The 136,556-nt window shown below is 45.5% G+C and overlaps 3 protein-coding genes across 6 annotated transcripts; 1 reads left to right on the forward strand and 2 right to left on the reverse strand.

Moving 5' to 3' along the window:
* Nucleotides 1-974: 974 nt before the first annotated feature.
* Nucleotides 975-36,243, reverse strand: TMCC2 (transmembrane and coiled-coil domain family 2). Of its 3 annotated transcripts, XM_065879520.1 has the most exons (5): nt 36,037-36,243; nt 23,772-24,302; nt 2,893-3,833; nt 1,548-1,683; nt 975-1,286 (listed from the first exon to the last, which is right to left on the reverse strand). In XM_065879520.1, the coding sequence occupies exons 1-5, from the start codon at nt 36,241-36,243 to the stop codon at nt 975-977; spliced, it is 2,127 nt and encodes a 708-aa protein (XP_065735592.1). The 3 variants fall into 3 exon arrangements, with proteins under 3 accessions (XP_065735592.1, XP_065735607.1, XP_065735599.1); XM_065879535.1 differs by lacking the exons at nt 23,772-24,302; nt 36,037-36,243 and adding an exon at nt 11,923-11,949; XM_065879527.1 differs by lacking the exons at nt 23,772-24,302; nt 36,037-36,243 and adding an exon at nt 10,921-11,103.
* A 16,201-nt stretch (nt 36,244-52,444) lies between these two features.
* Nucleotides 52,445-105,191, forward strand: DSTYK (dual serine/threonine and tyrosine protein kinase). Of its 2 annotated transcripts, XM_065878677.1 has the most exons (13): nt 52,445-52,709; nt 75,304-75,692; nt 88,802-89,471; nt 93,734-93,966; nt 94,586-94,669; nt 95,325-95,501; nt 96,126-96,255; nt 96,631-96,787; nt 97,219-97,351; nt 99,254-99,367; nt 101,700-101,814; nt 104,314-104,448; nt 105,004-105,191. In XM_065878677.1, the coding sequence occupies exons 1-13, from the start codon at nt 52,445-52,447 to the stop codon at nt 105,189-105,191; spliced, it is 2,790 nt and encodes a 929-aa protein (XP_065734749.1). The 2 variants fall into 2 exon arrangements, with proteins under 2 accessions (XP_065734749.1, XP_065734758.1); XM_065878686.1 differs by lacking the exon at nt 104,314-104,448.
* Nucleotides 105,192-117,828: 12,637 nt separating this feature from the next.
* LOC136118139 (protein kinase C zeta type-like) lies at nt 117,829-118,691 on the reverse strand. The gene is made up of 2 exons (XM_065871356.1): nt 118,242-118,691; nt 117,829-117,987 (listed from the first exon to the last, which is right to left on the reverse strand). Exons 1-2 carry the CDS (start codon nt 118,689-118,691, stop codon nt 117,829-117,831), a joined length of 609 nt encoding a protein of 202 aa, XP_065727428.1.
* Nucleotides 118,692-136,556: the final 17,865 nt, after the last annotated feature.

The following is a 136,556-nucleotide window of genomic DNA, read 5'->3' on the forward strand; positions in this document are numbered from 1 at the left end:
AGAAAGCAACAGACAACCTCCCCCACACAAATACACACATACAGAATAAACAGACATATAAAAGAGGCTGAGGCGCTGCCTAGGAGAGTGGGGCTGGGTGGCTCTGCCCCGCTTCCCCCAGCCAGGAGTCTCCAGATCTAAATGGCATGGAAGTACCTGACAGCCAAGCAGCAGCCCTGGCTTCAGAGAGAGGACCGGAGAGGGCGGTGGGGGTGGGACCTCTCCCTGGAGCTCAGGGGAATAAGGGACAAAGGAACAAATAAATAAATAAATAAACAGAACCCTAAGAGCTTGGGCTGAGGCTTGGGACCCCTGGGGCCTCTTTCCCTGAAAAGAGCAGATCCAGGGACAGGAAGAAAGGATAACAGGGAACACACAAATCCAAAGCCACACCTAACTGGCCTCCAGAGCCTGCATCCTTCAGATCCCAGAAGGGCCCAACCCAGAACCCAGCCTCAACCCAGCTCTGGAGGAGGGAGGGGTGAGCTGGGGAGCTTCCCCGGGGCCAGTGGAAGCTCTTGCCTTCATTCTGACCATCTCCACAAAGAGGGAGCCGGAGCTGCCTGAAGCATGGGCTCTTCCCTAGGAAAGCCGAGGCATGGCCCTCTCCTGCCCCTCTTCTCATTGGCCTTCCTGACCCACGGCATCTGCGTCAGCTGGGAGGAGCCCTTGTGTGACTGTAAATAATCAAAACAGTCCATCCGGGTGTCCTCTGCTCCATTTGGCCACCGACGCCCCCACCGCCTCCAGCCAGGGCTACACTTACGGCTCCCTTCAGGCCAACAGGGAGGAGGCACTGGCCAGAAGAAGCAAGGACAGAGAAGGGGGCAGAAGTCGCTGGAATGGACAGTTTGGGCAGGAGGCCAAACTGGACACATGATGAAGTCCAAGGACTCGGGAGTCCCAGGGTTCCCCCGGAGAAGCATGGCCAGCTGGGGGCTGGGGAGAGCACGGGGTCGGGACAGGCCGGCCGCTCAGCTGGGCAGTAGCGCGTGCTGCAGGAGGTAGGTGAGGGAGTCCCAGTGCTTCCAGAGGAGGAAGAGGACGAGGACCAGGAGGGCAGTGCTGGTGATGCGCAGGCGGGTCTTCATGAGTGGTGTGATGAAGTTGGCGAGAGTGGACACGAACACCAGCAGCACGGCCATGAGCGCCAGGATCACGTTGATGAACTTGCCCAGCAGCGCCCGCGCGTTGGCGTTCTCCACGCCCTCCAGCTGCACCACCTGCTGCTGTTGCTGCTGCAGCTCCAGCTTGGTGACCCGGGTCAGGCAAGACTCCACAGCCTCCTGCAGGGACACAGGGGTGGGTGCACTGGAGCTCGGGGCGGGCAGGCCCCCAGCCGAAACCCTACCTGCCCCTCCGAGGAGGTGACAATGCACAGGGTGCCCCCTCCGAAGGCCAGGCAGGGTAGAGGGTGGTCAGCTGCAGCTAGGGGCCCGAGTCCTTTAATGATGACTATTTGGGGAGGACGGTGGCAAGTGGAAGTCTTGATTAAGGGGAAGCGGCGGCACCAGCCCGCTCCCGGATTCCTCTTGAGGCTGCTGTACCTGGATGTCCCGGGCCCTTTCGTAGGACTGGTAGGCCACCTTCTCCTCCATGCTGGCCAGCTCCTGCTTCAGGTTGGTCATCTCATTCTGGTGAAGCTCGGTCAGGTCGTTGAGCTGCTCCTCCAGCCGCTCATATCTGGCGGAGGGAGAAGGTATGACACCAGTCCCAGCTCCCCAAGCCTCTTGTCTCCCCGCAGGATCAATTTCACTCATTCTCAACAATGACTCAACCCACCCCAGGTGTCCAGCCCTGTCCAATTTTAACAGCAACAACAATGAAAGCTACGACGTACACAGCACTTCTTATATGCAGGCCCTGGGCTAGGCACTTTAGCCACATTATCCCATAGGATCCTCCTCCACATACCTTCAAGGTAAGTACTAGTGTCATCCCCATTTTACAGACGAGAAGACCGAGGCATAGAGAGGTTGAGGAACTTGCCTGAGATCACAGAGCTCATGGAATGGAGGAGTCAAGGATTGACTGACTTCAACAACCTCGGCCCTTAAGCCCTGGGCTAATGCTCTCCTGGGTACCAGGGACCCAGGGATATATAGAGACACAATCCCTGCTCTGAAGGCATAAAATAGAGAAGATGACTACTATGGCGGGCGGGGGGTGTAGTTAGCTTTCAGGCAGGTTTCCCCCTCAACTTTCCAAACCTTCTTCACATATATAAAGAAGAAGAAGCGCTAACTAAAGAAAAGATCCCGAAGAATCCCAAGGAGCAGGTGCCAAATGGCACACGGGAGGCGCAGAGCAAAAGCAGAGCCGACAGAAGGGAAGGAGGGGGCAGGCTGACCCAGCAGCCTCGGCTGGACGCTCACACGGACCATGCCAGACACCTCCATACGGTGACTTCACAGGTTTGGACTCAATCCTCACAAACCCTGTGAACAGGGATTCACGTTATTCCCGCTTCACAGATGAGGACGCCGGGTACGAAGAGTAGTAAGAACTTTGTCCAAGGTAAAGGGTAAAGAGTAGAGCTGGGATCTGAACCCAGGTAACCTGGCTCCAGAGTCAGTGCTCTTAGCCAGACTCTCTCCAGGTAAAAGGCCATGTATCTGGCTCCTGCCTCGGTTTCCCCTTCTGTACAACAACCATGTAATCATCAAGTAGAGATGCTCAAAGCTCCTGAGACGGGCAGAGCCTTCCTTCCACAGGCCCCATAATCCTAACTTCCAGCTGCCCTGGAAGCTGGTGGAAGGGTCCTCGGAGCCTCTTCCTGGCCCCTTCCAGCAGCCCAGGACCCTTCTAGATGCTCCCCCGTCTGCTGCTACCACCAAGTCTGAAAGCCGGTGCTCGGCCCCTCTCCCCAGGGCTGGGCCGGGCGGCACACACCTGTAGCGCTCCTCCTGCAGGCACTGGGTCATGTAGGTGTAGTCCCTCTGCAGCTGAGCCTTCAGGTCCTCCATCGAGTCCTCCAGGTGGGACTGGCCCTCCTTGATCTCCCGCAGCTCTTCCAGCACGGCATCCATGTTTCCGGGGGCGCCGTACAGCATGTTCGACTTGGGGCTCCCCAGCGCCGCAGCGGGCCCGGCCCCCGAGTTGCTGCCCGCCCCAGCCGAGCTGGCGCTGGCGCTGGAGCACTCATCGTCACTGCCGTACTTGGGGCTGGACACGAGCGTGGCACTGCCGCTCAGCGCCCGGGCCGCCTCCTCGGGGGGCCCGTCGTCCAGGGGGTCCTTCAGGTGGGCGATGTTGTCAGCGCTGCCAAACTTGTTCCGGATGAGGCTGGCGAACTCCCGGGGCTTGGACACCACGGCGGTGTGGGTGGCCTGTGAGAGGCCGGAGAGGCTGCCCTTCACGCCCTCCACCACGCCACCCCCGAAGCCGCTGATGCCGGCGCGCATGTTGGCGCCCACGTCCTTCAGGCCCTGCTGCATGTCCCGCAGCACGTCCTTGGGCTGCCGCGACGGCCCGTTCTGCTCGATCTCCTTCAGGCGCCGGCGGTAGTGCTCCAGCTTCTTGTGCAGCTGGGCGATGGTCTGGGCCGACTTCTGGTTCTTCTTCTCGAACACCTGCTTGATGCGGGACACCTGCTGCTTGTCGGCGTTGTGGGCCAGCTTCAGGTACTCGGCCACGTTGTCGTCCCGCGCCTCCTGCTCGATCTTGATCTGCTCCGTGATCTTCAGGATCTTCTGGTGCAGGTGGTCGATGGCGGCCTTGGTCCGCTGGGGGTCCGGGGCCCCGTCCGGCACGTCCAGGCTGATGGGGCCATCGGCGTCACCGTGGCCAGGGCCGCCAGGGAGGCTCAGGGCCGCGAGGTCCCCCTTGTCGACCTGGGGAAGAAGGCAAGCAGAAGAAGCGTAAGTCAATCAGGAAACCAAGGGAGGGGGCCCACAGGGGTCCCTCGTGTGTCCCTGGGCAACTCTGGACTTGGTTTTCACCGCCTGGAAAACGGATGCAGGTTGAACAGGAAACTTTAAGGAAAGAGTCCGAAAGGATAATGGCAATGACAACAGTATTCCCTCACAGCCGCCATTTAGGAAGGGCTTGCACAGCTGCTATTTACCCAATCCCCACAACACCCTAAAAGGCAGTCTAGGCAGACCTGCTCCTCCTTTGGCCCAGAGAGTTCAAGCAAGTTGCTCAGGGACAAACAGCTTCAGGAAGACAGAACTGGCAGCCCAGAACTCTTTTTGCCCCATCACATGGACCAAGCAGGTCTGAGGCTTCACTGCAGTCACGGGGTTATTTCTCGGGGATGAGACACGCTGTCCCTCTGGACTCAGCCCTCCAGAAGGCTCCTGCCTGGAGCAGGCCGCTCCCTCAGAGCTGACCAGAGCCTACCCTTGGGCCCCATGCAGGCACAGGAAGCACTTCCCTGCACCCTCCCCACCTGGGCTTCCCCAGTGCAGTGCAGCGGGCCACCTGCCTCAGCGGACACCTCTCGCAGCCCTGCCCTTACCTTCCAGCTCCCTGGGGTCGTCAGCAACCTCTTCCGCTTCATGATGGCGGGAGCGCCCGGCCCTGCCCGGTCTCCCAGGACAGGGAGAGGAGCACACCCCCACCTGCCTGCTGGCTGGGTCCCCAAGGTCTCGAGTCCCAGAAGTAACCCACAGGCTGAGGGAAGCAGGGCCCAGGCTGGGGGCCTGGGGGTACCAGCCATCCAGCGTGGAAGGAGGTGAATGTGCAGGAGGGAGAGGACAGCGCCTTTTCCTCGCAGGCAGGCAGGCTTCCTGAGTGCATCAGGGTGGCACAGAGAATGGAGCAGAGAGACTGAGAGAGGATAGGGGGCAGGGAGAGAGGGGAAGGAAAGGTCACAGAAGATAGGAAAGATGGGAAGCAAGGTCGGATGAAAGCAGGCGGGCCTGGAGCCCCACTCTCCCAGGGCCAGACCCGCCTCAGCCTGTTGAAGGACCGCTGTCCACAGCCGAGTCCCAGTGTCTTATCTCCATGCAACAACGGAAGCAGCAGGAAATGGCTCAACCCCCTGTATTTTTACACACAGCACACCCTGGGCCGGTCAGATAGTTGCTCTTTTTGTGTATGTGGGGGTGGGGGCAGGGTGAGGTACACATGGGGGAAGGGGTTAAACACAAAGAAAGTGGCCCCAGCTCACAGCTCACGCACCGGAAGCAGCCCGTGCCAATTACAGGCAGAAGTCACTGGGCTCCATTTCTGCCGAGGTGCGAAATTATTGGCAAACGCTGTTAAAAACAATAGCCCTGCCAAACTCAGGAGCCAGAGGAGGGTGTCTCCTCTGTGGGCTTCCCCTTCAGCCTTTTCAGGTCCCCGTTCCACTGGGGATGCTGGGTACAAAACCCATCCCTTTCCATACCTCCTGAAGTCAGGACTTTCCTCTGACATGTGCTTTGGGTCTCCCCGCATGTCCCTTTGCCCTCTGCCGGGTGCCGATACCTTCAGGACCTTGTATATCAGAGGAGCCAATTCCACAGTCTCCCTTAGTGACCCGTCCCAAGGTCTACTCGTTGCAGCAATCTGACTTCAAAGTGCATCGTGCAGTGAAAGCCCTTCTTCCTGTGCTGTTCCTGCAGTGATGGCAAACACCCCATCTCTCGATTTTCCTGACCCTCAGTATCCCCCCCTGTAAAATGGGGATAATCACATCTCCTCTCAGGCCTTTGGTGAGGGTAACACAAGAGGATGTGTAGTGAGCAGTTGGTACAGCACAGGCAGACAGAGGCACTCGTCGGTGCCGCGGAGGAAATGAAGTTTATTTAAAAGATTATACCAAAAAACTTGCTCAACGTTGATACTATGAGGCAAAATTTAATTCTATATGCAACACACAGCTTTTAAGATTAAAGGACTTGACCCCTTTATAAGGCCGCTGTGCTTTCCAAAGAGAGTCAACACTTTCCCTCTCTTCCACTCTCTGCGTGGGAGAAAGAATATTCAGAAAATGAGTTGGGATCTGGCGGCCTCACTGCCTGATGCTCAGCTAGGTCGCGGGCTCATCTTTATAAAGAGGAGAGCGTCAGTCCCACCTACTTGGAGGAGTGTCGGAGGACCTAATGAGACACGGACTCGCTGTGAAAAGCAAAAGTGCTTTGGACTACAAGGGAGTGTAAAAGAGCAAATTCCCTGTCCGTCCGGGCTCCAGTCTGGCAGCTTAGAGCCTTTTCCCCCTCAATTTGGTGGCTGTCTGGCTTACAAATAGAAAAGCAGAGCTGAAGCTGGCTGTGAAATCCCCATGAATGAGAGAACAGACACTCCAGGAAAATCAGCAGGAGGGCCTGGTGGTGAGCTGAAGTGGGCTGCAGTCCCACCCGTTTCCCCACCTCCCGCCCCTCTTCTCTGCCCTGGGGCCCAGACTCAAGCCTGGGGTTCCTGCGGCAGGACCCCAGCTCCTTCCTGCCCCTCCACTGGGTCTACAATGCCTGGAGCCTCTGGCTGGCTCCAGTCACAGAACATGCCTCTTTGTCCCTGCCCCCAGGGAGTTCTCCACTCCCTCCTCTCCCTAAGCTCACCCCCCCCCTCCCCAAGGCTGCAGCGCCCTTTCAGGACGAAAGGGAGACAAGGTGACCAGGAAAAAAGAGCCAAGGAGGCTGCAGACAGACAGGCAGAGGTACAAAGAGGGATTATGCTTTAACAAAGGAAGGAAAATTAGAGCATTAGAAGAAAAAAGATGAGAAAGCTGTTAAGAGGGATGAATCTGGCAGAGCATGAGGAGAATGAGATTTGCTCACAAAAAATAAAAGAAGAAGAATTGCAACGAGACAGGATACAAGGCCCATGCAGGGCAATGGAAAGGGCACTAAGTGTGGAAGCAAACACCGGTTTAGAATCCTGGCTCTGTCACTTACCAGCTGTGTGCCCTTAGATATGTCATTAACTTTTCTGGGACTCAGCTTTCTCATCTAGAAAAAGGGGGTATTTCTACCCACCTCAACGGATTGTCAGGAGGATAAAATGAGACCATGAAGGCAATGATCACAGTACAATCTCAGGGCACACAGCAGGTGCTCAAAAACAAATCACAATCAACTGACACTTCACATCCACTAGGACGGCTATAATTTAAAAAGGAAAAATAACAAGTGTTGGCGAGGATGTGGGGAAATCAGAAGCTTCACACCTTTGCTGGCGGGAATGCAAGATGGCGCAGTTGCTGTGGAAAACAGTTTGGAGGGTCCTTAAAAAATTAAACATGGATTTACTTTATGACCCAGCAATTTCACTCCTAGGTGCAGCCCCAAGGAATTGAAAGCGGGTATTAAACAAGTACTCGTACACATATGTTCACAGCAACACTATTTACAATAGCCAAAGGGCGGACACAACTCAAATGTCCACTGATCGTTGGGTAATGGGTAAGCAAAATCGGTAGAGTCACACAACGGAATCTTATTTGATTATAAAATGAATAAAGTACCGATAGAGGCTACAACGTGGATGAATCTCAAGAGCAGTACACCAAGTAAAAGAAAACAGATACTAAAGGCCACATACTGTACAATTCCATTTATATGAAATGTCCAGGATACTTAAATTCATAGAGACAGAAGGCAGACTAGCGGTTGCCAGGGGCTGGGGAAGGGAGAAATGGGGAGTGACTGCTTAATGGGTACAGGTTTCCTTTAGGGATAATGAAGATATTCCGGAACTAGAAAGAGGTGATGGTCGCACAACCTGGGTGTGGAAGACCAGGGCCCTCAATCTGCTGGCCTAGGTTGCAGGGCCAGCCCATGTCCTATTACAGAGTGGGTCTGCGGGACGGTATCTGAGTCCTTCATCTTATGGGCACATTTTTAACACAGCAGAAGCTCTAGCTGGGACTTCCCTGGTGGTCCAGTGGTTAAGACTCTGTGCTTCCACTGCAGGCATGGGGCACAGGTTCAATCCCTGATCGGGGAACTAGGATCCCACGTGCTGCACAGCACAGACAAAAAAAAAAAAAGGGAAGAAGCAGCTCTAACTCACTCACTAAAAAGAGGAGCAATACAGATCACTGAACTCCCGGTCACCAGCAGGTGAAAACTCCCAGGGTCCCCCAGCCTGGAGCACGGCAGTGGGTGGGCTACACAGGCACTGCTGCTCCTCTCTCGAAACTGTCACAGAGCCTCACACGGCCCAGGCCACCCAGCCCTCTGTCCATGCCTAGCCACCAACACCACGGCCTCCTCGCCCCACTCTCCTGCCTGAGAGAGGCCAGACACTCCGCAGGCACCTGACCCCAGGAAGAATCCCTGTGCACAGGGGGGGCAAGTTCTAAGAAGAGGAGAACCATGGAGAGTGGCCCATGCTTCTTCCATGACCCCTATCCACACAAGGCAACCCAGAGGCCAGGTCACGCTCCCTGCTCAGGGTGCCCACCAGCCAGGGCTGAGGTCACTGACACTGTTCTACACAGACAGTGATGTCCGAGAAGTGTTGACGAATGTTCTGGAAGAGCCAGAGCTGGGACGCTGTCAGAAGTGTCTGGGGCACAACTTTCCCTATTCGTCTCCCTGCTCTGGTGACACACACCCCTGGGAGCATCCGCTCCACGAGGCTTCACAGCCCCTCAGACTCTTCTCCCTGCCCGCTTCCAGCAGAGCTGAGCGAAGCCGGATTAGGTGCTCTGCCAGATTACAGGGCTCCCACCTCCTCCGGGGCCTGAGCTCACATCTCCATGTTAACCCGGCCAGACACGGGACATGGGTCTTCCTCTCACACACTGGCCCGGCAGCCTGGGTCCCTGAGGCAGACACTGTTGGGACAGAAGCATGCAAGCTTACATGAAGCTCCTCAGTGCAAAGGGGAAGGACGCTAGCCATGTAAACTGTGAGATGTGAATCATGGGTCTATTTCTCTAGCAACAGTACAAACACATTATAAACATGCTTCAAGATGGACCATATCAACAATCACACTTGCAAGGAATGCGTGCTCCACACCTGTGCTCCCAGGTTCCCAGGAGACCGGAGATGGCCCCCAGCCTGTGACTCCCCTCCCCCAGGGAGAGGCAGCCTCCTCCTACATTTACAAAGTGCTCTCCTGTTAGGGTCCCCAGAGCAAGCTGCAGAGATGATTCCTGTCCTAGCTACCTGCTCAGGGGTTGGAAAGCCAACACTAAGGTCACTCTTGGAAAAAAAAAAAAGAGGAAAGAAAAGAGCTTTGGGGCTCCTATGCTTCCCTTTAGGAGAGCAGGGTGGCCCTGTCATCCCGGGTCAGGTGGCCTGTATGCCCCCTCCCAGGGTGGAGAGCAATGGAGTCAGGTGTCAACCCTGCTTTGTCTGTGGGTCTGACCAGATGGGCTGAGGTCCGTGCGGGGTGCTGCTCCTGGGCTGCAGTGACTAAGAGCCCCACAGGTGAGTGTGACAGGCCTGTCAGGCCCGGGTGAGTCAGCAGAGATGCTTCCATCTGCTGACTTCTCGCCCTGTGACTCTGATTTGAGCACCCTTCTCAGGATGGAGAACACACAGATTCCCCTCTTTCCTCGAGGGAAAGGGAGGTAAGCCAGGCCAGGATGGAGAGGAACAGCCATGGCCAGCAAACACCCCACCCCCTGCCCAAAGAGGCAGTGTGACCCTACAATGAAGCTGGGAGGGAGGCAACCTGACATCTCCCACACCAACCTGATGTTCCAGCCAGAGCAGACGGGGAAGATTACGCCAACCCTTGGTCCTTAGCCAGGGGCTGCTCCCATTCTCCCAGATAATGCAGGTGCTATGAAGCCGCTCAACCCCGGCTCTGGAGGCATCATCACGGCTAACCCAAGCCAGGTGCGGGAGGGGCAGGGAGGGGCAGGAACAGGCAGGGGGTGGGGGAGGGGAAGGCACCAGCCCATCCAGTGGTTCCATTGGTGCCTGGGAGCCCAAGTGGCTTTTCTCCAGAGGGCAGGGAGGCAAATGCTTAGATAAAGGGGTACACGTGGAGGAGGATATATTACATATATACACCTGGGGCTGTTCACTGGGTAAGAGTAAGATGAAAAACTCCTGCAGTGAGACCCCAGCTGCCACACGAGGGATTCAAGGGCAGGTGCGTGAGGGACCTGGCTCTTCCTGCAGTGCCCCTTCCTCGTTGCATGAGTGCCCTCAGCGGCTTTACAAGGAATTTTACACTGCTACGAGGGACTGCAGGGTGCAGAGTCCAAACAGATGAGGAAACTCACTCTCGCATCCTTTCATGCAGCACCTACGATCTCTAGGCAGCCGGGCACTGGGTGGAGGCTTCAATCAGCCTCCTCCTGCAGCCAGCAAGTGCTTCCTCCCGCCCTGAGCCTAAGGGTGACTCTTCCTGGCCGAGCGACACTCCTCTCATCTAGCCCTCGATTCCAGTCCTTTCTGATAGGTCCACCCCTTGGTTCTGGTCAAAACTACATCCTCGGCTCAGCCGCCTCATTCCCTGCCCTGCTGAGAACAATGCCCTTTTGTCCACACAAATGCCCTGCTGTGCTGTTCCCTCTGCCTCCTCATACCCACACCCTGGCTGGAACCCCGGAGCTGCCCTCCCACCTTGGCACCTCCTTTATTCTCAATCCTCCAAATTCTCCCAAAGCTCCAAGCACCCAGCATTTTGCTCCTTCCGGACCCTCCTACGGGGATCGTGCTCACTGGCCCTTCACATTCCTCCCTCCCGGTCACTGTTTCTCTGTAGACAGAGGCAGCCACAACCGGGAACACCCCTTCCGCTTAATTTCATGTCAGCTCCTCTGGCCTCACGCGTTGTGACGTCTGTAGGTTTCTTTGCCAGGGCTCCCTCACCCAACCCCAAGGGCCCTGCCAGCACCCGTCAGCCTAAGCCTGGAGGCCTGGTGTTCACCCCTCCTCCCTTCTCCCATCTCTATAATGGAGAGAGAAGAGGAGAGGGGGCCACAACCCAAGAGACTGGAGGGGAGCACAGCCCACCTGACGAACTCCAGAAATGGCTTTCTTCCATCCCCCAACCCCACCCCCATCCCTACCAGGGCCTCACCTGTGTAGGTACCGTTTCCCAAAGCCGTGCTGGTGTTGGGGTACCAGCGGCCCTGAGGCCCCAGCCTTCTGCAGGCTGTGCCAGGCCCCCGGGATCACAGTCCCTGGGCAGCACTGGGCTCGCCAAGGAAAGCCGGGGTCTGCGAGCAGGTGTGCCGGAGCTCCCAGGCTCTGCAGCCGCCATCTCCAGTCTGAGGCCCAGCCTGGGGATTAGGGGCGGATTGCGCTGGGAGATTTCTCCCTCCCTGGGGCTCACGGCTGCACCTTCCCATCTGGGAGGAGAAAGGGAGGATTACCAAGCGGGTGCCCTCCTCTACCCTGCCCATCCCCAAGTCCAGCTGTTGCCACTATGAGTCCAGTGTTCATGAGGACATCCAGGTGTGACAGACAGCAACTCCTGCCTGGGGGCAGGTTGGGGAAGCACATGGCAACACGTGCACCTGCATCTTTCACCCAACGGGATGGATGCCCAGCCCCTCCCCTCCCCCCCTCTCCCCTCCCCTCCCCTCCCCTCATGCACGCACAAATGCCTCGCACACAAGTGCCTCTCACCGTCAGAAGCCCCTCTCACAAACAGGCACAGTCCCATCAACTCCCTTCTTCAGCCTCAGAACAGAAGTGGACCTCCTAGCCAGGCTTCCAGGATGGAGGCGAGCTCTTCAAAGCCAAAAAGGCTGGAGCCTGGAGGGGACTCCTTGGCAGATGCTAACACAGCCAGCTCAGCCTGCAGTCTTCTGCCTCTTTCCCCGCTGCCCTGCCCACAGGCTGAAGGCACCATCACTCCCAAGGCTTCCTCCCTACTCTAATAACTGCCTGGAGGAAGCAGACAGTAGCCAGCCTCACCAGGGGATTTCCTCTTCTCTGAGATCCTAGAAATCGACTTTCTGCTCTGGACACCGCTGCCAGCTACTTCCCCGCTAGCTTCTACTTCCCATTCGTCACACCCCCCCTCCACCACCCCCCAGCAAAAACACCCAAGATAAAACATGGATGGCAAACTCACAGCCGTCTCTTCCTCCTTGGACTTCATCTTGACAGTCCCAGCAAGAAATCCCGTGAGCGGCCAGCAGAGGGGGCGAGAGACCCACAGTTGCGGAGAGCTAGCTGTAAGGAGGGTGCCGGGGTGGCCAGCAGAGTTCAGGGATCTGCTGGGCCTCTCTAAGGGCAGTTTCTCACAGCAGAATCACCAAAGACGACGCAGATTCTGCACCCACCTGAGCCTGGTGAGAGACTCAGGGCTTAAATATTAAGGATCGGCATGGATCACGCTGACGGGGCGGCCCAAATTCAAGAAGGTGCACGGAGATAAGGGCCCAGTGCTATCTCTAGGGCCCAATGCCAGGGCCCTCAGCCAGAACACCAAGAGCAGAAGTCCCCACACCCTAGGCTCATGGAAACTTTACAAACATTTGTGGTGGCAATCACTTGGGGTCTGTGAGGACAGGGGCCTAGCAAGGGCACAACACTGAGGTCCCAAGTTGTGGGGCTGGCTCGAGCATAAGCAGTCAGGGCCATGTGGGGTCAGGGACACTTCCGGCAGCTTCCCACACCTGTAAATGACCTCCCGCCTACGGCACTTGATTTTTTTCTTCATGCTTTGGGCATGTGCACTGTTCCTCTTGCATAAACAAGTCTTAAGTCTTAATGATCCCAGGAAGGCAGGGATCGGATCTCAACTATATCCTGGCACTTCACTGTGTCTAGCGTAAGACTGACCCTCCCTGGTATTGACGTCTGTAGATGACTGCCTGATCTATCCCACTGAGCTGAGATGGAAGGCAGTCCAGCTACTGTAGTCTGTCCTAGGTAGCCACGGAGGCAGCCTGGTCTTCTCACACTCAAGACATCCCTCCTCTGCCCCCCACCCCCTTCTAGGCTCCGCCAAGCTAACATATGTAAACTTTTCTTCCAAGCAAAACTGGGGGGGGTGGTGCGGGGAGGAGAAAAAGGAGAAGGCAGTAGCAGCAGAAGCCCAGAGGCAAGGAGGGGGCTGAGTAAGCCGAGCCCTGGGGCTCTCATGACACCTCACAAGGTCTCACTCCCCAGCTGCCCAGGATCATGAAGGCTCAGAAGCACCACGAAGAGGTTCCTTCGAGGCCTCACCGCACCACTGAGATGACCCTGAGGTGGTATCTGGCGTCTCCCTAATGGGAGGGTTCGGCTCCCCTCCAGGGACAACTCACCCATCAGCACAATAACGGAAGAGCAGGAAAAAGCGGGGTGGCGCTCAGGGTGAGCCATTAGTCTGCTGAGAGAAAAGGGACAAACAGGAACCAGGGGGATGTCTGCCAGGCAAGCCAGCAGCAGAGAGGTCCCTTTTCCTCCAGAGTATGTTCTTGTCTTAACATGTCTGAAACGTTCCCAAATCTGCCAAGGATGCAGAGCTTCCTGCCCTGGGGGTGGGAAGCAGGAGCCCAAGGTGCCATGACGTGGTGGAAAAGGTGATGACCAGGGTGTGGGTCTCAGCTCCATACCTGCTATGGAAGCTTGGTCGAGTGAGCACAGGCTCTGTGACTCAGTGTCTACCACTGCACTGGGAGGGGTGCGTGAAGGGAGGGGGGGGGGCTTGGAAAGCCCCGGCAGGAGAGGAGTGTGTTGCAGGAAGACACCTCGCTCCCTGGGGGCAGGTTACACCTTTCGGCCCACGGCAGAGGGCTCGGGTCAGAAGGCCTGCTGTGACTCCTCACCCCACCACTCGCTAGCAATGCGGCCTCCACAGGCCCTGTACACGCCTCTTCACAACTGCAAGAGGAGGCGGCAGCACCCACAAAGCAGCAGTCTGGAGAAAAAGGCCTCAGGGATGAGACCGGTGGCATCCGGAGCTGGAGGAGAGGGTGGGTGAGCTGAGCCCTGGAGATTCTCTGCAGCTCAGCTGCAAAATCATACACATGATCCTTATTTCCCAGGGCTGTAGAGAGGGGAAGATCAAATGGGAACATGAGTAAAAATGCCTGACACATCATAGGTTTTATTGAAATACATGACTAAAGACCCAGCAATCCCACTCCTGGGCATATACCCTGAGAAAACCATAATTCAAAAAGACACATGCATCCCTATGTTCATTGCAGCTCTATTTACAATAGCCAGGTCACGGAAGCAACCTAAGTGTCCATATATACAATGGAATATTACTCAGCCATAAAAAGAAACGAAATTGAGTTATCTGTAGTGAGGTGGATGGACCTAGAGTCTGTCATAAAGAGTGAAGTAAGTCAGAAAGAGAAAAACAAATACCGTATGCTAACACATATATATGGAATCTAAAAAAAAAAAAAAAAAAGGTTCTGAAGAACCTAGGGGCAGGACAGGAATAAAGACGCAGACATAGAGAATGGACTTGAGGACATGGGGAGGGGGAAGGGTAAGCTGGGACGAGGTGAGAGAGTAGCATGTCCATATATACACTACCAAATGTAAAACAGATAGCTAGTGGGAAGCAGCCGCATAGCACAGGGAGATCAGCTTGGTGCTTTCTGACAACCTAGAGGGATGGGATAGGGAGGGTGGGAGGGAGATGCAAGAGGGAGGAGATATGGGGACATATGTATATGTATAGCTGATTCACTTTGTTATAAAGTAGAAACTAACACATCATTGTAGAGCAATTATACTCCAATAAGGATGTTAAAAAAAAAGAAAGAAATGACTAGTCCTGAGGCTCCTTCACATGCGTATGTACACACACACACACATGCACACACACGTACACACACACAGACCACAGTTATTCTAGGAGGTGCCTGGAAGACTCCGCCTGGGACAGAAAAAGCCAAAAAGTAGCTACATATGGAGCAAAGTTGAGAGTGGCAGGCGGACACAGGAAGACTTGCAGCTGCACTAAAGCGACAGGCTATGGAAAGACATTAGCCACCAAGCAACTGGCCTTGTGCAAAGAGAAGTGCTGCTGGGTAACTGCCACCAAGTGTGCTTCCTGGCAAGTCCTGGCTGCCCTGCCACCTCCTCTTTGGCCTGGCAGAGACAGGCTCCATCTGAGCAGGGGGACAGGGCAGTTGCTGGCCCTTCGCAGGCTCAGGCAGCTGAGCCGAGGCAGGCGTCTCCGGCCACCCTCTTTCCGCTCTCGCAAGTTACCCTGAGTCCAGGGCGACAGATGGGCTCCCGTCATCCTGGAAGGGGACCCCGGAAGGAAGCCTGGACCCTGAAGGAAGCCCAGGTCCTGAACGCCAGGCTCTCCTCTGCATGCCCAGCAGGTTTCAGCCCTCTCTTTCCCCGGGTTCCCCTTAATTTAGTTTTTTCTTCCTCTTCCCCTCGTTCTCATGCAGTGCCCCTTCTTTCTTTAATACTCTTAAATATTAAGTTTTTTCTTGTCTCTTCCTTTGCCATTGTTATTACTCTTCAGGTCCCCACACCCACCCCCCACAACACACATTCTTTAAAAAAATCTTATTTTTCTTTCTCCTGGGTGGGGGGAAGCACACACACACACACACTCACACACACACACACTCATTCTGAAGGGTGGGAAACCTGAGAAGTCATAGGCTTCAGGAGCAAAGACTAATGCTGAAGAGCAGCTAAATTTAGTAGCTTCAAATACAAGGTGATGTCTTCAAAAAATTTCAGGCTCCAAATGTGCTGTGAAAATCTCCCGGTTAGCATTCCTCCATGAAAGGCTGGCAGCTGCCCCAACGCTCACCTCTTGGAAATGGGGGTTTGGGAACTGGTCAGTACTCAGAGGTCCCTCCCCTAACACTCACTCTTAGAGCCAGCCAGTTGGTGCATTTTCTTAGAAACTCATGTCACCAAAGAGCCCGGCTTCCCTCTGGGGACACACAGGAGGAAGGGCCATCTTCTTCAGGGTGAACTAGAGCAACTAAGGTGGGCGCATTTCCTAGGAGCATGTGGAGAGGCTCAGCCACATGAGCTGGAAGAGCAGACAGGAAAGGCCAGAGTAGAGAGCGCTGCGGGGCGTGCACACACCACACCACCTTGCAGCTGCTTCCGGGGAGGGAGGAGGCCATCTCTTTCGCCCATGGGTCCTCGGCCTGTCTAATGCCACGGACACTCCTGTTACAGAGTTCATGGTGGTGAGCCAGACGCCGGGCAGTGGAGAGGACCACACCTAGGTCCCTTTTAGGAAAATCAAATCTGGTGCCAGCTGGGTAGGAAAGAGGGACAATTTCCATGCCTTCTATAGCCACTCTATTTCCCTGGGGGAGGCGACATTGGGAACAGGCCTGGGAGAAAGTGACCCAGAGAGGAAGCAGTGTCTCCTTTTTGGGCAGTTTTTAGGAAGCAAAGCGCCCTCCACCCCACCCTATCTGCCAAGAATAATGTAGAATGACTCCCTTCTAAAAGCAGAGGACTGAAACATAGAACCCTTAGGGCATCCTGCTGACTCAAGGGCTCAGAGCTTACCATGAGCTGACGTGATTCAACGAGAAATGTATGTGAAAGCAAAGCGGTCTGCAAACTGCAGCATGCTGCCCAATGGGCTCAAAGGGACACGTCAAAGGCCATGGTTGGCATGGCCTGGGGGTGTCCACAATGCCCTGAACCCTTGAGGAGCCAGTAGACAGGCATGGCACCCAGATAATATTTGGGTCTGAAGCTGCCTTCTCAGGCAGCAAAGAAACCTTATATAATGAAGTTAATATTACAGAGCACTTTTCTTTCCAGGGCAGGGTTCGCCTTTCCGGCCACCCAAAGGAGGCCTCCTGGTCACAGTATCACTTAGGATCTGATTTAGCTTCTGCGGATCATGCTGAATTATTCACTAGCTATGGATACTGGCCCAGCTCTGGGGTCCCGGTGGTGGGGTACCTGAAGTGAGCACACTCCCCAAATCCAGACTTGGAGGAAGGTCGAAGGGACAAAAGAATCAGGGGCATCGGACTCAGGATGCAGAGGATGTGGGCGCAGGAGCTGGGGCGGCGGGAGGGCTGGAGGCAAAGAACAGTCAGACAAGCTGCCTGCAACACCCCAGCGCCTGCCACTGGAGAGAGAAGGGAGGTCAGAGAAGGCTTCTGTTCCCAGGAACTTTGCTCACTGCCTCCAGTCCTCACTGCAGTTCAGGGGAGCCCTCGGTTCCCTAGGAGCCTAGAAGGAATGCAATGGGGTGTGTGCACTCATCACTGCTCCTGTTTCAGAGTCCTCTGCCCTGTGGCGCATAGAGAAAGCCCAAACTGTGCCTGTGAAAAGAAAGAAGCAGAGCAGGGATCAGGTAAGTGATACTGTATTTCCATTGCCTCATCTGGCACCAGAAGAGACCAGGGTCACGTTTCACATCTCAGGGATGTGGTGAATCCAGAGAGGAATGTGCCCGGTGGCTGGGGAGACCTGTGCTAGCTGCCAGGACCCATGCCCACATCACCAGCGCTGGCTCCTTGTCATCTGGAACGGATGACAGACAGCTCGTCTTGCTGCTTTTATCAGCTCTGTTATCACCCAAACCTCGAGCACACCTTCCACCGGGGCGTGTCTGAGGGGGCTGAGGCTCCTGGCGGGAAGGCTGGGGGCCTGACTGGTGTCTCCCACCCGTGTCTGGGCTGGTAATATTTCACACACACCCCCCACCCCCGGGGTTGTGCTTAGAGTCAGGTGGGTAGAGAAGGCATGACATCAGGTCTTGATAGGTAACTTGGACGGTATCTAACTTCACCCCCTGTACCTAGGGGAATTTTGTACTCCCAGAAGCCAGAGCTAATCCGGAGAGCACTGGGTACTTTCTATCTAGAAAGAAAGTCATGGATGTCAGTAGGGAAAAGACAAATAAAGGCTAGTTCCAGAGGCCAGCTGCCTGCTGGGGCAACTGAGTCCAAAACCCTGCTCTAAAGTCAAGAGGCTCCGCTGTTCATGATCTCTGGTGTCAGAGCTTTAGGTAAGGGGCAGAGTCATTTCTTCGGCCCCTCTCCTGATTGGACAGGACCCCTAAAAAGCAAGGTGGCTTCACCTGAACATGAGGAACTCAAATCGGACTAAAGGAAGAACTTAACTCACCAGGTACCTCAGATATACTGGGCAACAGGGGCTTTTAATCACTGAGACAGGGAGCAGCAGCTCATGGCGAAGCACAGAGCTGCCCTGCCTTGGCCTGGTGGGCGGCTGGCAGCGTGGGCACTGCCTTGGGAGGCCCTCCTGAGGCCGCTGGGCTGGCTGCCCCTCTGCCTAAGGAGCCTTTCCACACAGAGGAAGAGAGAAGGGAAGAGGGGATGAGAGAGGGTGGAAGAGGGGAACAGAGAAGGCAGCTGTCCTCCCCAGCCACTGGGTGTGAGTCCAGGCTGGCACAGACCGGCGCATGTACACGAGCGACTGAACGGAAAGAGTGTAACGCAGCTCTAAAGGTGGATGCGTTTGTGTGGACAGGCCGATGGGCCAGCCGGACAGGGCCCCGTCGGCCTCCCACGGAACCTGGGCAACAAGCTCAGACACATCAGGAGGCCTCACAGATGGACGGTCCAGCCTCCCCCAGCTGCCGAGAGAACCTGTTTGGAAACCTCTCTCAGCAGAGCTGGCCCCACCCACCTCTGAACCGGTAGGCTTCCAGACATTAAAAAAAACCAGGCTCCTCGGCACCTGCCAGCATCTGTCTTCTTGGCAAGAGCCTAGGGCTAAGGGCAGCCCCTCACCTGCCATTCCTCAGAGTAAACAGGGGTGCTTATTTATGCCCCTTATTTATTAGGGCAGAGGAGAAATCTTGTTGTTGGAGAAATCCGGCGGGGGAGTGTACAGGACAGGCTGTCCAGAGTCTGCTCTGGTTTACGTGATGAGCGGAACGTCCCTGGTCTCCCCGTCTGGGGCCTGGAGATAACACCTCCATGAGGCCACGGGGAAGCGACCATCGTGGCATCACCTCCACACTCTCCCCCTCACCCCTCAGCACCTGGTCCTCTCTCCGGCCCTGCCTACCCTCGAAGCCAGGGGGCAGCAGGCTGGCCTGTCGGTAAAGTCCTCCTGCCACTGAGCACTCCGTGCTGGTCTCCTGAGGCTCTGGACATCCTCTGTGAGCTTCAGGCTCCCACCACCGCAACCCACGCTGCTCCTCATCCTCTGGGGACCAGCCACACTGCACAGACGGGGAAGGATGACCAGGGCAAGGTCAGGGGCCAGGCTGGTAGAGCTGGCTGTGAACTCAGCACTCCTGCACTCTTCCTCTCCCAAGACCCTCCGGCTGGAGCACCTTGCGCAAGCCTTCTGAATGCGGCGACAGCTGCAGAGAGCTTTTGAACAAGGCCGAGAGCGAATCAATGACCAAGCCAAACGTGGGAGAAAGGGAAAACAAGCCTCTGACCCCTGCAGGGGCGAATCCACTCTCTGAAAGTCTGGGAGCAGGTTATCAAGGCAGGACAGAAGAGTTGCTAGATTTTCCTGAGCGTACACTACGTCTTCTAGGAACTGCTGCTCAGTAAAAGAGAGACCGGGAAGGGGGGTGAGACTCATCTGCTGAGGAACCAGGAGGTCCAATTCCTCTGCCACTGCACATATAACCAGTGGTCCCTGCTGAAAACTCCAGGGCCCAGATTTCCAGAGGTTAAGGCCACACACAGATGGGGAACCCAGATGTCACCTGCATTCTCTATTTACCTGCCGATGCCCCAGGGCACCAGTAATGATGACTTAATTTTTCCACTTTATAGATATAAGACAGAGAGTGGTTACCTTGCTCAGTGTCACACAAACAGTAGAAAGCAGAATGGCAAGGTTGAGATGACAATCTGTTTTTGTTTTGAAAGGGGAATCATTTAAGACACAACCTTGAAGACAACCAAGTAGATCCGGAGGGAACAAATGACAGGCGAAAAACAGCCCTAAGACCGAGCCGCTTCCTGGGACTCTGAGCGCTTCTCTGTGCCTCTACTGCACCCCTGCTCCCCGTGGGGCTCCAGGCCCCCGCCCCCTACTTTCTTAGGGAGGGGCCCGGGGTGAGCCTCACCGGACAGCTAAGGAACTTTAGCTGCCTCCCGGGTGTTTCAGTAATTCAACCCCTGATAGGGCCGGCTCTGGTCTGAAAGTCAGCTGCTAAGCTCTAAACAATGGCAAGGGGTGTGGGTAGTGGGGGAGGCTTATGAATTAAAAATAGATGTTAGTAATCACCAGGGAGCTTGCAGAGAGCATGTGGGGCTGTGTTTACTAGAGAGAGAAGAATCCCTTCTATTCATGCCCAGAGACCAGGGTGGAACCAGCTTATCACACCAGCCAACGGCCTCTGGGTTTGGGGGAGTCAGCTGACCATGCAGGGTTTACTGATGGCTGGAAGACCCCCTTCCTCAGGACATGGAGGCACCCCCTCTTCTCAGCATCCCCCAGGGCCACGGCCATCCCTGGGGGGACAGCGCCAGATCAGAAAGGATGTATAACCCAAGGGGAAATTGCAACCAAGAGATAAAACCACCGTCCTTGGGCTGAGGCAACCCGCTCATGATGGAAATTGCATAAAATGGTCCCTGGTGGTTTTAGTGACTTCAGATCTCAGTCTGGCCTTGTGGACATGCTAGAAACATGGGGTCTAGTCTCCTCTCTGCCATGAACTGGCTGGGTGCCCTTAAGCAAGCGGCTTCCTGATTCCTATAGGCCTCAGTCTGCTCATGTGTAACATGGAGATAACAGTACGTGCTCTGACAACTTCACACGGATGTTATTAGGAATAACCGGGGAGTATATGTATGACAAAGCTTCGGAAAGTTGAAATTTCTAAATAAGGATATAAAACAGTCATAGGAATAACCATTTTCCCCATTCCCAGCCTGAACCCAGGGACCCTTCCCCCAGCGTGCTCACCCAAGAGTCTCCTGGCCTGTCTTCCACCAGCAACAAGAACAGAACCCTGCCACTGTCACCTCCTGGATACGGTGGGGGCGGTGTAAAGACCAAACAGGAGCCTGCAGAGAAGCTCCCCAGCGGATGGGCTCCCCACCCCCTCCCCCCTGCATTCCCAGTCAGCGGACATCAACATCCCCTCACCAGCCTCCGAAAGTGCCCACCGCGCACCCGCTCGCACAGCCTCAAGACTACAAGGTTCCCATTCTCCCCCCTGGCTAAACAGCTCTAGGACCAGAGACCCTGGCTTGACAGGACTGTACTAATTTGACTTTTAAAATGTATCCGCTGACTCAGCAGTGAGAGGCGGGCTTGGCAGCTGCTGCAAACAAAGTACTTGCTCACTGAGAATTCCCTGCAGTCCAGTGGTTAGGGCTCGGCACCTTTCACTGCCGTGGCCCGGATTCAATCCCTGGTCGGGGAACTAACACCCCACAAGCCAGGCTATGTGGCCAAAAAAAAAAAAAACAACTTGCTCATTAAGGGCTGAACAACTGGCTCACCCTGTGGGTCCCTCTGGGTCTCCCTTCCCTCCACAAGGCCACGTTTCCCTTTTAGCCGACACATCCAGATCTCACTCTTAGCACAGACTTCTCTGCAGTTGAAACTAAGCTTGCAGATGGTCCAGTGCCATCGTTTTAAATACTCTCTATATGCTGACAACCCCCAAGTGTCTGCCTCCAGCCTGGGTTTCTTCCCAAGACTCCAGACTCCAACATCTGACTGCTTATTTGGCCTCTCCGTGTGGATGTTCAACAACCATCTCAAACGTAACATGTCCAAAGACTAGCTCTTATTGCTGCCCCACAGCCCCTCCAGATATCTGGTCCATGTGCTGTCTTCCCCAACTCAGTTAATGGCAATTTCTTTTTTCCAGCTGACAGGCCAAAAACCTGTAAGCCATCGCTGCCTGCTCCCCTTCTGTTGTGCCCCACATCCATCAGGAACCTTTGTAGCTTGATCTCTGAAGCAAATCCAGAATCCAGCCACTTCCCCCACTCTCACCCTGCAGCAAGCCCCTGCCACCTCACCCCTGGAGGCTTCCAACAGCTTCTAGCCAGACTCCCTGCTCACACTGTGACTCATAGCCTAGTCTCCGCACAGCAGCCCGAGCGGTCTTCTTCAAGGGTGTCACTCATCTGTACAAAACCTAATGACTTCTCATCTCACTAGAGAAAAAAGTCAAAAGCCCTTTTCCTGGCCTCCTAGTGATCTGTAGCCCTCCCTGCGCATCTTTTAAAAACTAACAAAAACCAGCCTGCCTCAACGAATATTGGCCTCCTTTCTCCTTCCCGGAAGAGCTGACCCTCCACTTCCACCATCTCCTCAATCTACTAAAACTGGTTACTTGCCACAGTTATCAATGACCCCCACTGCTTGATACTATCTACGTACATTTCCAAATCCAGATCTGACCTGTCACTCCTGCTGCATTTCACTCTGTTGAATACTTACTTCCTCCCTCTTGAAACTCCTTTCTCCTTATACTTCGGCATCATTTCTCTCCAGGTTCACTCTTGCAGACCTGGCTGCTCTGCCCCTTATACGTCGTCTCTGTCCTTGGTCTCAGCCCCCTCGACACATGCCCTTCAACCGTCTCATCCGCACCCAGGATTTCAAGCTCAGTACTGGCTCCCAGAGTGCTCGCCCCAGCCCAGACCTCTCCCCCAAGGCACTGCCAGTTGGTGCTCTTTAGATGGACAGCTCTCAAAGGCACCCACAACTCAACATGTCCAAAAGTGAATGCATCACTTGGCTCCCAAAACACGCTCCCTCTGTGTTTCCTCAACTAAAGAATGTCCCATTCCTAAAGTTGCTAAGCCAGGAAACTAGAGTCCTCCTCTACTCTTCCTTCGTCTTCCATGTCCACTTTCTCGCCTATACTATCGATGAGAACTGCCAAAGGTCTTCTGAATTTATCTCTGACTTTCCATCCTCACTGCTGAAGCCTAGACTCCGGCAATAGCTCCAATAACGGTTTATTTGACTCCATTCCTGTCCCCCTTCCTAATCTACTGTCTACACTAAGACCCAAAGGGACCTCCTCCTGCCATTTTCCTGCCTAACACCCTTTGATAACTTCACACTACCTCAGACTCAACATGGCAAGGCCTTTTGTGATCTAACCTCTACCTACCTGTCAGCCCCCAAAAGCGCTGGACGCTCCAACGACAATGAACCCCGGGTAGTCCCTGGCATCAGCTCGCTCGCCTTTGTACACACTATACGGTTCCTCCCCCCACCCTTCCTCCCAATTCTCTGGCTAAATTATACTCCTTCTTCAAGATTCAGCTCGATGGCTTCCTCTAGAAGGTCTTTTCCAACAAGCTCCCATATCCTCAACACAGCCTCATCACCCTATCTTGTCCATTCACCAGTCTGTCTCCCCTCTTTTCAGTGAGAACAGTACCTCCGGCTTATTCGTTCTTATAGCACATAACAAGTAGGCAAGAAATATCAATACTTATTATATGAATAAAAGAATGAATATAGAGATTCAGAAAGTACCAAACTAGATTTTCTCCTTACCAAACAGCCCTTCGTGGATTCCTCCTCTATCTTCTTTGGTTGGTAACAATATTAAAAACCATACCGCACCAGGCTCCATTCCAAGTATTTGACGTATATGAACCCATTTAATCCTAGAGCAGTTCTACTATTATTATCCCCATCGCCAACTGGGAAAACTGAAGTACAAAAAAATTAAGTGACTCAGGCAGTAAGTGGCAGAACCAGGGTTGATGCTAGACTGTGCTCTCAACCACTGCACGTATCACCTCTTGAGAGCATGTTTAAGGAAAACAAACCAAAATTACTATCAGCCTGAGGAAAAGATAATTTTCAAAAACAAATCCCCAAACAAACAAAAATCAGCCTTTTGGGGATCATCTCTTGCTTTTGGCTTGTCCTACCTCTGGCTCCTTCAACGAGACACACAGCTCTGCAGATGGCAGCGTGTCCACACCTACCAGGCCAGGCCCCAGCTCAGGTCCTCAAGGCCAGAGGCCCCTGCGCAGGTGGCTCCTGCCTCTGAGTAGCCCCGACCCGGAAGGCCCTCCTCTTGCCCCGCCTCACCTTGTCGCTGAGACCCTCGGCCTCCTCGGCCAAGAGGTTGCCACCGTCAGCCAGCAGCAGGGACGTGTCAGTGGTGGAAGAAGACCGGGGGCGGCACTGGTGCTGGTGCAGGATGGCGGCCAGGCTGCTGTCCTGGGGCGCCTTGCGCAGCAGGTGGGGGCTGCCACGCTGAGGCTCCAGGGAGCTGCTCTTGGTGCGCCGGCTACTGCCCCCGCTGCCGCCACCCCCACTGCTGCTATGCAGGCTAGCACCCCGCTTGATGGAGGGCCGGGAGCGGATCTGCTGCAGCACGCGGTTGAAGGCAGTGGGCCTGGCAGGCAGGTCGTGCAGGGACATGGCGTAGGAGACGCGGTGCATCTCCGGGGAGCGCTCCTTCTCGTCCGGGGAGTCATGGTCGGACATGCCCTGCTGATGCTGCTGCTGGGAATCCTGAGACGTCGGGTGCTCCCTCTCCCGTGACCGGCGGCGGCCGTGGAACAGGTGCTTGAAGCCGTGGCCAAACATGGAGCCCTCTGAGAGCTGCTGGATTTTCTTAAGGAGGAAACATGAAGAATCTGGTGAGCGGAAAGCTCTCGAATGCCTAGTCGGTTGCGGGCAGAGGTGAGGGGTCCCTTCCTGGGATAAGAGTGTAGCTCCTACAGCCATCTGAATCTGGAAGATCCCCGTGAATGTCCTGTCATGCCTTAAAGGTCACCTTGCAGAAAGGTGGCAACCCAGACCAATTCCTCTCATTCACAAAGAAATGTACCTGTATGGCTTCCCACAGGATATTCCAAATCCACACACGGTTCAGGATTACTGGTCATGCTATCCTTGTGGCTATAGTCTGGGGCTCAGTGGCACATGCGGGCAGCACTTGGTTCATGAGGTTTATCCCTCTGGACCGATTCTCCCTCCATCCCCTAGTCCCTTTCTCCTTCCAATTAGGTCCTTCCTCCAGATGCTCTTTTGGCCCACCAAGCATCCATTTCCAAAGACGCCTCACTGCAACGCTCCCTGGGAAAATCAGGGTCATACAATCAGGTTATACAATCGTAGCAGATATTGCTAATGACCTACCAATAACTATTCTCCTTTCTTTCTTTCCAAATTGCATGGCCTTATTGTGCCATGCTAAAAATTCTTGCTTCATCAGACCCCCTTGCAGCTAGGAGTAGACACGTGACATAGTTCGGGCCAATGAAAAGCAAGGTGAGCGTTTCTGGGGAAACTTTTGCTTACCTAATAAAGGTACTAGCCCTTTTTACTTTTCCCATCTGGAACGTGGAGGTAATGCCCGGAGATGCAGCAGCCGTCTTGCAACTGCAAGTAACTGGCACGACGATGAAGACCTACACACAGATGGTAAAGCCCCCAACAACAGGCCTGGGAATTTGAAGGCCTTATGGAATCACCAACCCAGCTGTGAATGACTACGCTGGGATTCTTGGTTCATGAAATAAACAAGTCTATCTTTATCTGTACAACTCTAGAATAATTTCCTCTTATTTATAGCCAATCTCATTCCTGACATAGCAGTAAAATAAATTTTACTGAAGCTTCTGAGTTGGTGAATACTTCCACATGCCAGGAGGGTGACACAACCCAGTCCAAGGGCCCGAGATACTCCTGTACTCAAGACCTTCCAAACCTCACCGTATGTGCCTCTTCATCTGGCTGTTCATCTGTATCCTGTATAATAAACTGGTAAATGTTAAAAAAGTAAATAAACTACCTCAATGGGCATACCTTGTAGTGCGGTTGGTAACGTGACCACTTCTTTAGAATACAATCAGAATACAGTCTCAGTGTCTTTCCACTCAGACTGGAACAAACCAAAGGGGCTCTGGAGCCCAGTGCTGCACTGGCCCCAGCCTGCCCTCTTAGCTCTGCCGCTGAGATGTTCCACCTGCTCCCCAGGTAGCACTGCTCAGTGAGAGGTGGCCCAACCACCCGGCCAGGGCGAGGCAACGTGTGGGATAACTCCAGACAGCTGCTTCTGTCAGGGGGTCGGCTCATGTGGTGGAGCCGAACCCTCGGCAGAAAGCCTCAGAGCCAACAGGCGGAGGGGTGGGACTTTGAGGACCACGTGAGAACGCCCACTCTGTAACTCCTGAGAGGGAAACTCAGAACCCAGCCACATGGGGTTCAATGTCTTCATCTGTAAGAAACAACTCATCACCTCAGGAGGCAGCCTCGGTCATCTACGAAACCTTGCCAAGGATTACAAGTACTGGCTTTTCTTTTTTTTCTAGAAACAAACTCACAGAGCAGAAAACTTGAACCATGCAGACACCAAGGAGAAAAGCATCCTCAGATCTTCTGAGTCAGCTGACCCCACTCTCACTGTTAACTTTACACCTCAGCGCGGTTTGTGCAGACACTACTGTTAAGATGTAAGCTGCGCTTCCATCTGATGTCAAAAACAACGCACACCATCGCGGATTACGTCAAAGGGCAGGATTTTCAGTTTTCAACTCGTCTGAGTAGCCCCACAATCCTCAAAGTAGGTGGGGCCCTTGTACAACCCATTTTACAGGCCAGATAAGTTATATCATCACAGTTCACCGTGAACTAACGGTTTACAGTTTTCAATATGCTCTTTCTCCTGCATTCTCTCACTTGATTTTCCCAGAAACTAATAAAGGCAACAGCAGCAACTTTTCCATTTTTAGGTGAGGAAATTAAGGTGACCATTACTCCTTCTCAAGAATTTAATCCCGGGGCAGCCCAGCAGATGCTAGGTTTCACAGTGCCAGGTCTCCCGATGGGAACTACCATCTCCTCGGGGCCAGCCTGAGGCCGAGTCTGCTCAGGGTAAAACCACCACGTCCAAGGCAGGCCGGACTGAGGAGTGCACTCCGCCGGACTTGGAAATGGCCGGATCCTGCAGCCTCTGGACCAGGGACAGGCCAGGACACCCTCCTCCTCGTCAGGCCCAAGCTGATAGCAGACCATCCTCCAGGCATTGTAGATGGGGCCAGCTGGCTCTGGCATTTGCCCAGCAACTTCTGCCAAATGGTCACATTCCATATTACAAATTGTCTTTCTAGCATTCTATTCCAAGCCTCTTTCTCCTCTCCCCACCACTCCTAGCCTAGTTTCTCCAACACTGAGGCCCCTCTTCCACATCCACTCAGATACAGGGTTCCCTTCAAAAGACGGCACCAGAGTCCCAAGGCATTTCCTCTCCCTGAGCCCCAGGAGAAGGGGGCAGGCGCTGGGGACAGCAGCCACCACTGTCTGCTATACTGCTTTGAATTCTAAAATCCTTGGTCAAATTACTTTTAATATCATACAACGGCATTTTTCAAAGTGCTTTCCAATGTATGCTGTCACTCTAACCTGACACTAGCCTAACCCCAGGAGGCAGGATGTCACAGAGCATCAGTGTCTTCATTTTGCAGATGAAGAAACTTGAAGCACAGCACAGTTAAGGGGCTCATCCCAGTCACACAGAAGAATCTCCAACTTCTAGTCTAAGTTACCTTCACTGGCTCACACACTGATTCCGAGACTAAAGCAGATACAGTATTTACATGTGTCCCAGAACAGTATCACAGGCAGGATCAAAACAAAACAAAAATGCCTGGGCCACGGGGGGTTCCGCCCCCTGAACTGCAGCGGTGAATCTTCCCGTGCCACATTGTAGGACTGGGGCAAGACCTGTAACCAGTGTGGGTTTTCCTTTCCCACCTTCCCATCTGTTCTGCAGATAAAGGAAAGCCAGGGTGACCCTGGGACCTTTGCCCCAGCAGCGCTGAGGAGTCTGCTAAAGTCTATGGTAGAGATGAGGGAAAAGAACAAAAAAGAAGACAAAGAATAATGGGGGGAGAGAGATGGCACCAAATGCAGGGGTTTTTCCTCACTTATAAGACATGGGCTGGGCTGTCTCTGCATGTGGGTGTCAGGGAGGAGAGAGTTAAGGAGTTTTGACATAACACGGTGAGTAAATGTTCAAAAAAAAAAAAAAGAAAGAAAGAAAAAGAAACCAGCACATACACATAACCAGCCACAAGTTTTGGAAATGAGGAAAACCATGGTGACTAGCTTGAGGGAACTCAGCCACCAACGCGGCAGAAAGCACCACCTGCTCTGACTAACAGGTTCCAGCTACTAAATGTCACTTGCTTCTCCACATTGACTATTGCTTTTCCCCAGCTGCCAGAAACCATTTTGGTGGCCAAATGAAGCCATGTATTTATTAGGAAAAGAGAGCTGAGAGGTTTCAGAGCTAGAGATGAGACACAAACAGCTCTCCTGATCCATGAGAACAAGTAAGGGCTGTCCCAGAACTGCCCAGAGGCCAGAAGCAAGGCAGAATGGAGAGCATCTTGAGGCCAGGTGCCTCTACCTGGGGAGGTAAATGACAGAAGTTTGCTGTCTTTCCCTGAACTATCTTAAAGGGCGCCATCTCCTTGGAGTGCCATCATCGTCTCAGGAAGAAAGGGTAGACTAGATGGTTTCCGAAAGATCCTTCCTGAGAAGGCTGTGGTCTCTGAACAGTTAGGCTTCATCCCCTTTCCTCCCTGGGTGTGGGTCCCCCAAAGGGGAAGTCTGCTCCAAAAGCTGCAAACACAGCTGCATGAGGTCAAAAGTAAAATGCTTCGGGGTGCAGTGGCTTTGGCACCATCTGGTTTAAAATAGCCAAAAGCAGTTTCTAATTCCTCCAACTCCCTGTGTTCTTAACAACTCCCATTAGAGCTGAAAGGATCTTTAAAAGTGACACTAACCTAGAGTTAATTATCCCACCTGGCAGCTGACCGCAGAGCTGACTGCACATCCCCTCCTCCTGCCTGGGTTTGAAACTCCCTCTGCCCCACCACAGGTCCGGCTGGGAGGGTTCAGGGGGTGATTGGGTTACCGTGAGCCTTAGCAAGCCTAGGTCGCCAACGTTCCTCTATTTATAGGGTCTCTATGGAAACAGGGCCAGCATTAGAGAGCTAATCGCTGTAAAAAACCCACAGAGTCCTACTCTGGAGATACAAAGTGGATTGCAGAAGTCTTCAATTGCCCTTAGGAGGCCTTGGGTGGGGAGCCTGGGGTTGGAGCAGGAGAGGAACTGCCACCCCAGGTTTGGCGCTGATGGCCACAATGATGAAGAGTGAGCGGCTGCAACTGTTTCTCTTAGAAACACAGTGATGAAAGATTTTTGGAAGCATTTTTTTCTTCCCCAGCATCCCAGCTGACATTAAACAAACAGATCTCAACTCAGGGGCAAGTGATTTCCCCATTCTCAATTTTATTTTAATTCCTCATTCCTTTAGGCTCAGAGAATTCTGCCTGAGCCAGTGCAAGTCAGGCAAGGTGACCTCATGCAGCGGATCTTAAGGCAGAATCGGCTCAACTTTTATCAGCATAAAAGATTTTTTTTTAATGATTTTTTTTGATGTGGACCATTTTTTAAATCTTTATTGAATTTGTTACAGTATTGCTTCCATTTTTTGGGGGTTTTTTTTGCGGTACGCGGGCCTCTCACTGCTGTGGCCTCTCGCGTTGCGGGGCACAGGCTCCGGACGCGCAGGCTCAGAGGCCATGGCTCACGGGCCCAGCCGCTCCGCAACACGTGGGATCTTCCCGGACCGGGGCACGAACCCCTGTCCCCTGCATCGGCAGGCGGACTCTCAACCACTGCACCACCAGGGAAGCCCTTGCTTCCGTTTTATGTTTTGGTTTTTTGGCCGCGAGGCATGTGGGAATATTAGCTCCCCAACCAGGAATTGAACCCACACCCACCTCACTGGAAGGCGAAGTCTTAACCACTGGACCGCCAGGGAAGTCCTAAAAGATTCTGATTAAAGTTATCTTCGCGGTGTGCCCTCTCTCTGCCTCTTATCCTACACCCCGTTCACTGCCCCCCGCCCCATACAGCCCTGTCTGACCATGCCGGTCTAAAGCGACCTCACCACCCTGCTCTGAACTCCTGCTCTGAACTCCTCATCTGCACCACTCATCTCGCAATTAATCATGTCCTGCCTCGTGACACGGCTCTGCCAAACTGTTATCCAACTTTTCACCTGCTTCTGGATGGACTCCTCCATGAGCAAATGGAGGGCAGGAGCTATAACATCTATTATCTTTGTGGCCCCAATAGTAGGGGGAGAGACCTTAACACAAACATGGCCGTTGCTACTTAATTATTTTCTGAGTGGAAACTGTGTGCATCTACAAGACCATCTTAAAAAGGCGACTTAATCCTTAGACAACTATCTTTTCCAAAGATTTAAAATGCTCATTCACACAGTTTTTTGTGTCTAACCCAGATCCCTCCTGCTGCAGTTAAAACCTCGTCTCAGTCTATCATCTTAGTAATTGCCTGGAAAAAGATGAACACAGGGCTTCCCTGATGGCGCAGTGGTTGAGAGTCCGCCTGCCGATGCAGGGGACGCGGGTTCGTGCCCCGGTCCGGGAAGATCCCACATGCCGCGGAGCGGCTGGGCCCGTGAGCCATGGCCACTGAGCCTGCGCGTCCGGAGCCTGTGCTCCGCAATGGGAGAGGCCACAGCAGTGAGAGGCCCGCGCACCGCAAAAAAAAAAAAAAAAAAAAAAGAACACAGACCCAGGAGCCTGAATGTGTTTACTGTCCTCACAAGTGGCTTAGGTCAAGGCTTAATGTTCTCACAGCCAGCTTTGTTTTCCAGGTGGACATCATTCAGCCAGCTTGGCTGGAATAAGGAAGCTTTTAGCCATTTGGTTTGAAAAGTCAAATATTGTCTTTCTCACACAATCACAAAACATAACTGCAATCCCTCAACAGCTTTGTTTTAACTTTTCAACATGCAGAGAGGCTTAAGTGTTTGGCTGATAAAGGTGGACCCTGTCCAGTAACGGCCTCATTCTAAGAATGCACCCTCCTCATCCATGAGCATTTCAAAGCGAGATGTCTTTCTTAGAGGAGAGATGTAAATAGGCATGAATTTTGAGTTGGCCTTCAAGACCACCACTGAGAAGCCACCTGAGATTTTTCCCCCAGCTCCTGACACCCACACTTTTTTAAAACTTCAACCCCAAATTCAGGTCCTATCAAACGTTTCAATTCCTTGTTGACGGAGAGATTCTTGTTAATGGGATTGGCAGTTAAGACAATTAAATACACAAAAAGCAGCACCTTCTGTAAATGCCGAGCCTGCACGACAGTTCCCACTGGAACAAGGGCAGCTGGGAATTCATCTAGAACCCAACATGTGGCAGGAGAACAGACAGCTTCATTCACCACATGCTTTCCCATCAGCCACCAATTCCTCCTCCCAAGCCCATATCCAGTGCTGCTCTGAAAATTCCTGATGGCAGAGGGGGTAGGAGAGGGACAACCCCAGGCCTTAGGACCCTCTGCCCTCCTCACATTAGGTCCAGGTGGGACAAAAACAGGCACCCTCTGCATTCTTCACCACCCTCCACTGTCCCTGACTATTTACAGGGCTGGGGAACTGCTGTCCAGTCAAAAAAGGGCACTGACCTTACAAGGGACCTGGCACTTGCCCTTTCACTTCCCCCACTTAGAAAGTGCCCTCCTCTTCTTTGGTAATTAACGTCTCCACCCTTTAAAACTTGCTCTGAGTGCACCTCTTCTGATAAACCCCGTATGTTTCTGATTCCATCAGTGATGCTCGAAGCACCCTCAAACTTACATGTGCTTCAATGGATGACTTCCCTGCAAGTGCTTCACCCTGTTCGCCTGGAGGCAGAGGCAGCGCCTGCTGCCAAAGAACTGATTTCCCATTTCCTTGTGCTTAGGTCTACCGCAATCCTACCTCCCCTGATGAAACCTCTCCCAGGGGTCCTGCTCCCACCTGAGACTGTGGGAATCTTCACACCTGAACATATCACTTCTGAAGGAGAGCTGGGGGCCTCATGACGCAGCAAGGCCACATAGAGCCCTGCCCTACCGTCGGAACCCTTCCCCAGGGTCCCAGAGCACACACAACCCTCCATCCCGCCCACATTCCCATGAAGTCCCCTGTCTTCTCCATTGAAAAAGTGGAGAAACTGAGGCCAATTAATTTTGCTAAAACCCTGGGCCTTAAAAATAAATAAATAAAAGAAGAGAAAAATAAGCAGGGGTTTCTTGGGAATGTCAATGTTCTCTCTCTTAATTTGGGTGGTAGGTAGACGGGGTGTCTGTTTTGCTGTTGTTATTTAAGGGGTACATATGTTTTCAGACACTTTTACGTGGATGTCGTGTTTCACAATTTGAAACATGCCTTCCCCGCTGAAGGCATCAGTATCTGATAACCCATGAACCCCTTGCCGGCAGGCTCTCTATTGGACCGCTGAACGAACAAGGGGCATCAGGCGCAGGTGACGCATCTGTGATCAGCACAGGCTGCGAGCCAGCAAGGAGAATCATACAGGATTCAGCTGCGACTTTCCCTCAGCTCTTTGGTTTCTAATCGCTCTTCACTCTGAGCAGACAGGAAGACCAGTGAATGGTGTGGACGAAAGAACCCAAATGGGTCCTGAGTCAAAAGCACTTCAAGGGGCTTCCCTGGTGGTGCAGTAGTTAAGAATCCGCCTGCCAATGCAGGTAACACAGGTTCGAGCCCTGGTCCGGGAAGATCCCACATGCCGTGGAGCAACTAAGCCCGTGCGCCACAACTACTGAGCCTGCGTTCTAGAGCCCCAGAGCCACAACTACTGAGGCTGTGTGCCACAACTACTGAAGCCCGCGTGACTAGAGCCCGTGCTCTGCAACAAGAGGAGCCACCTCAATGAGAAGCCCGCGCACCGCAACGAAGAGTAGCCCCCGCTCACCACAACTAGAGAGAGCCCACGCGCAGCAACGAAGACCCAGCGCAGCCAAAAATAAATAAATACATACATAAAAATTAAAAACAAAAAGCACTTCGAACCAGGACTGGAATGGTGCAACTCAGAGCACCCCCTTCTTCTTCCAGGAAAAATTATTAGTATGGTTCAGAAATCCCTGGAGAATTTGTTTGCAGGGGCTTTTGTGAGGGGAAAGAGAACCTCAGGGGAAGTCTAGGGGAAGGCCTCCAGCCAGCAAACCCAGAGCCTTCCTTTCAGGAAAGGCTGGGGAGAGGTGGAGAGGTCTGCGATTTCCTCCCCTGCCCTCGGGATTCTAAGAGGCATCAGGACAGAGCCAGCTGACTCTCGTGCTTAGCCACTCATCCCAGGCCTCAGCAACATCTACCACATGCTGTATTTTTAACAGGAACGTGTGCTTCGTGTCTCTTTCTGCAGTTTTTCCCTGAGCCCCTCCCACTCCCACTCTCGCTGGTACTGCATTTACTTGCCGGAAAATCTTGGTGTACTTTTGGTCAGCCGACACTCTCTGTGACCAGCAATCTAGCATCTCCTCCCAATTAACAAGGAACCTGGCAGCAGCAAAGGACTGGATAATGATCACAAATGAATCAAGACATGAACTCAAGTGGTTCAACAGGAATCCAAGCCACAGGGGGCAGGGGATGTGACTCTGAATTGTTGGGCTTCTGTTGCAGGAGCGTCTGCTGAGATCACCCCTGAACGTCACATCAAACGTGTGGAGTAGCTGAGAAGGCCCCCAAAGTACCTGCACACAGTTACAGTTTTATGAGTGCTCCTTTAAGATTGCTGCTTAATTATTTTTCCTTCTTTTCACTGGTCCCCCCCCACCCCATAATCACGGATCCCGGGCCACCATAGGAGAAATTTACAGTGAGGTTCTCCACAACACTGAAGGACCATGGAGGGAGACCACGGGAGTCCCTGAAAGCTCTGGCTGCCACTAGCTAGGGCACATTCAGACCAAAATTCTCTCCTCTCCCTCTGCACAACTTCCTCGGAGGTGCTTCACACAAAGCCTTTTTTTTTTTCCCCCTTTTTTCTCAAGAGGATTTCCTCCATTGCACCTAATCCATCACAATGCCTGGAGCTGTCACAAGAAAACAGAAGTGGGACTTAAGGGACCAAAAGTTCCTATCTCCAAAGTTTAAAATGAAAACAAAAGCAAGCCAGAACTGCTGGTTGCTCCAGGCCAAACACAGGTATGAGACAGGGGGTGTGTTAAAAATCAAACTTACCCCGTTTTGGTACCACCATCAAATCTAAAACAAGTTAGCTTCTACCCAGTGCTAGAGCCAAAGATGGAATTTTTCCATCATTGGAAAACTGTGCCAGCACTGGTAAACAAGTTTGGACACACTTCAACATTCCTGGTCCCTTTCCCCCAGAAAAAGGCTCAGAAAAGTTGAGTGATGTGCCTGAGATCACAGAGCAAATCAAATTGCGACAGCCCCCAAGTTCATGCCTGGTTCTGAAGTCCCTACGCTGTAAACAAGTGATAAAGCAGACAGAGATAAACAGGAAAAGGCCCTGATTGTCTCCCTGTGCTCCCACTGAGCAGGCAGCAGCTAGGTTTTCTCTGGGCTGCCAGCCTGGGTCCACATGGCGGTGGTGGTCACCTCGGTGATATGCTTTCTGGTGGGGGTGGAGGATAACTTGGAAGGACAACATCTTTTCTCACACCTGATCTCAATTTTGGTTTGGGGAAAGTCAGCATTTAACATCAAATGTAGAGTTGTTGCTATGTCTGCCCCAACCAGAATGAGAGTGTCACAAAAAAAAAAAAAAAAAAAAGAGAGAGAGAGAAAAAGAGAAGGAGTATAAGAGGGTGGAGATGAACGAGCTTCTTTAAGCAGCTTTATCTACAGAGACAAAGACACTGCAGCCCCATACCACAACCAGTCCACCTTCCCTCACAAAGGCAGCTGGGGGAATGAATGGAGCTGGCCGTTTCCAGTGCTGCCTGAGCTGAAGAGTCGGGGAGTTTCCAAGGTTGCTGCTCGTGGACTCAGCGTGAGAATCCCACCTGGTCAAGGAATCAGGGTTCGCTGGCCAGACCCATCTGGATCGGCCCAGAATGAAGATGAAGTCTGCAGTAGAAGGCTGGCCCCCTCCCCACATCAGCATTAAGAGCAGCTCTTTTCCTTCACCATCTCAGTTAAAACAGGAACCACACCTCCTGACCACACAGGGTGGGCTCAGAAGTGGCAGGTGTGCCAGGTACCAAGGACTTCCTGCGCACAGCCTACCCAGTGGAGCTCATCTTAGACATAAGGCTAGCCCCAAAACTCTGAAAAGGACAGCAGCAAAACCAGAGGTCACATTCCAATAACTACCACAAATTTTTAAAGTACACACATGGAGGTAGCAGTCACCTTCTCACCCCCCCCCAAGAAACACAGACAGGTAACACACAGGTAAGAGCACACTCACCTGCGCTCTAAACTTCCTGACTCTGTGCCGCTCAGGCCAAACGAGGAATGTCATTGGTTTATTCTGGTGAGCTCCTTAGTGGCTGCTGCCATAGGATACAGGCTTTATTTAACATAACGGACGGAGTCCTTTTGCTCCCCTAGCTAAGACCTTGCACCCTCTCTGGAGAAAATGACCCCAGGCATCAATCTCCGATGCATCTAAGCTCCTTCCTTGGGCTGACATCTCTCTCACCACTGTGGTGAGCTGGCTTGAGAAGCCTGAGCCTGCAGTCCCTGTGGCAGCTCCAGCAAAGGTGCATTATTTATCACACCTGCTGTTTTAATTAATATAGAGACATCCAATACAGCTCAATAATTGTCTCGGCAACCTCAGGCTGGAAAATAAAGGACTCCCAGCTGCATGCAATCGCCTCTTTTGGATCCTGGTTCTAAATGCCGGCTCTGCGTGTGTGCAACTTGAACCGAGGCCCCAAACCAGCCTTAAGCACCAAGCGGCCACCTGTCAGTTCTCCACGCTGGGGTTGGTTTAGCAAGCGGGCAGGGATCTCCAAGCACTAGCTTAACCTCTGGCTCCACCTAACGGCAAGAAACCCACACTCCCCTTTCACAGATGGACAAACTGAGCTTCACTCCAGGAAGGTCCCCAAAGGAGGAAACGAATTCAGCAAAAGAAACTAACGGTCTTTTGCTTGGGCTCCCACGCTGTCATTGTCTTCCCCTGCCATTTTACAGGAGGGAAAGTGATGTCAACTTTTTAGTTAGCATCTTGGATTTCTCCAGCCCTTTGTCTGCGAACAGCACTTCACACACATTATTCAAACAATCTCGGATGCCTAAGTCACTAGAATGTCTGCTGAATAATGAGGAACACAGAGGCCCGAAATAAGCTGAAAGAAAGAGGCACAAATGGTACCTGACGTCCAGCACAGGGTCTGGCCCAACATCTGCTCATTCTCTCTGACCTTTGCCTGGCTTCCCCATCACTTTTATCCTGTTAAAGCACTTCTGCGTGGGGCGGGGAAAGCTAAGTCGCCGGCTGGACTCGTAAGGGGAGGGTCTGCGCTCACCTTTAAATCGGGAGGCTTGCTTCGGGGACCCGGGTTGGGCGCCGCGGCAGCGCCCGCATCCGAAGTTGGCCCGCCAGCAGAGTTAGCACCCGTGGCCTCCCCAGGCCGGAGGTCCGCGCCCGGCAGGTGGCAAGCTGCATCTTCCAGCCCAGCTCCATCCTCCTCACCCTGTTGTTGCTGCAGCTCGTCCGATTTGCACCTCTTCATGGTGTATGTGGGTCGGCAAGGGGAATCTGTCCTTCCAGCGCGCCTTCTTGGGGGAGACCGCACCCCCTCTTACACTCAGAAACGAGGCTCGGGGTCTAAATTATTAACGAGGAGGGGAGTCGGCGGATCACAATTTCTTGAATTAAAAAAATAAACCTTTTTAAAGGAGGGTGAGAGAGGGGAGAGGAGGGGAGCCTTGGTTACAGCTTGGAATAGTTCATTACGACCTGGGGAGCGGAGACAGATCACAATCGAGGCTGGGCAGCAGGAGTCCTTGGGCAGTCATTGGAGCGGGAGGAGATAGCCCCCAGCCCCCAAACTTTCTGCTTCAGGGCAAGGGCCGGGCGGAGGGGAGCTGGGCGGCACATCGCATCCCTCCCGGCGGGCCGGGCTGCTGGGCGCGGCAGGCATGGCGCGGCCGGCCGGGCAGGTCCTCGTCGGCAGCCCTCGGCGCCGACTGCGGCCCCCAGCCCTGCCGCCAGCCCCCGCCCCACACTGGCCGGCAGCGCAGCCCGCAGCTCGCCGCGCCCCGCCCCTCCCCCGCGCGCGCGCGCTAGACCCACTCCCCGCCCTCCGCGCCGCCTGCTGCAAAGCCTCGACAGCCGCCAGAGCCAGAGGCAAGCGCGCAACCTACCCCGCCCAGTGCCTCGGCCCGGGAGGGGGAAGGCGAGGCAAGGAGGGAGTGACAACGGCAACGGGCCAATGGGAAGCCCGGAGGGCTGAGGGGGGCGTCACGCGGCCACGTTTTTAGGGTTGGTTGCATCGTGCAATCCCCCAGGAGAGGTCTGGAGGGCAAGGCTGCTGTGTTTTAGCATTGCAGAGAGCGGGCTGCGGACTAGAGACTAGGGGCGGCTGGCCAATGGAACGCGGTTTTAGCAGATGCGTGAGGATCTGCTAAAACTCACTCAGATGCGTGAGTCTTCCAGGAAGGACTCTGTCGGGGTTCCCCCCACCCACTCATTTTATTTGGCGGGGAGGAGACGAATAGGGATGCTTATCATCGCTGCTTTTTTGCTCTAACTTTGCACATTATAACATCTCTTCAATGAGGAAGACGCGGATCCCCTCTGACACTTGACCTGAAACACCTACCAATGCCTACATTCAGAGCTGCGAATGCAAGCAGAAGAAAGCGGGTGTTCTGCCCCGTCGCCCCTTCCCTTCCCCCCACTTTAAGTAAACTATCTTATGAGTCTCAGCTTTATGCTCAGAAATGAGAATGTATTTCATTTTTGAACACAATAATGTATGTGAGAGTTTTTTGCAAACTGTGAGGCAGCTTTTAATTAAGAAGGGGTATTTATGGCAGGAGGTTGAGACATGGAAGAGAGGAAAGGAATGCAATCTCTTTTTCCCATAAATCTCAGCCAAACTGCGCCGACTAATCTGGAGGCACAAGAGAGCAAATACTGGGGTTACCAAAATATTCAGCCTAGTAATAATAACAACCCCATATGAGTGCCTACCCTGTGCTGTGGATACCATGGTTTTTGTCCACCCAGCAGCCTAGACGAACAGTTGTCAAAGTAAGGTCCTGGGACCAGCAGCATCAGCATCGCATCACCTGGAAACTTGATAGAAATGCAAATTATTGGACACCATCCAGACCTACTGAATCAAAAATAGTGGGCCCCAAAATCTGTTTTAACAAGTCCTCCAGGTAATTCTGATGCAAGCTAACATTTGAGAAGCACTGGCCTAGACTGTAGTGAAGGGGCCACTCAGTCAGTGAGTCACAGTGATCTCTAAAGTGTTTCACAGTTTCCCAGTCTCTTTCACACCCATCATACCATTCTGGCCTCACTTCAGTCCTACTAGTCTGCAAGTCTCCTGACTCTGTTCTGTCTTTTTCCCACTCATTTTAATGTGTGTCCTAGAAGAGCCTAAGTTGTTAAGAATTTACTTCAGTCTAGCAGCTACTTTCTAAACAAGGCAGCTCCATTTCTAGAAAACAGGAATTTAGGATGGGCTGGAAATGTAGAACCACCCCCACCTCCACTACACAGTATCAGGCACAATGTGGAAACACAAGGCCACAAGGCTTTAGCATTTTCAATGGTGAGGGAAAGGCAGAATGTGCCTTTGAAGTCGGTGGCAGGAGTAGATAGAACCAGTGGGGGCAGATGACCTCAGTGGAAGATGTCAGAGTCTACTGCCCCCTGCCTGACTCGCCCCAGTGAAGTGCAGGGGCCCTACAGACCCTGGGTGGCAAATGGTGAGCACATGTGGACACATGTTCATGACCTGACTCTAAGCTGAAGAAAAGTGGAGGCAGTTGTTGTGAAGCTTTAAGGGAGCAGAGACCATAATCATTTTGAATTATGTCTCATTTCCATACTAGGTTTCATGTACCCATAGCATGATGGACAGATTTCCTGTTTGTGGCCATATTTAGCAGGTCAACAAAAAAGTGGTGGGTTTCATGAAATCAGCCAATACTTTACATTCCATTTTGGAGAGGCAGCATTGTGCAGAGCTTAAGAGCTCAGACTCTGTGGCCAGACTGCTTGGGGACAAATCCTGGCTCTGCTCTCCACTGACCATGTGATTGGAGGCAAGTTATCTAACCTCTTTAAGCCCCAGTTTCCTCTTTGAGAAGTGGGGATACCAACCTTATAGGGTGTTGGGTAATATATGTAAAGCACTTGGACATTGCCTGGCACAGAGTGAGGTCCATGGTTTTAAACAGAGATGTCATCCAGCTTCAAATAATTGAACATTCCACTCCAGTGGTTCTATCCTTGGGAGTTCAAATGTGTCTCACACATTCCTGACTTTCAATGAGTGTCATATTATAGAAAAAATATGCTACTGCCAAAGAAGTTTGGGTGAGAAGTTGTGTAGAGAGCTGTGTGACCTGCAACCACCAGTTTGAAGCTGATGACAAATTTTCATTAGTCATAGTCGATTCTTGAGTACCTAAAATAAAGAGAACTTGAAAATACTTTGAAATTTTGTTTAAAGGATTAAATCATTCTATCATTCTAGGTTTCTTGGGAAAATATAGGCACATACTATCTTTTGACGTTCAAGATAAGACAAAAATTTACAGGTTTACAATACAAGAGATTATATTCAATATGTAGGAGTAGCATTTTCCGTTTTGCTTTGGCACCACTGGTTAATTATAATTAAATAACATGGTGTAGTGGGAAGGACACTGGTCTTAGTGTTAGAAAATACATGTAAGAATTCTGGTTCTGTTACTCCCTGTGTGTTCTTGGGCAACCAAATCATTTAACATCTCTCATCCTTGGGTTTCTCATCTGTAAACAGGGGCTAATAATATCTATCTTCACATGGTTATTTTAAGGATTAAATTAGACAATGCATGTGAAAACACTTGACACATGGTATGTGCTCAGTAAACCTGAATGAAACAAAAATAATTAACAAACTTGTCCAAGCCCACTGTCTGCCACATGGGAAAGGCGGGATTATCCCACTAAATTTAATGCTTTTTGTGAAAGGAAAGCCAGTTAGGCTAATGGAAGGGGGGCAATCCTGCTAATATCAAATTTGCTAAACCAATAAGTGTGTAAACAAGGAGGATAAAGATTAAGGTTATGGAATCCTGTTATCCTTGTCGACAGCCACTTCATTTACCTTGAAAAACTGATGCAGCTTTAATTGTAGAAGATAAGGTGCCAAGATCAACAGGTAAGCATAAAGTAGATTTTTTTTTCTTTTTGTAAGGTCAATTAACTCTAAGAAATAAAAGGCTTCTCTTTTTCCAATAGCAAGAGTCTTGTAGATTATCCAAGGATAATTAATTATCCTATTCTGCAAAAATTCTTTAAAAAAATTTAAACATCAAATGGGTTGTCAGAGAGCTATTTTAAGACAACATACTAACTAGAGTGCTTTGCTTAGAAGGTAAAAGTACTCTCTTGAGAAACCAGTTATCATAATTTTGATCACTGTATTTTGATACCAACATCATTACAAGTATTCCTTTGTTAATGTAATTTTCTTCCCTTTCTTTTGGAGATTTCCACTTCCACTCAATGCTCTCCCTAAAAGAAACTGGGTTCCGTTGGATTAGGAGGTGTAAACCACGCAAATAATCGTCAGGGAGATTGGCTGGATTGTTGCTGATGTCACAATCCCACCACCTAAGTACAGGCTTTTTATTGGCTATTGTAAGAGGCAGGCAGGACTGGGAAGGCTCTGCATCACTCGTGAGTTGGAGAAAGCTCTTGAGTCTAAACTAAATTTTACCCTGTTTTTTACTTAAAATGTATTCAGAAGCATTTTCCAACATGTTATTATATTTTTCCATGTTATTCCATATGCTGTTACTTAGACATATTTCCATATGTCTTGGTAAACATTGTAAATGATTGTTTACCATCCTATCAAGTGAATGTATCATGGTTTATTTAACCACTATCCACTTTATTCTTAGCTATTTGTTTCAATTTTTTGCCTTCAGGTATAAAACTGTAGTTACTATTTTTATCGAGAAATAATATATATTATTTCCTCCATAGCGTAGACTCTCTGACACCTGACTAGCAACGCTATAAAGGAGTAAACAAACCCAGATTGCCACTTTTGTCAACATCTTTCTAGCGGCTTTCCTAAGACTTGCATGGGCGATCCAAAGTTTGACTCTTTCCTTGGAGCGGTGAATCTCCTATCTGTAATACAAAAAAGGGGAAGTTCCTGCTTCTCATTTCAGGTAGGATGCATATTCTTCATTCTGGGTGCTGGTTGCTTCTTAGTAACGGGAGAAAAGTCACAAGCATCATGGCCATGAACAGAGGAGGTTTGTGAAGCATAAACTTAAACCCTGATTGTACTGCTCTCTGTGAGAGCCTGGGACTGGTAAAATGGCTGCTTTGTGTCCTTTTCCATCTCCATAGGGAACCCATACAAACCTCTGTACAGTCTGTGACTTAAAGCTGAAAATGCTAGACCTTAAAAAATCAGAAAAAGAGAAGAGAAGATATCAGCTTTGCTCAGAGAGAATCGGTTCTTTATTATTTTACATCTGAAGATAAATATCTATGGCAGTTCCATCTATTATTCTATGCGGTACTTTTAAATATAATAATAAGAGCAAGCACAGAGAACTATAGGTGTTTAAAGAGAACCATCCATGTTAGGCATTTTGCTAGGAACCCTGTGAACTCTCTCTTAATCCCCATGTCAAATCTGCAAGGTAAGGGTTATTCACTCTACAACTAAGCAAACAGGCTCAGAGAGATTATAGCACTTTCATAGGCCTGAGAGCTACACACTGCTCTGTCTGACTCTAAAGCTAAAAGCCTAATAGCCTAATAGTCCTTTCACAACTGTAATTTTGAGCCACTCTTGTGGTAAAGAATTTATCAATGAGTATTAGGCTACAGTTAGATGTATCTCCATTCATTCAAATATATTTATGAAATAAATATCATTTACAAAGGCTTTACAACATGCTTGTGGAAGATAGAGAACAAAAAAAGACATTGGTCCCTGCCTTTGGACTTAAAGTCCAGCTGGGGAAATGAGACACAAATGAAATGTAAAACAACAGCATAAGATTGAAGTGGTAATGTCTGTCAATACTCCAAGGGGGAGATAAGTACCACAGTCCAGACAGAGAGTGATCTCTGTGAGGGATTAAGACGACTCCAAGGAAGAGTGATATGCACATTCATCCATATCACGAGTGTTAAAAGGATAAAATGTCACTTTAGAATGATTCTGAAGCCTTTAAGTAGGTAAGAACTATATAAATCATCTTGAATATAGAATCACTCAATATTTGAAACTCTTTAATTTTACATCTGCATGTTATAGAATTTTTATGGCACATTAGTGGTGGGAAAAACTTCTTTCTTTTTTTTTTTTTTTTTTGTGGTACGCGGGCCTCTCACTGTTGTGGCCTCTCCCGTTGCGGAGCACAGGCTCCGGACGCGCAGGCTCAGCGGCCATGGTTCACGGGCCCAGCCGCTCCGCGGCATGTGGGATCTTCCCGGACCGGGGCACGAACCCGTGTCCCCTGCATCGGCAGGCGGACTCTCAACCACTGCGCCACCAGGGAAGCCCCTCTTTTCTTTTTATTCCCTGAGACCATAGAGCAGTGTTTCTCAAAGTATGGTTCATGGACTATCAGCAACATAAATCACCGTGGAATTTAGTTACAAATGCCGATTCCTGGGCCCCACCCCAAACTAATGGAAACAGAATTTCCAGGGGTGGAGCTTGAAAATCTGCACTTGAAACAAGTATCCTAGGTGGTTCTTATGCTCACTAAGTTTGAGAACCACAGATGTAGGGGAAGACTTGGTTGATCACATTTATTGATAGATTTGTGAATTAGTAATAGCTCCTTTTTTATCAAGCACTTACTATATGTTTGGAACACACTCCTACTTAGTCTGTAAAACAAACTTTGTAGTTAAGTATCAATCTCCATTTTACAGTAAAGGAAACTGAGGCTCAAAGAGGATTAAAAATTTGCCCCATGTCACCTGGCTAGAAAGAGCTAGCCAAACCAGTTTTTTTTTTACTTCAATGTGTGTACTTTTCCCACAATGCTTACTGCACTGTTATTTTGGGATTGAGTGCCTATTATATGTCATATAATTTCAGTCTAAACCTTTCAATACCCTCCAATGGTACTCTTGCATTGTAAGATAACTAAGATTCAGAGATATTAATATATATCTCAAAATTACCTTCCACCAGTTGGAACAGAGCTTCTTATTCTAGTATGACTTTTCCTCAATTTTACTTCGTCCTGACAGTTCCTAAAACCTTTTCATATGAGATCTTATTCTGGAGCATGCATGCTTGTGTTATAAATCATTTTCAGGGAGTCTCATATGGCCTTGGGGCATATCCAAGCAGATAGAGGGACAAAGGGCTGTTTTCATCGGTGAATCTTCCAGGCGTGCCTTAAACCTCTCACAGGGTGCTGGTGAAAGAAGACAGTACTCTCTTTCAAGATACAATGACATAGCACAATTCAGTAATATATAGCTAGAGCCATATAACTGTGTGTACCCTTTCACCCAGTAAAACCCTCCTGGGAATTATCCTGGGAAATAATTCAAAAGAAGAAAACAGGCAACAACACACCAAAAACTGTTTATAACAGTGTAAAACCTGAAGCAACCTAAATGCCCGAGGATAGGGAGTGAACGACTAACAGTGGCATAGCACTGTAATGGAATATCAAGCTGCTGTTAACAGAGAGAAATATGGAGAGTATTTAGAGACACGAAAAGCCTTCTTTAACTAATATAAAAGGAAAGCATTAGAAGGCAAAATTGTGTTGAGCTAGAATAAGGGCTTTGGGGTTGGATGAACCTGTGTTACTAGCTGGATGAACTTAGACAAGTCACTTAACCTGAGTCTCAATTTCCTCATCTATAAAATAGGGATAGAAATATATATCTTTCCAGTGTTGTTGTAAGAATTAAAGATGATATAAATGAAATGATAAAATTTTGGATAAAGCCTGGATAAAGATGGGAGGGGAGTGCTAAGGAATAATCATACATTTTAAGCCAAGATATGGGACTATTGAAAATTTTATTTGAAATGAATTATTTTTGTGATATTTTAAATTTAATACTATTTTTTTTCCTTTATTCCTCCTCACCCTTAAAAAACGGTCATACTCCCTACACAGGATATGTGTGTCCATGTCATCTGGAAACCTGCTAATGGATCACTAAGCTCTATTTTGAGAAAGTTCTAGATCAGTGCTTCTGAAATCAGCTCCAGGAAAATGACAGGAACCCTAAACACTGACACACAGGAAGGTCACTCAGTTAGGTTCAAGGCCTGCTTTCCAGGCACTTAGAGATTTTTTTTTTTTTTAACATCTCTCTTGGAGTATAATTGCTTTACAATGGTGTGTTAGTTTCTGCTTTATAACAAAGTGAATCAGTTATACATATACATATGTCCCCATATCTCTTCCCTCTTGCGCCTCCCTCCCTCCCACCCTCCCTATCCCACCCCTCTAGGTGGTCACAGAGCACCGAGCTGATCTCCCTGTGCGATACGGCTGCTTCCCACTAGCTATCTATTTTACATTTGGTAGTGTATATATGTCCATGCCACTCTCTCACTTCGTCCCAGCTTACCCTTCCCCCTCCCCATATCCTGAAGTGTCCATTCTCTAGTAGGTCTGCATCTTTATTCCCATCTTGTCCCTAGGTTGTTCAGAACCTTTTTTTTTTTTTTAGATTCCATATATATGTTTTAGCATATGGTATTTGTTTTTCTCTTTCTGACTTACTTCACTCTGAATGACAGTCTCTAGGTCCATCCACCTCACTACAAATAACTCAGTTTCATTCCTTTTTATGGCTGAGTAATATTCCATTGTATATATGTGCCACATCTTCTTTACCCATTCATCTGTTGATGGTTGCTTCCATGTCCTAGCTATTGTAAATAGAGCTGCAATGAACATTGTGGTACACGACTCTTTTTGAATTATGGTTTTCTCAGGGTATATGCCCAGTAGTGGGATTGCTGGGTCGTATGGTAGTTCTATTTTTAGTTTTTTAAGGAACCTCCATACTGTTCTCCATAGTGGCTGTATCAATTTACATTCCCACCAACAGTGCAAGAGGGTTCCCTTTTCGCATGTAGAGATTTATGTGAAGCTTGTTGGGTAGTGCTCCCTCTCTCCTCTACAGTTTGGGGATGGGGAATGTTCTCATGACCAGAATGCCTTCCATCCGCCTTTGCTTCAGAATCCTAACCCTCACCTGCCTTAAACCTCCACCTTGCAGAGCTTGATTCCTGAGAAAGGGGATAGGCAGGAGGATGATATGAAATATTTTCTTTTGGCTAAAATATATTGAGCATTCTCTGTGTGTCAGGCATTGTGTTTGGCACATGTGGATAGATACATACTAAGCCAGCTGGAAAATGTTTTGGAACTCAGGTTTCAGAATTTTCCAGAAAACCTCTACCAAAATAATATAGACAGGGACTTCCCTGGTGGCGCAGTGGTTTAAGAATCTGCCTGCCAATTCAGGGGCCATGGGTTCCATCCCTGGTCCGGGAAGATCCCACATGCAGCGGAGGAACTAAGCCCGTGCGCCACAACTACTGAGCCTGCACTCTAGAGCCCGCAAGCCACAACTACTGAGCCCGTGTACCACAGCTACTGAAGGCCACGCACTTAGAACGTGTGCTCTGCAACAAGAGAAGCCACTATATTGAGAAGCCCGTGCACCACAGTGAAGAGTAGCCCCGCTCTCTGCAACTAGAGAAAGCCCGCGCACAGTGACAAAGACCCAAAGCAGCCAAAAATAAATAAATAAAATTTTAAAAATGCTTTAAAAAATAAATTAGGGCTTCCCTGGTGGCGCAGTGATTGAGAGTCCGCCTGCTGATGAAGGGGACATGGGTTCGTGCCCCGGTCCGAGAAGATCCCACGTGCCGCGGAGCGGCTGGGTCCGTGAGCCATGGCCACTGAGCCTGCGCGTCCGGAGCCTGTGCTCCGCAACGGGAGAGGCCACAGCAGTGAGAGGCCCGCGTACTGCAAAAAATAAAAATTTAAAAAATAAAAAGATAATATAGACAAAGAAAAGGGTGTTGATAGGTTTTCAGCTATCCATCTTTCTCCTTCCAGGATCAGCCCAGAAAGATAAAAACATGTGTTACAAGGTCTTATGCTTGGCAGGTAAAGAAATTAACCAAAAACGAGTTCCACCAAAATGCCAGGCAACATAGTGGAAAAAGGATCAAAAACATTTAGACTTGGAAAAGCATTACCAGTCTTCCAATCTTACTGATGAGAAATGAATTGTGGCAAAGCAATGTTCAGCGCTTCTTCTGGAAAGCTTTGGGTCAGTTACTCTAAAAAATTTCTGGAAACTTTGTTCTTCTACTTTCTTCTTCTACTTTGTTCTTCTACTTGTTCTTTTTCTTGGCAGTAAAACAAAGATTACCTCTGTTTGGGGTTATACTAAATTTCTTTTGATTGTTTTTCCTTCCCATGCTCTGCATCCTAACAGCCAGGGATACCACTGATGAAATATTCAGCATTGGAATGATACTTGATGTATAATTAAATAGAATACATTTAGCAATTCTGTTTTATAGACCTTTAATCTTCAAGTTAATAAACCTACATGTAGAGAATCTCATAAACAAAACCAAAACGTTCTTGGAAATACATAATTTCCTTGGAAAAATACATAATCCTGAATGTATTTACTACAGGGAGGAAAGAAAACATTTATTAAACACTCTTATGTGCCAGGAGAGTTACTAACTGCTTTACACATTATGTCATTTAGTCTTCCCAACCCTGTGAGGTAGGCATTAGCTTCACTATACAGATGAAGTAACTGAGGCTCCAAAAAGTTAAGTGATTTGCCCAGGATCACAAAGTAAGTAGCATCACAGCTCAGACCAGAACTCAGGTCAGATTCTGACTCCCGTGCTTTTTCCTAAATTTTTACAGGATTTCATTTCCAAAGCACTTTCTCTTCCTCTGGCTCATTCCATCCTCCCCAAAACACAGTGAGATTAAACACAATCATAGAATTCTCCCTTTTAGCAAGTCACAGAGCCAGGATAAGAACGTAAGCTTGTAGCAATCATCAGCATCTCAGTTATCTTTTATTGAATGCTTTCTATGTGCAAGCCTCTGTACTAAGCATTTTTATACTTTTTTCCCTGTTTCAATTCTCATAATAACCTTATGAGGTGGTCATAATTATTATCCCATTTGATGGATGAGAAAACCAAGACTCCGAGGGGCGAATGACTTGCCCAAGACTATACAGTAGCAAGTTAGGACTAGAAATCGGGTTTGTAAAAATGATACCACAACTGATAAAAGCAGTTGTCATTTATTAAACACATCATGTGTCAGATACTGCTTCTTAAAAAGACTTTTTATTTCTAAATACTTTGAGATTTATAATTGGCATTGATTTTTAAAATTATTCATTTATTTAGGCTGCACCGGGTCTGGACTCTTAGTTGCGGCATGCATGCAGGATCTAGTTCCCTGACCAGGGATCGAACCCAGGCCCCCTGCATTGGGAGTGTGGAATCTTACCCACTGGCCCACCAGGCAAGTCCCGGCATTGTTGTTTTAAATACTCACAATAACCCTATGAAGAAGGCACTATTATTCCCACCTTACAGATGAGGAACTAAGACTTATAGATAATAAGTAATGTCTCCAAGGGCATACCAAAGGGAAGGGGAACTAGGATTTGAACACAGGTTTCTTTGATTCCAATCCTACTTCCTTAATCCTCAGGCTTTGCTGATTCCTGTTCTGTCTCTGTACACTTTTTCTACCCAAAGTGTGGTCCACAGACCAGCAGCATTGGCATCACCTGAGAGCTTGTCATAAATGTGGAATCCCAAGCCCTACCCCAGACCTACTGAATCAGATGTGTATTTTAACAAGATGCCCACGTGAGTCTTGTGCACTTTAAAGTTTGAGAGGCACTGCTCTGCAACACACCAGCAATATACAGAATAAGCCGAGAAGGGAGCACAATTGTCTAGAATAGGGCTTCTCAAACAAGTCCCCTTGGAAATCAGTTTTGAGCTGGAAAGAGGTATGTTCTGCTGCTCAACTTGGTAATGGTGATCTTTTCCAATTCATAAATAAAATTAAGTTAATGAATTATATTTTCTCATCTTCCATAATTTTTCCTCTCTTCTTTGGAGTTGAATATCACTTGCCTGTTAGTAAGTTTAGACGATGACAATTGAACAGTAGTAGAGAAATACCTATGGAAAGCTCAGAAATGTTGTTTAATTGTTTGTTGTATTTTTTTCTTTAATTTGTGGGTTTTTTAATTCTTGGACTTGTGATTGTGATTTTATGGTGCATAACAGAGAATAGTCATGTTTTCTCATAATAAACTTGTTCCTAACTCACATTACAGAATTAAATGTTAATGTCTTTTGGTGTTCCACAAAAAGCACCTGATTCCCACCTATATGAACATGACTATCAAGTCTTCAGAATCTCTCTAGAAATCATCTAACCTAGAGGAACTTGCCATAGGAAAGTAAAGTTAGAAAGGATAACGTATGTCTCACCTATTCCTCTTCCTTCTAAATACTTTGAGATTTATAATTGGCATTGAGGATCAACATTAATAGATACAAATATAACCTACTGGTTCTTTCCAAATAGAAATATGAGTGGTTTTTAAGCCATGTTCTCCTTTGTGTTTTTCTCAATATTCAAAAATATCTAGAGTGAACATCCAACAAATATCTAATGAACACTTACTAAATGACAGGCACTCTTTTAGGTGCTGGAGACACAGCAATGAACAAGCCAGACAAAAATTTCTCTTCTGGATTGGTGGTTGCCAGAGGCTGAGGTGAGGGTGAGGATGAGGGTCAGGGGCAAAACGGATGAAGGGAGTCAAAATGTACCAACTTACAGTTATAAAATAAATAAGTCCTGGGATGTAACGTACAGCATGGCTACTAGAGTTAATAATACTGTACTGCACATTTGAAAGTTGCCAAGAGAGTAAATCTTAAAAGTTCTCATCACAAGAAAAAAATTTGTTTAACTATGGATGGTGACATATGTTAACTAGGCTCACTGTCGTGATCATTTAGCAATATGTACAAATATCAAATCATTATGTTGTATACCTGAAACTAATGTAATGTATGTTAATTATACCTTAATAAAACCCCAAATCTTGGTTCTGATGTCAATATCTTTGGGCCTTTCCTCTTGGGCTGGTCAGCTTCCTTAAAGAAGACACTGCAAGTTTCCTCCCTGGAGAGTAAACATTTTGTAGCTAGAGATCTAGGAATTCAATGGAGGAGAAGGGTTGGGAATCTTCACATCTGGTATTCATTAGTTCATTTAACCTCCCATTTTATACAGAGACCTCTGATTCAGCCCTCTCTGGAGAATAAATACTTCAGTCTTCTTTTGGAGGAGTGGGGTCAGGGGGACAGTTGAAGAAGGGGAAGGTGACTTGGAGATCTAACTGCTCTTAAACAACTTTCAAAATCCTCGTTTTAATCCCTGCCCATGGTACGAGATGTACATGGCAGCCCTGTTGTCCTCTACACAGTAGCTAGGAGGGGAACTACTGTTACCAATTCCTGAGACTTGAGGGATTCTGCAGTTTACATCAGGTTGGGTCTCAGCTTTTCCCACTTGGGGTTTCGGATTCAGGTTTTTCCAGGCTAGTAACTTAGTTAACACTTGTCCATTTGCTTCCCAGCTTCTACTTTGTTTTTTTGTTTTTGCTGCTGGCTCCTCTCATTATTGGGTGCTTATGCTTTTTAAAAAATTCCATTACTGTCATTTTAGTGGTGTCCTAGGAGGGAACAAAAGTAGTTCTGTGTGTTTAAGTGTTTAACATCATCGCTTGCAGGAAACACTTTCCTACACTAACTACTTAAATCCTCTCTCGTAATTCAAACCCTTATTCTCCCACATTTGTCCTTAGAATTAGATATTGGAATAAAACATGTATTTTTACTTGTAGGTGATTGTAATTTAGGAAGAGTTCACCGTCATTCACACCCTTTAAAGTTTTAAACAGCAGGAAAAAATTGATCACTTTCCCCAGCATATCAAAAATGGAGATGAGACATACACATATTAAAAATTATGTATGTAAAAGGTTAGTTACTGCAGCATTGTTCATAATACCAGAAGACTGCACAAAACCTAACGGTCCATCAACAGAGGACCTATTAATTAAAACATCCCAATCCATATGGTAGTATAATATACAGTCAAAAAGGATGAGGCAGATCTTTACGTTCTGCTGTGGAAGAGTCTGTAAGGGCAGAATAGGGTAAGTATAGTATGCTATATTTGTGTTTTAAAAAATATATTTATATAGTGTATACATCTGCAACAGTAGTTACCTCCTGGGAGGGGAACTAAGTGGCTGGGAGACAGGGAGTAATAGGAAGACTTAGTTTTCCCTTGCATACCTTTTGCACCATTTGAATTTTATACCATAGTCCTATATTACGGTAAGTCCCCTACATACGAACCTTCAAGTTGCGAACTTTCAAAGATGCGAATGTGACATTCCATCAATGTCAGGCGTGAGTGACATTGCAGCTTGCCCTCCGTCTCTTATGGCTGATGATCTTTCGGCTCTACCATCTCCCACCTCCCACCTCCTCTCCCTCCTCCAGTCAATAATTCTTGCCTGTTCACTCGATGCCAGCCCCTGGATGCCAGCTATTGAACTGGACTACTGTACTTTTCAAGGTACTGGACTGGAAGATTAAACATGTTTTATCTTTTGTTTGTTTGTTTTTTATGTATTATTTGTGTGAAAAGTACTATAAACCTATTACAGTGCAGTACTATGTAGCCGATTGTGTTAGTTGGGTACCTAGGCTAACTTTGTTGGACTTGCAAACAAATTGGACTTACGAACGTGCTCTCAGAACGGAACTCGTTGGTATGTAGGGGACTTACTGTACTTACTTTAGAAATAAAGAACTAATGAATAGTTTTTAAAAGGATGAGCCCCATGAACTTTACCTTATAGAATGCTCTCCCTGATTACTTCCACCTAGCCATGTTTCACCCCTTCTTCAAGATGTTAATTCCCAATTCCTTTTATGGACAACTCCAGCTCAACTACTCTCTCATCTGATCTCCTTTGCTAGAAATTACTGTGTGTGGCAAATCATCACACATTGCTTTGTTACACCACTTCTTCTAAAAAGTAGTATAAACCATCTTGCATTAAACTTTTCATTTTGTATTTTCATTTGTTTCACTGAGCCTTTTAGGGGTTGCCATGGTCTTTGAAGGGGTCTTCAAAGATAAAGAATGACAAATGGAGAATACGTGAGCAAGTAAAAGGGAAGGAGAACACGAGAAGGAATTTGAAGTTCCTCCTTAGGGGCAGACTTCACATGCATTTACCAAGTAGAGATTCATGTGAGCCAGTGACCCCTTTTTATACAATACTAAAAGCCCCTGGATAGGTAAAACCTTCCCATTTTACATGGAATTAACCCAATTATCACAACATCAATTAGCTAAGAGCACTTGCACTCAAGGAATGAGAGGTTGGAAGACTAAAGCAAACATTTTGAAGCAAAACTCACAAAATTTTAGAGGGCATAAAGATCAACTAGCCCAAACCCTTACTTCACAGGTCTCAAGGCAAGGCATTGGAGAAGTTCAGACTCAAACTCAAGTCTCCTCTTAAATTCTGTTGGGGGACTACACTATCCAGCCTGTGGGACAAGACATCTGGCCCGGGTAGAAGATGGGGTCTTTCCACAGCAAGAAAGACAGGAGGGCTCTGTGCCTGGAGAAGAGGAGAAAGAAAGCAGGAAGTGAAAAAGAAGTGGTTGTCAAGTTTTGTTTTATTCCTAATTGTGTCCCAGGCTCCGTCACAGTCCATGTCACTAGAAGTCTTCCATATTAGCAGAAGCCAAATTAAGATAATCAGAACTGGTTTGGAAGGCTACTAACCTCAACTTCCCCTTACCCAGCTCGGTCTCTCTACTTCAAGAAACCAACTAAACTTCAGCTTACAGCTCTTTAACGACCCTTCTACAACCCCCCTTCCACACCTGGAGAAGGAAAGTCTGAAAAGGAGAATGCAATGCAGACATGAGGGGTTTCCCTATTTCCGTGGTATTTTCAGCCGCTTCCCCAGTATCTACTGTATTGGAAAGTGAGAGTCATTTAGGGTAGCCATGGAGATAGTACTAGCCTCAGTCTTGTTTCCTTACTTTTCTTTGCTATTAAAATCTTTCCCTCTGATTTCAGTAAGGCACCCCTACTTCTGCAGGAGTCCGGGTTCTGCAGGTGCTCTCTCTCCTCAGGGACACTTCTGTAGGGGGCAGGAACATGTTTTTAAGTCGGGAAGAGCGTGTGAGCTCTGTGCGAGAACGGGGGAGATGTATACCAAAGGGCGGTCGGTCGCATCTACAGTCTCCAGGTTTTGGAGCTCGGCCCCGGCCCAGACTACAAGTCCCAGGAGACCCCGCAGTGACGGGGTGCTCCGGTGATCGTTCCCTCATTCCTCTGGATAGTGGAGATAAAGGTTCCGTTCGCAACGCACTGCGGTTTGGTTTGTTTTCAACGGCGGTGACGGAGGTTGGGAACCCGGCCGACTGCAGGCGGGGGCGTCAGGAGGCGGATTCCTCCTGCCCTAAGCACTGCGGGGCGGGAGGAGGGGAGCCGGACCAGAGGGCCGGGCACCAAGCCGCGAAGGCAGAGCAGGCTGACGCGATGGAGGGCGACGGGGTGCCGTGGGGGAGCGAGCCGGTCTCGGGTCCCGGCCCGGGAGGCGGCGGAATGATCCGCGAGCTGTGCCGGGGCTTTGGCCGCTACCGCCGCTACCTGGGACGGCTGAGGCAGAACCTGCGCGAAACGCAGAAGTTCTTCCGCGACATCAAGGGCTCCCACAACCACAGCTGTCCCTCCTCCCCCACGGAAGGCGGCGGGGCTGAGCGCGGCCCGGCCGGCGATGTCGCCGAGATCGGGCTGCAGGCGGGTAAGGAGGGTAGCCGTGAGGAAGACAGGGCTGGAGAGGCAAACTGAGGGTGGGCCACACCCCTGCCCCTGCAAACAACCCCGGGAAGAGGCGGAAAGTGGAAGAAGGGCCGCGTGGCGGGGCCCCCGGGCCTGGGCTGGCCGGATCCGAGATGCCGTGGGAGGGCATCTCTCGGGGTGGGGGAGGGGAGGGGCTCCAGGGACTCGGCCGCGGGGACCAGAGGGCAAGGGGCGCCCGAAGGCAGGAGTGCCAGGAGCAGGATCCAGGGGACCGGGCTGTGCACGGGCGGGAGCGCGGAGGGCCCCAGTTTGAGAGGGCGGAGGTTAAGCCTCAGAGTGAGGAAAGTTGCTCTGAGTTCGGGGATGAGCAGTTGTGGTCAGAGTCCCAGTTAGGGATGGTGGAATGGAGGGATGGAGGACGGGCGGTAGGCAGGGAGCCCTAGGAGGCCAGGGAATTGTAGTGGATTTTGTGTGTCCGTTGTGTGTGTGTGTGTGTGTGTGCGTGTGTGCGTGTGTGCGCGCGCGTCTGTGTGTTTGACTATGTATGTGAAATACGCTTGCATCAATCATTTGGCAACTCTGTGAAAGGAATGTACTGGGGAGTGGGGCTGGGGTCGCTAACGGAAAGGATGTCTGATGGGTGCCAGGGAATTGCCAGAGATGCGGATTGTGTTTAGGGTGAAGAAGTTAGACAGGGAAAGGGTCGTTTTTTGGTCCTGGAACTTGACTTGATTCTCTCTGGGATGTGTCAGAGGCCCTAAAGCATTTAAAATCGTGCAGCGTTTTTGACCTTTCCTAATTTCTTGCTTCCTCTTAAACTGCTGTTGGTGGGGAACTGGAGGGTTTGATAACTACTTGGTCTAATTAGGAAATAACAGGTTGGATGGAAGAAGGGACTGGCATCCCATGCAGACAGATACCTTGGGACAGTATAGCAGTCAGTGGGTTTCATTGAGTGATTCTCTAACTAAAGTGTGTATTAAGATTAATGTTGAAAATATCTCAGGCTCTATGCCACAGATTGATTATGTCTAGTGGGTGGGTCCTAAGAATCTAAACGCAAGCCATGGGTAGGGATTCTGACGCAAGTGGGCCAGCAAGCACACTTTCAGAAACACTAATTTAGATGCTGACAGCAAATTTGAACATGAGGCGTAGAATACAGTGAATTCTTAAACTCTTCAGAGTTTGTGTGTTGGGCCCTGTATTTCCAAAGTTGCATGTTTAATATCCTAAATTTGTCTGAGACTCCAGAAATGGTGATAAAAATAAGATTCTGATTGGTGATATTCCACTTAGTTGGCCTGGATGTAAATAAAAAAGCTTTTATTTTACCTCATGGGATAAGTGGGACGAGGGGGGATGACCAGCTTTTCTGAAGTTGTGGTTTTGCCATCTTCTGCCCAGAGATTTGTTATTCTTTTTTTTTTTTTTTTTTTTAGATTTGTTATTCTTAAAGTGGGCCCATAGAGGGGACTAATTTCTGTGAGGCTATCAAAAACAATTGGTGAGAAGGGCAGATGTTTTCAGGGATGAGCCCCAGAACGTGTACTTTCACCCTCTCCCTCAGCAATGCTTTTCCAGCGGCTTTCCCTGCTGCTTACAAGTTTTTCTTATAGCTTATCTTAAAAAGCCCTCTGTTGCTGTAATTTTTTAACAACTATTTTAGAATTACTACTGATAAAAAATCAGACAGTAGATTCACCTCAGAGAGATGGAGGTTTTCAAGGCACCTTGGCTGGCTCTTGTTTTTATTCTTTAAAAGCCAACTTAAGAAATACAAATGCACCTTTGTATTTTGCCTCATTGGCTTTTCTAGTTGACTGCATCATGAACTAATCTTTTCGTATTTAACTCTCTTCACCCTCTGGAGTCTGTCCATCTGAAATAAAAACCAGGAGAGGGTACAGATGACAGGACTGGGAGCCATTTGATTTTGTTCCATGAAATGCTACCATTCCTTTAGTGTGGACAGTTTAATTTTTGGAGGTGAAAAGGAACATCAGGAGAAATTAGTGAGGTGGCACTTACTATGTATATTATAGGGATGCCATTTTCCCAGCTGTTTAGGTGATTGTGTTAGAAAGTAGAAACCATTCCTTAAAAGACAACTAGCTCAAAAAAAAGACAACTAGCTCTTGTTCTCTCCCTTTACAGACTATCTTTAGAAGGTCAAGTTCATTCAGAGACTGTCTCAACTTTCTTCTGTGAATGTTGGTTTCTGATTAATAGGAACTTGAAATGTTAAGCGAAGGAACACTCAATTCTTAAAACCTCTTTTGAAGGTTTTAATTATCGTTTCAGAATGGAAGTGTCTTCTAGGTTGGATGTAGTATGGTATTTGAGCAATTGAAGATCATGGATTTACTGTAAATTTTTATTATTTCACTTTTAACCACAAAAGAGATGGGAACGACCCCCCAAATAATGCTTCCTTCTTAATTTTCACAGTTTTGAATTCACTGAGGGCAGTGTAGTGAGTATATAATGTACATGATGTTTTAGAAGTTAAAAAGTAGGTGGAATCTAAAATGAGAGTAGCTCGGCCTGTACAGGGAAAACTGAATTATAAGTGAAACCGCCTTGATTCAGTTCCTCCTTTTCTTTCCAAAGCATTGGCCTTCTTTTCACTTAACTATAGGGAATGAGAGCCCGTCTATCTGTTGATTTTCCTCTGTCAGAGGGTTCAGAAGTAATGAGATAAAGGCTTTGACCACTTCTGAAGACAGGCAGAGTGGAGTACTACAGAGTAGCAGAGGGAGAAGTATTTTTCTTGTTCTATGATCTAGTAGAGTTCCAAGCTGTTGCAGTGTATCATAAACCTCTCAATTTTAAGAAATTGGAATGACTTAAATGTATTTAGTTGGAATGCTTTAATCTGTGCCACATTCCTTTCTTCCTGGTTCCGCTCCTTACTAACTGAGTGACCTTGGGCAGATCACAACGGTGCTGTGCCACGGTTTTCTCATCTGGAAATGAGGATTATAATCATAGTAGTTGCCTCTAGGGTTGTTGGGAGTTAGAACAGTGCCTGGTAAGGTGCTGTGTAAGTATTAGCTATTACTAGTCAATAAACATTTGAGCCCCTGGTAATGGGGTTAAAAAGTAAATACAGGGCTCCCCTGGTGGCGCAGTGGTTGAGAGTCCGCCTGCCGATGCAGGGCATGCGGGTTCGTGCCCCGGTCCGGGAGGATCCCACGTGCCGCGGAGCGGCTGGGCCCGTGAGCCATGGCCGCTGAGCCTGTGCGTCGGAGCCTGTGCTCCGCAAAGGGAGAGGCCACGACAGTGAGAGGCCCGCATACCACAAACAAACAAACAAACAAAAAAAGTAAATTTAAACATTGGTCTTAAAGTTGGGGGAGAGGATTTTCTTTACAGCCTGGTTTCTTATAGTTGCCATCTTCATGGGGCTGAGGGGTGGAGGGAAGTTGGTTGTGGGGTAAAACAGCCAGAGACTGGGATGGGTGTGCTTTCTAGTAATTTGCCATGATCTGTTTAGAAGAGCTGCCTCAGCATTTCAACAGAAGCTTAGCAGAGATGGTGCTATAACTGTGATTCTTATTTGTTACTTGTATTACCTTAGATGAACAAAACCCCATTTCCCCAATTATATCTAAAACTTTCACTTTCTCTCAACTTTCTTCCTGTATGGAAGCAGCATATAGTAGTCAAAAGTTTCAACCACCATTGTTTTCTCGTGTAACAAGTGGGGAAAGAAAAGTAGTCAAAAGCAAGCACGAGCACTTGAGTCAGACCTGAGTCCCTCTTCTAGTGCAGCCTTTTATCAGCCGTGGGGCTTGGGGCAAGTTACTTAACCTATTGGAGTCTTGGTTTCTTCATACGTAAAATGGGAGTGATACAGAATGCCACATATTATATGAGTGCATCTATTTGAAATGTCCAGAACAGGCAAATTCATAAAGACAGAAAGTAGATTAGTGATTGCCAGGGGATGGGGGGAGAGGAAAATGAGGACTAACTGCTAATGGGTATGGGATTTCTTCCTGGGGAATAAAAATGTTCTAGAATTAGACAGTGGTCATGGTTGTACAACTTTGTGAATATGCTAGAAACCACTACATTGTGTGGTTTAGAAGTGTGAGTTTTATGATATGTGAATTATATCTAAATAAATAAATAGAATGGGAGTGATAGTGTCACCTCACAAAGTTGTGATATTTAGAGATAATATACATTAAAGCACTTAGCACAGGCATATAGTTAGTTCTAAACATACGTGACATTTGAATGTGTGTGTGTATGTACTTGGTGAACATTAGATTAGGAGGCTGGAACAGGGGGGTCGGGGGGAGAATAAGAGGAGTGATGAATGGAATGAGGAACAGAACAGTTTTGAGCTGATGCCAGATTGAGGCCCAGGTCTCTTAAGCTCCCAGTCCCGTTCTGCTTCTGTGACTCCTCCCTTGTTCTTTCCTGATCTGGCCATGGGAATAGAAAATGCACCCTGGCAATGGAGAGATTACGTTACAAGTGAGTCATAACCCAGGCTCCATACCTTGACATGGAACCATAATCTACTTCAGTGGGAGATTTTTTCTGATTGAGCGAGTATAATGTGACACTACCTACTCAAGCCTTTTATACCAATTTCCAGTCCCTTTCCTTTCCCCTTCCTAATCTTCCTTTGCTAGGATAATCTGTTTCCCATGGCACGGGGCAGCGCACTACTAAAAAGGCTTGGATAATTCTGCCTGCTCTTGAAAGAAAAGACATTATTACCTTTAAGATTATTATCATTTACAATATGTTTAGTTTAGTCTTAAAAGGCATTACTGATTTCAATATGGTTAGTTCTTCAGCTTTGCAAGTAGCATTTAAAGAAAGCATGGATTTAAATAAAAATCCATCTGGTCTTTAGATTTTGTTATGCTCTGTCCACTTTCCAAGCATCAGCATTTATTTCTCCATGCTTCTCTGTCTCACTATGTTAAGTCAACAAAGAATCTTCCTGCAATAAATGGACTTCTCAAAAGCAATCTTTTGAAACTAAAACCTCAAAAAATATGTTACTGAAGTAAAGGGAAATATGAATTTCACCTTAAACCTATTGCTCAATTCCTATAGGCTCTGGACATACAGGTCATGTTTTTATTTATTTATTCATGTGATAGCTATGGATAGATTCGTCTTATCTCGCTTACTAGATCGTGAACTCCTAAGGGTAAAGAGTGTTTTACTCATCTTTGTATCCCCTGCAGTGCCTACCATAGTGCTTTGTACGTAACAGGCAAGTATCTGTTAGATCGTTTACATATCTGGTAGATATTGGAATGATGTTTTTTTCCACTCCAGAAGGGCAATTTTTCCCCCATGAAAGATATGGGATTTTGTATCTTTGCCAAGATTTTCCTCTCTGGGCCCCTAAAACAGAACAATGATAAGCATTTGATAGATGACTAATTAGGCTGGAGCTGCCAGTATCCCAAAGAATGATTTTCATGTCCCAAAGAATGAGTTGCATGCAATACCGGAGCTTCACCATGATATGGGAAGTAAATATTCATTCACTCAACAAATCTTTATTAATGCCTAACTTTGTATTGGGTACAGGACACACAATGGTGAAACATTGTCCAACTAACTGATATTTTAAATTCTAAGCTGATGTTAGAATTGTTAGAACTCTAACACGTTAGAATGTTGTTAGATGTTAGATGTTAGAATGTTAGAATGAAAGAAAGAAGGATTAGTGTTTCATCATGTTCCCTCTAGAGGATTTCCTACACTTTGGTTTCCTGCTTAACCATTAGTCTTTGAGGACAGGAGGATAAGGCATATGAGAAATTCTAAGATTAAATGGCATTGATAAAAACAGTAGTTGAGATGCTTTACTAACTTTCTGACAGTACAGGAAAACTAGCCCCAGTCTGTCTCTGGGATGGAATAACTAGAATTGTCTTGTTTGCATGGTTCAAAAGCAGAATGCATTCATGAAGGTTGTTGCTAGAGTATCTTTTATCTTCATCAGAGCTTACTCACAGGGATGCCAATATGAAGCGTGTGAGGAGTGTGGGTGGATGCGGTTTTTTCCCTAACTGTTTTAAGACCTAAGGTGAATTTGCTCCTTACTTTTTGTAGAAAAATAGTTCACCTCTAGGGATAGTGGGTTTTGCTTCCTGCGTGGTCCAGGGAATCTGAATGGTGTCATTCATAACAAGAGTATAGAGTCCCTGTGAAAGATGCAGCTTTTCTTTCATGACTCTCAGAGGTCTGACTGGAGTCCCCTGTAGGATTTTCAGTCTAAGTATAGGCCACCCCATGCTTGAAAATTGATTCCATTCTTTGCCAAATGGGGAGTCTGGTAATCTTGGGGATCCTGGAACTTGACACTTTAACAGAGGAGAACAGATGTAGCAGTGGTTATGTGCCCCCTTGCTTAAAGCTATAAATCAGCCTCTCTGAGAAAGTCTCCTTATAGATAGTATTCCTCCAAAGTCCAAACCAAAACTCTCTGAAGGAAAGTTGGTCAGAGTATGGGGACTCATCAGAATCCCCTGTGGGACCCTGGTTGAATTGCCCATCACATGCGGTGCCTTCTTCTGTCGTATTTAGTAGGCAGTGTGCAGTGTGAGTGGTTTGGACGTGTCCCCAGCCTGTGGGGTGCCATGTGGCTGCGGGAACCTTTTGACCGCAAGTCTTTGGAGTTGGGCTTTATAATGTGCTTCCATTCCCTGGGGTGGTGTTCTCTGGGCAGGAAGATGGGAAGTAGAACTTGAGGATTGTTTTGCTTTTCACTTGTTTAATAAGACATCAAAACTATCCCAAAGAATAGTAATAGCTTATGTATTCATAAAAGCCCTTGACTATTTAAAAAAAAAACCCTCATACTTCTTTTTTAAAAAATGCTTTTATCACTTTTATTTTACTCAGATATAAAAAAAGGTCTAATTTTAGCTTCATCAGATTAAGACTTCAGTGTGTTATTTATGCCAGACAGATTTTACCCTTTCTAGTTTATATAATGGGAGAGAATTATATTTCCCAGGATTTTCTTGGTTAAGCCAAGCTTTCCAGACTAAAGATTAAGTAAGGCCGCATCATAAAAGCAACTGGATAACAAGACTCATTTGAATAAAAGCTCTGTTTTTATTCAAATTAGAGGGACAGTGACTGAACCAATATGGAGCTTACTTTTTAGGGATATTCTGTGCAATATTCTGTAGCCTTAACTTTTAATATTATGGAGATATGTAGGGGCAAAAAGGAATGGAGCACTTGGGGGAAAACAGCTAGTAGGAGAAGCCATTCTTATTCTTTTGGCATATAAGAAGCCCCCTGGGGAAACCTATCTCAGTTTCTCCTGATTGAACAATTGGCCTGCTCTGCTGGCTCATATTCCATGGAGAGAAGTGGAGAAGTTCTGCTGTTGCAACTTGGAAACGTGGTTGGTTAGTCGAGGATAAAAGTAGTTAGTTGGCATGTGATAAAGAGGCCTGAGCTGCAGAAGAGGTGGAGGTGTGTTCCCTGCCGCTGAGTCATCAGGAGGCCGCTGCAGGCAGTGCAAGGTCAAGCTTCTTCTGGTGGCTTCTTGTTCAATGAACTGGATGGTTATAGGTAACTTTCATCAAAGTGACCTGTCCTGGAGTGGGTGTTTGTCTATACTGCTTAGTCTTGAGGACTTGGGTTCTAAATCTGATCCTGAACTACTTGTTTAGATGAGTGCCTTGGACTCCCCAGACTCAGAACTGGCATCAGAAAATGATCACAGGAAGATTGAGGAGAAAGAAGGTAATGTGCAGGGCAGAAGTGGGGACAGTGAAGAAACTTATTGTTTAAATTGTATTATTACTGTATATGATGTATTTTTTACCTGCTGGGTTTTTTTGGGGTTTTTTTTGTTTTTTTTACGGTACGCGGGCCTCTCACTGTTGTGGCCTCTCCCGTTGCGGAGCACAGGCTCCGGACGCATAGACTCAGCAGCCATGGCTCACGGGCCCAGCCGCTCTGCGGCATGTGGGATCCTCCCGGACCGGGGCACGAACCCGTGTCCCCTGCATCAGCAGGCGGACTCTCAACCACTGTGCCACCAGGGAAGCCCGGTTTTTTTGATGAATAAAATTCTGTCTCTTTATCTCTTTTCTCTGAGATCCAGACCTGGATACATTTTGCTGGTTATCTTTTTAGCCAATATTTTAAAAATTATTTTGAAATAATTTCAAATTTATGTAAATGTCACCAGAACAGTACAAAGAGTTCCCACTCCACGCAGGTTCTCCAGTTGTTAAGATTTTATTGCATTTGCCCCATCACCTAATCTCTCTCTTTCTATTATAATATATGTATATATTTTTTGGAGCCTTGTGAAAGTGAGCTCTAGATAGGTTGTCTTATCTCTTCTAAACACTTCAGTGTGCATTTCTCCCAAACAAGGACATGCTATCAGCATGCAACTTCCCAAATCAGGAAATCAACATTGAGTCAGTATTACCATCCAGCCCACGGACCCCATTTAAGTTTTGCCAACTGTCCCAGTTGTGTCTTTTTCTTTTGATCCAGGATCCTGTCCAGGAGCACATGTTGCATTTAGTTATCATGTGTCTTCAGACTCCCTGAATGTGGACAGTCTCTCGGCCTTTCCCTGGCATTTATATCTTTGGCAGGTTTAAAGAGCAGGCTTTACATTCTATGGGATGACCCTCAGCCTGGATCTAGCTGCTTCCTCATGACTAGACTCAGGTCGTGAGCTCTCAGCAGGACTAGGCACAGAAATGACGTGATGTGCAGTCACATCAGGGGTACATGTTGTCGGCCCACCCACCCTTGGAGATGTTAAGCTTGATCTCTGGTCATGTTGGTGTCCTTTAGATTTCGCCACCTTAAAGTCACACTTTTTCCTTTTGCAATTGATTAGTCTTTTGTGGGAAGGTGTTCTAAGGTTTCACGGATGATCTTGTTCCTGAAAATGCCTCCCTCCACTAGACCTAGCATCCATTGACAGCGCCCACCTGCCTCAGTGGTGGTTTTTCTATCCACTATTTCTTCTATATTTCTTAGTTGGTATTTGCAAAGTTAGAGCATTCCTTTTCCATTGTTTGTTTATTATTTATTTATATCAGTGTGGGACTTCTGAATTTTTTCAATGGATTATAATTTCTTATTATCATTTTAAAAAAATTTTATGCTTAAATTGTCCCCAGTCCGGTGAGTAAGCCCCCCTTTGAGGTGGTTCCTGTGTCATTTTTAACACATTCCCACCATTGGATCATTCTTAATGTAACTAGCTGAAAGAAGCTGCCTTCCAAATGATGGAAACTAAGCCCTGAGTGAAGCATGGGGTTGGCTTCCTCGAAGAACCGCTTCCATCTCTGCATCCCGTAAATTACAGCTTCAGCTGCCAGCTGCCTTTCTATTCCCTCTGCAGCTCGACCAGCCTCAGGAGCAGTTTCTCCCAGAAGGGAACTTGTCAGCAGGCTGCTGAGTATGGTCTCTTCATGTCACATGGCTCCTAGGACATATAAGCCCTGGGGGGGGGGGTGGTATGGGCAGGGGAAAGGGTGGGGGGAGGTTATGTCCCCCTTCCCAGGTACCAGTACAGTCTGCTTTCCAAAAGCTGTTCAAGATCTTAACATGACCACCAGGTAGGATAACTTGAGTGACATTTCTGCCAGATTGACTTTCAGCTTCCAACAAGAGCTTTAGCTGCTTGAGTACATTTCCATCTCTAATCTCCAAAAACCATCCCCTTCAACCAAAATACCTTGTATTATTTGGTCCTGAAGATTCTGAAACCCAGACTCCCTAAGCATATGTTTTCCTTAAATGGGGATGCCCCTTCTAAAATTCAGAATCCTTTAAATTTAGCTGAAGGTCAGAGAGCTTGTTTGGGAATGATAAATAAATGCTTCTTGGCAGAATTATTTCTCTCTCAGCTCCTGGGGTTTTTGTAGCTCAATACTTTGAAGCTTGTAGTAGAATTGATTGTAGTAGAAAGACTGTATAACGTTCATTTCTCAATTTAGGATTTGTTCTGTACTCTTGGCACATGTAGTTAATAACAAATAAAACATCACTACTTATTTGTGGAAATGCATATTTGTGTCACTGATTACTTCAGTGACTTATATAAAATCCTTTGTATTTAACTCACTTTCAGAGAGGACTTCAAGTTCAGTGTTAAAGGTGAGGTAAAAAATTTTACCGAAGGAGGGAAATCCTTGGGTATCAGGAACAAGTATTGCAGTAGTAACTCTGTTGAGACCTGAATTGACTCTGAAGCCCCATCAACCTTATGAGTTTCAAGAATAGGATAAGGCAAAGATAGAGTTCCACTTCACTTATTCCATATAGTGCCTTCCCTCCTTGGCCACGGACTATACCTTACCCGGCTTTCACTCATATTATTGACTGGGATGGAAAACAGGCAAGAAGGAGAGTGTGATGATATAAATCCATTACTCCAAAAACAATTTAAGCAACGTATCTAACCTAATGGGTCACTAGAGACATCAAAAGGTCATTAACGAGAGATTGGTTCAAGATGGCGGAGTAGAAGGACGTGCTCTCACGCCCTCTTGCGAGAGCACCAGAATCACAACTAATTGCTGAACAATCATTGACAGGAAGACACGGGAACTCACCAAAAAAGATACCCCACATCCAGAGACAAAGGAGAAGCCACAGTGAGATGGTAGGAGGGGCGCAGTCACAATAAAATCAAATCCCATAACTGCTGGGTGGGTGACTCACAAACTGGAGAACACTTATACCACAGAAGTCCACCCACTGGAGTGAAGGTTCTGAGCCCCACGTCAGGTTTCCGAACCTGGGGGTCTGCCAACAGGAGGAGGAATTCCTAGAGAACCAGACTTTGAAGGCTGCTGGGATTTGACTGCAGGACTTCGACAGGACTGGGGGAAACAGAGACTCCACTCTTGGGGGGCACACACAAAGTAGTGTGCGCATCAGGACCCAGGGGAAGGAGCAGTGACCCCAGGGGAGACTGAACCAGAGCTACCGGCTAGTGTTGGAGGGTCTCCTGCAGAGGCGGGGGGTGGCTCTGTCTCACCGTGAGGACAAGGACACTGGCAGCAGAAGTTCTGGGAAGTACTCCTTGCCGTGAGCCCTCCCAGAGTCTGCCATTAGCCCCACCAAAGAGCCCAGGTAGGCTCCAGTGTTGGGTTGCCTCAGGCCAAAGAACTAACCGGAAGGGAGCCCAGCCCCACCCATCAGCAGTCAAGTGGATTAAAGTTTTACTGAGCTCTGCCCACCAGAGCAACAGCCAGCTCTACCCACCACCAGTCCCTCCCATCAGGAAACTTGCACAAGCCTTTTAGATAGCCTCATCCACCAGAGGGCAGACAGCAGAAGCAAGAAGAACTACAGTCTTGCAGCCTGTGGAACTAAAACCACATTCACAGAAAGACAGACAAGATGAAAAGGCAGAGGGCTATGTACCAGATGAAGGAACAAGATAAAACCCCAGAAAAACAACTGAAGTGGAGATAGGCAGCCTTTCAAAAAAAGAATTCAGAATAATGATAGTGAAGATGATTCAGGACCTCAGAAAAAGAATGGAGGCAAAGATCGAGAAGATGCAAGAAATGTTTAACAAAGACCGAGAGGGCTTCCCTGGTGGCACAGTGGTTGAGAATCTGCCCGCCAATGCAGGGGACACGGGTTCGTGCCCCGGTGTGGGAGGATCCCACATGCCGCGTAGCAGCTGGGCCCGTGAGCCATGGCCGCTGAGCCTGCGCATCCGGAGTCTGTGCTCCACAACAGGAGAGGCCACAGTGGTGAGAGGCCTGCATACCGCAAAACAAAAACAAAAACAAAGACCGAGAAGAATTAAAGAACAAACAAACAGAGATGAACAATACAATAACTGAAATGAAAACTACACTAGAAGGAATCAATAGCAGAATAACTGAGGCAGAAGAACGGATAAGTGACCTGGAAGACAGAATGGTGGAATTCACTGCTGCGGAACAGAATAAAGAATGAAAAGAAATGAAGACAGCCTAAGAGACCTGTGGGACAACATTAAACACAACACCATTCGCATTATAGGGGTCCCAGAAGGAGAAGAGAGAGAGAAAGGACCAGAGAAAATATTTGAAGAGATTATAGTCGAAAACTTCCCTAACATGGGGAAGGAAATAGCCACCCAAGTGCAGGAAGCATAGAGAGTCCCATACAGGATAAACCCAAGTTAGAAACACGCCAAGACGCGTAGTAATCAAACTGGCAAAAATTAAAGACAAAGAAAAATTATTGAAAGCAGCAAGGGAAAAACGACAACTTACAAGGGAACTCCCATAAGGTTAACAGCTTATTTCTCAGCAGAAACTCTACAAGCCAGAAGGGAGTGGCATGATTTACTTAAAGTGATGAAAGGGAAGAACCTACAACCAAGATTACTCTACCCGGCAAGGATCTCATTCAGATTCAATGGAGAAATCAAAAGCTTTACAGACAAGCAAAAGCTAAGAGAATTCAGCACCACCAAACCAGCTCTACAGCAAATGCTAAGGGAACTTCTCTAAGTGGGAAACACAAGAGAAGAAAAGGACCTACAAAAACAAACCCAAAATAATTCAGAAAATGGTAATAGGAACATACATATCGATAATTACCTTAAACGTGAATGGATTAAATGCTCCAACCAAAAGACACAGGCTTGCTGAATGGATACAAAAAAAAGATCCACCTATATGCTGTCTACAAGAGACCCACTTCAGACCTAGGGACACGTACAGACTGAAAGTGAGGGGATGGAAAAAGATACTCCATGCAAATGGAAATCAAAAGAAAGCTGGAGTAGCAATACTCATACCAGATAAAATAGACTTTAAAATTAAGAATGTTACAAGAGACAAGGAAGGACACTACCTAATGATCAAAGGATCAATCCAAGAAGAAGATATAACAATTATATATGCACCCAACGTAGGAGCACCTCAATACATAAGGCAACCGCTAACAGCTATAAAGGAGGAAATCGACAGTAACACAATAATAGTGAGGGACTTTAACACCTCACACCAATGGACAGATCATCCAAACAAAATTAATAAGGAAACACAAGCTTTAAATGACATGATAGACCAGATAGATTTAATTGGTATTTATAGGACATTCCATCCAAATACAGCAGATTACACTTTCTTCTCACGTGCTCATGGAATATTCTCCAGGATAGATCACATCTTGGGTCACAAATCAAGACTCAAAATTTAAGAAAATTGGAATCATATCAAGCATGTTTTCTGACCACAACGTTATGAGATTAGAAATGAATTACAGGGAAAAAACCATAAAAAACACAAACACATGGAGGCCAAACAATACATTACTAAATAACCAAGAGATCACTGAAGAAATCAAAGAGGCAATCGAAAAATACCTAGAGACAAATGACAATGAAAACACGATGATCCAAAACCTATGGGATGCAGCAAAAGCAGTTCTAAGAGGGAAGTTTATAGCTATACAAGCCTACCTCAAGAAACATCTCAAATAAACAATCTAACCTTAAACCTAAAGGAACTAGAGAAAGAAGAACAAACAAAACCCAAAGTTAGCAGAAGGAAAGAAATCATAAAGATCAGAGCAGAAATAAATGAAATAGAAACAAAGAAAACAATAGCAAAGATCAGTAAAACTGAAAGCTGGTTCTTTGAGAAGATAAACAAAATTGATAAACCGTTAGCCAGACTCATCAAGAAAAAGAGGGAGAGGACTCAAATCAATAAAATTAGAAATGAAAAAGGAGAAGTTACACGGACACCGCAGAAATACAAAGCATCCTAAGATACTACTACAGGCAACTCTATGCCAGTAAAATGGACAACCTGGAAGAAATGGACAAATTCTTAGAAAGGTATAACCTTCCAAAACTGAACCAGGAGAAATAGAAAATATGAACAGACCAATCACAAGTAATGAAATCGAAACTGTGATTAAGAACCTTCCAGCAAACAAAAGTCCAGGACCAGATGGCTTCACAGGTGAATTCTGTCAAACATTTAGAGAAGAGCTAAAACCCATCCTTCTCAAACTCTTCCAAAAAACTGCAGAGGAAGGAACCCTCCCAAACTCATACTATGAGGCCACCATCAACCTGATACCAAAACCAGACAAAGATACTACAAAAAAAGAAAGTTACAGACCAATATCACTGATGAATATAGATGCAAAAATGCTCAATTAAATACTAGCAAACAGAATCCAAGAACACATTAAAAGGATCATATACCATGATCAAGTGGGATTTATCCCAGGGATGCAAGCATTCTTCAATATACGCAAATCAATCAATGTGATACAGCATATTAACAAATTGAAGAATAAAAACCATATGATCATCTCAATAGATGCAGAAAAAGCTTTTGACAAAATTCAACACCCATTTATGATAAAAACTCTCCAGAAAGTGGGCACAGAGGGAACCTACCTCAACATAATAAAGGCCATATATGACAAATCCACAGGAAACATCAGTCTCAATGGTGAAAAACTAAAAGCATTTCCTCTAAGATCAGGAACAAGACAAGGATGTCCACTCTCACGACTATTATTCAACATAGTTTTGGAAGTCCTAGCCAAGGCAATCAGAGAAGAAAAAGAAATAAAAGGAATACAAATTGGAAAAGAAGAAGTAAAACTGTCACTGTTTGCAGATGACATGATAATATACATAGAGAATCCTTAAGATGCCAACAGAAAACTACTAGAGCTAATCAATGAATTTGGTAAAGTTGCAGGATACAAAATTAATGCATTCCTATACACTAATGATGTAAAATCTGAAAGAGAAATAAAGGAAACACTCCCATTTACCATTGCAACAAAAAGAATAAAATACCTAGGAATAAACCCACCTAGGGAGACAAAAGACCTGTATGCAGAAAACTATAAGACACTGATGAAAGAAATTAAAGATGATACCAACAGATGGAGAGGTATACCATGTTCTTGGATTGGAAGAATTAACATTGTGAAAATGACTATACTATCCAAAGCAATCTACAGATTGAATGCAATCCCTATCAAATTACCAATGGCATTTTTTACAGAACTAGAACAGAAAATCTCAACATTTGTATGGTGACACAAAAGACCCCGAATAGCCAAAGCAGTCTTGAGGGAAAAAAACGGAGCTGGAGGAATCAGGCTCCCTGACTTCAGACTATACTACAAAGCTACAGTAATCAAGACAATATGGTACTGGCACAAAAACAGAAACATAGATCAATGGAACAAGATAGAAAGCCCAGAGATAAACCCATGCACCTATGGTCAACTAGTCAATGCAAAGGAGGCAAGGATATACAATGGAGAAAAGACAGTCTCTTCAATAAGTGGTGCTGTGAAAACTGGACAGCTACATGTAAAAGAATGAAATTAGAACACTGCCTAACACCATACACAAAAGTAAACTCAAAATGGATTGGAGACCTAAATGTAAGACTGGACACTATAAAACTCTTAGAGGAAAATATAGGAAGAACACTCTTTGACATAAATCACGCAAGATCTTTTTTGATCCACCTCCTAGGTTAATGGAAATAAAAACAAAAATAAGCAAATGGGACCTAATGAAACGTAAAAGCTTTTGCACAGCAAAGGAAACCATAAACAAGATGAAAAGACAGCCTTCAGAATGGGAGAAAATATTTGCAAATGAATCAATGGACAAAGGATTAATCCCTGAGGTATATAAACAGCTCTTGCAGCTCAATATTAAAAAAACAAACAACACAATCCAAAAATAGGCAGAAAACCCTAATAGACATTTCTCCAAAGAAGACATACAGGTGGCCAAGAAGCAAATGAAAAGCTGCTCAACATCACTAATTATTAGAGAAATGCAAATCAAAACTACAATGAGGTGTCACCTCACACCAGTTAGAATGGGCATCATCAGAAAATCTACAAACAAAAAATGCTGGAGAGGGCATGGAGAAAAGGAAACCCTCCTGAACTGTTAGTGGGATTGTAAATTGATACAGCCACTATGGAGAACAGTATGGAGGTCCCTTAAAAAACGAAAAACAGGATTACCATATGATCCAGCAATCCTGCTTCTGGGCATATACCCAGAGAAAACCATAATTCAGAAAGACACATGCACCCCGATGTTCATTGCAGCACTATTTACAATAGCCAGGTCATGGAAGCAATCTAAATGCCCATCGACAGACGAATGGATAAAGAAGTTGTGGTACATATATAAAATGGAATATTACTCAGCCATAAAAAGGAATGAAATTGGGTCATTTGTAGAGACGTGGATGGATCTAGAGACTGTCATACAGAGTGAAGTAAGTCAGAAAGAGAAAAACAAATATCGTATATTAATCCATATATGTGGAACCTAGGAAAATGGTACAGATGAATCGATTTGCAGGGCAGAAATTGAGAGACAGATGTAGAGAACAAAAGAATGGGCACCAAGGGGGGAAAGCGGCGGGGGTGGGGGTGGGGGTGGGATGAATTGGGCGATTGGGATTGACATGTATACACTGATGTGTATAAAATTGATGACTAATAAGAACCTACTGTATAAAAAAATAAAATTCAAGAATTCAATAAATAAATTAAAAGTCATTAACATTACTTCCTGCCAATTCTTCCTCTTTAGAATAATCTTAACCTCAACCCAAAGGGTAATACAGACTAACTGATGAGGGGAACATTAAAAGTTTCTCTGAAAAGTACCTACTGTTTCTTTTAGAAAAGGGACTCTAGAGCTGTTGGGTAGAATAACAATAACATTTTTTAAAAGTGTTCACCCGCTAGTGGTAATGCTGTTTTTTTCTCCCAGGCCTCATCGTCTTGGGCAGTTTTTGTAAGGACTCTGTCAGTCTGCTTTAAATTGGGGTCCTACAACTACTGAGTTGTGTTTGTCCCCACATTGGGAGAAAGTGTGGTAGGGCGGGTGGAGGAGGAAGAATTTCTCCTCTGTCTTCTTATTATCTCCAGCTGGGCCTAAGAATTAAACTGACATAAGACAGATAAACAGGAGAAAAGCATAAGCACTTTGTTAAATTTTACATGTACGTGGGAGTCCTCACAAAAGAATGAAGACCCAAAGAAACAGAGTTGAAGTGGACAAAGAAGTAAATTATGAAAGCGTGACAAGACAGAGGGGCTTGAGCTAGGGAAGTTAACGGTGGGAAAGTAACTAGGAAGGTACTGGCTAGTTTAACAAGGCTTATTTGTACAGATTTTTCTTGATCTCGACTCCCAGTCTCTGGTGATAACGAAGTTTGCTTTCCTTCTGTTATAGGGAGGACATCTTCCCAATGGGGGTTTTATCTTGCTTTCAGGAAGATAAAGGGGAGGTCAGAGTGCCCTTCTTATACCTGCTGTTTGTCGAGTGCCTTTAGCTCAAAATAATCCTTATGCCAAAGTGGCATTCTGGGGGGATGGCATATTCTGCCACCCTTCAGGGACATTGTTTACCATTAAGTATTCACCTGGCCCCCTGAGACTTAAGAACAGTTCCTGCTCTGCCCTGTGTTCCACTTTTTATCTGCTTAGCGAAATGGAGAAACATGGCTTCTTTTTTGTTCTGTTTTGCCTTTTAAGCTACTGCTTCCTCATCTACAAATGGGGATAATAATAGTTTATGTCTGGTAGAATTGTGAGCATTAAATGAAATGGGGCAAATAAAGTGATGTACTTAGAACGGGCTCAGTAAATATTATTGTGGGTGAGGAAAAATAATTTTCCCTTTACCCTTCTAGGTTCTTGGCTGAGACACCCGTTATAAAAAGATTAATGGGAGAGAAACAACCAGAAATTTAATAACATGTGTGCCTCCTGTACACGTGGGAGATACCCTGGAAAAACAGCGTGACTCCAAAATGGCCCAAGCCACTACCTTAAATACGATTTCCAGCTAAAGATAAAACACTACTGGGGTGGGGTGAGGTGGGGGGAGTCATTTATGGGCGTTTATCAGGAAAAGCACAGTAAAGAAGGGTAAGGTGGTTATGCAGTTTTAAGTGGTTGCTTTCTGCATTGATAAGAGTTTCTAGAGATTTTGAGCCCTCCTCTTCCTGGTACTGGAGGAAGACCCCCTTACAAATGGAGATTTCTCTTTTAAATATGTCTCTTACGAAAGGGTGACTTCTCAGTTTCCAGAGCTTCACCTGTGTCTGCTGTTTCGTAAAAATAACCTGTTCAAAATAATATGTCAAAGAGGCATATTTTGGGATGATATATTTCGTTCCCCTTCATTATCTAAAACAGATAAAATGCGTTGCTGCTTTAGCTGCTCTCCTCCTTGTAGTTTGAAACGTTTGTTTAGAAGTAACCCAAATCAAGATAACCTGTTTTTAAGAATCGTCAAGAAAAAAAGAAGTCTTGGCTTGCATTGAAGACAATCTGAATTCTCCTGCAGCCAGAGTTGGCAGGGTTAAAGCGCTCCAGCCGAGAGGCCGTGCTGTTACCTTCCGGCAGCCCCATATGCAGATGCTGTTATATTAATTACAAAAGAAAACCTGATTAACTCGAAAGTCCTTTAACTGTCCGTGAGGCAGCTGCTCAAATCTGAAACAGATTTTCTTCCTCCCTCCTACCTTCAGTCTACAGTTTTTAATCTCTTCTTAAGAAAACTGCTAAAACTGCCTGGTAGGTCCTCAGAGCCCCTGGCTAATTCAGTCAGCTTTTGATCTGCCCTTATAGTAGTCCAGGGAGAGCTCGAGTAATTAAATTCACGTACAGTTTAAAATAAAAACAATCAGACCAACTGCCCATCCCCCTCAGTTATTTTTCTTTCAACAGTTAAAACCTGATGGAATCCTGGAATTTCAGAACTGGAAGGGGTGTTAAAGATGATCTAATCCAAGTCCCTTAGTTCACCGATGAGAAATCCAAGGCTGAGAGAAGCAAGTAGATTGCCAGTAAGTGGTGAAGCCCGGGATCAGAGCGTCTGCCCTCGGCTGGTGCTCTGCCCACTCCCTCGCTGCCCTCCTCCCTCACCAACGCATTTGCCGAGAGTAGCAAGGAGTGAAACGATCTCGTTTCAGCTTCATTTCTCTCCATGCTCTTGTTCAAATCTTGTAGACACATTGAAAAGCAATGAAAAAGCTAAAGATTGGTGGGAGAAGCAAAAGCCTTGGATAATGACGTTTTGAAAAACAGATGGCGATATCCATTTTGAAGACCTTTTCTCAGTCCAGTGGGTTGCATGCAGAACGCTAGCAGAGTGCGTGGAAACGAAAATTAGAACTGGTTTCGCTGTCAGCCCCCTCTCCCATTGCACTGGCCTATGGTTGTTAGACTCTAGCGGGTTTATTTATAAGTGACTATTTTTGTCACTACAGAGATGGGGGTGTGATAATTTGGACCAGATGAGTAATGGGGTATGTCCGCTGTGGTTTTGGCCAACGCAGCATGGTTTACTGGCTTTCCTATAGTTGACCCTGAGGTCTCAGAGGTGTTAAGATCTCTCCCTCTGGTCCTGAAAAATGGTTAGTTGGTTTTTGTTCTCAGTTACCTGCTCTCCCAGCAGCACCAGTCACAAAACTCATTTAAGCTTATTTTTATTATGGTTTTTATTTAGACTTATTTTTATAACTTTTGTTATAGGAGTTTGGACACCCGTCTGAGATCTGAGGAAGACTGGGAAAAGAGAAAGAACAGGAAGGGTAGATAAGAGTGAATCTAACTGGACTTCTCACTGCTCAGGCTGGGACTGTGGTCTGCAGGTGAATGGGGAGGTACTATTCTGTTGTCCACCTCTACTCTCCATGTTGAGATGAAGGAGGTTTTTAGGAATGACAGTTGCTCCTATGCTATTCATGGTACCGGACTGTTCATCATGCTACTGGACTTTTCTGAGTACTTAGTAGAACCACTTCTGGCTTTCTGTAGACAATTCTCCATGGTAAATGGATTCTTACACAAAGCAAGAAAGCGTATAACAAAGCACTAACTATTTTTTAGTCATTGTGTTGGGTGTTGAAGATACAGAGGGAAATATGATGGTTCTTCCTGCTTTTGGTAATTATAAACATACAACTAGAATAGTCTGTATAAGGGGAGCAAAATTTGCCATCTCAAAATGTGTCTCTGTGGTATGAAGATTACTTTAGGCTTCGTTGTTTTAAAGAAACAAAAGGCTCAGGAAGAGCTTTTATCTCCTGTGCCTTAACTGCCTAAAAGAATTTAGATAGAGGGTCTATCCTAGAAAGAGAGCTATCACCAGGGCTAGCTACAGTGTAATATGAACCAGGTGTAGTAGTCAGGGGAGGAACCTAGCAAGGCCTGTTTGGTCAAAGTCCTCTCTATGTCCCATTGTTTCTGGATGACCCAGCAAACATTTTACCAAACATTTACTCTTCATTCTTACTGTGGATTGCCTTGTTTCCCTTTGAAGACTGAGCCCCCTACCCCCTCTCCTTAGTCCAGGATGACATATGTATCTCATTTAACCCGTCTTTGGAATCGCATGTTCGGATTCCCCATGTGTACCTAATGAAATTTCATTTTCTCCTGGTAATCTGTCTCATGTCAATTTAATTCTTAGACCCAGCCAGAGGAAACTAAAAGGGTAGAGGAAAATTGTTTTTCCTCCCTGACAACTGTGGTAAGTGTTGTTTAGTTGTCAATAAGATATGAAGGGACTCAGGACTCACTACTTGCTAAGTGGTAGCACAGCAATTGGCTGTGTCCCCTTGCTTTTAGATTGTATCAGTGGGTCAAAAATTAGACCAGTGGTCTGGTGTTTTACTCTCGAGCTTAGTAAATACCTTGCACAGAATTGGGCACTCAGTTAACACTTTGCTTTCTCATCTCTGTCCCAGGAGAACAGATTTCCTGTTTCAGTGTCTCGTATTACTGGTTTACATGTGCTGGCCAGGTGATGTACTTACAGGCCGATGTGAAAGGAAGGGCTTAATGAAATTCATAAAGGGGGCTGGGTGAAAGCCAACTTCCTTAAATCTTTTGGTGGTGCCATTTGTGGGAGAGAAAAAGATTTGAGGATTTGAAATACTGAGTTTGAAGCAGGATAGGTAGAGTCTGAAGTAGGACAACCTCTTAAATGAATCAGGTCTCTCTTGCTTCAATTACATAAACGAAATGAATAGCTCATGGTTAAGTGACTAAAGCAAATACTGTTTCACTTGGTGCCACCCGAAATTTCAATTAAGATGTATGTATTTGGCTCGGAGATTGGACTTCTAACAGCCTAAGAACTGTGTGTCTGTGCCTTTCTGGACAAACACAAAGTTGCCTGAATCTTAGACTTGGGCAGGCACTGGCACTGAACAAGCTGGGGAGTGATCGAGTTCAGAATATGAGAGTTCTAGTCAACTAATTTCTGGTTCTTTTTCCCAAATAGATGTTCTCATACTTTAGGAAGACTTTTGTTTTCTCTCTTTTTTAAAAAAAAATTTAATTTATTTTTTATTTTCATTTATTTATTTTTGGCTGCATTGGGTCTTCGTTGCTGCATGTGGGCTTTCTCTAGCTGCAGTTAGCGGGGGCTACTCTTCATTGTGGCGCACGGGCTTCTCATTGTGGTGGCTTCTCTTGTTGCGGAGCATGGGCTCTACGCACGTGGGCTTCAGTAGTTGTGGCACGCAGGCTCAGTAGTTGTGGCTCGCGGGCTCTAGAGCACAGGCTCAGTAGTTGTGGCGCACGGGGTTAGTTGCTCTGAGGCATGTGGGATCTTCCCAGACCAGGGCTCGAACTCGTGTCACCTGCATTGGCAGGCAGATTCTTAATCACTGTGCCATCAGGGAAGTCCCTTGTTTTCTCTTGAGTATTATTTGATCTGTTTAGATGAGTATGGTGTCCTGAAAGGATATTTCTGAGATGGATCACATCTCTTCCTAGATTTGCCTGGATTTTATCCTAACAGGTAGTTCTTTCCCTTTGTCTTATTCAGGGTCTCATCCTCCATAAACTGAAAGAATGTGATTTGATTAGGAGATATTGATCTTAATTGAGCACCCAATGTTTTAAGAAAACAGATGACTTGGCAGCTGGGATGCTGTCACCAGCCATCAGTGAAATGAACCAGAAAAGATTCTAGAGCTTATACACACCTGAATAACATTTTATTTCAATACATGCGTACTTAAAGACTGGCTGATACATTTAGTTATAAAATATGTTATAAGTGAGGAAAATAAGCTAAAACTGCATGTGGTAGAGTCATTTTAAAGGGCCTTTGTATGTTCAAGTATTAGGTCTTGTGTCACAAGGAAGGTTTTCATTTTGACATATTCGGTTCTTGGATTCACATCCCAGTTAGTGTAGTCTTTTCTGGCTTTGTCAATTTAATGATCTTGTACTTGAGTCCTTGTAAACTCCTTAGGCTGTCCCTCCACTGGTTGAAAAATGAGAGGGGAGGGTAGATCAGGTCACTGCCACCTTTCTGGATAGAAACAACTGTTCTGGGAATGAGCCAGAGAGGGGAATCCTGTTTGATATTTGAGGAACCTTTTCTGACTGGGATGTTTTCCTGGTACCTCCTTCAGCCAAGAGCTTCCTAGAAATTTCTTTTCTAGGAGCCTGACATCCTAATGGGATCTCCCTGGAAGTCTCTCCCTACCCCTCCTCACTCTTCTCTCTGTACTCCTTTCTCCTTCTCCACCCTCCCCTTCCCCAACCAGGCCAGCTGAGCTGCATTTCCTTCCCACCTAAGGAAGAGAAGTACCTCCAGCAGATTGTGGACTGCCTCCCCTGCATCTTGATCCTCGGCCAGGACTGTAATGTCAAGTGCCAGCTGTTGAACCTGCTCTTGGGGGTGCAGGTGCTTCCCACCACCAAGCTGGGCAGTGAGGAGAACTGTAAGCTTCGGCGCCTCCGCTTCACCTATGGGACTCAGACTCGGGTCAGCCTGGCACTCCCTGGCCAGTATGAACTAGTGCACACGCTGGTTGCTCACCAGGGCAACTGGGACACCATCCCTGAGGAGGACCTGGAGGTCCAAGAGGACAGTGAGAATGCTGCCCATGTTTTAGCCGAACTGGAGGTGACGATGCACCATGCTCTCTTACAGGTACCAAACTCATACTTATATAGTTGCACAGATACATACCAGCTTTCCTTGTATTTGAGCTTTCTCAGAAAATAATTTGGCAATATGTACTCTGGGCTCTGAGCATCAGCTGATGCTCAGAGTCAAAGGAACATGATCTCGGAAGTTGAAAACCAGACAAGGCTGTAGCAGTGCCCATCGCTGCCTCTACTACCATGCTGCAAGGCCCTGGGCAATTTGCTTAATTCCTGTCTAAAATTGAAGGAATGTGTTAGTTGCATCTCAACTGTGCTTTGACAGAATTAGGATCAGGGTTAGAAATCCTTTTTTCATTTCTTAGCAGGAAGGTGTCGCTAGAATTGTCTCTAGCCATCCCTTTCTGAAAGGTGCAGATAAGATGGTTAATGTTCTTACTTGAGTTGAGAACAAGTGAAGAACTTTTGAAGTTTTCCTTAGACCTGCCATTATTTACTAAGTGAGACAGATCATGTCTCCTACTTTCTAAGGGACTTCAGAACTTGAGGACAGGTCTGGCTCAATGTAAGGAGATATGGAGATCCCGTCATCTGAAGAATATCTTTGCTTTTCTCAAAGATATTCTTCCAACTCCCAAACAGAACATAGGTCTTGCGGCATCTCCTAAAAGATCATATTGTCTATCTGGTATTCAGATCTCCATTTAGGAAGGACTCGTCTCTGTATAGCTAGGACTGGGCTACTGTATAGCTAGGACTGGGCTCTTTGATTAGGCCACATGGGGATGAGCAGAGGATGTGACTATGTTGGCGGTCAGGAGAATGGGGGGGATGGGCAGGGAAGGTGACTATGTCAGGGATCAGGAGCTGGTAGGAATAAAAGAATGCAGATGTGCTCAAAACAGAGCATCCATCACCTTGGTTAGCTGTGCCAGGAAGAAAGGGCTAGTTTGGCAGGACTAGGAGAACGGTTTCTTCTTCTCTTCACCTACCCCTGTTCTAGAAGGCTTGATCTCAGTCAGTGAGTGAGTCCTTTGGTTGTGGCCTCGGCCTATGATCCTCTAGAAGTAGAAACTGTCATCTCATTTCCTTCCAGAGTCCAGATTTCTTTTATCTTGATAAATGCTAGAGGGGGCTATGTATACCAGCCAGCATTTCCTCTCAGCTCAGTTTCAGTGGTGGCTTTCCTCTGTGTTCAGACTGGGAGCGTGCACTGCTTATCTCCAGGACGATGTTAGAGTTCTTGGATAACTCTGACAGTGATCTTTGTTTATTGACTGAGCCTGCTCAGTTGACCCACAAACTTCTTCACAATTCATAAGTATTTGATCCATACATAATCTGTATAGTATTCTGCTCTGGTCTAGTTCCTTCAGTGTCCAATAGCTAGGTGGTTTTCAAACTTTTTTAGATTTTAATTCACTCTAAGAAATAACATTTTATTATCAGGACCCAGTACATATATACACACATACATTTGAAATAAAGTTTCATAAGACAATACTTTTACTTCTTGTAAAACACACTGATATTTTCTTCTCTATTCTGTTTGACTTCTTTTTTAAAAAAATGATGGTAGCAGCCCACTAAATTGATGATCTGACTTAATGTATTGTGACCTGCAACTTAAAAAACACTGTTAAATAGCTGAAATGACTGCTATTGGTTGGGTGGTGATTTTTCCTGTTCTTGCCTTTTGTAAAGTCATGGAATGTGAACAAAGCCATCTGCAGGACAGGCACATTATCTGATTGATTTTTCTGTGTCCCTTCACTTTAGTGGTTTTAATTTTTAATGCTCATTTACTTTGGTCCCATGAATTGAGGCGATAAAGTAAAGTCACAGAAAAGAAAGTGAGAGCCATTTCCCAAGTGCATACCTGAGCACGTATCTTACTGGTGAGAGTTCCCATCGCTGCTCCAGGTATATGTAGTAAGTAAGCACTCAAACTGAGTTAACAGTTGAGGAGGCTACTTGGCTGGGAGGGAAGTTGAGACCCCTAATTAACTTTCTGTCTGCACAGTTGAAATATATATTCTCTTTCTTGAGAAATATTCTTCTCTTTTCTTGTGGAATTCTCCAGCCTCTCATTGTTCTGTTTCACGTGGTTTGTGAGGCTTCCTTAGCTAGTGTTTCTCTGGATCTGCTTTATTCTCCACTGGTTTTGATGTGGAAACAGCATTTCTAACTTTAGAATCCCTTGATGCTGAGCCTCAGAGGGGCCTTAGCAGCCTTTGGGGCCCTCAGGCCCTGCTCAGTCACTGTAGTCAGGCTCCTGTCTCCATTTAGTGTATCAGGGATGCTCAGCTTACTGCTGGGAGCATTTCCTAACTACCTTGAAGATTCTTTGTGCCAGTGAGAAAGATTTTTTTTTTTTAGCTCCAGTTATATTAGCTCTAAACAGCCAGGGCTGTGGCCAGGGAGTTGCTCTAAACAGCCCTTCCATTTGGTTTGTAAAGGGAGTGGTAAAGAAAGGAAACATTTAGCTAAAGGAAACCAAGATTGAAATAGGGGAAGTGAGATGTTCATTTTTAACTGTCAAATTATTAAAACAGAATTTCCCCTTACCCTCTTATACAATGGTCATTCTTCTAATACGTTACTTTAAAGGCCTCATAAATTAGCCGTTTTCAGTTTGTTCTGGAATAGGCCAACTCACATGGTACCCGCATGGAATACCACAGTATTCCCGGCTTTTTAGCTCTGGGTCCCCTGAGATTCTCAGTTCATAATTCAATAATAGAGGAATACTATCAAGCTGTTAGTTTCTGAAACCTCATTTAGTGTTAAAACATAGTCATTTTCCAGTTGGCAACACATTTTGCCATTCACCATATTCACTAGTTCTGTCTTCATTTACATACTTCCCCTTCCTAACCTTCACCCCCTTTCTGGTACATACAGCACCTCCTTTTCTTTTTTGTTCCTTTTACAAGTCCAGTGGAACACAGCTGTCTGCCTTAGAGTTGCCTCAATCTGATGCGTGAGTGTGTATGTTTTTCCCTATGAACACCTCTAAGAAAAGGAATAAAAAGAAGCAGAGATGATTAAACTTCCTCAGCCTAAGATGGGATTCCTGCAGCCTAGCAGTGGCATTTCATTTTCTGTGGCAGTTTCATAGCTCTCAGTTTTCTGCTCTAATCATAGCCTGTTTATCCCTACCAGGTGTTTTCTGGCCCTCTGGACAAATGTACATGTCACCTGGCAGCCAGGCTGCCACACACTGTCATGGTTACTGGCTCATGGTGATGTCTGGTAGGGTGTATTTCAGGGAACTAAAGTAGACTAATGTTTCCAGGAAAGGTCTAATGACTTGCAAATAAACTTTTTTTTTTTTACTACTTTGAACTCTTAACCATTTGGAGTAGTAAAATTTTCTCTTTATAACCCTCAGTCAGTAGCCATCAATGGAAATAATGTTTGTAATTTCATACAGACATTGATATTTTTATTTTTTAATTTTTAAAAATTAAAAGTTTTTAATTTGATTTATAATTTTTTAGTTATTTACAGTGTTGTACAGCAAAGTGATTCAGTCATATATGTATATTTTTTCAAATTCTTTTCCATTATGGTTTACTACAGGATATTGAATATAGTTCTCTGTGCTATACAGTAGGAGCTTGTTATTTATCTGTGTTATATATAGTTGTTTGTATCTGCTAATCCCAAACTCCTAATTTATCCCTCCCCCACCCTCTTTCCCCCTTGGTGACCAGAAATTTGTTTTCTTTGTCTGTGAGTCTGTTTATGTTTCATAAATAAGTTCATCTGTGTCATATTTTAGATTCTACATGTAAGTGATATCATATGGTATTTATTTTTCTTACTTCACTTAGTATGATAATCTCTAGGTCCATCTGTGTTGCTGCAAATGGCATTATTTAGTTCTTTTTTATGGCTGAGTAGTAGTCCCTTGTGTATATATACCACATGTTCTTTATTCATCTGTCGATGGACACTTAGGTTGCTTCCATGTCTTGGCTATTGTAAATAGTGCTGCTATGAACATTGGGGTGCATGTATCTTTTCAAATTATAGTTTTCTTTGGATATATGCCCAGGAGTGGGATTGCTGGATCATATGGCAACTCTCTTTTCAGTTTTTTAAGGAACCTCCATACTGTTCTCCATAGTGGCTGTACTAATTTACATTCCCACCAACAGTGTAGGAGGGTTCTTTTTTTTCCACACTCTCTCCTGCATTTGTTATTTGTGGACTTTTTAATGATGGCCATTCTGACTGGTATGAAGTGGTACCTCATTACAGTTTTGTTTTGCTGTTGTGATCTATTTTATTCATTTATTTTTAAAAATTTTTATTGGAGTATAGTTGATTTACAATGTTGTGTTACTTTCAGGTGTACAGCAAAGTGAATCAGTTATACATATATATCTCCACTCTTTTTTAGATTCTTTTCCCATATAGGTCATTACAGAGTAATGAGTAGAGTTCCCTGTGCTATATAGTAGGTCCTTATTAGTTATCTATTTTATATATAGTAGTGTATATATGTCAATCCCAGTCTCCCAACTTATCTCTCCCCCCTTTTTCCCCCACTGGTAACTATAAGTTTGTTTTCTATATCTGTGACTCTATTTCTGTTTTGTAAATAAGTTCAATTGTACCATTTTTTTAGATTCCACATATAAGTGATATCATGTGATACTTGTCTTTCTCTATCTGACTTACTTCACTCAGTATGACAATCTCTAGGACTATCCATGTTGCTGCAAATGGCATTATTTTGTTCTTTTTTATGGCCGAGTAATATTCCATTATATATATGTTCCATATCTTCTTTATCCATTCCTCTGTTGCCTCCTTATAGTTTTGATTTGCATTTCTCTAATAATTAGTGATGTTGAGCATCTTTTCATCTGCCTATTGGCCATCTGTATGTCTTCTTTGGAAAAATATCTATTTAGATTTTCTGCCTTTTTTTTTTTGCGGTACGCAGGCCTCTCACTGTTGTGGCCTCTCCCGTTGCGGAGCACAGGCTCCAGACGCGTAGGCTCAGCGGCCATGGCTCATGGGCCCAGCCGCTCCGCGGCATGTGGGATCTTCCCGGACCAGGGCATGAACCCGTGTCCCCTGCATCAGCAGGTGGACTCTCAACCACTGCACCACCAGGGAAGCCCTCTGCCCATTTTTTGATTGGGTTGTTTGTTTTTTTGTTATTGAGTTATACAAGCTGTCTGTATATTTTGGAAATTAAGCCCTTGTCAGTCACATCATTCGCAAATATTTTCTCTCAGTCCGTAGGTTGTCTTTCCATTTTGTTTATCCTTTCCTTTGCTGTGCAAAATCTTATAAGTTTGATTAGGTCCCATTTGTTTATTTTTGCTTTTATTTCTATTGCCTTGGGTGACTGACCTACCAGCTTTCCCAACACTACTTGCTGAAGAGACTGTCTTTTCTCCATTGTATACTCTTGCCTCCTTTGTCAGAAATTAATTGCCCGTAGGTGTGTGGGTTTATTTCTGGGCTCTCTATTCTGTTCTGTTGATCCATACAGACATTGTTAGTTTTAATTTATCAGCAGTTAATACTTTCATAACCCCAAATCAAAGTATCTTACTAAAAATCACAAATTTATGCAACATTTTAACCCCCAAATTTACTAAACATTGTTTGTGGCTAGAAAACTAGCTTCTCTCAATTTTTGTCTAGTTTTTAGTATTTGTTTTGGTGCCTTATGAAACTAAATTTATGCGTTGCTTACTTTTAGTTAGATACCGTGTCTTCTCTTGAATGTATCTAGATTGAAAGTTAACAGTTGACTGGTAAAAAGTTGGAAAGAAGCTTGGGTGACTATCTTCAAGGTAAGCAGATACTTTTGGGAGGAAAGAGTGATGGAATTAGGTCAAAGATGGCCATTTCTAAGGGAAAAGAAACAAAGTTGGGGTAATATGTATAAGAGAAATAATGCTATTCTAGAAACATAATTAAAGAAACCCTGATTTTATGGGGCAAAAAGAAAGGGGAACTAAAGTGATGTGTTAAAAAAGGATATGGGAAGTTCAGGCAAATGCTAAATTATAAGTTCCTTCTAGGCAGTAATTCTATGTTCTTTGAATTTAGCATCGCTCTTGCCTTTCCCCTAACACACACTAACATACATAGTGAAATATAACCGATACATTGCTCTTTGCCAAGAAACCTGGTAATACTTTTAATAGGTTAATTTTACCTATTAAGGATATATGTGGTTTAGAGGCAAGATTCTTTTTAAAATCCCTATGCTCACTGTAGTAGCCTTGATCCCTCTTAAAAAGAACAGCTTAAAGCTGAGGCTATATTTTCTCAATTCACCACCACTGATTCATTTTTGGCCTTCTAAGATTAGCTCTTTGGGGGAAAATCTGGCAAGAGATTATGGTCTTAGTCTTCCTCTCTTGTTTTCTCCCTTTTTTAAGGATCCTATCTACCTCTTTCCTGCACCAAATGGCATCCCTTTCTAGTTTCACTATCTCAAAGATCTGTTTGTGTTTCCCTTTCGGTAATGGATGGTGGCGGTAGGGAATCCTCCCTGATTCAGAGATGCAAAGGTTGAAAGTACTGTCAGCAGGCAGAAATTCTGTTATTCGGGCAATTAAAAATATTTTCTTTTTGACTTCTTTTGCAGCATTGTTTCATAGCAGAGCAGGGCTTTTACTTATAGCCAGCGTATACTTTTTAATATAGACAGTAGGACTGTTAGGGTCCCTGAAATCATCTTGTCCATCCTTTATTCTTCTTTCAGAACTTTCCTAACACCAGCCCAGACAGTTCCTGACACGGTGGACCTTCAGTTACTGTTTAAACACTGTCTTTGTAGTTAAGTGGGCCTGGACTTACATCCTGGCTTGGTTACTTAACTAACTGTGTGACTGTGGTGCTGGGGTGTCCCCCATTTGTAAAATAGAAGTAGTAATCTGTATCTTTTAGGACTGGTGTGAGGCTTAAATAAGAGACTAAGTGTAAAGCATCTAGAACAGTGTCAGGCACTTAGCAAGTCTCCCTTTGAATGAATTAATCAGCGTCCTTGAGAAGAGGATTTCCTATTCTCTCAGTCACCTGTCCCTTCCCTGACAGCCATCCATGGTGGGACTCCTTCCTTTTGTCAAACTTAAGTCCTTCTGGTTCCAGCTTACTTAGAGTTATTCTGCTCTAGTGAGAAGCAAAGTTCTTCATAATTATTATGAAGTACTTTTATAATAAAATGAGAGATGTTATAAAAAGGTAAAAAATACAAAAGTTAAAGTTATAAAGTTAAAAGGTAAAGTTTCCCCTTCTTCCTTCTTCTCCATTCTACTATGGTCTCTCTTGATTGGGTCTAGTAAGTGATAAGAGAATAAAGCTTTACTTTCCTACTTTTATCTGTATATGTGGGTACCTGGATGTTTGAATATCCACAAGGTATTGAGTTGTCCAAAAAGTTTGTTTGGTTTTAAGTAAAAATAAAAGACACGTTTTTCATTTTCACCAAGAATTTTATGAAACAATGTAGTCCCTCCCCGAACGAACTTTTTGGCCAACCCAATAGCCCACACAGAGGCTGTTCAGTACATTCTTGTCAACTTGTCTGTTATCTCATTCATCACAGTATGAAATCAGATAGTTCTGATCCTTAAGGGCTTCATGCTTATGAGTTGAGACGCAGACCTAAAGCCTTTACTTTGGGGTGTTTGGGATTGTAAACATATTTCCACTTTTAGCATGATGGCCTCATGTTTTCTGTGGCTAGTTCAGGGCTTTGGTTGGGATTATGGTTTTTCCCAAGTCTTGTTATGGCCTCTGAGTTACCACTCCCTACTTTTTGCTAGGTAGGGAGATGAGCTTGTATCTGGTCTATGCTGACTGCTGGGGTGAAGCTCTGGGTTGACACAGCTGCTTGTGGCCTGTTATATTCTAGAAAGCAGCTCAGTCAGTCGCAGCTCCCCAATGGAGAGTGTTTGTACCAAGAGTAAAGGGATTTTCTACAGTGTAACAAGAAGAGGGAGTATTTGCCTTTATATGTAATTGACATTTAAGAGTGATAGTTCAGGGAACTGTATAAAAATGAGGAAAAATCAATCCTGTGTAAAAACAGATGGGAAAAACCTCCCATTGCCCTGTGAGAGTGGGAATGGGAGGAGAATTGATAGTGACGATAGGTAGAATACAGAGACGGATTGGAGTCGAGGCTGTGTCAGTTGCTGGGCAAGGGCAGGACTCTTATATAGTTATGTACTTCTCTTCTGTGTGATGTAATGAGGCTTCAGAACTATAGGGAAAACAAAGATATTTATGACCTACCTGAGTACGTGATCATCTTCTGTTTGAACCATCAGTTAAGATAATCATCCTTAGCTATCACTGAGTTTCAGTAATGTGCCATGAGCCATAGAGTAAGGAGTCCTCACCAGTAAGAGCCAACATTCTTAGGAAATGGTCAGGCTTCAGTGATTGAGCCATTTCTTCTTGGCACTTAAGGTAGTGTCATTTTACATAAAAAGCTTTTACATAAAAAACAAAACCAGAGAGGTAAATTCTGGTGTTTGCAGAGTAGCAATCTCTTTTCTATTACATTCTTTTAATCTTGCCAAGAAAATTGATGGTAATATATCAACTTATGTAGATTCGACAGATTTGTGCAGATGTATTCTAAAAGAGAAATCTCTTTAGGAATTTGCTGTGACTCAAAATGGGAATTATGGCATACTCTCATGACTCCCTGGGATTCTTCTTCCTTGATTGAGTTAGGAGCAAAATGCTTACTCACTGCTTCATTCTTGGAGTAGATGCAAATAGCAGTTCCAGATAAATGTGTGGGATATGGGTTAAAAATAGAAAATTTTATATAGGATGATTGAAAGTGGTTTTGAGCAAGTAGTAAAGGCATCATTTATTCATCCAGTAATTGCACATTTATTTATTTATTTACTATTACTGTTTTTTTGGTCACGCCAAGTAGCAGGTGGGATCTTAGTTCCCCGACCAGGGATCGAACCCACACCCCCTGCAGTGGAAGCACAGAGTCTTAACCACTGGACCACCAGGGAAGTCCAACTGCACATTTATTTATTGCATGCTCATTAAGAGCCAGACACTGTTCTAAGTGCCAGGAAGGAACACAGCCTTCCATGAAACAGTCTGAGGTCAGTCTTCCCTCTCAGGTGGCCATAATAGGACCCAGAACAGGGCTCATCCTCTCTGTGAATTTTTTTCACTCCCTGTCTCCAGGAGACAGTGATGGCTTCCCTTTTTGTTTATAACCGTCAGGCATGAGTCATCCCTTTGCCGTGAGTATTGCAGAATCACATATCACATTCCAGTCTAATTTGTACTGCTGCCAGGGTCTCAGCCAGCAGCTCTTTTTGCCTGTCTTCCAACAGTCTTGGTAGTCAGAACAGTGAGACCGACTGCACAAGTTAATTAACTGGGGAACGGAGAAGAGAGAGCATGGTACTTGTTTTCTATCCATTTTTGTTTAGTACAAGATGTATTTAGGAGTAGACAACTTCTTTCTAGGTGCCAATGTACCAGGCAGTACCTACCATCAGAATTCATTTTGGGGGAATTTTAAAAAATTGAAGTATAGTTGATATATAATATTATATGTTACAGGTATAAAACATAGTGATTCATAATTTTTAAAGGTTGTATTCCATTATAGTTATTATAAAATATGGGCTATATTCCCTGTATTGTACAATATATCCATGTAGCTTATTTATTTTATACATAGTAGTTTGTACCTCATAACCCCTATCTTGCCCCTCGCTCCTTCCCTCTCCCCACTGGTAGCCACTAGTTTGTTCTCTGTATCTGTGAGTCTGTTTCTTTTTTGTTATAGTCACTAGTTTGTTTTATTTTTTGGATTGCACATGTAAGTGACATCATACAGTATTTGTCTTTCTCTGACAAATTTCACTTAGCATAATGCTGTCCAAGTCCATCCATGTTACTGCAAACGGCCAAATTTTATTCTTTTTATGGCTGAGTAGTATTCCACTGTGTGTGTGTGTGTGTGTGTGTGTGTGTGTGTGTGTATATATATGCCATATCTTCTTTATCCGCTGAATCCATTTTTTAAAAAATGAATTGGCAACTATGAGCAAATAAAGTCAACTGTCCCTTACGAAGGATATTGGTTCTACAAATGGACGTGGCAGCTTTGGCTGATGGTTGTGTTACACACACAAAATGGTCCTTTGAGGAAAACCTGGAAGCTTATTTTAGAATTTTAAGAAAATCCATCAAATAAACAAGCCGACAAAATTCTTCCTGAAAACTTTCTAAACAACACTTAACTTAGGTTTTGAATATTTAGGCTTTCTTCCCTTAATATTTCTATAATAAGTTTGATTGATTTATACCTTTAAAAAGATATTTACTTAAGTCAGAAGCAATTTTTAAAATATTTTTAAAAACCACTGTCATCTGTAATTATCTTGTTATAAATTTTCAGTTCTTGGGATTCTCTTCTAGCCTATCTAATTATTATATGTCATGAAAGTTTTGGCACTTAGGCAATTGCATGTGGTGCTCTAAACCCTAAAAGTTCTTACTTACCCACTTTTTGAATGTGCCTCATGAAGTGACTGATACTCCAGCAGTGTGACTCAGTGCAGTGAAGGGGCTTGTTTTGAATAGCAGGGTGAGTGTCACACTAGTCTTCCAATCAGAAAACATTCCATGCAATTCGAGGCACACATGAAACAGCAGATTTCTTCTTGGCCTAGGCTTGGGTAGAAAGCACGTGGATTTATACAGTGTTTACTCAAATTACAAATGCTGAGATGGTAAAAGCACTTTTAGCTTCAGGGAGTTCAAAGTGGCCAGCCAAATGAAAGTTCTGTGACCTACCTGAGAATAAAATTTATGAGTTCTTTGTTGAGGAAGAAGGTGAGACCTTTGTGCTTTGCTGGAAATAGGAGAGCGCTCTCTCTCTCTCTCTCTCTCTCTCTCTCTCTCTCTGTCCTTCAACACACACACACACACACACACACACTACAAGAAACAATAGGCTGGCATTTCCCAGCCCTTTCTTCCTTATCTGGAGGAGATCAAAAAGGAAAAGATCCCACGTTTTGATTTTTAAAAATCTTTCATCAATGATACCTATTGCTCAAAAAAGGAATAAAAACAGAGTATTAGTCTGAAAGAAAATAAACAAATTGCATATCTTAGATTTCAAATAAAGTAAATTTGCAACATCTGATAACTGTTAAGGACACAGACTTGAGCAGATTTGTGTTGAGTTCTTTCATAACTCTTTAAAATGTACTAGAATTTTGCAAAGGATTGATTTTGAGTCTGCAGACTTTGGAGCTGGTGTGCCTGCAATGGTGATATAGGCACAAGTCTCCAGGTCAACACTTAATTTCAGAGATTTGGAGGAACCTATGCATGGATGGAAATACATGCTCTTAAGTGCTTCAAGATCCTTAGGAAAGAAGTAGAACAATAAAAAGAAACTACTAGCTAGGGAAAGGACCTGTGGAAAGTTGTTTCTAAACCAAAGATCATTCTTGAAACTCACTTCAGGTGTTGGGTTTATCAGTTATGATTGGATTCATCGTACATAACAATCAGAAAAGTAGGGGCTTGCTTAAGCAAGACAGAGGTTACTTTTTTTCCCTCACATAAAAGAAGTCTAAAGCTAGGCAGTTGAGGGCTGGTGTGGCAGCTCTGTAGTCATCAGAGATCCAAGCTCCCTATTTCTTTTTTTTTTTTTAATTTATTTATTTATTTATTTTTGGCTGCATTGGGTCCTCGTTGCTGCATGCAGGCTTTCCCCAGTTGCGGCTAGCGGGGGCCCCTCCTCGCTGTGGTGCATGGGCCTCTCATTGCAGTGGCCTTTCTTGTTGCGGAGCACAGGCTCTAGGCGCGCAGACCTCAGTAGCTGTGGCACGCGGGCTCAGTATTTGTGGCTCGTGGGCTCTAGAGCGCGGGCTCAGTAGTAGTGGTGCATGGGCTTAGTTGCTCCGCGGCATGTGGGATCTTCCTGGACCAGGGCTTGAACCCGTGTGCCCTGCATTGGCAGGCGGATTCCCAAACACTGCACCACAGAGAAGTCCCCCTATTTCTTTTTGCTTCATCATCCTCAAGGCTGGCTTCTACTCTCACGTTTGCCCAAGGACTGCAGGATGATCACTGCTGCTCTGTCTGTCACATCTGTGCTCCAAGCAAGAAGGGCAAGTCCAGAGGGTGTACTTACTAGTAGAATCAACCCTTTAAAGAGCTTTCCTGTTGCCCCACCTATTATTGGCCACCCCTGTCTATAAAAGACATTGCCTTCCCAATAATGCAGAGGTTAAATATTGGATAGGCAAATCTTAATCTCTGCCAGACCAAGTGAACATGAGCGTAAAGGTATTACTAAGACTTAGGTGGCTAAGACTTTGGGATGCCTGCCAACTCCTAGAATAGGGCGGTAATGTTTGGCAGATCTAGCCTTTAGTTTGCTGCTTGATTGAACAAAGTTAAGGACTTACTCTGTACTAGGCACTGGAGTTATAGTAGTGAACAAGATAGACATGGTCCCTGTCCTCAAAGAGTTTATAGGCTAATGGGAAAGAATTAGGTTTTAAATAAATACATTTTAAATGTGTTGAACATTAAGAAAAGGAGAAGTAGAGAGTGCTAGGGATCGTGTAATAGGAAAGACTCCCGAGGGGTATGACACGATGTATACATTGAGATTTAAAGGACCTTGGGAATTAGCCGTGTTAGAAAGATAGGGATGAGTTAGTCAGGTTAGAAAGAGGGGGAGGAATGTGCTAGGCAGATTCACTCCCAGTCTGTTAAGAGTTCTTTCTTCATCTACTATTTGTCTTATTTCTTCATCAGAGGGAATTAATGGGAGTTTCCAAAGCAACAAAAGGGACTAAATATTCTTTTTTATCTAAAATGGCTAAAAGAAAAAATGAAAATAAATAAAATGGCTAAAAGGACTGCCATCCTTTCTACTTATTTGTTTTTTCACTCTCTCTGGACGAGTGCCTGCCTGCATAGGCTGCACCAGGCAGTGTTGGTAACCAAGGAAGGAGGTGGACAAATGATTGGGGCATACCGAAGTTCAGTTGCCCCATCATAGATCTGGATTTTGGTCTCAGTGTGGGACTTTGGGGAGGCAAGGATTGGTTCTGACCCTGAAGTGCTGATATGACCCCCTTCCCCTTCTAGGAAGTGGACATTGTGGTAGCACCGTGCCAAGGCCTCCGGCCCACAGTGGATGTTCTGGGTGACTTGGTGAATGATTTCTTGCCTGTGATAACCTATGCACTCCACAAAGATGAACTCTCTGAAAGGGATGAGCAAGAGCTTCAGGAAATCCGAAAGTATTTCTCCTTTCCCGTATTCTTTTTCAAAATGCCGAAGCTGGGCTCGGAGATAATCAGCTCCTCCACCAGAAGAATGGAGAATGAAAGATCACCACTCCATCGCCAGCTAACTGACCTGGGCTATCTGAGCAGCAGTCACTGTAACTGTGGGAACCCCAGCCAGGACACCAAAGCTCAGAGCGTGTTGGTGGAGCAAAGTGAGAAGCTGAGACACTTGAACACATTTTCTCACCAGGTGCTACAGACTCACCTGGTGGACGCAGCCAAGGCCCTGAACCTGGTGCACTGCCGCTGCCTCGACATCTTTATTAACCAGGCCTTTGACATGCAGCGGGACCTGCAGATTACTCCCAAACGTCTAGAATATACACGAAAAAAGGAGAATGAGTTGTACGAATCACTGATGAATATTGCCAACCGAAAGCAGGAGGAAATGAAGGACATGATCGTTGAGACGCTTAACACCATGAAGGAGGAGCTTCTGGATGATGCTGCCAACATGGAGTTTAAAGGTAGGTCCTAGAGAACTTGGTAGGGCGCGGGGACTACAGCATCCTCTAACTCTTTTCCAGCTGGAAGTTGAGTACATTAATTCTGAAGCCCAAAGGAACCTCAGGATCACTCACCTACCCCGCTGTCATTAGCGGGAGCCCACCTTAAATCATTTAGCCAAGGTGGCCTCTCTTGTTCTGAGAGACCTTCCTGGAAGATTCCACCATCATTCCTTCCTAGGACTGTTAGTCCAGCTTTTGGTAGATTCATCCCAATAGTGCTCTTTAGTCTCCCGTTTATATCTGTATCCCCTTGGACTTGATAAAACTGGAGAAGAGCTGCTTGAAGAATGTCACTAAGTCATGCTTCAACCCTGGCTCCTTTGGCATGGCCCATGCTTCTTTGTCGGTTCTTTTTTGTGTGTCATGGTCTCATTTTCTTTTCAGGCTGCTCCTGAGACCTAACTCAGAAGGATTTCCCAGAGTAACGGTTTTAGCTTTTCTGGCGTTCCCATTCTTCATGAATGACTGTTAACAAAACTGGGCCAAATGCTTAGTCTGGTCTTTTGGTGTCTGAGGTTTAGATGCTACTGACTTTGTATACTGACTTCTGCATGAACATTAGCTCTACTACCTATTAATTAAAGTACGTGGTTTGCAAGTTACCCTTTAGGTTCTCAGTCATGGCTATGCATCCAAATAACCTGGGAGGCTCTTTGAAAATGTAGATGCTTGAGACCATTAAAGACCACTCCAGACCTGCTAATCAGCATTTCTGACATGGGACCTAGCAGCAGTTTTTTGTCTTTGTTTTTTTCTAAAACAAGCTCCCTAGGTGGATTCTGCTTATTGCCATTTTCTAGATGAGGAAACTCAGGCTTAGACAGGTTAAGTACTTTGCTCAAGGTCACACAGCTGCTTAACAGTAGAGGCAGAATTTGAATCTAGACAGTCTGATTCCTGAGCCCATACTCTTTAATTTCCATGCTTTACTGCTTCTTAATCTGTTCCCAGTGACCGATGCTACCATCTTCCTGGGAACCAGCTTCAAAACCTCAGCATGGGGACTTCCCTGGCGGTCCAGTGGTTAAGACTCTGCACTTCCAATGCAGGGGGCACGGGTTTGATCCCTGGTCAGGGAGCTAAGATCCCACGTGCTGCGCGGCTCGGCCAAATAAAAAAAATAAAAACAAAAAAAATTTTTTAAATAAAAAGTCTTAAACAAAAACCTCAGCATGGTCTTTAACTGTTTTCTTTCTCTTGTCCCCGTATCCAGTCAGTCGCCAAGTCCTGCTGAGTCTTCTTCCCTATTTCATATATACCTTTGCTTCTCTATTCCTTCCTCTTTAGTCTAACTGAACTATTGTTACCTGACTCATCTCACTGACATCTTTCTCTCCTTTCCCCAGTTCATCTTTATTGGCTCTATTTCTACAGACTGAGTTAAGACTCCTTTAGCCTAGTATTCAAGATCTTCCAAAGCCTAACCCTTTCCAACTTTCTCAGTCTTATTTCCCACTATGCACCTTCCTGTAATTTCTTTTTTGGTTGGTTTCAACTGCTTCCTGTCCTCTGTATGCTTCCTTTGTTTTATTTTATTTTATTTTTTGCTTATGCCCTGCCCTAAACCTGAATCTCTTTTATTTGTGAATTTTCAAATCCTACCTACCCTTCAAGGCCTCTTCCAAATAACATTTTTCATGAAGTTGTCTTTAATTTTCTTAGCTAATAATGATTGCAGTTCATCTGAACTCCCATAGAATTTCATCTGGAACTGAAATTTCTGGTATATTTCACTTTTTATCTTATTATTATAGTTGTTTATGTTCCTCTATCTTCTAAAATCCTAGAAATGAAGAACAGGATCTGGGTCTTTATTCATCACTGTATCCCTTGCAGCAAACAACAGAGTCTGTGTATAGTATATCTTTGGAGAATGAATGAGTGTGTGAGTGATGGTATATGTTTGTCACACTTACAGATACAAAGGAAATATACTTTAGCAAGCATAGCATGCTTGATTTCTTATAGGTCTTTCTAAAGATGAACAAAGATACCTCTTTGGCGAATTCCCATTGTAGGGAGGAGTTGCTGAGAAGTGCTCACTTGCCGTGGAAATCCTAGGAAATCTTCTGAACGTTTAATTTAATTCAGTGCCTGAATAAAAGACACTGGAGCATCAATGCCAGCATCAGAGTAGACATGATAAAGGGTTGTCAGGGCAGGTAGTTTGAGCAGTCAGTGAAAACATTTGATTGTCTATCACGTACCAGGTATATCATGTTTGGTACCTGGGGCACAGTGGTTAGCTCAGATGTGGAGTAACTGGGAACAAGTACGTCAAATGTCTGGCTCTGTTAACTACATCGTGGACTTGTGATTCTACTTACCTAGTTGGCTACATCTTAGACAGGACTTACGTGCTGCTGCTTACCTTGTTCTAATACATTCTGGGTATCCTTGAGGCGATGACAAGTAGATTTAGAAGAGAGCTGCCACATATCCTATGGAGCCAGATTTTTATTACTGATTTTTGTTTGTTTTAAAATAAAGGTAATGCATGCACACTAGGTATCATGACATACATACTTTATAAATTATTTATTTTTTGAAAAGATAGTACCTAAAAACATGGTACTTTACTCAAAGATAAAAAGATACTGTCTCCTAGTCATCTAGTTTTCCTCTATATGTTCTTCTGCCCTTGCTTTTTCACTTACCCCATATCTTAGAGATCTTTCCATAAATGTGCAGAGAAATTTGTCTTCTTCTAATGGATATACCTTAATTTATTTAACTGTTCCCCTACCGCTGGATATGTAGGCTGTTTCTTGCTTTCTTTTCTTTTTTTAATAAATTTATTTATTTTATTTATTTATTTTTGGCTGCATTGGGTCTTTGTTGCTGCGTGCAGGCTCTCTCTAGTTGCGGCGAGCGGGGTCCACTCTTCGTTGTGGTGCACGGGCCTCTCATTGTGGTGGCCTCTCCTGTGGCGGAGCATGGGCTCCAGGTGCACAGACCTCAGCAGTTGTAGCACAGGGGCTCAGTAGTTGTGGCTCGTGGGCTCCAGAGTGCAGGCTCAATAGTTGTGGCTCACAGGCCCAGCTGTTCCACAGCCATGTGGGATTGTCCCGGGCCAGGGCTCGAACCTGGGTCCCCTGCATTGGCAGGCGGATTCTTATCCACTGCGCCACCAGGGAAGCCCCTTTCTTCCTTCCTTCCTTCCTTTCCTTCCTCCCTTCCTTTCCTCCCTCCCTCCCTCCTTCTCTTCCTTCCTTCCTTCTTTCTCTTCTTTCCTCCCTTTCTTTCTTTCTTTCCTTTCCTTTCTTGTCTTTCTCTCTTTCTCTCTCAGAGTATACGGCATTGATCGTCATTGTGCATGCATGTATTTGAGACTTGTAAGGGTATATTTCTAGAAAAATAATGCCTAGAAGCAGAAACAGTAGTTGGGTCAAAGGGTGTATAGATTTCTTTTGTTTATTGGTTGGTTAGCTTACATTTTTGATAGATATTGCCAGATTTCTTCCAAAGAGGTGGTACCAATATAAGTTTCTAACATTAGAGAGGGCCTTTTTAGGAGTGGAATTTTTATAGGTGATTTGTCTTCTCTAAGTTCTTCTGTCCTCTGGTTTGCAAAACAGACTTTTCTAATCCTGAGAGCTAGTAGCATAGTGGGGACAACATTCCAGTTTTACTTTTCATTTCTCTAGTAGTTGATTAAAATTGAATTCTTGGCTCTTGGATTTTTCTCATTAATATGCTAGGAAGTGTGAATTATTGCAAAGATAAGAGGCTTTGGAATCCATGAGCTTTAGGTTCAAATGCTAGCTATATTACTTCCTAACTGTACCATCCCTTCCCAGTGCCCACTTTATTCTCTCTTTGAGGCTTTTTCCTGACATATAAAATATAACCAGTAATATACCCCTGACAGTGTTGTTGTTGGGATTAAATTAGATTACATATGAAAAACACTTACTGTGCATTTCAAATAGTCTGCAGTCAATAAATGTTTTTTCTCCTCTTCTATAAATGTGATATAAGAGCTGACAAAATCAATAGGTTCATTCTGTACACAGTTGCTCCTTCTCACAATTCTTAGATGCCTTAAGTAGTTGAGGATTGCATGGCCCATGGTCATACTGAGAGTCAGTTTTTCAACCATATGCGTTTAGTAGCTGTTGTTCGTGGTAGCTCCTTGGGTCTGACTTGGGAGCTGCCTTTATTCAGTGTGCCTGCCCCTTCCCCTCACAGTCAACTAGCTTTTTGCTCTGCCTCCATAGATGTCATTGTCCCTGAGAATGGAGAACCAGTGGGCACCAGAGAGATCAAATGCTGCATCCGACAGATCCAGGAACTCATCATCTCCCGGCTTAATCAAGCAGTGGCTAACAAGCTGATCAGCTCTGTGGATTACCTACGTGAGAGCTTCGTCGGAACGCTGGAACGGTGTCTGCAGAGCCTGGAGAAGTCTCAGGATGTCTCGGTTCACATCACCAGTAATTATCTCAAACAGGTACTCAAAGGGTAGTTAAGAGCGTGTCACAGATAACACATGAAACAGAATCCACCCACGAACCCAGCTTCAAGTTAGTCAAGAATTTCCCTTTCAATTTTTTGCCAGTCCAGTTTGAATTCTATTTTCTTTTCCTATCTCATGACCACTGTCCGTGGGAGGTGCTTGTGAACTGTCAAATTGCAGTTAAGTCAATGAGCAAGAAGATGAATATGAAGTAAAGGAGCCCAAATAGTCACCAGATAGATGATCAGCCTGCATTGACTCTGCACATACACTGAGGGGTAGATTTGGGAACCTTGAAACTGCACCATGTTCTTGAAATAAATATCATTTATTGCTTTTTTTTTTTTTTTTGTGGTATGCGGGCCTCTCACTGCTGTGGCCTCTCCCGTTGCGGAGCACAGGCTCCGGACGTGCAGGCTCAGCGGCCATGGCTCACGGGCCTAGCTGCTCCACGGCACGTGGGATCCTCCCGGACCGGGGCACGAACCTGTGTCCCCCGCATCGGCAGGCGGACTCCCAACCACTGCGCCACCAGGGAAGCCCCATTTATTGCATTTTTAATTAGCCACTCTACTCAGGGAATATTGACTTTCGTTTGTGTACTCTCTTTCAGATCTTAAATGCTGCCTATCATGTTGAAGTCACATTTCACTCAGGGTCCTCAGTTACAAGGATGCTGTGGGAGCAAATCAAACAGGTAGAGGTTGTTTAGGGAAGTGTTTTTCAGCCCCTAGTTGGCTTAGGTGAGTCTGGTCGCTCCAACAGAAACTGATGTCTAGGGTGTCTGTCCTAAACAAACTGATGTCTGTCAGGGCAGGTGGCCATTTGTCGTGGTTTGCCTGCCTGGGAGAATCCTGGTTTATGCCTGTTCTGAAATAATTATTGACAGTGCCCCCTTTAACTCTTAAAAGTGATGTGTCTAAATGATATTTTATGGAGCCATAAAACCCTGCTTCACTAGCTTCATATTTCTTTTTCCCAACCTAAGTGTTTTCTCAGAACCTTTGTTGCCAGAGGCCATGAGTACGGTTTCCTTTCTGATGTTCCATCTGACTCTTCCGTAGAGTTACTTGCTGTGTTTAGAAAGGGATTTATCAGGCACCCCCAGTATTGAGTGTAATGTATTGATTTGTGAGCACGCAGACTAGGCCTAGTGTTCTTTGATGCTTTCCGTTGGGCTGAGCCCCGATTTTGAGGTAGATGGAATCGGAGAGGAGTGCTGGACTTCATACAGCTCTTATCTTAAGATCCTGGCCTAACGAGTAGGTAACCCAGAGAGGGAGGGGTGTTGGTTCTTCCTAGTGGTCCCTGTCTCCCATCCCTCAGTGTTCTCACTGTCCTCATCCTGACAGATCATCCAGCGCATCACATGGGTGAGCCCACCTGCCATCACACTAGAGTGGAAGAGAAAGGTGGCCCAGGAAGCCATCGAGAGCCTCAGTGCCTCCAAGCTGGCCAAGAGCATTTGCAGCCAATTCCGGACTCGGCTCAACAGCTCCCATGAGGCCTTTGCAGCCTCCTTGCGGCAGGTGGGTATATAGGAGAGGACGTACAGCTGGATCAATCGGAGGGGCACCTCATCCACTGTGGAATGTTTCGTCTCCTGCTGTCTACATAATTTTTAAAAAGTCATCGGTATATTTCCTTTCTATTCTGTTAAAGGATAATACTAAGTTACAGGCTGTTTCATCAGTAACTTTTTCATGTGGATATTTCTGTAACTCTAGAGAGAATGGAGGGAACTCAATTAATGTCTCCCCACTTCACTGAGTGAGGAATGAAAATCGAGAGGTAGGAATTTTATATGAGTTTATATAGTATTTTAGGGATGAGTGACAGAAAGGGATGCCATTCCAACTTCCATAGTAGTTTGCAGTTATGTGACATCTGCTTATCCCTTTGGGGTGTGCGCGTGTGCATGTGTACATGTGTGTGGAGGGGAGGGTGGGTAGATGTGATTATGCATCCAGGAAGAAAAAGTATTACTTAATGAATGCTCACGGTCCGCCAATCTCTGAGCTATGTTACATATACCTTATTTAATTCTCACAGGTATCCTCATGAGGTAGATATTCTTATCCCCATATAATAGGTGAGGAAGCCAAAGCTGAGGACCTGATAAGTCATATTTCTTTCTTCTTTTTCCTTCCCAGCTGGAAGCTGGCCACTCAGGCCGGTTGGAGAAAACTGAAGATCTATGGCTGAAGGTTCGGAAAGATCATGCTCCCCGCCTGGCCCGCCTTTCGCTGGAAAGCCGTTCTTTACAGGATGTCTTGCTGCATCGTGAGTCCTTATATTTTTTCCCTAGTAAATTGGAGGAGGAAGGTTCTGGATACCTGACATCCTCATGTCCAACCCTGGAGAACCCCAGTGTCTAAAGCTGCTTCCCTGTGAGGCTGCCTAAACGCCCATTGATGTATTTTTGAATTTCTGATGAAGTCTGTTTGGTCCTGCTATTTATATAGTTCAAATAACACAACCAAAGTTTATTCAAATTAAACCAGTTAGGTTACTACTGGTTTAGAAAACATCCAAATTTCTTCCCCTGGCATAATTATGACTTCCTGCTTCTAGGCAGGTCCACGTCTAAGAATCTTAGGGAGGTTGCCCAGCAAGTTCCCATCCTTCCTGCCTTACCTCTGTCTCTGTACCTTATAGGTAAACCTAAACTGGGACAGGAACTGGGCCGGGGCCAGTATGGTGTGGTGTACCTGTGTGACAACTGGGGGGGACACTTCCCTTGTGCCCTCAAGTCAGTTGTCCCTCCAGACGAGAAGCACTGGAATGACCTAGCTTTGGAGTTCCACTACATGAGGTGGGTTCTGGTCTCATTCATCTTCGTGGGGAACGATCCAGAGAAGAAGCTTAGAAGCCTGGTATAAATTTTGTACCAAGAGCTATAGTAAACCTATGTCTCAAAATGTTGTAGACCAGTATTCCAGTGTCTGGCCCAGAAATGTGCTCTCTTCAAGGCCTTTCCTGCCTCTACCTGCCCTTTCCCCACCATCCTAATTTCTCAGACCCATCCTTCCATTTGACTTTCTTCTTTAGTCCTTAAGGCCTGTCAGTTTTTAGATTCCATAATTCTCTGTCCTCGTTAGAGAGGCCATTCTCTTTGCCCTCTCGCTGTACTGAGGGCTATTACCTCTGGGCCTGGACTATGCACGGTCTCAGGGTTATTTCTTCCACCGTAGTGACATGCTACGCAAGGTTAGCTCTAGCCCAGACCTTTCCGCTCCTCACCAGGTCTCTGCCGAAGCATGAGCGATTGGTGGATCTGCACGGTTCCGTCATCGACTACAACTATGGTGGTGGCTCCAGCATCGCTGTGCTGCTCATTATGGAGCGGCTGCACCGGGACCTCTACAGTGGGCTGAAGGTGAGGCAGGGCAAGGAGGGAGTGAGGTCCAGCTGGCAGCCAGATCCACAGGTTCCTTTCTGGCCTTTCCTCCTTTCTTCTTTATTCAGAGCCTCTAGCTCTCATAAGACAATGTTGGAGTAATCAAGCTTTATTACCTTCATTTCCAAAAAACCTTAAAAATGTCTCAGAACATGTTTTTTTGCCAAGTTTATATCCAGAATACTGCAGTTCACCACTTTTACCTCTCGTGGTAGTGTAAAAATCTAGACTACACAGAAGAGCAGAAAAGCTTTCTATAACTCTGCTATTCTTTCTCTTTTTTCGTCCTCAGTGAATTAAGCTAGTTTTTATTGTCAACAAATATTTATTAGTGACTACTTTGTACAAGGCCCTGTATTAAGCAACATAAGGGGATGTGAAAAAGTATAATTGGCCAGGGGCTTTTAAAAGAATTGTAGGGACTTCCCTGGTGGTGCAATGGTTAAGAATCCGCCTGTCAGTGCAGGGGACACGGATTTGATCCCTAGTCTGGGAAGATCCCACATTCCGCGGAGCAACTAACCCCCACGCCACAACCACTGAGCCCGTGTGCTGCAACTACTGAAGCCCGCGTGCCTAGAGCCCGCGCTCTGCAACAGGAGAAGCCAGCGCGATGAGAAGCCCGCGCACCACAATGAAGAGTAGCCCCTGCTCACCACAACTAGAGAAAGCCCGCACGTAGCAATGAAGACCCAACACAGCCAAAAATAAATTCAAAAAAAATTTTTTAAAATAAAATAATTGTAGTCAGTGAATATTTCATGAACAGGTGGCATTTGAGTTGGATAAATGAACCCTGATGGGTAAAAGTTGGGCAGATGGAAAGAAGAGGTCATACCGGGGGAAGGAATAGCTTAGTGCCCAGAACATTTGAAGGACACTGACTGTGTTGGAGGAGCTGGTTCATTTGGGGAATAGAGGGGAGATAATATGCAAAGAAATGTTGGGAACAAATTATAGAAGACCAAAAACGTTAAAAGTTCCATAGCATTCAAATTCTGCCGTAGACAGTGAGAAGTGGAAGATTTTGAATGACGGTGAAATACCCTCAGTTGGATGTTGAGTTCCCCTCATCTAAAACAGCCACCAGCAGGGAAATAGAGAGGTTTCTTTTGTTTGTCCTCTACATTGGAGCTGGAAAAGCTAACCCCAGAGTATCTGGTAGGTCCCTTCTCACAGGTGCCTCTTGTACCAGTTTATATGGAATAAGACAGAAGAATCCTCAGAAATGCTTGCAGGAGCCATGAGAAATCAATATGGTGAATAAAATGACTCTGCAAGTGGCTTTCCTTCTTCATTTCAGGGCAGTTAAGCTAAGCACCATGTGATGCTCTTCCGTAAGTGGGTTAGAGAACCATATATGGGCTTTTGGATGAGTGATATAACATTCTCCAGAATTCAAGAGACCCTAAATTGGAGGCTTGGTAGAAGTAAGATGGGTGACTTTGGTATTTGAATCCATAAAACCAAAGGCTAACCAGTCCTACAAAGCAATGGAAGTAAATCTGCCTGAGAGTCCTAGAAATACTCACTTTGAGCCTCTACGGCAGTTCTAAGTTTGTTCAGGGTTAGAGATACACTCATGCCTTCAGGCGTTTGGTTGTGGCTCTCCTAGTCACATTTGGGGATCATCCGGCTGGCCTAAGTGCTGCCTCCAAGGGATCTGACCTGGCCTTTATGGCTTGCCCTTCCTTGCTTTTCCTTTATTTCCCTCTCCTGACTGCCTTCTTCTTCCCTTATTCTCATCCACTTTTCTGTCCTTGTGTACCCTAGTGTGGTCAGTCTTTCAGTATCTCACAGAAGGAACTCTTCGTTGGTATAAGCAAGTTGGATTGAGGAGTTGTCTTCTTAGTGACAGGTAAACCCTTTTGTCTCCCCAAGGCTGGGCTGACCCTGGAGACCCGTTTGCAGATAGCCCTAGATGTGGTGGAAGGAATCCGCTTCCTGCACAGCCAGGGACTTGTCCACCGTGATATCAAACTGAAAAATGTGTTGGTAAGTAAGAGCTGTTTCCCCAAGATAACTCCCTGTCTCTATGTGTAAGTGACCTTTGGAGGGAGGTACACATGCATGTAAATTCGGTCACAGGAAAGGACTGTGGCCAGTTAACAGCAGAGTGGATGGATGGCATCTTGGACTTGAAGCTTAGGGAGGACTTGCATCATAGGCCTAGCTTATATTGCTTAAGACTTTTTCTCCCAACACTGTTGAGAAAATTTAAACTCACAGAAAAGCTAAAAGAGTGGTACAATGAAGACCCACATACTGTTCACCCAGATTCATATACTCTTTCCTATTGTAGTCTCTCTTTGTTTCTCTCTCTCTCTTTCTTCACACACACACACACACACACACACACACACACATTTTTTACTGAACTATATGAGAGTAACTTGCAGATAAAACTTTACTCCTATATACTTCAGCTTGTATCTTCTAAGGAAAAGGACATTCTTCCACTTAATTAAAATGCCATTATTCACACCCAAGAAGTTTAAATTGATACAATATTATTAGTTAATACAGTCTATATTAACATTTTCCAGTTGTCCCAAATACGTTCAACTATCCCAAATATGGTCTGTTTGTTTGTTTGGCCCAAGATCCAATCCAAGGATCATACAGTGCATTTTGTCATGTTTCTTTAGCCTCTTAGTCTAGAATAGTCCTGCCTTTTTTTTGCTTTTGTGACATTGATATTTTTGAGGATTCCAGGTCTTGTTATTGCTTAGGGTTTGAGGTGCTGGATGAGGACTGAGATGGGTAAATACACCTTAAAAGGTAAGATAGTCATGAACCTACCAGTCCTGTTATCTAAGTTATAAAGAATCTTTTGACATACTCCTTTTGAAAATATATTGGATTATCACTGAAGTGTCTCTGGCAACACTTAAATGATATATAAAGAGGGCTTCCCTGGTGGCGCAGTGGTTGAGAATCCGCCTGCCAATGCAGGGGACACAGGTTCGAGCCCTGGTCTGGGAAGATCCCACATGCCATGGAGCAACTAAGCCTGTGAGCCACAACTACTGAGCCCACGTGCCACAACTACTGAAGTCCACGCGCCTAGAGCCCGTGCCCCGAAACAAGAGAAGCCACCACAATGAGAAGCCCACGCACCATAACGAAGAGTAGCCCCCGCTCGCCGCAACTAGAGAAAGCCCGCTTGCAGCAATGAAGACCCAACACAGCCAAAAAATAAATAAATAAATAAATTTATTTTTAAAAATGATATATAAAGATGATAGCAGTTTTGGGGGGAGGGAAGTATCTTCCTAAAATTCTAGGCTGAAACCTAAGAGGCTTGTCAATAGCCAAATGAGACAGATTTTTTTTTTAATTTTTATTTTTATTGAAGTATAGTTGATTTATAATATGTTAGTTTCTGGTGTACAGCAAAATGATTCAGTTCTACATATATATTCCTTTTCATATTCTTTTCCATTTTATGTTATTACAAGATATTGAATGTAGTTCCCCGTGTTATACAATAGGATCTTGTTGTTTATCTGTTTTATATATAGAAGTTGGTATATGCTAATCCCAAACTCCTAATTTGTCCCTCCCCTACCCCCTTTCCCCTTTGGTAACCATAAGTTTGTTTTCTGTATCTGTGAGTCTGCTTCTGTTTTGTAAATAAGTTCATTTGTGTCATATTTTAGATTCCACATAGAATTGATACCACATATTTGTCTTTTTCTGTCTGACTCACTTCACTTCTTTTGATAATCTCTAGTTCCATCCATGTTACTGTACTATTTCATTCTTTTTTATGGCTGAGTAGTATTCCATTGTATAGATATATACATATACATATATATATATATATATATATATATATATATATATATATATACATCTTCTTTATCCATTCACCTGGGACAGATTTATTGTCTTGGACCTCAGGAAAGGAAACTAGAGGGAATTAAAAAACCCTCCTCAGCTGACTAGAGGACCTCAACCTTCTTATTTAGCAACTTCCTGCCCTGGGTTCTGGAGGTCAGAGGAGAATAATCAGGAACTAATAATACTTTCCTCAGTGCCCTTCATTTATTCATTCTTCCAAGATTTGCTAAGCTCCTGATATGTGCTAGGCACTATGCTAAGTGCTGGGGGTACAAAGATGAAAAAGGCAGTCCTTGCCATCAGGTTGTTTACAGTACGGGGAGAAGACAGTAATGGGAGTGAATCTAGAGACAGGGAGAATAGAGGCAGAGTTGATTAAGTACTGCTGTGAGGTAGATGCCTACTTTTGAGCTTGGGTATGCAGCTGAGCGCTACGTGCAGGACTAGGCATAGGATGACTCTCACCCTGCTTTGTTGGCAGTTGGACAAGCAGAACCGTGCCAAGATCACTGACTTAGGATTCTGCAAGCCAGAGGCCATGATGTCAGGCAGCATTGTGGGGACACCAATTCATATGGCCCCTGAACTTTTCACAGGTAAGCTGGAGGGCAGGGAGTGGGTTTGGGCAGGGCTCCGTGTTTTAACCAAGTGCTACCCTTTGGGCTAAGTAGTATCCACAAGTACTGCTGGCAGTTCTGGTACAGGCAGGGGAGAAACCAGCACAGGGGAAACCTAAGAAAAGTAGGGGGACAAGTGAAGAGGTAAAGGGGCAAGAAAGAAAAGTGTAAGTGGGAGTCACCAACTGTTGTTTTGGATGTCTCTCTGGGCTATTAGTGCCATCATTGCCATAGTCAACCAATTATTTAATCCTAAAGTATTGATTGAATAACTCCTGTATAATAAGAGTTGTCCTCTATCATTAAAGAACTTACAGTTGACAGAGATATATTGAGAGGTAAAATAATTAAGAAGCAGTATAAGACAACATGTGACTAAGTGCTACATAATGTTGGTGTTCAGAGAAGAAATGTTAGATGGTTTTGTGGTAGAGGTGAAATTCTGGATAGAAACTGAATGAGATCTGGAAAATTTGGTAGGTGGGAAGGGAAGTCAATATACTTATTAATATATTCTTTGAGCTAGGCACTGTGGGTATGTTATATCATATATTTTGTTCCATTTAATCCTCATGCCAATTCTGTGGTGATATTGATGCATTTTTATGTCCATGTCATGGATTAAGTTGAGGCCAGATTGATGAAGAAACCCACCCCAAAACACTGAGCTAGAAATAATGAGGCTGGGGTTGGAATTTAGGTCTTTCTGTCTCTAGAGTCCAACCATGTTAGGTAGGAGAGAAAATTCTGGAGGCTGGGGGAGAGGAAATAGGAGCAAAATTGCCGATTAGAAATAAGCATGACAGGAAAGAAATCAGTTCGGGAAGTAATAGCAAACAAGTTGGACGTAAGATATATTTGAGCTTGAAATTTATGCAGTGGAGTGAAGGCTTGATGTGAAAGAAGTAAGGAGCTCTTGGGCTTTTGAACAGGTGAGGGATGAAAAGAGATGTTCATGGAAATGTTTAGTAGCAGTAGGTAAGGCAGATTGAGTGGCAAGAGCCACGTAGGGAGACCAGTAGTGGAGACCAGACCTAGGATTAAGTTGGTAGTAGTGCTGAAACAAAAAATGTTACAGATTTGAGATCAATTCAGAGGAAGGATGGGCAAGATTTTGTAATTAACTTGATACGGGTGATGAACAGAAATGAATGACTAAAAGATGACTCCAAGGTTTTGAGCCTGAATGGATGAGGAAGGTTGTTGGGTCATCGCCAGGGAAGGTGGAAAGGGAATGGCAGGTCACTTGTTAGTATTGGTAAGACTTAAAATTAGTAATTTATAATATTTGGATTTCTCTCATTAGCCACAAGTCTTCCCCCAACCCTTCACTGAGGGATACATATAAGGATTAGGAGTTAGTTGGATAGCTGTAGTCCTACGCACATTGAAAAGAAATAGACAGTCATCATTTTTCTTTCCTTGACTTTTAAAAAAATTTCTATTCCCACTTTTATTATTTTATCTTGGCTACTTCATATTTAAATTCATTTGATTATTTCTACTGCAGTTCATCCTACTGCTGTAAAAATAATCTTTCTAAAATATTTTCTTCATGTCACCTCCTGCTCTAAAGGATAAATGAAAAAAAAAAAAAAAAAGGATAAATGACTCCTGCTGCCCATCAAATCCAGACTCTTCTGTCCGACTTTAAAAATCTTTATGTTATGGTTGCAACCTATCTACCCACCTGTATTTCCCAACTTTATTTCCCTAACATGACTTCAGGATTAATCTTTTTGATTGTCCCATTAAAATGAAGGCCCGGACTTCCCTGGTGGCACAGTGGTTAAGAATCCGCCTGCCAATGCAGGGGACACGGGTTCAGTCCCTGGTCCGGGAAGATCCCACATGCCGCAGAGCAACTAAGCCCGTGAGCCACAACTACTGAGCCTGTGCTCTAGAGCCTGTGAGCCACAACTACTGAGCCCGAGTGCTGCAGCTACTGATGCCCGCGTGCCTGGAGCCGGTGCTCCGTGACAGGAGGAACCCCTGCAATGAGAAGCCCGTGCACCGCAGCGAAGAGTGGCCCCTGCTCGCTGCAACTGGAGAGGACCCGTGTGCAGCAGCCAAGACCCGACACAGCCAAAAATGAATGAATGAAAGAATAAATAAATAAATTGATTTATTTTAAAAATAAAAAAAGTACTTCACACAAACAACAATCAAATACAAAATATAATGACTATCAGTGAAATATAAAATAAATAAATTAAAATAAAATAAAAGGCCTATTTTCCTTCCCCTTTGTCAAGCTCTAGTCTTGGCTCTTTTAATCTTTAGCCCTCCCAGTGCCATAGTTTTTCGTACTATAAAATGGGCATTATAAATGTGTCCTGCCTAACAGGGTTGTTCTAAGAGATGATGGGCATTAAAGGCTTTAGGAAAGCATGTGTAAAGGCCTCTGCAGATGCATGTTAGTGGTGATGCTGTTGATTCCCTCCCTGGCTCACTACTTGTCACCCTTTCTTGCTGTAGGGAAGTATGATAATTCTGTGGATGTCTACGCTTTTGGCATTCTTTTCTGGTATATCTGCTCAGGCTCTGTCAAGCTCCCTGAGGCATTTGAGAGGTGTGCCAGCAAAGACCATCTCTGGAACAATGTGCGGAGAGGTAAGAACCACGAGCCTTGCTTTGCCCTGATTCCCCAGAAGACAGCAGACTGAGACCAGGCACTGCCGCAGCGGCCTCCTGTCCTCCTCTCTGGCCACTCCACAGCAGGACCGCATACACATTTAAACCATCATGGAATCCAGAAAGGACATTTAAGTCAAACCTCTGCTTCCAGGCAGCGTGGTTCTGAACTCTCAGACAGGTTTTTATCTTTAAAATTTCTAATTCTTCAACATCCCATGCCAGCGTATTCCAGTTTTTCATCACAGTTACTGTTAGGTTCTAACCTAGATATCTGCAGCTGAAGCCAAAGCTCACTGCATTGTGTGGCATCCTGAGCCCCAACTGGGGCCCTAGTTCCCTGGATCCTCTGCAGAGAGTGGCTCACTGATGGAGCAAAAGCCTTCCACTTCTCTGGGAAGGAGGACTGTGCTGGTTCTTCCCAGACCAAAGAAGTCATTTGTGACTCCATCGGTTTCAAGGGGACAGAGCCTCTTCATTGTGTCGGTTCCCTTCTCGCCGCCTCGTGTCTTATTTCCATGCTCCTCTCTCTAGGGGCCCGTCCGGAACGCCTCCCTGTGTTTGACGAGGAGTGCTGGCAGCTGATGGAAGCCTGCTGGGATGGTGACCCCTCGCAGAGACCTCTCTTGGGCATTGTCCAGCCCATGCTCCGGGGCATCATGGACCGGCTATGCAAGTCACATTCTGAGAGGCCAAACAGAGGCCTCGATGATTCTACTTGAAAGCAGAGACCTTTCTCTTTCGCTCTTTCTTTCTTTCCTTCCCCTCACCTTTTGGCTATGGGAAGAATTTGACATTCATTACAGAGAGCTCCCAAGGGGACTGATGCTTGCGGGGCAACTTGAGACCTTGCCAGGCAGAGATGACTCCTGGATAGGGAAGAGTTGGATGGCTGTGAGCATATCCAGCAGTTCACTGATGCCCAAGCTGTTTCTTTAGCCAAAAAGTCAGTATAAATCTCTTCTGTATGAAATTTCAAGAAAAGTCTTACCTAGTTCCCTTTTCCAGACTGTCTTTTAACTCCAGCCATAATCAGGACTCTGTGCTCCCATAGTGGAGCCCACATTCCTAACATTCTTTGGAAGTCTTAGTTCGTAGCTCCGTTTACACATGGGAGGTTAGGTTTTTCTCCACCCAGAGTCCCTTTTCAGTTTATCCCCCGTGGCTTAGTCTGCTGCTCTCAGATACCAGTTTTCGAGCAGATTGCGCACGTATTTTGCCTGAGTAGGGAGAAGCAAGGGAGGGGCTAACGCTTAGTAAGGAGATGAGTGGTTGCAGTTCATTTTTTAAAAAGTATTCTGAGAAAAGGTGCAGGCCAGCCAGAGTCCACATGTAGATATTTGGAAGTGTTATTTAAACACTCAGCAGGCTGAGTACAGGAATACATATGTATAACACGTGTGTATACTTTGCTTTTGTTGAATAACAGTGTCTGCTAATTTGGGGTTCTTCTGTTGCTTGGCATCCATTATTTAAGTGATGCAATGCCATGAAATGTACTGTATTTGTATATTACTTGGGAAGACACTAGATATTCAAAGAGGCCTGGCAGCACTCGGGCTGTAGAGGGCTCAACAAGGCCAAAGTCCTGAAGATTTTACCTCCTAGCTTTGGTTGTCTGTGCTCCCACGTGGTGAGGTGAGATTGTGGCAGGGGGAGGAAGAAGGATGGGATGCAAGAGTTACCCTTACTGTGTTCCATCCTTCTTACCAACTTAATTAGGGCAATTTACCCCAGCCTGAAAATGATTACCTGGCCATTTTTAACGTGCTTGAGGTCTGGTCGCTTCTGTTGCTTCAGAATTGAGTGACGGACCTTCCTGCAGAGCAATCAGAAGACGCGGTGGAGCCTGGGGCTCCAGAGTAGCTGCCTTAGTGCCTAGGGAGCCAGCGGCAAGGTCAGTCTGGGGGCGTTGCGGAATGCACGTTGGGGTGAGGTTTCCACAGGCATGCCCTAGTTCCCTGGATCCTCTGCAGAGTGACTCATTGATGGAGCAAAAGCCTTTCACTTCTCTGGGAAGGAGGACTGTGCTGGTTCTTCCCAGACCAAAGAAGTCATTTGTGACTCCATCAGTTTCAAGGGGACAGAGCCTAGGCAGCAGCTTCTCCTAATTTTTAACACTAAAATTCAAGGAAAGAGTGAAGGGAGGGATATATTACTACCACGGATAGAAACAGGGGACTGGTAGAACTCTCAAGCAGTACCTGTCAGCTCTCCAATGCGTTTTTTTTTTGCATTTTCACTTGAGCTGCCAAAGAGGTGTTGACAAAGTTTTTTCCTGATCAGCAAAGTGGTTTAGGGTAGCAGGGCTGCAAAGTGATAACTGCACTGAATGACACTTTATTTTTTGGCTTAGTATTTAGCACTGAGAAGCCAAAAGGGATTGGTGATTGTAACAGCACTTTGGGGAACAGACTTCCTCTGGCCTTGCTTTGGAGAGAAGGCATGCATGCTATTCCATCTGACTAGTCAGGGAACCTCCTAAGTTCATACTGCATCAGAGTGGAATAAATGGCCCTCGAAGAGTCCATTGCCGAAAGAGTAGTTGCTTTCTTTGAGTTTTCAAAGCTTGATTTTTGGATTTGCTGGATCAAATAACCCACTTTTTCTTTAAAAGAAAAAAAAAGAGGGTTTATCCTTCTAAATATGGGGGTGGGGTGGGTTAGGGCTAGTGTGATGTTTAAGTGGGTTAGGAGGGAGTCAACTTGAGAAACCTGTATGGCAAACTCCCTTGGGGGGTTTTAAGTACACTACTGTTCTGAAAAGGGTTTTATTTTTAACTTTATCTGCTTTGTTAACATCCAGTCCACAGAGCTGACTGAAGAGACTGTGTGTGAACACCTGACACTGGGGGGACACCTTACTCAGAGGGCTGGAAAGGAAATTGGTCTGGACAGCTTGTTGTCTTTTGTCTTTATGTCATGTTTTTGTTTGTTTCAGAGGACTAATGTTTATTATTACAGTGTTAAATAAAAGTGTAATATACTAAGTGTGTAGAATAAAAGTGCAATAACAAGAGAAAATTACTTTGGCACAAACTTCAGTTCTTACCCTCTCTCCCTCCTTGTGCTCCCTGTCTCTTTCCATGATATTGTTACAGCGGGACAGTGTTAATCGTGTATATTTTTAAGAGATGCAACTATGGGTTGTCTTCATTTAGTGTAATTTTGAATGGCTGGGTTTGGTTTTATAGAGTGTTGTGTATACTTCTGGGGCGCACAAACACCAGATGTGCTCTATAATAAAGATCACGTTAACGTTTTAGGTTTATATCTGTTTGGCTTCTGTTTTCCCTTAACCTCACTGTGTCTGCAGAATGCTCTCTATTCCATTCCATTTCCACTGGGACCCTAGAGGTCTTTTAGTTTGCCTTGGAGATTGATGGAACATGTTACTCTCCCCCATGGATTGCTCTCGGTCTCTGGGCACTTGACATGACCACTACCAGAGGGTAAGGCCCGGGAATGGGAGGCAGGAGAGTGAAGATGGGGGCAAAGTGGAGTGATAGCAATTTATTTTTCAGAGCCTCTCCTGGGTTCACACCCTTTCCGCCAGCCTCTTTTCAGCACGAACTTGCAACATTCTGAACTTGTGCACAAGCCTATCTACTCCTCATTATACTGTGAGAGAATCTGGGCATAGAATCCATATATGGGCCTATCTGCATTTGGAATATTTGAATTTTCTTTTTAGCCTCAGCCTGCTCTTCAGATTTGCTTGCTCGGCAGTGCCTGATGGACACCATCATAGGCCTCTACCAGCACAGCAGCACTCTCTGTAGCCACCAGGGACTGTCAGTCAGCACGCAGCATGCCTTCTCCCAGAGGGTGTGCGTGTTTGTTTTGTTTTGGATTAAATCACATCATACTCAAAGCTGCTTCACTTTTTGCTGTAACTGCTTGTGATCTGACTGCAACACAAGTTTGACCAGGAGATGGCAGCACACCTTAAACAGTTGATGTGTTTGTGATTAAGTCTTAAAGAAAAAGCTAAGGTTGAATCTCTGGTTCTCAGCCTCCCCTACCCAATAGTCATCTAACGTAGATAAGCCTGTTACACTTGTGAAACTCTCCACTAACTCCAGCCATCCTTCACAGCTAAATATATCCCATCTTTATGCATATACCGTATATTCTCCTACTATAAAGTTCAGAATGACTGAGTTCTCTTCCTCATCATTATTATTTTGGAGAAGTATACACGTTTTTAGATTGGGTATGCTTTTTCAAGAACACAGTCCTCAGCGGCCTTGTTCTTTAAGCAGAGCAACTGGGGTGGCCTTCCTGGCCTTCCAAACCCCTGTTTGGGTGGGGCTCAGAGGGGAGAGGCCTAGTTTCTGAACATTATTAAATTCAACTTCAGAATTTCTGTCTTTAACAGGTCCCCAAGGAGTCCACAAAGTGCTAATTGAATAGCCTGCTTCAAGTGTAGTTATCACAGGCGGCTATGTACTGGTTGAGACCTCTTAGGGCACTTCTAGGGATAGCCTGTTCCTTAGCATATTCTACAGGTAGCATCAGTGGGAAAATCGACTATTTAACAGAACTGGCTATCCATCTGAGAAAAAAATAGACTCAAATCATCATGCAAAAAGAGGTATACCAAAGATCTAAATGTGAAAAAAAGGCTGTAAAGGAACTAGATAATAGCACACACATTATTTACCATATGCTCGGCACTATTCTAAATGCTTCACCTGTACTCACTAACTTAATCCTCACCACAACCCCATTTTACCGATGGAAAACTAAGGCATAGAGAGATTGAGGGTCATGCAACTGATACGTGCCAGAACTGGGATGTGAAACTAAGGAGTCCGGCACCAGAACCTCTGCTTCTACAGAGGACCACTGCACTGTGCTGCCTCTAGGAGAAAAGGTATGTAACTATGTACACTTATAGTTGGGGGGGCAGGAAGAACTTTTTTTTTTTTTAATCTTTATTGGAGTATAATTGCTTTACAATAGTGTGTTAGTTTCTGCTTTATAACAAAGTGAATCAGTTATACATATACATATGTTCCCATATCTCTTCCCTCTTGCGTCTCCCTCCCTCCCACCCTCCCTGTCCCACCCCTCTAGGTGGTCACAAAGCACCGAGCTGATCTCGCTGTGCGATACGGCTGCTTCCCACTAGCTATTTTACATTTGGTAGTGTATATATGTCCATGCCACTCTCTCACTTTGTCACAGCTTACCCTTCCCCCTCCCCATATCCTCAAGTCGATTCTCTAGTAGGTCTGTGTCTTTACTCCTGTCTTACCCCTAGGTTCTTCGTGACATTTTTTTTTTTTTTGGTACGCGGGCCTCTCACTGTTGTAGCCTCTCCCGTTGGGGAGCACAGGCTCCGGATGTGCAGGCTCAGCGGCCATGGCTCACGGGCCCAGCCGCTCCGGGGCGTGTGGGATCTTCCCGGACCGGGGCACGAACCCGCGTCCCCTGCATCGGCAGGCGGACTCTCAACCACTGCGCCACCAGGGAAGCCCATGACATTTTTTTTTTCTTATATTCCATATATATGTGTTAGCATACAGTATTTGTCTTTCTCTTTCTGACTTACTTCACTCTGTATGACAGACTCTAGGTCCATCCACCTCATTACAAATAGCTCAATTTCGTTTCTTTTTATGGCTGAGTAATATTCCATTGTATATATGTGCCACATCTTCTTTATCCATTCATCCAATGATGGACACTTAGGTTGTTTCCCTCTCCGGGCTATTGTAACTAGAGCTGCAATGAACATTTTGGTACATGACTATTTTTGAATTATGGTTTTCTCAGGGTATATGCCCAGTAGTGGGATTGCTGGGTCATATGGTAGTTCTATTTGTAGCTTTTTAAGGAACCTCCATACTGTTCTCCATAGTGGCTGTACCAATTCACATTCCCACCAGCAATTCAAGAGTGTTCCCTTTTCTCCACACCCTCTCCAGCATTTATTGTTTCTAGATTTTTTGATGATGGCCATTCTGACTGGTGTGAGATGATATCTCATTGTAGTTTTGATTTGCATTTCTCTAATGATTAATGATGTTGAGCATTCTTTCATGTGTTTGTTGGCAGTCTATATCTTCTTTGGAGAAATGTCTATTTAGGTCTTCTGCCCATTTTTGGATTGGGTTGTTTTTTTTTTGTTATTGAGCTGCATGAGCTGCTTGTAAATTTTGGAAATTAATCCTTTGTCAGTTGCTTCATTTGCAAATATTTTCTCCCATTCTGAGGGCTGTCTTTTGGTCTTGTTTATGGTTTCCTTTGCTGTGCAAAAGCTTTGAAGTTTCATTAGGTCCCATTTGTTTATTTTTGTTTTTATTTTCATTTCTCTAGGAGGTGGGTCAAAAAGGATCTTGCTGTGATTTATGTCATAGAGTGTTCTATGTTTTCCTCTAAGAGTTTGATAGTTTCTGGCCTTACATTTAGGTCTTTAATCCATTTTGAACTTTTTTTTGTATATGGTGTTAGGTAGTGATCTAATCTCATACTTTTACATGTACCTGTCCAGTTTTCCCAGCACCACTTATTGAAGAGGCTGTCCTTTCTCCACTGTACATTCCTGCCTCCTTTATCAAAGATAAGGTGACCATATGTGTGTGGGTTTATCTCTGGGCTTTCTATCCTGTTCCATTGATCTATCTTTCTGTTTTTGTGCCAGTACCATACTGTCTTGATTACTGTAGCTTTGTAGTATAGTCTGAAGTCAGGGAGCCTGATTCCTCCGGCTCCATTTTTCGTTCTCAAGATTGCTTTGGCTATTCGGGGTCTTTTGTGTTTCCATACAAATTGTGAAATTTTTTGTTCTAGTTCTGTGAAAAATGCCAGTGGTAGTTTGATAGGGATTGCATTGAATCTGTAGATTGCTTTGGGTAGTATAGTCATTTTCACAATGTTGATTCTTCCCATCCAAGAACATGGTATATCTCTCCATCTATTTGTATCATCTTTGATTTCTTTCAGCAGTGTCTTATAATTTTCTGCATACAGGTCTTTTGTCTCCTTAGGTAGGTTTATTCCTAAATATTTTATTCTTTTTGTTGCAATGGTAAATGGGAGTGTTTTCTTGATTTCACTTTCCGATTTTTCATCATTAGTGTATAGGAATGCTAGAGATTTCTGAGGAAGAACTTTCTTGAATATGATCAGGAACCCAGAAGCCATAAGGAAAAAAATTGATAGAAATTACATAAAGAACATATGTAAGAGCCAAAGACACCAAAACCAAAATTAAGACTAATCACTAGTTTCGAGAGAATAATTGCAATATATAACTGATAAAAGTTCATATTCCTAATAATATGAAGAAATCAATCAAAAAAATCTAAAGGCAAACTGATTAATAAATATTTGATAAAAGGTGTTCATCTATACTAAAAATCGGGGAAAACCAAGATGATATTTCATCTATCAAATTACTAAAAATAAATATGAAAAACCTATTCATAAGTGTGGAGGATGAGCACTACCTATGTTGTCGGGGAGTGGATACAGCCGCAAAAGGGCAATTTGGCAGTAAATATTACAAAAAATGTTAATGTATATATCCTTTGCCCCAGAAATGACTTCCAGGGAGTCCCTACCTACAGAAATATTTGCACATGTGCGCAAAGCTATGTAAGTACAAGGGTGTTTATTGCATTATTATTTGTAATACTAAAAAGTTGGAGGCAGTGTTAATGTCTGACAACAGGAGAAGATTAAATTCTGGTGCTCATACCATGGAATGCTATACAGCCACTGAAAGGAATGGTGTAGATTTCTCTGTACTGACAAGGAAAGATGTTTATACTATATCATCAGGTAAAAAAATAATTTATATAAGAATATATTTAGTGGGCTTCCCTGGTGGCGCAGTGGTTGAGAGTCCGCCTGCCGATGAAGGGGACACGGGTTTGTGCCCCGGTCTGGGAAGATACCACATGCCACAGAGCGGCTGGGCCCGTGAGCAATGGCCACTGAGCCTGCGCGTCCAGAGCCTGTGCTTCGCAACGGGAGAGGCCACAACAGTGAGAGGCCCGCGTACTGCAAAAAAAAAAAAAAGAATATATTTAGTATGACCCCTTTTTGGGTAAAAATCCCTTCCATTCTTCCATAACACCAAATTATCTGGAGATCTAGTCCATCTCTCTCTCCATATGCATAGAAAAAAGTCTGTAAGAATATATATCAAAATGATAACAGTGGTTTTCCTAGGGAGAGAACTTCCAACTTTTAGTGTAGTGATTTTCTGTTATTGTGTTGTTCATCTGCTATGAACATCTATCTTTTTTTGTAATTTAAGAAAATGAATGAAGTGGCTAATTTAGGAGAAAGGAAATATGTATTGGAAAGACATTAGGGGCTCACAAAATCAACAGGAAACTATAAGTTCAGGCTCATAGATAGAATCAGCGGGTTGGAACCAGAGCAACTCTTCTTCATTGTGGCTGTGAAGAACCATCTTCACTCCTGATGCGTCCACAGCCAGGGAGGATTTTCTCAGCTGGCCCAGCACGGGCCCCAGGCCTATCTCCTACCTGTACTGGTTCTGAACTGGAAGGCTCTCTCCCCTCCAGATTCCACGGTGGGAGACAAGCACCTAGATTTGCCTGCTCACTAAAACCGCATTCAATGGAGAAGTAATTCCTGAAAGGTAAAGAACAGTTAGAAAAGGGACCTAGATTCAGGACAGGCTCCAGGTTGACAGATGTCCACTATAGTTCACCTCTTGGGCTGCTCGACATCCATATCCAGTCTTCTGGCACTACTGGGAGGCCAGGTCGTGGAAGGAGATTTACAGATTGGAACCTGTGCATGGAGGGGAAACAACTGGGTCTCTGGTAAGTTCATTTTTAAATCTCTGGACTTTTTTTCATTGTAAGAAGACCCCCTTAGCTTCTGTTTCCTTTCTTCCGCCTTCCTTGTTTTCTTAGCATGGCTTCTCAACAAGATTAATCACAAAGACACTCAAGCACCTAGCAATGTGCTAAATCAGAGGCCTTTTTTTTTTTTTTTTAAATCAAAGTGTAGTTGATTTACAATGTTGTGTTAGCTTCTGGTGTACACTAAAGTGATTCAGTTATACATATATATATATGTATATATATTCATATATATATTCTTTTTCATATTCTTTTCCGTTATAGTTTATTAAAAGATATTGAATATAGTTCCCTGTGTTATACACTAGGACCTTGTTGTTTATTTATTTTATACATAGTAGTTTGTATCTGCTCAGAGGCTTTCTATGTATGGATTCCAGGAACTGAGAAGGTAAAAGGATGAGGTGATTGCCAGGCTCAATGTGAAGCCACAGGCTCTGAAAATTAAGGGAGCTGCTCCTGGTTCCAAGCTGGCAACGTAGAGAAACAACACAGAATTAGTCTGAGACATTCTACTGAACAGGAGTTGCTTACAATTTTTAAAAATTATTACTTATGGGCTTCCCTGGTGGCGCAATGGTTGAGTCCGCCTGCCGATGCAGGGTACATGGGTTCATGCCCCCGTCCGGGAAGATCCCAGGTGCTGCGGAGCGGCTGGGCCCGTGAGCCATGGCCGCTGAGCCTGCGTGCCCGGAGCCTGTGCTCTGCAATGGGAGAGGCCACAACAGTGAGAGTCCCATGTGCCACAAAAAAATAAAATAAAATAAAATAAATTATTACTATTTGCTACCTGCAAAAAAGCATGTGTAACATCCTTGTAAATCTGTGGACCAGGACATTACCATGGTCTTGAAGGCCCTCTGTGCTCTTCCCAGATGCCAGCCCCCTGCCTCTCCCCCACCTCAAGGTTACTATTGTGCTTATCATTCTCTTGCTTAAAAAAAAATTTTTTTCCCCAAATACACATGTACCCTAAACAATACATAATTTGGTTTTGTATGTTCTTGAGCTTTACAAAAACGCTGTTACCTGTATTTAACCTTCTGTAACTTTATTTTCACTCACACATCTCTGATTTTTATCCAAGCTAATTTGTTGTCACTGTAGAATACACTTCACTGCAGTGTATTATTCCAATGTGCACATGTACTGCAGTCGAGCCATTTGCTTTTTCTCAGGGAACCAACTTTTGGTTTGGTTGTTTTCCCATTGTATCTCTTGTTTTCTATTTCATTAATTTCTGCTCTTGTCTTATCTTCCTTGTTCTTCTTTTTAGAGTTATTCCATTGTCCATTTTCCCAGGACCTTCTTTTTTTTTTTTAAATAAATGTATTTTTTTTTGGCTCCCTTGGGTCTTTGTTGCTGTGTGTGGGCTTTCTCTAGTTGCCGCGAGTGGGGGCTACTCTTCGTCGTGGTGCGCAGGCTTCTTATTGTGGTGGCTTCTCTTGTTGCGGAGCACAGGCTCTAGGCGTGCGGGCTTCAGTAGTTGTGGCATGTGGGCTCAGGCTCAGTAGTTGTGGCTTGTGGGCTTAGTTGCTCCACGGCATGTGGGATCTTCCCGAACCAGGGCTCGAACCTGTGTCCCCTGCACCGGCAGGCAGATTCTTAACCACTGCGCCACCAGGGAAGCCCCTCCCCCCCATTTCTTGAGTTGGATCCTTAGCTTATGGATTTTCAATCTTTCTAATGTAAACATTTTATAATCTTTCAATCTTTCTAATCTTTCTTTCAATCTTTCTAATGTAAACATTTACGTTCAGAATTTCCCTTTAAATACAACTACTGCTGCATCCCATAACTTTTAATATGTAACATTTTTTATTATTCAGTTTTAAGTGTTTTCTCATTGCCATTGTGATTTCTTCTTTGCCCTGAGTTTTACATAGGCATGTTTTAAAATTTCTAAGTGTGAGGATAAATTCCTTTATGTTTTTGTGGGCAGACAGCATGGTCTGTATGATGCCAGTTTTTAAAAATGTGTGGGAACTTGCTTTATGGACTAGCTCATGGTGAATTTTATTTTTTTAATGGTTAAGATGATAAATTTATTTTATGTGTATTTCACCGTGATAAAAAAATTGGGGGAAAAAAAAGGGATTGAAGTTCTGATACACGTTACAACATGGATGAAGTTCAATAACATCACGCTAAGAAGCCAGTTACAGAAGACCACACATCATATATTCCATTTACATGAAATGTCTACACCAGCTAACTCCGTAGAGATGGTGCAGTTTGGTGGCTACCGGGTGCTTAGCGGAGGAGCTGCGACTGCTCGTGGGCACGAGGTTTTCTTCCTGAACGTGTTTCAGAAACGGCAGAGGTGGTGAACCTACAAAATGCCACTGAATTGTTCAGTTTATTTTTTTTAAGTGGTCAAAATAGCACATTTTATGTTAGGTGTACTTTACACCATTTTTAAAAACCCTATAGAACCGATTAAATTCAGGCTGACAACCTGCACAGAAGGTGCTGGAAGGGGCTTTGCTGCCACGAACACAGGCCCGGCCGGGCATGCCCAGGCATGACCTCGAGGCTGCATCTCTGCCGTGTGTCCCTGTCTGGCTACCGCCCGTCAGACCCGCCAGCATCTGCATGCGGTCCTGACCCGGGTCAAGGGTGCCATTTGTCCCACCAGCCGGACCCTTCTCACTCGCCCGGCCTTGGCAGTGAACACCAATGCCCACGCAGGTTCCAGGATCACGCCTGCACCCGGGCCATCGGGGGACCAGCGCAGGGCCGTCCTAACTGCCCAAGGTCATTGTCACGATCGAGCTGGACGAGCAGAGCCCGGGAGAGGACGCCACCCCCACCCTCCGTCCACCCCACCCCCCACCGGCCGCTGAGAGGCTACTGGAATGTTCCAACAAAAGCGAGTGGCCCGGAGCTCGGAGCCGCCCCTGGTGAGCATCTCAAGGACCTGCTTGCGAGTGGGGATGGCCCCACATTCTCCACATTCCGCCTCGGTGATGCAGCCCCTGCCCACGCGTCATCCCATGTCACCCTCCAGCAGAGACCCCGTGACCCCCACGACCCCAGGAGGGCACCGCATCGGCTGTGCCGACCCCCATCACCTACGTGAGGCCCCAGACAGGCATCCACGCGGGGATGAAGCCAGGAGGGAACCGAGTCGGGGACAGAACGGACAGGCCCGAGCCCCTCGGGGTGGCACTGCCAGGGCCCTGGCCTTAGCTGATGGTCGGGCAGCCGGAGACCGAGATGCAGAGATGCTTGGGCGACCCCCGTGCCGCGGGCCAGCACGGGCTGCTGGCGACGGCTCTGGGCAGACCGACAGCCTGTCACTGTGGTTGAGAGCCATCGAGGGGGCAAAGAAACGAGCTGGGGGACCCCTCGTACAGAGCACAATGGAGGGGACCCTTCTTCCAGCAGGAAGGTCTACCTTATTTTATCCTTTTATGTCTCTGAAAAGACAACGTGAACTATCAAAAGTGTGCCCCTTCTGTGATACGTGGGTACCCCGGGGTGGGGGGTCATGAGGAGGGGCACCCCGCGGGGGATGAGGACCCCTGGGAGGCCCACCCGCCTCCGAGCCCCCCACCGACGAGCTCCTCTCTGGCCACCTGGGGCTCCTGTGGGTGGGCTTCTGCTCATTGCGTCTGCTCCCAGCTGGCCGCACTCTCCACGCCCTCAATGTCCTGCCTTGAGCCACGTCCTGGCAGGTCCAAGGGCTGCTCGCAGCGAAACCACACATGCACACAGGAGCCTGCTGTCCTGGACAGGGCGGGCGGCGGCCAGAAAATCTTACCCATGGGACTGACTCACCCCCGCCCCCCCCCCCCCCCGCCCACCTTCTCAGGGCGACTTCCAGGCCTCAGAAGCTCCAGGTTCACCCCCCACCTCTAGCTTTATCTACCACTGGCGGACATCTGCCTCCCAGCCAGGACACACTGGGACTCCTCACTCTCCCCCCAGTCTTCCCAGACCTGCCCGCACGTCTGCCCCCACAACCACCTGCTGGGGCAGCACCTCCCGCCAGCCCCTGGGCTGCTCCGGCCTTTTCAGACTGCCTGCTCCACTCCCGCCAGGACTCCACCATCGGGATGTCTCCATGGCCTTGCTGACTGCTCCTCCAGGGTCCACTGTTCCCTTTGGGAGACCCCAGGGCCTGGCCCTCATCACTGGCCACACCCTCCGTGGCCTCAACAACCTCCTCTAATGCTAAGGGCTCCCAAATCTCTCTTCAGCCCCGATTGCTCCCCGAAATGCAAGACTCACGCACCCAAGTGCCCACTGAACAGCTTCACTGGGTCTGACGGACCACAGACTGAGTCCAGCCTCTGCTCAAATCTGCACCCACCCCACACAGGACGCTGCTGGCACCCAGAGGCTGGGCCCAGGGACCTGATCCGGAGCCCACCCTGGGACCCCTGCTGGCAGGAGGCTGAGCCAAGTCCCCCTAACTGAACAAGCGGCCACTGTGGTCCAGAGCCCCTCAGCACCAGGCCAGGGCCCGAGGAGGGTCTGGTGATTGGTGTAAAGTTTCTCTATGCCCAGTGGGGGCCCTGCCCTGGAAGACGAGGCAGGGCATACTGTTCAGGGTCGGGGGCCTCCGGGGCGTGGTCAGAAGCTCTCCTCTGACCCACAGCCCCTGGGACTCTATCTTCAACCAACAGACCTGCCGTGGAGGAGGAACGGATGCCTCCCTGGGGGGCCCAGTAGGGACTGGGAGGGGCCGATGACCAGGTCTGGGGGTGGCTGCAGCTGGGACAGACACACGGGAGCAGTGTCCAGCCATCCCAGCCAGGGCCCTTCCCACCAGGGGACATCAGGGCTTCTCCTGGGCTTTACCTCATGGCACCACTGACCAAGCCGGTGCCCTGTCTGATGGTGGATACACCCCTAGCCAAGGGCGAGGCCACCAGTGAAAACCCCACACGAGGCCACACCCGCTGCCCACTCTGCTTTCAGACTCCGCGAGGAGCACCGAAGCCTCGGGCCACCAAGCTCCATCGTTCCCCGCCTCGCAGAGCAGACATGTCAACCCATCACCGTGACACATGTCATGGGAGAGGCGGTACTCACTGTCTTCTCCCGGACAGGGCATGCCTGGCTCCTCGGGGATGCCGGGGAAAACGTGAAGGATGAGCCCTTCGTCTTTGTGCTGACAGGACAGGCGGAAGGCCTCCATCTGGGAGGACACAGTGCAGGGGTCACCTTCACTGTCCACCCACTTGAGGGTGAGCGGGTGGCCCTGGTGGAGGTGGCACATCTCCCGCACCTCCTCACAGAGCTTGTCAAAGGTGGTGGCGGAGTCCAGGCTGGTGATCAGGATGTCCCCGCTGTAGTGCGCCTTCAGGCGTCCGTGGCCGCCGCTCCCGTCCATCTTGTGGCCGGTCCTGCTGGGCATGGCGCCCTCCACCAGCCGCCGTCAGCGCCGCGCCCCGGACGCTCGGGCCATGGCGCGGGGCCCCAGTGGCCGGGCCAGGGCGCAGGTGGGGCAGACGGCGAAACGCAGAAGGGAGCGCGCGGCGCGGGGACCTAGGAGCATGGCCCAGCCAACTCCACGGAACTTGGCAGCAGGCGGGGCGGGGCCTCATGGTGAATTTTTAATAAGAGTTTTATGTGAACATGAAAATAATCAGTATTTTCATTACTTTTTAATGATTCATTGATGGAAGTCCATTTTGCCCTTTGAGACTGTAAACGAGACACGGGCACTGCTACTCTGTGTTGTTCGGTGTCTGGCACACAACAGGGATTATGCTGAATGATTTCTCCTTGCCCCTCCAGATCTACTCTTTCACCTCTCCACCCAGCTCTGTGGACCACATCTTTTTTTTCTGGGGTTTCCAGTTGGGTTCAGCTATACCAGTGGGAGTTTGGAGGGTGGCGGGAGAGAGAGATTGGGGTATTTTTCACCCGAGCTCGCTTCCAGCTGGGCTGGATTGGCAATGGCTGCCGGCTTCCTGAAGGTCACAGCTCCTGTCGGATGGCTTTTGCCTGTAGCTACAGCTCTGGCAGTGTAGCTTCCACTGACCACTCTTCCCTTTACCCCATCAAGCCTAGGAGCTTCCCACCGCTATTCGTCTTAGGATGCTTTGCTGATTCCCCATAACCCTGCTTGCATCTTTTAAATAGTCCCTTCATTAAACTTCCTTCAGTTCCTCCTTCTGAGTATGCCATCTCTTTTCTGATAGCATCATGATTGATACGGTAGCATAATGAATGTTTGTTGAATGAATTATGTGAAACCATCACACACACATTTGCACAGAGCAAGAGAGAACCTGGTGTTTGAGTGATGCTCAGGTCGAGTGATGCTGAAGGGTAGAGAGCGAGGGGGCACTGGAGAGAAATAAGACTAGAAAGATGGCAGGGACCAGATCATGAACCACCCTGTAGGCCATGAGTTATGTTCCTATAGGTCTAGTTCCCTGAGAAACAGACTCTGAGATCGATATTTATATGCAGGAAGTTATTGGGGAGATCTCTAGACCACTTAGGATCAACACCTTCGAGACGCAAAGGAAGCGAGAACAAGCAGAGGAGAAATCTGAAGTGCAATGAAGCTGCAAAGGAGGCCCGAGCCATTCCATGGGGAGCTGTGGACCTTTAAGAATACTACAAAACTGTCCTACCTTGAGGCTTCAGGGTAGAAGTCCATGGTCTCTGCCACTTTAAATGTCACACAGTACTCAGGAGAGGGCACAGCCCATGTCCTCGGCCCCAAGGCTGGAGCCGGAGCTGGCAGACCTTGGAGCCTGCATTCTTCAGCAGAGAGTTACATTTTCTCCTTCAGCTTCTGGTGCCAGAACCAATTCTGGATATGCTTCATCATTTAGCATCATGAAGACCTAGAAAGTGGAATAAGAAGCTGGGAAAAAGATATCTGCTGCTTCCTCTTTTCTTTCCTAAGAGAGGTGATCCCTGGGCAGCAGCTCAGGCTTTTAGAGACAGACTTGGAGTTGGAAAGACTTTTTAAAGCACCCCGTTTAAGCCCCTCTCTTTCAGCAGAGGACACTGTGATCCAGAGAGGAAAGGTGGCCACACAGCTAGTTAGAGGCCAGGACAAGACTAACACCCATGTTTCTGATCCCCAGGCCAGTTTTCCTTTCTTAATTATTCCCTTTGGCCCTCTGAGCTGAAAGGAGGCTGGCAGATGGGCTCCTTCATCTCTTCCAGCCATGGGGTCTGGCATAGCCTCATCTATGGAACCCCCATCCAATGTCAGGCACTAGAAAGGAGTCTGTGGCAGCTCATGTCATCAATCCCATGGTCCTGGGATGCTAGGATGTGAGAATAGCTTAAGAAGAACAGCTTGCTGAACCAGGAGCTAAGGTGAGGGATGCTGGCCAGGGCAGGTAAGGGGAGAGGCAGCCTGAGGATGTTACCAAGTGCTCACTAATTGAGGGTTGGGGGACGGGGCACCAGCTGGGCCAGGGTTTCCCTGAGGGGTAACTTTTCCCTCCCCAGACACAGGGGAGGAGGACCTTTCTCTGGACAACACTGCAAGCTGGATCCAGAAGGGCCAACTGCAGCAGGAAGAGAAGGGTGTGGCAGAGCAGAGAATGAGGGCTTTGGGCATCTAGAGAAGGTATCTGTCTTTGGTGGGCCTGGAGAGCTGAGTGAGGTTGGAGACAATCTCAGAAGGTCAGGCTGGCCCAAGGAGGTGGAAGATTTGTGCCATTTGTGGCTTTCAATTGTCAGCTGTTGGCTGCATGTCCTGTACTTCTTGAGCTTGTATTCAGGAGAGCTTGTGTTCAGGACAGCTCTGTGTGCTGTCTCTGGTGTGTGTGGTCCTAACAGATGTTTCTGAGTAATGCAGAAGAATCTGTAAGTCATAGGCCTGTTCCGTGGGCCAAGCCACTGGACGAGAGGGACAAAGGTTTTCATATCAGCATTTGGATAGAGGAAAAATGTGGCAGACGCTAGATGGATGCTTTCCCTGATGCTGGAACCCTGGGGGAAAAGAGACTGGGGTAGATGTGAACCTACAGGTCAAGCCTGTGACTGCCTTTCCTTCTCTCCCTCTTGAACCTGCACTATGTCCAGACTTGCAGGGCCTGACTGTGGGACCTACCATTGTGTCCTTTGGAAACAGGAGCCCCTGATCCTCATGCTCAAGGACGAGATGCGGGGAGGGAGAGTGACTGGTGTACTGCTGTGATTAAGTGGTGAGTCTGAGTGGTCACTACCTCTTTCCCTTCCCTAGACTGTGAACCTGGTAGGCAGAAAGGGCAGACTGTCAACACAGTGGGAGGACAAGAGCATGGGTGACAGAGCACTGACACTGCAGGGCAGGAGTAGGCAGATGGGCAGGGAAGGTGTGGTGTCTAGCAGGGAGCTCAAGCCCCTCATTCTCAGCAGGCTCAGTGGGACAGTAAGGTGGAGGCTTTCCGAGAGATGCTCATCCCTGTGTCTTATCCCTCCCTGGGCACACACGACAAGGGACTCGAGCAAGAGGGCTGCACTCAGGCCTAGTGGCCCACGTGCCCCAGCTTGTCCTTAAGTATCTTACTGTCCAGGAAATGTGCAGTTCCTGGTGAGGAGCCCCCAGCTGCCCACCCACATTCTAGAATTGGGAGAATACACCCATCTCCTTGGGGTGAAGTGCTGATTCAGCTGAAAGAGGTCTAATGTTCGCCACAGTGCTTGGGGCACAGTGGAGTAAACTGCAGCCCTTATTAGTCTCTAATTTATAGGAAGAGCATGGTCTTGGGGCCAGACACAGCTGAATTAAAATTCAGACTCTGCGCCTTAGCCAGGCTATGTGTCAGGGCAGGTCATTTTTCTTCTTAAAACCTCAGCACCTCATGTGAAAATAGTGATGTCAGTGGCTATGTTTTGCAGAGTTATTGTGAGGTTATATCACAATATATATATCACATATTATATCACAATGTATATATCACATATTATATCACCAGTCCAGTCCTCTCGAGCAGCAGTCCCCAAACTTTTTGGCACCAGGGACGGGTTTCGTGGAAGACAATTTTTCCACGGATGGGGCTGGGGGATTGTTCAGGCGGTAATGCGAGTGATGGGGAGTGATGGGGAGTAGTAGCAAGTGAAGCTTCGCTCGCTTGCCTGCCGCTGACCTCCTGCTGTGCGGCCCAGTTCCTAACAGGCCACCGACCAGTCCTGGTCCGTGGCCCGGGGTTTGGGGACCCCTGATCTGGTGGCTAAGACTCCACACTCCCAGTGCAGGGGGCCTGGGTTCAATCCCTGGTCAGGGAACTAGATCCCACATGCCGCAACTAAGAGTTCGCAGCCCACAACTAAAGACCCCACGTGCCACAACTAAAGATCCCATAGGCCACAGCTAAAGATCCCGCATGCCGCAATGAAGATCCTGCAAGCGGTAACGAAGATCCTGTGCCGCAACTAAGACCTGGCACAGCCAAAGAAATAAATATTTTAAAAAAGAAAGCCCCTCTTAGAACTTATTTTCCAATGGCAGTTGATATAAAATAACAGATAAAAACACAAGAGAATAAGTTAATACCAGAAAGAGGTAAGTGCATGGAAAACAAGATGGAAGACAATAAAATGAAAGGTGTCATTTTAAATTAGGTGGTAAGGAAATAACTCTATGAGGAATAACTCTATGACATTTGAGCAGAAAAGTGAATAATAAAATTTAATCAACTATACAAAGTTGGAGAGCTACAGAGAGGGCAAGGGAGATTGGATGTTCTAGGCAGTAGGAGCAGCAAAAGCTCTAAATGGGAACAAACTTGGCATGTTTATGAAACAAGAAAGTAAAGGTGGCTGAAGCCCAGAAAGCAAGGGAGAGAGTTCGAAGGTGAGGTAGGAAAAGAAGTTAGGATCAGTTTATGGGCTGTGAAGGCCAGGGTAAGGATTTTAGATCTTATTATTAGTGCAGTGAGAAAACACTGGAGCAGAGGAATCATATATTTAACTTATGTTATGAAAAGGTCACTGCCTGCTGGGTAGACAATGGGTCATAAAGGAGCCATAGAAGAAGCAGAGAGATGTACTGAAGAATTGTAGTGATACAGCAGAGATGGAGCAGAATAGATGGAATCAGGTTAGATTTTGTAGATTGAATTAATACAATTTGCTTGTAATTTGGATATGGGTGTGCTGAGGAAGGGAGCATTGAGAATGATTCCTAGGTTTTGGCTTGGGCAGCTGAGTCCCTGATGGTGCCATTTACTGAGATGAGGGAGATGGGGAAGGAACAAGTTTGACAAAGAACTCAAGACTTCTGGTTTCCAGTCTGGTTTGTAAGACTTCTGGTTTGTAAGAAGCTTGGAAGTTGCCACTCCATCCTAACAACAAGTAAAACACTGAACAGACTGAAAAATAAACAGATCCATCAGAGAAGTGAGGTCACAGAGCAAACCACTGCCCCTAAAATTGGAGAGAGAGATAGGCCAATACAGAGCAGAAACCTGCAGGAGCCATTGCCAGGGTATGAAAACCTGAACTGTAACTGATGAATTGCTGGAGGCTCAGTGTGGACAAGTTTGAGAGCTAGAAACTCCAGGGGTACCCAGTCATAGGGGACCCCCACACTTTTATGAGTTTTACCTCCAGTAGCTTGGCCATTTCTCACAGTAAATATTGAAGAAAAATCCCCTCTTGCTTCCAGTAGGGCTGCGGGAAAAGGAACCATTTTGAACTATGCCAGAACATTCTGTTCTTCTTAACAAGGCTTGCCCTAAAGAGAAGTTATTTTACCAGAGTCTAAACTATTGGGGTTTGTTTTTTAGAGACCAACTAACCTGGGGGAAGGGAAATACCCAACTCCAGCCCACTCTGGCCATCCTGTACCACCTAAGGGGTGGCTAGGGGAGGACTGAGAAGCACTTGCGAATTTCCCAGTCCAGAGGCACAGGCTCATTAAAAGACTGACACCTAATCACAGGACTACAGAACAGTTCCTCTCCCCACACCACATCATCACACTACTAAAGGCCTATTTACCGTAGTTCCTTTTACCCAGTATATCATGCCTTCATCAGACAAAAATTGAGGGAATCTGTTGCCAGTAGACCTGCCTTTAAAGAAATGTTAAAAAAAAAAAAGTTCTTCAGAGAGAAGGAAAATGATATAGGTCAGACATTCAGACTTACAGTATGAAAAAAAAAGAGCACCAGAGAAGGAATAGTGAAGTTAAATAAAGAGTTTTATTTATCTTATTTTTAATTGATCTCACAATAATAGTTTCTTCAAAATAATAATAGCAATCATTTATTCAACTATGTATTCTTACGTATGTATAAATATATGTATATATAATTTATATGTTTATGTATAATTGAAATAAATGACAGCAATGATATAAGGAACGAGAGGAAGGAATAAGGATTATTTTGCTATTATAAGGTACTTGTATTACCCATAAAGCAGTACAGTTGACCCAAGGGTTAGGGGTGACGATCCTCCATGCAGTTGAAAATCTGCATATAACTTTACAGTCCTCCCTCCATGTGTACGCAGATCTGCATCCCTGGATTCAACTACTGTGGATCATGTAATACTGTAGTATGTATTTACTGAAAAAAATCCACATATAAATGGACCAGTGCAGTCCAGACCCATGTTGTTCAAAGGTCAACTGTATAGTGTTATTTGAAGGTGGACTTAGATTATTTATAAACGTATATTGCAAACTCTAGAAAAACCACTAAAAAAATTTTTTTTAAGAAATATAACTGATATGATAAAAAAGGAAAGAAAATGGAATCGCTCCTCGGCCTTTTGGCTAAGATCATGTGTAGGAAAGAAAATGGAATAATATAAAATGTTCATTTAAAACCACAAAAGGCAGAAAAAGAGTGGAAGACAAAAATAGGAACAAAGAACAGGGCAACCAATAGAAAACTGTAACAAATTAGGTAGATACTAATCCAACTATACCCACAATCACTTAAATATCAATGATCTAAATATACCAATTAAAAGACAGATATTGTCAAAATGGATCAAAAAAAGAACCCAACTATATGTTGTCTACAAGAAACCCACTTTAAGTACAAAGACACATATAGTTTAAAGTAAGTGGATAGACAAAGATATACCATGCTAATACTCATTAAAGAAAGCAAGAGTAGCTATTTTAATTTCAGATGAGCAGATTTCAGAGCAAAGGAAGTTACCAAATATAAAGAGGGGCATTCCATAATGACAATAGGGTCAATTCTCCAAGAAGACATAATAATTTTTAATGTCTATCTGCCCAACAACAGAGTGTAAAAATACACAAGGCAAAACCAGACAGAACTTCAAGGAGAAACAGATGAATCTGCTATTATAGTTGGAAACTTCAACACCCCTCTAACAGAAATGGACAGATCCAACAGGCAGAAAATCAGTAAGAACACAGTTGAACTCAACAGCATATCAATCAACTAGATATAATTGACATCTGTAGACTACTTCATCCAACAACAGCAGAATACATATTCTTCTCAAGCTCACAGGGAACATTCGCCAAGATAGACCACTTTCTGGGCCATAAAACACACCTTAACATATTGAAAAGAAAAGAAATCATATGCTTGCTCTTAGACCATGATAGACTTAAAGCAGGAATCAATAACAGAAAGGTAGCAGGAAAATCCTCGAATACTTAGAGATTAAACAACACACTTCTTAATAACACATGGGTCAAAGGAGAAACCTCAAGGGAAATTTTAAAATATTTTGAACTGAAAAAATATGATTTATCAAAATTTGTGGGATACAGCAAAGCAACTGTCATGGTTAATTTTATAATATTTCAGCTTGACTGGGTTAAGGGATGCCCAGATAGCTGGTGAAACACTATTTCTGGCTGTGTCTGTGAGGGTGTTTCTGGAATAGAGTAGCATTTGAATTGGTGAACTGAGTAAAGTAGATGGACCTCCCCAAAGTGGGTGAGCAGCATCCAATCTACTGAGGGCCTGAACAGAACAAAAAGGCAGAAGAGTGAATTCATTCTCTGTTTAAGCTGGGATATCCATCTTCTCCTGCCCTCAGACATTGGAGCTCCTGGTTCTTAGGCCTTCAGGCTCAGACCAGGGCTTATGCCACGGCCCCTACCTGGTCCTCAGGCCTTTGGACTCTGGCTGAATTATACCACCAGCTTTCCTGGTTCTCTAGCTTGCAGACGGAAGACTGTGGGACTTCTTGGTCTCCATAATCACGTGAGCCCATTCCTATAATAAATCTCTCTAAAAATATATGTTCTGTTTTTCTGGAGAACCCTGACTAGTACAGCAGTGCTTAGAGGAAAATTCATAGCATTGAATGTATATATCAGAAAAGAAAAAGGATCTAAAACCAGTCATCTAAGCCACCTTAAGAAGCTAGAAAAAGAAGAGCAAATTAAATCCAAAGTAAGCAGAAGGAAAGAAATAATAAAAATATAGAATCAGAAATAAATTACATTGAAAACAGGAAATCAACAAAACCAAAAGCTGGTTCTTTGAAAAAATCAGTAAAAGTGATAAGCTTCTAGCCAGGCTAACTAAGAAAAGAAGGGAGTAGACACAAATTACTAATATCAGAAATGAAAGAGGGGACATGACTACAGATCACATAGACATTAAAAGGATAATAAAGGAATATTATGAACAACTCTATGCCCACAAATCTGATAACCTTGATGAAATGGACCAATTCCTTGAAATACACACTTTGCCAAAACTCACACAAGAAACAGATAATCTGATAGGTCTGTGTCTATTAAAGAAATTGAATCAATAATTAATAATCTTTCAAAATAGTAAGCACCATGCTCATACTGGTTCACTGGTGAATTCTGCTAAACATTTAAGGAAGAAATTATATCATTTTTCTACAATCTTTTCCAGGAGACAGAAGCAGAGGGACTGCTTCCCAACTTATTCTACCAGGGCACTTCCCTAATACCAAAACCAGACAAAGACATTACAAGAAAAGAAGACAACGGATCAATATTTCTCATGAACATAGATGCAAAAATTGTCAACAAAATATTAGCACCAACAATGTCTATAAAAAATTAATTAATTGGGGCTTCCCTGGTGGCGCAGTGGTTGAGGGTCTGCCTGCCGATGCAGCGGATGCGGGTTCGTGCCCCGGTCCGGGAAGATCCCACATGCCGCGGAGCGGCTGGGCCCATGAGCCATGGCCACTGAGCCTGTGCATCCAGAGCCTGTGCTCCACAACAGGAGAGGCCACAACAGTGAGAGGCCCGCGTACCGCAAAAAAAAAAAAAAAAAAAAAGAATTAATTAATTAATTATAGAATTATACCATGATTTAGTGGGATTTATCCCACATATTCAAGGCTGGTTCAACATTTGAAAATCAATTAATGTGAAATCATCCCTCAGTATCCATGGGGTACTGGCCCTAGGACGTGCCATGGGCACAAAAACCCTCGGTTGCACAAGTCCCATAATCGATCCTCTGTATCCACGGGTTCTGTATCTGTGTATTCAATCAACTGCAAATTATTTTGTGGATACGGACAAATTGATTCTAAAGTTTATATGGAGAGGCAAAAGACCCAAAACAGCCAACACAATACTGAAGGAAAAGAACCAAGTCAGAGGATTGACACTACCTGACCTCAAGACTTACTATAAATGTACACTAATCAGGACAGTGCGATATTAGTGAAAGAAGAGATAAATAGACCCACATGAATATTGTCAACTGATCTCCAAAAAGGAGCAAAGGCAATACAATGGAGAAAAGGTAGTCTTTTCAACAAATGGTACTGGAACAGCTGGACATCCACATGCAAAAAAATGAATTTAGACTCAGACCTTATACCTTCACAAAAGTTAACTCAAAACGGATCACAGAACTAAATGTAAAATTATAAAATTCCTGTAATATAACATTTTCTTAGGAGAAAATTTAGATGACCTTGGATATGGTGATGACTTTTAGATACAACACCAAAGCCATGATCCATGAAAAAAAGAAAAGAACTCTTAAAACTCAACCTGATTAAAAAATGGGCAAGGGATTTCCCTGGTGGTCCAGTGGGTAAGACTCTGTGCTCCCAATGCAGAGGCCCACGTTCGATCCCTCGTCAGGGAACTAGATCCCACACTCATGTCGCTACTAAGAAGCCCGCATGCCGCAACTAAAAAAAGATCCCACATGCCACAACTAAGAAGTCCACGTGCCGGTGCCGCAAAAAGAAGATCCCGTGTGCCACAACTAAGACACGGTGCAGCCAAAATAAATAATAAAATAAAATAATAAATAAAAAATAAATATTTTAAAAAATGGGCAAAAGATCTGAACAGACACCTCACCAAAGAAGATATACAGATGGCAGATAAGCATATGAAAAGATGCACTACATCATATGTCATCAGGGAAATGCAAATTAAAACAATAAGAGATACCACTACAACACCAAATGCTGATGAAGATATGAAGCAACAGGAACTCTCATCTATTGCTGGTGGGAATGCAAAATGGTACAGTCATTTTTTTTTTAATACTTATTATTTATTTATTTAGGCTGTGCCAGATCTTCGTTGCAGCATGTGGACTTCTTAGTTGCAGCATGCATGTGGAATCTAGTTCCCCGACCAGGGATTGAACCCAGGCCCCCTACAATGGGAGGGTGAGGTCTTACCCACTGGACAACCAGGGAAGTCCCAGTGCAGTCCCAGTCACTTTGGAAGACAGTTTGGTGGTTTCTTACAAAACTAAACATATTCTTAGGGTACAGACCAGTAATCATGCTCCTTGGTATTTATCCAAAGGAACTGAGAACTTATGTTCACACAAAAACCTCCACACAGATGTTTACAGAAGATTCATTGACAATCGCCAAAACTTGGAAGCAACCAAGACGTCCTTTAGTAGGTAAGTTGATAAATAAACATTGTCTGATACATCCAAACAATGGAATACTATTTAGCGCTAAAATGAAATGAGCTATCAAGCCATGAAAAGACATGGAGGGAACCTGAACACATATTACTAGGTAAAAGAAGCCAACATGAAGAGACTACTCACTGTATGATTCCAACTTTATGACATTCTGGAAAAGGCAAAACAGTGGAGACAGTGCAAAGATCAGTGTTTGCCAGGGGTTGGGGGAAGGGCAGGATGAATGGAGCACAGAGGATTTTTAAAGCAATGAAGCTATTCTGATACTATAATCATGGATACATGACATTATATATTTGTCAAAATCCATAGAATACACAACACAGAAGTGAACCCTAAGGTAAACTATGGACTTTCAGTGATAATGATGTGTCATTGTATGTTTACCAATTTTAACAAAAATACCACTCTGGTGGGGATGTTGATAATGGAGGAGGCTATGCCTGTGTGGGGGCAGGGGGGTATGTGGGAAATTCCCATACCTTTCGTTCAATATTGCTGTGAACCTAAAAAAACCTAAAAAAATTTTAATACATTTTTTAAAAAGTGTACTAAAATTAATAAAGATATTCACTTCTGACTTAAAAAGAAACTGGGTTCTGGCCTGGCATGAGGTGGACTTCAGATTCCACTTACAGAGCACTGAGGGTGGAGATACTGGGGAACAAAATTTTCTTCTTCCTCCTATAAAGATTTATTGCCAAACAGAACAGTTGTTCTCTTTTTGGAAGCACCCATAGCTTGAACTCTGACTTCTATAACAAGTTATCTAACTTCCCTTAAAAAAAAAAAAAGGCCCTGTTGGACTAGGGGGTAGAGAGGGTAAACAGGGAAAAAAACTGCATTGAAAATCCCATCAGGTTTTTGTCTAATGTTCTTAAAGGGCTTTAACTTGAACTTCATCAAGAATATTAGCATCCAGCCCACAAAAGATGATCAAAATAATTAGAATTGGAAAGTCAGAGAACTGAGAAGAAACCAACCTGTTCTTTTCATATGGTTTTTCTTTGTTGCTTTTTCCTTTATGCAATGTTTTCCGGTTTTTGAAGAGGAGTAACTGTGGATTTTCTTTATCAAAGTGATTTTGCATGGCTGGGTTTGGTTTTAGAAATAATTTTGTAAGTCTTTTCAGTTTGAAATACTTCCTTCCCTAACCCCTTCCAACACAAATGGGGTTTGAACATTCTCTGCTGTTAAGGAGTGGAATTAGTTAGGACCCTTGTAATCAACAAAAATGTTTTGGGATAGCACAAGTAAAAGGGTTGTCTTTGGGACTTTACTGGTGGCCCAGTGGTTAAGACTCCGTGCTTCCAATGCAGGGGACGCGGGTTTGATCCCTGGTAGGGGAACTAAGATCCCACATGCCACGTGGCCAAAAAAAAAGGTTGTCTTCTATAAAGGTCCAAGGCTATTTCACAGAATGAGAGGAATTTAATGCAACATGTTCTGGAAACAAGTTGGATGCAGAGAGCATTATCTTTGACTTGTTTCTGAACCTCTTTTTTATTATTCAATCTGCAGCCAACTACCATGGTTTAGGAGCCAATGGCCCTGTAATACACGTCTATTCTCGTCAATAGATGTATCAGACTATGGAGGCCAATTAGTTCCTACTTCAAATTCTTAGGAAAGGAGTCTAATTGGGTTCAGTGTGGATCAGGGCATATAGAGCAATCAACTGTGGCAGGGGGACAGGGTGCACCACGTGCATGGGGTGCTCTTTCTGCAAACTTGTGGTTGACGAGTAGAGGCAGACTGGACTAGCTGTGTAATTTGTGGGGCCCTGTGCAAAATGAAAATGCAGCGCTCCCTTGTTCAAAAATTAAGACTTTCAAGATGGCAACAGCAGGACATTAAACCAAGTGTGGGGCCCTTCTAAGTGTGGGGTCCTATGTGACTGCACAAGTCTCATGCCCTGAAGCTGCTCCACGCTCTGGTCCTGGAGGAAGAGCCTCCAAAAGGAGTTTCTGGACTCCATATGTTAGAAATAGAACCAGTGTTTCCTGTGTTTTGGAGATCGTAACTTTAGATTGACTTATGTTCTCCACCATTTTTCTAGTTCCTTATCGCCTCTTCAGATCCAGTAACTTTATGTGGAATTGCCTGAATGTAAGTTAGTTGTATTTTTAAAAGTCTTTCGTCCTTTCCTTTTATTGTTAGGCAATGATCTTCTGGAAGGTTCTGCAAAATTTGATTCGGGTTAACCACCTTCATGAGAAGAGTTGTAGGAGAAGATAATGTCCTTTTTCTTTCTTTTTTCTTCTTTTTTTGGCTGTGCTGCCCAGCATGCGGGATCTTAGTTCCCCGACCAGGGATCAAACCCGTGTCCCCGGCAGTGGAAGCGTGAGTCTTAACCACTGGACGGCCAGGGAAGTCCCTGTCCTTTTTCTTTTTAACTTTTTATCTTGAATTAATTTTAGACTTACAGAAAAGTTGCAAAGATAGGCTTAAGAGTTTCCATATATCTCTCCTCCATCTTCCCCTAATGTTACCATCTTACATAACTACAGTACAATGATCAGAACCCAAAAAATTAACATTGGTGCAATACTACTAACTAAAGGCCTTTTTTGAATTTTACCAGTTTTTCTACTAATGGCTTTTTCTTTTTCTAGGATCCTGTCCAGGATCCCACATTGCATTTAGTTATTTCTCCTTAGCCTTGTGCAGTCTGTAAAAGCTCCTTAGTCTTTCCTTGTCTTTCATTACTGACATTTTGAAGAGTACTGGTCAGTTATTTTGTCAAATGTCTCTCAATTTGAGTTTGTCTGATGTTTTAGAATAGCTAGACTGAACATTACAGGTATGATGTGTGTCCTCAGTGAATTCTATCACAGGTTCATGATGTTATGTATCTTATTACTGGTGATATTGACATTTATCACTTAAGGTGGTTTACACTAGGTTTCTCCCTGTAAAATTACTATATTTTCCTTTATAGTTAATAAATATCTTGTGGGAGATATTTTGAGACTATGCAAACTCTGTTTCTTCTCAAACTTCTGCCCACTAATTTTAGCACTCATTAAAGGAACTTGTCTGCAACAATTACTAGTGTTTACCTAATGGTGATATTTTCTATAGTTCTTTTTGTCTTTAGGCTTATAGTATCCCATCAAGATGCTGTTTCCCAGAATTCATCTTAGTTCTTTTCCTCCCATCCTTTTTAGTGTAGTTATGTTATTGCTTTAGAATAGGTTCATTTGTTAGCATTTTTATTCCATTTGGGTTCTCTCCACATCCTAGCTGGTTTTAGTTGTTTGTTTATTTTGGGGGTATGTGATACACCACTATGGTTCTAAGGGTCAAAGCAATACAAAAATATACACTATCCAAGATGGCATACCAGGAGGATGCAGAATTCGCGTCTCTTCACAACTAGGGCACCTACCAGGCACCGGTGGGGGACCACGGACACCTAAGGGGACAGGAGGAACCCCCAGCCATCAGGTAGGACGTGGGGCGTGGGGGGAGTGAAGGGGGAGGAGAAGTGGAGGCAGGACAGGACTGGCGCCCCCTGAGGGGCAGCTGGGGCAGGGCAAGGGATCCCACGCCCTAAGGGGAAAATTGGGGAACAACGGGGAGGGCAGAGGATCAACAGGGAGCATGGCCAGGTTTCCCCTGCCCACTTGGGCCCCCAAGAACCTCTGCTGAGGTCCCAGGCCTGATCCTCTGCCCACCAAGGCCCCCTCCAGATGCACGGCTCCTGAGGGAGTGGGAGGGGGAGAAGGGGGAGCAAAAGTAAAGGCCGGACCTCCAGGACCAGCACCCCTGAGGGGTGGTTGGGGATGAGTAGGTGTTCTGACACCAAGTGGGTCCCCCACCCCACGGTTAGGGGTCCAGCGGTGACGGGGGAGACCCTGGGGGACACGGTGGGGGAGAGGCACGAAGGAATGGAAGGGAACGCGGACAGCGCTTTCCCTGTCCACTTAGGCACTGGGGAGCCTGTTGGGCTCCCAGGCCTATTCCCCTGCCCTCAGAGTCTCCCGCTTTCCGCTCAGAACCTAAGCCCCGCCCCTACACCCGCACCCAGGGCCCTACCTCTACACTTGGAAACCCCCACCGCACTGGGCCTAAACCCCACCGACACATCCTCACTCAAGGCCCTACCTCCAAACTCCAGAACTCCTCACTCCAGACGCCCTGCTTTTGACGGGCTGCCTCTTCCCTTCCGCCGCAGGTACTAAGCAGAAGCACCGCCCCACGCTTGAGTGTCGCCCGGCCTAGGCCCCGCCCCATGCTCAAACATCACCCCCCACACGCCTAGGTCCTGCCCCACCATAAACCCCACCCCTGCCTAAATTCCACCCCCACCTAAACTCCGCCCCCATAGCCAAGGCTTTTCTTTTTTTTTCCTTTTAGATTGGGGTTCTGTTTTACCTTGTTGATTCATTGATGTTGATTCTTTTATATTTTTATTTTTCCTAATAAATATTTATTTTTCTAATTTTATTTTATTCTTTATACTTTGTTATTGTTCTCTCCTTTTGGCTTGTTCCACCACCCCCCTTTTTTTCTTTTTCTTTTTCTGTTGTGGTTTTATTTTACCGTGTTGCAGTTGTTTCAATTATAGTTTTATTTTTCCTAATATATACTTTATCTTTCTAATTTAATTTTGTTTTTTATTCTTTGAGATTGTACTGCTCCTTTTCTTCTTTCTTTTTTTTCTTTTTTTTTTTTACTGCGCTACAAAGCTTGCGGGATCTTGGTTCCCAGGCCAGAAGGTCAGCCCCAAGCTCCTGTGGTGGGAGCTCTGAGTCTTCCCAGAGGTCCTCATCTCAGCACCAAGACCTAGCTCTATCCAACTGCCTGCAAACTCCAGTGCTGGACGCCTCAAGCCAAACAACCAGTAAGATAGGAATACAGCACCACCCAACAAAAAAAAAAAAAAAAGAAAGAAACGACAAAAAAATATGTTACACATGAAGAAGCAAGGTAAAAACCTACAAGACTAAATAAATGAAGAGGAAATAGGCAACCTAGCTGAAAAAGAATTCAGAGTAATCATAGTAAAGATGATCCAAGCTCTGGGAAAAAGAATGGAGAAAATACAAGAAACATTTCACAAGGATCTAGAAGAACTAAAGAGCAAACAACCAGTGATGAACAACACAATTACTGAAATTAAAAATACTCTAGAAGGAATCAGTAACAGAATAACTGAGGCAGAAGAATGGATAAGTGACCTGGGAGATAAAATGGTGGAAATCACTGCCAGGGAGCAGAGTAAAGAAAAAAGAATGAAAAGAATTGAGGACAGTCTCAGAGACCTCTGGGACAACATTAAAGACACCAACATTCGAACTATAGTGGTTCAGAAGAAGAAGAGAAAAAGAAAGGGTCTGAGAAAATATTTGAAGACATTATAGTCAAAAACTTCCCTAACATGGGAAAGGAAATAGTCAATCAAGTCCAGGAAGCATAGAGAGTACCATACAGGATAAATCCAAGAAGAAATACGCCAAGACACATATTAATCAAAATATCAAAAATGAAATACAAAAAAAATATTAAAGGCAGCAAGGGTAAAGCAACAAATAACATACAAGGGAATCCCCATAAGGTTAACAGCTGATTTTTCAGCAGAAACTCTGCAAGCCAGAAGGGAGTGGCAGGACATATTTAAAGTGATGAAAGGTAAAAACGTACAACCAAGATTACTCTACCCAGCAAGGACGTCATTCAGATTCAATGGAGAAATTAAAACCTTTACAGATAAGCAAAAGTTAAGAGAATTCAGCACCACAAAACCACCTTTACAACAAACGCTAAAGGAACTTCTCTGGGCAGGAAACACGAGAGAAGGAAAAGACCTACAAAAACAAACGGAAAACAATTAAGAAAATGGTAATAGGAACATGCATATCGATAATTACATTAAATGCAAATGGATTAAATGCTCCAACCAAAAGACATAGGTTGAATGGATACAAAAACAAGGCCCATGCATATGCTGTCTACAAGAGACCGACTTCAGACCTACAAAAACAAACCAAAAACAATTAAGAAAATGGTAATAGGAACATACATATCGATAATTACCTTAAATGTAAATGGATTAAATGCTCCAACCAAAAGACATAGACAGGTTGAATGGATACAAAAACAAGGCCCATACATGTGCTGTCTACAAGAGACCAACTTCAGACCTAGGGACACATACAGACTGAAAGTGAGGGGATGGAAAAAGATATTCCATGCAAATGGAAATCAAAAGAAAGCTGGAGTAGCAATTCTCATATCAGACAAAAAAGACTTTAAAATAAAGACTATTACAAAAGACAAAGAAGGACACTACAAAATGATCAAGGGATCAATCCAAGAAGAAGATATAACAATTGTAAATCTTTATGCAGCCAACATAGGAACACCTCAATACATAAGGCAAATGCTAACAGCCATAAAAGGGGAAATCGACAGTAAGACAATAATAGTGGGGGACTTTAACACTCCACTTTCACCAATGGACAGATCATCCAAAATGAAAATAAATAAAACACAAGCTTTAAATGACACATTAAACAAGATGGACTTAATTGATATTTATAGGACATTCCATCCAAAAACAACAGAATACACTTTCTTCTCAAGTGCTCATGGAATATTCTACAGGATAGACCATGTCTTGGGTCACAAATCAAGCCTTGGTAAATTTAAGAAAATTGAAATCATATCAAGTATCTTTTCTGACCACAACACTATGAGACTAGATATCAATTACAGTAAAAAAAATGTAAAAAATACAAACACATGGAGGCTAAACAATATGCTACTAAATAACCAATAGATCACTGAAGAAATCAAAGAGGAAATGAAAAAATACCTAGAAACAAATGACAATGAAAACACGACAACCCAAAACCTATGGTATGCAGCAAAACAGGTCTAAGAGGGAAGTTTACAGCAATACAATCCTACTTCAAGAAACAAGAAAAATCTCAAATAAACAACCTAACCTTACACCTAAAGCAATTAGAGAAAGAAGAACCAAAAAAACCCAAAGTTAGCAGAAGGAAAGAAATCATAAAGATTAGATCAGAAATTAATGAAAAAGAAATGAAGGAAACAATAGCAAAAATCAATAAAACTAAAAGCTGGTTCTTTGAGAAGATAAGTAAAATTGATAAACCATTAGCCAGACTCATCAAGAAAAAAAGCGAGAAGACTCAAATCAATAGAATTAGAAATAAAAAAGGAGAAGTAACAACTGACACTGCAGAAATACAAAGGATCATGAGAGATTACTACAAGCAACTATATGCCAATAAAATGGACAACCTGGAAGAAATGGACAAATTCTTAGAAGAGCACAATCTTCCGAGACTGAACCAGGAAGAAACAGAAAATATAAACAGACCAATCACAAGCACTGAAATTGAGACTGTGATTAAAAATCTTCCAGCAAGCAAAAGTCC

Source organism: Phocoena phocoena, chromosome 1 (assembly GCF_963924675.1).
Source record: "Phocoena phocoena chromosome 1, mPhoPho1.1, whole genome shotgun sequence".
In the NCBI taxonomy this organism is placed as follows: domain Eukaryota; kingdom Metazoa; phylum Chordata; class Mammalia; order Artiodactyla; family Phocoenidae; genus Phocoena; species Phocoena phocoena.

Bases quoted from the DNA above. Each gene is read 5' to 3' on its own strand.
- DSTYK (XM_065878677.1), top strand. From the start codon at position 52,445: ATGGAGGGCGACGGGGTGCCGTGGGGGAGCGAGCCGGTCTCGGGTCCC. The intron at 89,472-93,733 runs GTAGGTCCTAGA...CTGCCTCCATAG, and splicing joins TGCCAACATGGAGTTTAAAG to ATGTCATTGTCCCTGAGAAT. The intron at 95,502-96,125 runs GTGGGTATATAG...TTTCCTTCCCAG, and splicing joins TTGCAGCCTCCTTGCGGCAG to CTGGAAGCTGGCCACTCAGG.
- TMCC2 (XM_065879520.1), bottom strand. From the start codon at position 36,243: ATGAAGAGGTGCAAATCGGACGAGCTGCAGCAACAACAGGGTGAGGAG. The intron at 24,303-36,036 runs GTGAGCGCAGAC...TTCCTCCTTAAG, and splicing joins GCAAGCCTCCCGATTTAAAG to AAAATCCAGCAGCTCTCAGA. The intron at 3,834-23,771 runs GTGAGGCGGGGC...CTTCTTCCCCAG, and splicing joins CCGAGGGTCTCAGCGACAAG to GTCGACAAGGGGGACCTCGC.
- LOC136118139 (XM_065871356.1), bottom strand. From the start codon at position 118,691: ATGCCCAGCAGGACCGGCCACAAGATGGACGGGAGCGGCGGCCACGGA. The intron at 117,988-118,241 runs GTGGGCAGCGGG...TGGGCCCCCCAG, and splicing joins TCGCGGAGTCTGAAAGCAGA to GGAGGCATCCGTTCCTCCTC.